Consider the following 142,976-nt stretch of genomic DNA (forward strand, 5'->3'; position numbering starts at 1 on the left):
AAGTTCGATTATTCAAAGGTTTATTTGGGTCCTCGGATAATCGAATCATAAACAAAAAAAACGTATTTTTTATTTTCTTACTGTTAACATCCAATTCGATTTCTGCGTTCTCAAAAACGACCCGAAAAATCAGGGGGCTAGAAAATAATATTACCATATTATATTTTAAAAAAACCTCATAATTTCTATGTAATCAGTGCAATCAGCTGAAAATAATTTAAAATGCATTCCCCTGCGTTTTTTATCATTTTACAAATGTTTCGAGTTAATTTGAAAATATTGGAAATTTAAGTGCATTTTCGATGAATTCGCAAAGAGTTTGTTTTCGCTTAAACATATTTTTTTAACTAAGATTTTTTGAAAACTTATTATTGCAAAACGACTATTAGTCATTTTCCATGAATATTTGCCCAGCCTTCAACCTCGGCCACCAATTTGTTTGATTTGTATGTTTCCCCTTAATTCAAGCCAATTTTTGCATTTTTCTTAGTACCAAGGGGGTTGGTCAAATTCTCGCTTTAAATAAATTTGCTTGATAAAACTAGCCCTCTAGCTCAGAAAACCTTCGCGGAGGTCCGCAGATTCTCAAGATAAATAAGTTTAGTTCATAAAAACAGACCTTCCAAAACTTTGCATACCAAGAAACACCTCAACCTTTTACAGATTCTGAAAGTACGTTAAATTTTCCATAAGAATCAACATTGGGCTAAGGATTTAACATCTCGGTTGGAGGGGACTTCGTGAGTATATGGGTTAGTGGAAGTTGAAAGGGTGGGTGTTGGAAGAGAATTTATTTGATGTTGGGGGCTATATTACAATTAATGTAAAATTGGGAAAGTTATAATAGAGGAGGAATTGATGGGGGTTATAGAAAATTATGGAAAGTGTAATGTTTGAATATAGGTTGTTGGGATATAATATATTTATAATTGGGAAATGTTAAATGGAAATAATTAAATGTAAATGGTTATAGGGGTGGAAAGGGTAGGGGAAGGTGGGGGGGGAGGTGGGGTAGGTTAGGGATTTGGGTGTTTGTGTTATGGGTGATTGTATATTGGGGGGGGGGTGTGTGTAAGGGATAATAGGTGGTATGATGAATTATAATTGTAGTGGAGTAGGAATTAGGGGTAGTAGGAAAGAGGATGAGGGTGGTTAAATGGTGTTGTTGGGGGGTGTGGGGGATAAGTAAGTAGATTATAATGGAGTTATATTTTATGTGAATATGAGATATGGGAAGAGGTTATAAGTAATGGTGTATTGGTTAATTTTTGTAAATTTTATATGGATGATTTTTTCTTATTGATGGGTATGAGAGGTGTTGGGTAAGGGAATGATATATGGAGTTTGTGGATGGGTGAATGGGGAAATGTAGTTATAAGGGGTTTGGGTTTTGGGGAAATTTTAGAGTGGGGGGGGGTTGGTGAGGGGATTGGGAGTTTTGAATTATTTTTTTTAGTTGATGTTTTGGATGTGTTGTGGTGTTGGAGGGGGTGTAGGTGATTGATGTTTTTGTAATAATGTAATTGAGGGAAGGTTGTTTGTGTTTGGTTGATTGGGGGAATGGGGGGAATGAGTTTGGGGAGGTTGAGAGGGGGGGGGGGGGGGGGGGGGAAAGTTGGTTAGGGGGGAGAGATTGGGGGGGAAGGCAAAGATTTTTTGATATGGATGTGTATTAGGATAGGAGAAATTATTCTGAAAATAGATATTTTAGTTGAAGCAGGTGTAAGTGACGTGTAGGAATAAACTGAATTGTATATAAAAGAGTGTTCTGCTTGCTTTGTAACGTCACGGAAATTCTCAATGTTGTATCTTTGCGAAAAATTGATCAATTTCGGTCTATACAATTGCATTCAACGGGAAATTTATCTTTTTTTTCTGGATATTTCGGGGTTCCGGCTGTGATTTTGAGGCGTTTGTTCTGATTGAGGTGCCTGAAAACACGATATTTTCGGTTTATTGCAGTTTGCGTCAAAAGACAATTTTATACAGTTTTGAATGTTTTTTTTTAAAGTTCGTTTTACAGTCCTTAAACTATACAGAATCCAATCACAACATCTATTTCGTCATTAAAATTTATTTTTTATTATTTTATTCTTTTTTTTTTTCAAAGGTATACTAGCCCGGAGAATGTGTCAAATAAAATCTATTCTTCAGCATAGCCTTGCTTTTTTCAAACACATGTTTTCAATTTTATTGCCATTTTTAAGCCTGATCAATAATATCACCTTTTACCCTCGCTCGCCAAAGCCAGAAACTTTTGACAGCGTTGACAGCTCTCCGTCCTCACGCTAGTTCGCCAGCACACCGTTTCGCGCTAGCATCGTCAAAACAAAACGGTGTGTACGGCGGTGTGCCATGTGAACAAAGTCATCAACAGCGCTAACGGCACACGAGTTATCTTATGAATGAATGACTCTCTCTCACAAATGAACTCTCTCGCTCTCACCACTACAAGGTCACGCGTGCGTGAGTGAACTTTCTCCCACTCTCTCACATGGTTGGCTTAACGCGTGACACTGGCGAACGGTGCTTAATTTTTCGATAATTGATTGTTTGTTTCGTATCAACGAAACAAGGGAAAGTGTAGTTTTGCGTGTTATCTAAGAAATTTGACGCAGAACTGCGTATATTTTCGATCGTTGCAATATCTTTCAACCAAAAAGGAAAACACGTTTCTTAAATAGTGTGAGTGACATCCTGATCGCTACTCGCGCTAGCTCTCTCGGAGAGCCTCTCAGAAACTGCTCTATCACCCGTCAAAACAAAAAAAAAATGCAAAGGGACTGTGAGTCAAAAACTTTAGCTAAATTTCTGAAAGGTAAAAACTGGAAAAATAAACTTCAATTTCATTGTAAATTCTTATTATCTTTAATTATACTATGTTTTGTTTACTTTTCCTATAAATTTCTGTATAAAATCACATTTTTTTACGAAAAAGATGACGCACATGACATCTTTGACAGTTGAACACACAGACCCTTTGGAGGAAATCAGCTCACGGGGATGCAAGTGCACACAAACACACACGTCCACAGAAGGCTAGGTGCATTTTCCTGCGTGTTCATTCGGTCTCGCGTCGCAACAGCAGTCACAAGTGAGAGTTAATCAGTTTTTGGTGCGAAACTTTTGTGTAAAGTGTGTGAAAAACAAGTGCGGTTTTTAGGGGGAATTACTTCGGAAATTCTCAATAATTCAGGAGGAACGTTCGGTAAGTTTAGTTGGAAGTTGTTGGGACTGGTGTGGGATTAGATTTGATAACATTTTGGGTCGCTTTTGTGATGCTAAATTTGGACTTGTAGAACTGTCAAATTTTGGTTAATTTCAGCGGTATCCGCTAATTTCCGTCTACTTATTATTGTTCAAAACACTCGATCGATGTGAATAATTACCTTTAAATCACTTAGCTTAAGTTTGTATAATTCGATTTACGATTGAAAAACGATTAATTACTGACTTGCAGCCAGCCGCTGGACAACATTGGATAACAAAACCAAATCATTTGTAACGTAACTTCACATAAATTCTATCAAAACTATGCTATTCGTGAAACTTATGTTCATTTTATTAAGCCGATGATGTGTTAGTCTTGTCCTTGAATTGAAATTTTCTCCGGAAACAATTAAATTTAGATTAATAAGCAAACAATGAAATTCGTCCAAGTTTTTATTGCAAAAGCAGGAATCTTAGTGTAACTCTAATTAAAGCATTTTGATTGTGCATATTATTCTGTTGGTGCTTGTACAAAAACTAATTTGAAGTTTGTCCAAATTTCATTCAACAAAACAAACATGCTGGCAGTGATGCCAGCAGCAAATTATGAACCGTCAATTCACCTAGCAGGGATGCCAGCGATGGCCAACGTGTCTTAACATTGATCATTGATCATTGAGGATGAATCAGTTTACGCAATGCATGTAATTAAAAATCGAATCCCATTTACGGAGCGTGGCTCAAATTATGAGAACTTCCTTATCTCGCAGTAAAGTGGGTGAGAGGTGAGAAGTGAAATAGTTTTAGCCCCCAAAAAAGTCAACAAAGTGAGCGGTGAGTGAACTTGGATGCATGCTTTTGCGTGACTCTCATTGGTGCGTTCAAGCGGAACGATGGTGTTAATTTTGCTTTGAAAAGAGATAATTAGATTTTCAACCTCTTTGAAATTCTATTAAATACTACTATTCAAACCTAGATTCAAACCCTTTGCTTGCCTTCAAACAGGAGCGCTCAAAATTTTTGAATGGCGGACCAAATTTGTAGCTCTCATGAGCTTGCAGCCAAAGAGAAATAAAAAAGTTCAAGATGGTATGTCAGAGACATAACCGAAAGACATAGGACAGTATAGGGCCTTAAATTTTTATTAAGATTGCTGATGTTTTCGGATTGATAGTGAAATGTAAAACCAGATTATTTTATTTTGCTTGATTGGAAGATTGCAGAATAACTCTTTCGTGAATGTTTTGGTGGTCCTGAAAAGGACCGTTTAATTTTTGCCCTGGAATAAAGAAATGAGATTAGGCTTGATCCTGGCTGGGTCCATCAGCGGTGTTCCAAGAGGGCGGGGGGATGGTTTCCTGTTAATAAACAATTGATGATGGTTGACTGAATAATTAAATACGTTAAATATATGAATAAAGTGGGAAGGAGACGGCGTGGCTGGAAGGGGGAGGGAAAGAAGGGAGGGGGGGGGCGGTTGTTTGGTAGGTTTTAGTGTGTAGTACAGTATGTTTTCGGATAGATAGTGAAATGTAAAACCAGATTATTTTATTTTGCTTGATAGAATTGTTGCAGAGTAACTCTTTCGTGAATATTTTGGTGGCCCTGAAAAGGACCGTTTAATTTTTGCCCTGGAATGAAGAAATGAGATTAGGCTTGATCCTGGCTGGGTCCATCAGCGGTGTTCCAAGAGGGCGGGGGGGATGGTTTCCTGTTAATAAACAATTGATGATGGTTGAATGAATTATTAAATAAGTTCAATATATGAATAAAGCGAGAAAGAGAAGGAGTGGGTGGAAGAGGGGAGGGGCGGTTGTTGGGTAGGTTTTAGTGTGTAGTACAATATTGTTCTGCTTCTTAAAGTAATATTTACATTTCATTTGGTTCCTGATGTAGTGATGTTAATGTTTGGGGGGAGGGGAGGGGTCAGTGTGTTTAGTTAGTGTTTACAAAAGTTTTCTGGTTTACTTAAATTAATGAGTTTACAGTTCATTTGTGAGTTTGTGTTAGTGTAGGTGTAACTGGTAATTTACATTTCAATTTCTTCTTGTAAAATCCGATGATAATATCGTCGTGTCCGGCTTTGAACGTTTATGGATCAATGCAACTGAGATGGCTCGGGTTCTTCAGTTCGTAGTACAGACAACATGGGTCTGTGGTAGGAAAAATAGCATACATACCGCGAATTGCTCGCCACATGTATGCCTCTGGTAAATGTGAGATCAAGGACCGTTCCACGATTTGTGGTCGTCTGTCTCACGTCGTTAGCTAAGGATAGTTGGAAGTGCTCGCCCATAAACTTAATGAATTCGACATTTTCTCGTTTGGAAACGTCGACATTAAAATCACCGGTTACTACCATTGGCAAACCAGTGCGGGCAGTCTGGAGCAACTTCCGTGCCAAAAACCAACCTTTCTGCTTCAGTGTGGTTCCTGGGATGATGTACACCGAGAACAGCAGTACCTCAGTGCCCATCACATCCACTGTAGCAGCGCAAACGTCACCGTATTTATCTGCCACACCGAAAAGTTCGTCTCGATCTTGACTCACCAATTCGGGAGTATACGGGACTGCCATGCTGGTTTTGGTCGTCGTCTTTCGATAAATTGCCACACCGCCAGATCTTGCGTCATCCCTTTTGGACTGGACAACACAAGTGTAGCCTTCAATCTCGACCGAGGAGTTATCATCCAACCACGTCTCGCTTAGGGCCAAGTAGTCTACACTGGTCAGTATGGAATCGATCGATATATCCTGGTGATGAGCGCTCAAGCTTTGGACGTTGATTGTCATCAGGGTGCATGCTGGTCCACTACTCGCCAACACCTCAGAAAAATCGTCTCCGATCGTTCGATAACGGTTATTCCTCAAGCGCTTGTATTCGTCCCGCAACTCACGCATCGCTGGAGAGTTGTTTGCCTTGGCGTGGTGGAACACAGGCTTTTCCTTAGACGGATCTAGGGAGGGATTGTCCGCGTAGGTCAAGTAGAGTCCTTCCAGCGAAGTAACCCGTGACAAAGCAACGTACACCAGCCTTTGCTCCTGCGAGCGACTGTACTGGTAAACGACCTTGGAGAAAGTTCCACCTTGTGACTTGTGGATTGTCATGGAACAGGCACTCGCAATCGGAAATTGAATCCGCTTGCATTTGATCGTACCTCCAAGAGCGATGTTCACGTGCTGCTTCGTGATGGGGGTCCAATCCTGCTGCAGGAGATGGGGTCGGGCGTTAACGACTGCCTGCGCCTTAGATCTTGCAATGGTTCCGATTTTCTCCGTATCGAATTGCAACCAGAGTCTGTAGATCACTTCTTCGCCGGCGTCGTTTTCCCGCATCTCCACATACTTCAGCTCGCCGATTGCTCCGTTTACCAGATTATCATCGCCATCGATGTTGGTAGTGATCATGTAGGGCTTTCCAATGCAAAAACGAACCATATATGGCAGCCCACTCGTTTGGGCTGTGCTCATTTTATGTAATTTCGTTCGTGCACTGGTTGCCTGAGCGGATGTGCTGTGACCTGTGATCATATCGTCGGCAAGACAGTCCAGACCTTCGAGCCCACTCAACGCTTCTCTGTTGAACCGATCGACATCAACGTTTTGATGGAACAGCCAAACGGCGTTGGGAGCTTCCCGTTGGCAGTCCTCCACTGACTTGAACCGACTCTCGATCAGCGTCTTCTGTTCATCCGTCAGTTTCTTGCCTTCGCCAATCGCGGTGAGGATGGTGGAGAACACCACATCGGTCTGACGCATGACCTGATCCAACTCGTACAGTCGGATGTAATCCCACAGCCAAGATCCACCAATCGAATTTCTCGGAGCCTTATAGATTGGTAAAGCATTGACTGGATTCAGCTGATGTAAATCTCCGGTAAACGTAACGTTCTGGTTAGCGAATGGGTGAAGGTGGTCCAAATGAATATCCTGCAAACGTATGTGCATTGTTCTGAAGTTACCTGCGCTAAGCATACTAACTTCATCTACAATGTGGAGCTTCACGTTTCGGAATTCATTTCGGTACGTCTGCAGCCATTCAGGGCTAAGCTTTGAGTCACTCTGGCGCGATATTGCAATGCGGTAGGCACGATGGACCGTAACACCGTCAATGTTAACGGCGGCTTTGCCTGTCGACGCACATGCAATATACGCGTTGTTGCGAGAGTTGTGACCTTGGCTGTACCGGTTATAGGTTTCCATCATCAGACGCAGTGTGAACGTTTTACCACTACCCGCTGGTCCAGTCAGGAAGATCTGCATCGCTGGAATTTCAGGATCAAAGCTCGTCAGTCGATGGATGATGTGGAGGATCAACATGCGCTGCTTCTCGTTAGCCTGCCGCATCCAGGCACAGTAGTCAGCTTTTGGCATGACATTCGAACGTTGTTTCACAATCGCTCGCAGTGCAGAAGTCGGCAGGTTTTCGATGTCATCGTTGTTTGGCTGCATGTCGATGCTCCTCACGTACTCGTTGTGCTTCTCCGTGGCGGCTCTCTCTTGCTCGCCATCGCCTTCCTGTGCGATTATTCGGAGGTATTCCTCAACGGTCTGCTCCAAATTCAACTCACAATCGTATTCCTTACGTTTCGCGATGAGCTCTGTCTCATGCGAATCGTACAATTGGAGGAATTTGTTCTGGTCCAGCAGGTCGACTCGTTCATTCCGGAACGGCAAAAACAGGAGCACTGCCTCTCGCTTGTACTCGACCATTTCGCTCATCGGATATCCTCGCCATCGCAGGATTTTGGCAGTGCCTCGTAGCTTGTAGCTGTTTTTGGTGCTTTTCATCGGTGCATACCATGCGACGAAATCAGCCAGGCACACATCCTCCAATCCATCGCGGTCCTCATACTTCTGGACGATGTTTCTGGTCCACACGTCCGTTGAGTCGTCGTCGAGTCCCTCGTTGTCCATCTGCTGGTGTCGCTTCCGGCATCGGGTTCTCTCATTTGGCCACATTGTCGGCACAAATTCGATTTTCCGGCTTGCTTCGGACATTGGTAACCGGAGCAAGATCCACGCTGCTTCCTGTGAGCACATCTCAACACTGTTGAGTACTCTCACGCCCAACTTCTTCAGCAAGCCTTGATAGTCGTAGTCGGGATACTGCTCCTGCAGCTCGAGAAGCTCTCGGTGAAACGCGCTGATGCCTCGATTTGTCTTGTTGACGTAATCAACCAAATAAGAGGCGCACGAGTACTCGTCCATGATGAACTGCAGATCACTGTTGGAGCGAAGTACACCGCCAATCCAAACGTTGAATGGATTCATGTAGAGCTGATTCATCGGACGCTTGAAGAAGAACGCTGGTCGCTGTAGCCATGCACGAATCACTTCGAGGTAGTATTCCTCGGTACACTCACAATCGGCCAGAAAGTCTTCGAGAGTTTCGAAAGTCTTCGTTTCCAGAATCTCACGAAACTCGAGAGCACGTTTCTTCAGTGCAGAACGACGACTGTCATCAGCCGGAAGGGGCACCAATACCCGATCCTCGTTCATCGGCCAGTACGGAATGTTGAAACGACAACGTTTATCGTTGTGTTTGTAACACGTACGTGTGTGAGCGTGCTCTTGCTTCTTGCCAAGCAGTGGTCCCAACCAACGGAAGGCATCGATGGAGCAGAGAGTGTTGATCATTTCAATGGTGGCGGGCATGTCCTCGGAAACGTCCTCACGAGGATCGTTTGCACACCAGAGCATGATGTGGGCATGCGCGCTACCACGTTGTTGAAACTCGATCCGCTTGAAGTAATCCACAACGTAGTATTTACCAAATGGACTGAACCGTTTGGACTTCAAGATGCGCATTATGACGTCAACAAGCTTGTCGATGTATGCAACACACGTCACAGGATCTTCAACGACCAACTTTGCCTTTTGAAACGCGCTTAACTCCGACAGCGGGTCGGCCAATTCAAGGTCATCGTAGTCACTGGACAATTTGTGCAGCACCTTCAACAGTTCTTCCCATTGAGTTTCACTGGCGCTCAAGGTGAGAAACATTGTTGGTTTACCCAACTGTCGAATCATGGCGAAGAGGTCCTGTTTGCGTCCTTGCCAGTACTGCACAGAGTTCGGTATCCCTTTGAAGAAAGCCAAGCCAATCTCCATCATATTCCTCTGGAACTCTGGATCGCTGAGCTGGGCACGTGTGACGTTATCTGTTCCCACAGATTTGAAGTGGCATTTGAGCCCTTCAATCATACGGCAGTATAACACCTTCATGGCCATGGCCAGAATGTGATCTGGACGAGCACCCCGCCTGTCAGCTCGCCTAGCTTCACTGCTCGCCTTGTTGAACACAGTAGCTTGTACGCCTAGCTTGATCGTTGTCGGGAACCCATAGTATATGTCGGGATTACTCAACTCCTCGGCATTCTCATCGTACAAAATACTCGAGGGCATTCGGTTCATGGTAGGGCAAAGCTCCAGGTACATGTCTTCGTTCCACATCGCAGTTTGTTGCATGCTAGCCAACAGCTCGGCTTCATCTTCGATGATATCCAGTGGCATTGCTTCTTCCGCCCGCGAGGGACCCTCCTGTGGATCTGCTCCGAACGCATTCAATCGTTCTTCGTCAAAAGTAATGCCCTCACGTTTATACAACGGAGTAGTTACGAGATACTTGAGCCAAGCATAAACAGTCCCCTTGCAAACCCACCCCGAGTAATGGCTCGATTTGTGTGCAGTGTGCTTCTTGAAGCTCACATTAATCGCACAGTCATTATCAAGATCGCGAGGAAGAACCCGAACCATCTCCTCAACGTCTACCGGCACATTGATCACCTGCCCAATGATACCATAGTTGCCCAAAGCATGACACAGACGACGAATCACCAGAAAGATGAAACGGGGAGAAATCAGCCGCTTGCTGATCATATCCAGTTTGGGAAGACCCGGTGGTATCGGCGGGTAAACAAATCCGTTGCTTTTGGACAGGGTTGGGACCTTTCCACGATTCAAGCTGCTGTTGCAGGTTTGGCACACCATGAAACCTTCGGTTGAATCAAAGTCGCCGGCTTGTACCAGTACATTTCCTCCAGCTTCAGTGATGGGCTTCAAGTCGTTCTTGAACCAAAGTCTGTCGCAAACGCTGCACACAGCACCAAACGAGTTCTCAACGAAAAGCTTACGGAACTCAAGAGTGGCCCTGTCGTAGTTCGGTCTGCTTGCATTGCGAGGACCTGGCTCTGTGAAACACGATAGAGTTGACCCAAACCTCGAAAACTTCGCATAAATTTAAAGACCTACCCTGGCTTGCCCCATCTGAAATGCTATCCGACTGACTTGGTGCAGAATTTGATGGCATTTCTAAAAAGTTATTTTGCGTGTTTAGTAAATTTTTCACAATAACACAATGTGTTTAACGTCTCACCTTCTTCATCAATCTGCACCACCGGATCATGGAGGCTTATTGCGTCTACCTCCATGGGCGGATAAATCCCTAAAAAGTTGCGTATGAAAAATATTTGAAAAGTGCGTTGAGATGGATCTAATAATATCGAAAATTATATATTAGCATAACAAATTTTGTCCCTTTGTTTTGAGATGATAATGTTTATAAGAGTAATTGGAAATACAGTGATAACACAAGGCCGAATATTTTCAACCTGAATTAATGTTCATTTCATTTAAAATCGTATCTTTGGCATGACAAGTATTATGTTGGAAATTTATTCCAAATTTTTACGTTCTTTTGAACATAGTGCTTAAAATCTGTAAAACAATAGGCTAAAGAGATTACGCTAATGTATTAAATTTTGATTCTTTACGGAAATGCTAATTTTTCATCTAATTATAACTTTTATTTCAATTTATCACTTTCCAATTTATTTCAATTTATCACTAGAAAGTGAATAAAAGCTGTAGAAATTTAGCACGCACACACACACACACACACGCGCACGCACACGCATAAATTTTCTACGATCGCACTTACCCTGTTCGGGATTCTCCGATGCCGAATTTGGAACCGAAATGTCCGCGGTTCCTCGTCTACCGCCCCGTCGCACACCTCCAGCAACGAAAGTAACATCCGCGGTAGCACCTCCTTGCTCGCTCCGACCGAACGTTGTCTGTCCAGTCCTCCTCCTCTCCCGCAACCGTCTCATACGTTCAGCAGAAGTGCTGCCAGACGCATTCGACCCTTCCGTTGCATCTCCCACTCGCTCCTGCCGCCTCCGATTTCCTGGATTGGACACCGACGGTCCAGCCCCAGAACCTTCCGGGAACTCATCCCCGTGCTCTCCACCTCCTTCAGCAGCTCGCTTCCGTCGCCTGTACCGCCTCATGCGTTCAGCGTTGTCCACTGGCGCCGCGGTAGGCTCACCCGCCAACTGCCTCTCCTCCTCTCTCTCCTCTCTCTTCCGCTTCCGATAGGACGCCGTGTACACCTTCTGCAAATGCTTGGACATCTTGTCTAGCCGCAGTTCAGTAGGGTTATGAAGCGCCAAAAATGGTGCTACTAGGTACTTGAATGCTACATCCCAAGATGGGAAGCTCATTTCAATCGATCAGCGTGAAGTAGCAAAAAATCATGATCGGATTTGCAAAATAGGTTTAACAAGATTTAAACTTAATTTTAAGGCTTCTAGCAGAATGTTTCTCGCTGACGCAATGAATTTGATCTTGAGGCTCCAAAATTATTCGCCTTTAGCAATTCAGTTTGTTGGTCAGCAAAATGTGGTCCAAAATGGTTGGATAATTGGAGATGGATATTTGAAAATTCATGATTGGATAAACACACACACACACACACACACACACACACACACAGAATTGTATACCCAGAATGAAGATTACTCTTTCGTGATAATTTTGTGGCCCTGAAAAGGGCCGTTTAATTTTAAAACCGACGAGTCGGCGACTGGCGACTTCCGCCGTCTTCATCATGCTTGCTCCTCAACTGCAGCATCAGCCGGCATGCCTTCCCCCGGCCAGAGCACGGATTTTGATTTCCTCCTTCTGCTGATGATTCTTCTTTCGGCTATTGCTGCTGGCCTTCCTACGCGGGACCGAGATCGAAATTTGAATTTCCTCCCGTTGCTGGCTTTTTGCCGGTCCGAGAACGGATTCCTCTCCTGCTGCTGGCCGTTCCTCTGCTGGTTTCTGCTCCCCTCTGCTGTGGCTGCTGCGGTTTCCTCCGTGCCGTCCCGAAGTGGCCTTCTCGAGTGCTCGTGCCGTAATGACTCGCGTGTGCGAGGTTTTGGTGGTTAAATAGATTTGGGTATGGCAAGCGGCGCAAAAGGGGAGTGGTCTCCAACGCATAAACTTTTTTTGCGCGTATGCGTTTGAGACCGCGCCCCTTTTGTTCCGTTCTCCTATTCTGCCGACATATAAGCAGCCAAACCTCGCACTCGCGAGTCATTTTGGATCGAGCACTCGAGGAGGCCTCATCGGAGGAGGAAGCAGCCATCGCGGAGGAAGCAGCAAAAGCCACAGCAGAAGGAGAAGAAGAGGACAACCAGCGGAAAGAACCAGTAGCACAGGAAATCTGTTCTTTGGTTGGTGGAAGGCTAGCAGCAGGAGGAAATTCAAATTCCGCTCTCGGTCCGGACAGTCGCAGGAAGACGGGATGACGTCATAAGTGGATTGAAACCCTTGGCCGAAGAGGGTGCCCAGATCAGACCAAATTAAACGGCCCTTTTCAGGGCCAATAAATCAATCACGAAAGAGTCTCAATCTCAACCAAACCAACCAACTCAGAAATGAGTTGGCCTGAATTTTAACCGATTCTACAAAATTGACGACCCTTTTCAAGGCCCTCATCCAGAACTAGCAACCTATTTTAAATTTAAAATTTTGCGGAAAACTTACTTTAACTATTTCACGCACACTAGCGCACCATTTGTTTAAACGGTACAAAATTTAACCTCAATCTACTTAGCATGTGTACACACAATTTTCTATACAATTTGGATCATTGGCCCAAAGGTGATTGTTTTCATCAAATCACGAATTTTAACCCAGACTGCATGTTTCCAAATTGGCTGGCGAGAAGCACGCAAGACTCTTCTTGTTTTGCCGTTCCTACGGCCAATGTATTTGTGATACATTAGCCTCATTCATTCTAAACTTTCTGTAAAGGTTTTCTTTGCTCCACAACAAATTTCGATCTGATTAATGAGCGTCTCAGGTAGGCCTTGAAAGGTCAGTTTTTTCTAAGAATCAAATGTGAGAAAACTCTCACAAAATAGTAAATGACTTACACATGCGTGCAATTAGCGTTTGCATTTTAAGAAATGAATGAGATAACTCTTTCGTGATGAATTTGGTGGCCCTGAAAAGGGCCGTTTATTTCAATTTGCTGCCTTCCTCCTACTTGCAACCACAGCTGCGCTCAATCTGCCGTCTGCGGGTCAGAAACGGCCAGTATTGATAACGTCTTAAGAACCACCAAACGGTAACCGACGGAATTGATGTCAAAAAGGCTTCCTCTAAACAGCGCACAGAGCTGTGTTGGATTTCCGCCTGATTTGCTTCGACTGGCCCGGCTTCCATTGTCGCTTCTTTTCTCCCTTCTGCTTGTCGCTTCCTTTGCCGCGTCCAGTCCAGTGAAGAAGTTGCTCCGTCTGTACGATGTTGACTGACCGAGCCGCTTTTTGTTGATTTAGGTCGGGGACGTATGCCCCGCCTCTTTGCACCCGTTCTCCTATACTTCCTTATTCGCTTTTTGCCCCGTCGACGATACGAAAATTATGAGGTGGAGTGGGGGTGATTTTAGATACATCAATCTCACGTCCCTCGATTGACTGATTGGGAAACGTTTGTTCAACCAACCAGCGTGTCCCAAAAAGAGGAGAAATTTGTCGAGAGAGGAAGGTGAATCACGGCGTATCATTTCGCTTTGCGAAATTTTGGATTGCTACCCTGTATAGAGGCTATTAGGTTTAGATTGAACAAGACTAACTCTTTCGTGATTGATTTTGGTGGTCCTGAAAAGGACCATATTGTTTGGTTATCTGAAAAGAATGGTTTTAGGATTAAAGGTTTAGAATTGATCAAGAATAACTCTTTCGTGATTGTTTTGGGTGGTCCTAAAAAGGACCAAATCTCTGAAAGAAAAGTTGAAGATTATTGAATTTCTGAAAAGAAGATTAAGTTATGAATCGTTATAAAGTTCTACGCCCTGGCATCCCAAGAAAACAAACGCCTTGGACGACTTACAACACTGGAAGAAAGCATTTATAGACAACTTACAAACCCAAGGCGACAAAATCCTTAGACAACTTGCAACCCGGGAGGAAACCATTTATAGACAACTTGCAATCCCAAGTTGACAACATCCTTAGACCACTTTCAACCCACCCAAACGTTTATGGACGACTACTCTACCAACTTGCTTTTGAATTTGCGCTTTTGGACGACCCTTCAAGACGCACAACCGAATTTCAAACGCTGAGGGAGCTGAACCCCCGAACACGACAGACTGGCGAACGCTGAGGGAGCTAAGCCTAAGAACAAGAGATCTTCCCAGATTTGTTACTTTTGCCTAGCTTGCTTGCTTAGTTAGTTTTAAATCTGGTCTGGTCTCTTGCTCTTAGAGCCTAACTCCCCAACCCAACAGAACTTTCAAACCCTTAGGACCGACCAAGACCCGTGCCGAACCCTAATTGGACTGAACACCCATTCAAAAGAGAGGAAGGAAAGAGAAGAACGATTTTAGTAAGAATGTTAAGAGCAGAATGGAGGGAGGGGGGGGAGGGCAGAGGGGTTGGGGGCGAGAGCAGCCTCAGAAAGCTGTGCATTCCGTCGCCCCCCGAAGACCAAAATTTGTTCCTGAAATTTAAATAAATTCAAATTATTGCAGTTCGCTGCCTCGTCCCGGGCCTCGGACGAGGGACGGGGATGAGGGCAACTCTTTCAACCGACTAGAATTTGATGAGATGTAATCCTTTCAGAAGCGCTCGTCACGAATGCGACGAGCTAGTTGGATGTCCTTGGGCATGATCGTGACACGTTTGGCGTGGATCGCGCACAGATTCGTGTCCTCGAACAGCCCCACCAGATACGCCTCGCATGTCTCCTACAGCGCCATCACGGCCGAACTCTGGAACCGCAGATCCGTCTCCTCCGGTGGCCGGCGCCTTCATGGCCAACTGCTTCCGCGGTGATTTTCCCCCGGTGGACTTGCGAGCTATTTGCTTCGTGCAAGCCATGGTCCTTAATCAGCCTCCGATGCGATGTTACTCCGTCGAATGTTACAGTCAGAATGATGGTCTGAGCTCTGGCGCGCTTTGTTATATATGATTTTGGCCCTCTACTTCCCCTCCTTTTCGCGACCGACACCAGTCGCGTTGCTTGGATGATTTTCCCCTCAAATTAGGTACCGTCATCAGGGGTGACATTGGGTCTGGGGGGTGAGATTGGGTCATACAAATTTCGGCTTTTTTGTATGACCCAATCTCACCCCCCAGACCCAATGTCACCCCTGATGACGGTACTTGACTCATTTTGCAAGCAAAATCACTACATTTTGAAAACGTATTAAAAGATTCAATTGTTTCTATAGTAAAACTATTAAGCCAATGTTTAATAAGTCCCTCTTTCATGATTGAAGATGTAACTCTTTCGTGAATGATTTGGTAGTCCTGAAAAGGACTGTTTAGTTTGACTTTTCTTGGCGGCAGCAGCATTCTGAGCCGGGGCGGTCTTCTTCGGCTTCGGGGTCTTCGAGCTTCTTGGCCGCAGTTTTGATAGCCTTCTATTACATTGGAGACGCCGTGGCCTTTGTCCTCTACACGGCACCAGCGGCCTTCCGGGTTTTTGCCAGCTTCAGCAAACTCGTTGCACCGGTTCCTTTGCGTCGGGTGAACGCCTTCCGGATGACATTTAACTGCTTGGCCAGGCCGCGATGTTCTTCTTAATAACCCGCGACGATCCGTTTTTCGGTGGCCGGCGGATGGTCTGCTTCTTTCTCCTTTTGCTGCTGCTGCTGCACCTTCCACGCCGGTCCGATGTGGACCTCTCGAGTGCTCGTTCCAAAATGACACGCGCGGGCGATGTTTGGTTGCTTAAATCGATTTGGATATGGCAAGCGGCTCAAAAGGGGCGCGGTCTCCAACGCATAAACTTTTTTTGCGCGTATGCATTTGAGACCGCGCCCCTTTTGTCCCGTTCTCCTATTCTGCCGACATAAAAGCAGCCAAACCTCGCACCCGCGAGTCATTTTGGATCGAGCACTCGAGAAGACCGCATCAGTCCATCGCGGAGGAAGCAGCAGAAGGAGAAGAAGAAGACCAACAGCAGAAGCAGCAGAACCATCCAGCCATCCAACCAGAATCTTTCCTCGGATCGGCGGAGGGCCAGCTGCAGTCGCAGAAGCAAACAAGGCCGCATCAGTTGCGGATAGGAACGAGTAAAATGACCGGCAAAACGACGATTATCGCCGCAGTGTGGTGAATCGTCCAAACATAAACGGCCCTTTTAAGGGCCACTAATTTATCACGAAAGAGTTATCCTTCAATTCTAAGCAAATATTCTATCCTTTTCTGACCTTTTTAATTAATCGATAGCAACTCAATCTCATTTTTCGGCGCAAATAGTGTTTTTCAAAGTACTGTCATCGGGGGTGACATTAGGTTTGGGGGTGAGATTGTGTCATACAAAAATGCAGAAATTTGTATGACCTCATCTCACCCCCAAACCCAATGTCACCCCCGATTACGGTACCTTCAAAATGTATTTGAGTTTCAGAAAAATTGATAATTCAGAAATGAGCGTGCATGAAATTATAGAGACAAATTCTTTCGTGATTGATTTATTGGCCCTGAAAAGGGCCGTTTGATTACGACTGAACCCGGTTCGCGAGGTCATCCTCGTTCTCCTCCACGACGCTCTTCCACCTTTTGCTGCTGCTCGATTGTTGCTCCCGCGCGAGCCCGATTAGGCCTGTTCGAACGTCCACAGCTTCTTTATCCTCATGTTGACTGCTGCTTCCTCCTTTTTCCGGCTGCTGTGCTGCTGCTGCTCCGCGCCGGCCTGACGTGCACAGTTCGAGTGCTCGTTCTAAAGTGACTTGCTTTTGCGAAATTTTCTGCTTATATAGCGGCACAGCCGGAGAACGGCACAAAAGGGGCGCGGCCTCGAATGCATACGCTCGCTCTGATTGGTCATCTGCCCGATTTGAACTGAAAAATGACTCATTTTGATTGCATGTTTTAAGCGCTTAAACTATGTTTAGTCAAAGTTATTATGTAATAAAACGATAGCTTAAGTCTTCCCCTTTCGACTGGTGATTGAATCTTCTGGATTAATCGATTGGGGGAAAAGATATAAGCGTTTGAAATATGTCAATTTTTTTCGCACGCTTGTGACGGTTTGGATCGAATTTCTGAACTGGCCCCCCAATATAGTAAGTAGAGACATAGTCCTATGTCAAAAAAAATCGATCTACAAAATTAAAAAAATCATCTATCGGAAATCCAAGAAATCAATACAATTTTTCACAGTATAAGAAAAGTCCAAAGTTCATGCTTACTCTCAAGTTGAACTTGCGCAGAATTTATTTTGGTTGGTGTAATCGAACCACATTTTTTTTTTGCATACAAATTTTATTAACAGATATAAGGCTTTCTAGTCACAAATTTGCCAACACATTCAAAGTATTTTTACATAACTGCTGGGAGATTATTTGCATCAGATCTCCTATCTGTTTCAAGCACAAGTTTTTTGTTAGGCGACTCCCATCTGGGGTTTTTGACTGACCGCTCGATATGTAAAAGTGAAAAGTAAATCTTTCTCAGTTCCTGAAGGGAACACCCTTGAGGAGTATCGGGACCGGCATATACAAAGCGGATTTAGTGGCAGTTTCATTCTCAACTTAATGTTAACATGTTAAGGTTAATGTTAACATTCCATAGGTCGCCTCCCTAAGGTATCGTGATAAGGTCCAGTTTGTGACGATGCACTAACTTCCCTTTACTAAGCAATCGATTCCAGAAGGGAAAAGATCACCAGTTGTGTTGGTCCGAGCCGGGTTTTGAACCCTGATCTACCGCTTACGAGGCGGAAGCGTTACCACTGGGCTACGTGGCTCGGTATGTCAGCCAACATATTTCGCAGGGCTGTGACAGCTCGCGCTCGATCATTGTTTGGATCAGGACACTGTGACGGGGAGTTCGTAATTTTTGGTTAAAATTATATTTTTTCACTGGGCCTACACTCAAAATCAGAAGTATCCCTCAAAAGGATACTTTCTATCCTTTTTTCAAGTCTGGAGTTTTTTTTTGAAAAGGTCCTATAAACCAAATTTTCATTTTTTGCTTTTTAAGTGTTTTTGAATACCCCTGACTCAAGGCGGTTCTAAAAACACTCAAAAAGCAAAAATTGAAAATTTGGTTTATTGGACCTTTTAAAAAAAACTCCAGAAGTTTACCCGGCGTCACCCTTTCAAAAGGGTATGTCAAAATCAGTACATTTTCGATACCCTTTTAAAAGGGTGACGACGGGTGAACTTGAAAAAAGGATACTTTTGACTTTGAGTATAGAAAGCCTTATAAGGAGTAACAGCGTTCGAGCCCCCTCTCCCCCAAGTGCGTTACGTAATAAAAGAAAGCTCCCATTAATAACGGATAAAAAGACACCCTTAATCAATCAAATATTTGCATTTTTGTATGACCCAATCTCGCCCCCAGACCCAATTTCACCCCCTGATGACCTCTCGATAAAAAACACTATCATTTCTGTTATGTCACGACATAGCTAGTTTGACTTTTAACGTTACAAAAGAAGCTTGTGTAAATTGTCGGATCCCTTCATTAAAAATATAGAAAAACAAATGATTTCAGGCACAATTTTCTTTTGATCAACCCAGAAAATGTCATATAACTTTAGTTGTTTTATCATTTTAGGTGGGGGGCTTTAGGTGACCCTAATTGAGGTCAAATAGGGGGAGGGTAAAAAAAAACTAAATAAAACTAAATTTCAAATATCAAGTCCTATTTTCAAAATTATGAATCAAAAATTATCACAGAATGCTCTAAACATTGGATAAGAGAATCTTTATGTGTGTTTCATTATGTACATTCATCAGAGGTTTTTTTTATTGAAGTTTAATTCACTCAAATGTTTGTTTGTTTGTTTATTTTTTTTTTCTCGTAAAATCGAGTCTGCACTGTAGACTGATTCCGTTATCAGCACTGAATTTTTCGAATCAAATCTCTTCATTCATTATTTCCTTCAGCTGAACAACAACACCATTCACCCATGAACTACTCTCTTCTCCTTTCTCACAACTCTCTCTCGCTCTCCTTCAGTCACGTTCACTCTCTCACCGCCGCACTCATCATCATCTCACTTATCACCAACGTCGACCCATCAGAGTCAGTCAGCAAGCAAGCAGTAGCAACATAAACAGGCAGAAGGATTTATGCTGCCACTATTTCTCACCTGCCACCAGATTACGGATTCCGTTGATCGTCCCCGTCCAGACGCAATCATCATCGCCAAGTTGGTGTCGGCCATCCTCTGTCCCGTTTTTGGTGCGTGTCCCAAAAAGTTGAAGGTGAGTGAATTTCGAAAACACACAAGCCACACAAATTACGTACAAAGTCGCGTTGAGGTTCGCGATTTGCTTAAGGTACTTTCGATTCTCCCTTTGAACGCTGCGTAAAGTTGTCCTTAATTTACATAACTTGAACAATAACCAGTGTTTGTGGTTTCTTACTTTCGATTCAGGGAGCAGAGTGTTGACGACCCTTGGAAGTGTGTTCCGAAGTTACGCGTTTGACGTTTGACCACTTCCTTCCCTGCTCGAGTAGCGAAGAGAGCGAGTGTCCTTGAAGCGGCGCGATGGATCCGGACGAGTTTGAAGAGTTCGTCGGGGCCGCTCTGGCCCAGCAGTCTCAGCCCCCGCAGCAGAAGGTCATCGTGCAGCGCAACTCGCCGATCCTGTTCCCCGGCGGCGGACCGTTGACGCTAAACGCGACCAGTTCGCTGCTGGTGCCCAACTCGTCGGTCCAGCCACCGCCGCAGCTGTCCTTTGGGACGGCGGCCGTCGGACCGTCCCTCGTGGATGCCACGTCCGTCATCGTGCTCAACAAGGACTCGCTGTCCACGCCGATGGCGATTCCGATCAACGTTGTGACGGCGGCGGAACAGTCGCATCAGCCGTCGAGTCAGTTCATGCAAAAGGTCGTGATGGCAGCCGGAACCGGAGCGGGTTCCGTACAGCTCATGCCCGCCGGAACCATGAAGAGCCTCCAGCAGAAGGTAAGTCATTGCGCTATTGATACGATGCATTCAGCAATCTGAGTCAAAACAGAGGAGAGAGATTGCTTCTCTAGATATGTTACGGCGAGTGCGGCAGTCGCGTTGACCATTTTCAGCGCATCTCAGCACTTTTGAACGCTTTATTTTTATAACTCACAAACACACGGTCGTCGTCGCCGCTCGAGCCAAGGCTTATCTAGTGCGGTTCGTGGCTTGACTGTCACGTTGCCTGATGTGTATACGCGAGTGAGTACTTTCAATTTGGCAATTTTGTGTGTTCGATACATTTGCTCTGAGAGGCCACCACTCTGGTGTTGCTGCTGTTTCGATAAACGAGTTTTTCAGATTTATGCGGATGCCTAGTTAGTGTTTTTTGTAAGAAGAGGTGGAAGAAGTATTGCAGTGGTAACCATCAATAGTGTCGTGTCGTTTTTGATTCTGGAAGCAAACATAAGATGGTGGTTGTTGTCTTTGTCGGGCAGTGAGGAGTGATAGCACATTGGGCTCCAGAATCGGTGCTGCTGGAACGTTGGCAAGTAAACGCCCTTTTCTAAGTTTAGACAAAAGTGTGTCTCTAGGATAACTTGGGCCACAACATGCTTGTACACCTGTGAAACATTCCTTCCACGAAAATACCAAAACAACAACCATACGGTTGTTACTCCAGCAAATCAATGCCACTTGCGAGAAGATTATGTGATAGCAACTAGCGTATATAACAAAGGAGAGATTTGACAAACACGTGTATTATTAGTTGTGTTGTTTACCAAGAGTTCCTTGATCAAAATAATAAGTACGGCATTCTAAATAGGGACATTCTGTGCAATTCTAATGGGAATTTGACTTAAGGAACAAACTCGTTTTTTCCAAGAATATTTGACCCATATCGCCTTATAAAGTGTTTTTAGTTGTATGGCAAGGGGGATAAAAAAATCATCTTGGTAAAATGATCTGGAATCTTAGAAGAATCTTGCATTCAATGTGGTAGGGTTGTGCTTTGGAATGATCTACATTTTCAATGTAATGTACTTGTTTGAGGGAAAAAAAGATTCAATGCACTTTAAACATTGTGATTACTTTACTACCTCTCCAAGACATTCTGTTTAATGAATCATCTAAGAGTGATTGGGACCCTTCCAACACATTTTCCATGAGGTTTGATCACTTTTATGAGAATTAGTCCCTTAACAGAATAAAAAGAAAATAAAAATTGGGTAAATATGTTGAAATAACTAAAACGATGACTAATGTTGCATTTGAAATTATTTGTGAAGTTGCCAGGTGTGAAATAACCGATTCGATGCAATTCGCATACTTTTTTTTTTTTTGTATTCCGATAAAGTGTAGCCTCTTCTGTCCCAAGTAAATGTAAACAATTTTCATATGACAAGCCTTATATTTTCAAATAAATCAAGTGAAAAGTATCGCAAAATGCTTCATAAATCTATACAGTTATGCCTCTGTCACAAATTTGCTAAATAATAAGACACGTATTTTTGTTTGGCCATTAGGGTGACCTACGCCGTGTTAGGGTGGTCCGAAAAATTGCCATTTTCGTCGATTTTTGCAAAAACCACATTTTTTAAAAATCATAACTCCGCACCATTTCAACTGACTTTAGCTGTCTTGAGCGCAAACGAAATGGTAGGCTTTGAAGGAAACATAGATAAATGTTTCAAATATCTAGCCAAACATTTCAAAAGGTAAAATGAAAACTTAAAATGCTCTCTTGAAGGCCTATGTCTGTGAATATTTTTGTTAGATTCCTCGGAAAATTTTACATAATAAATTGAAAAATAGGTTTTTCTGAAAATAAAAACTTTTTTGGAATCATGCTGTTTTCGTGGGGAATTGCTGTAAGGCTGGTACAAATTTTATTTAAAGTTGTCTCCCCTTTAAGGTGAAGCCGTTGATCATATTCGAAGAAAATTGATCATCACTGTAAAATATTCTGTATGTACCAAAAGGAATCAACATATGCCGGTTGTTGCCTTCTTGAAGCCACTGAAGGAATTTTTGATCTAAATCAATTGTGCTTCAAAATTTATATAATTTTGTGGCACAGTCATTGACGTCCTAGTTGACAATCATTGATTAATGACGATTTCCATAACTTCACAAGGAATGGGATAATCGTTACCAAAAGGAATCAGCATGTGTAGGGCACTATTCTTAACAACTTGTTGAAGGAATTTTGACAAAATATTGAAAGCGACGCAAAATTTATATCTTTGAACGAAAAATCATGACAATGATGGAAGTCTTCACGTTAAAATTGGCCCGAAACATCAGGGAGCAACTAAATATCTTTTCAAAAAACTTCAAAATGTCAATGGAAATTTTATTGCAATCAGCTGAAATCAACGCAGGAGATTTGCGTTTAGAATCATTTTTAGCATGCTTGGGTTGATTTAAAATACTTTTTGCAATTCCGTCGTGAAACTACTTACTTTTCCTGTCATTCTTGAACGACGAAATAGCCTACTTTTCTGTACAAAAAAAAAAAACAGAATCGAATAGCAACACTTTTCAAAATAAATGCTGAAAAGTTCTACTTTTCAGCACTCAAATGGGTGCTGAAAAGTTGAAGCTGAAAAGGTGAACCTCGTTGGATAAATGTACGACTCTTGCTAAAAAAATCCTCTTTTTGCAACTTGTTGCATAAACTACTATTGGAATTTTCGAAAATTTTCGATGTTAAAGTATTTTCGTAAAAAGTTTTTTTTTCGATATTTTTTTGTTTTCATCAAATCTTACATTTTTTGAAAACTAATGATTTCAAAACAACTGTCTAGTGAAAAATGAATTTAAAACCACTTTTTCCATGTAAATGTTGAAACTATGGCTTGTTAATTCAATAATTATACTTTTTTGTAATCGTTGTGCAAAATTATATTTATTATACCTTTAAATGCACAAGTGTTTTTGTACAGCCAGTATCATCGTAGCTCGGAGGGCTCGGCGACGGGTCTATATTATTAAAGTCCTCACCATAGCATCGTAGCTCGAGAGGCATCGAGCAAATCAAAACCTTATCCTACTAACAGAAAGAAAAGAAGCATATCATTCACGGTCTCATGCGGTGTCGTCCGAAATGGAGCGACAAACTCCATGTCTGATGATGAGTCTGCAAATTCAAGTACTGGACTAACATTCCTACCTTTGTCGAACTGCAGGCTTCTTGAGAAGCCGCCGGTATTGACGAATAAAGTAGGGATCTTCAGGGTTTTTTTTCATAAAATTAAAATGAATGGTTCCAAGGGAAGAGGAATTGTGTAGGGGTATTGGTTGATCTTCAAGGGTTAAACCACTAGCGTGCCCAGGGTGGGGCAACATGGGGCAGTTGCCCCACCATCCTCAGAAATTTGTTCTAAAATTGCCAAGGGGGTGTCCATAAACGACGAAATTTTCAAAACGCTCATATTGTTGCCCCACCTTCCTTGAGGATCTGGACACGCTAGTGGGTTAAACAGTGACGGATTATTGGCTCCCACTGATCACTTTTGATTAATTGTTTAACTTCAGCTGATGTGTGTGTGTGTGTGTGGTCCAATCCAATACCCGCTAACCGGTAGCGATATTATGGGAAAGTATAGTTTGCGATATTAGGGAAAGTAAAGTCTGATTTGTATATGCCGAATGCTGATACAACAATATCTCAGTCCCGGGTATTAGGTGGTGATAGCCCTCGCGCTGCTTCCAACGACCCGTTTCAGAATGACAGAGCTCCTTGCGGTCCAATTCCGAGGTCGCTGGGCATTGTTCGGCCCCGCCTGAACATAAAAGCAAGCATCTGAAGGAAACTCGATCTATATTTAGACTTCCAATCCCGTCAGGCAAATCAGGGATCAGCGCGTATTTAATATGAGAAAGAGATAAAATAACATGTTTCAACACTACGGATCGATTCACTGCTAGAGTGTAAACCTTCTGATGGCCGACTGCTTAGCGACCCAGACCACCAATCCGGAGTTCGAATCCCACCTGATTCATTTTCGTTTTTGTTCATATTCAAAGTTCAAATTCCTGATTCCAAATTTCAAAGGGGTACTGGCCGGGATTTGATCCCTGAACCTTCTGCTTGTGAGGCAGAAGTCGTAACCATTAAGCCACGGAGCCGGTAATAATTGTTTAACTTCAGCTGATCTGTCAATAACGGAGGACGGAGGTGCAACTCATCTGGCAATCAACCATACTTAAGGCTACCAACTCTTGCTGAGCAAAAATCCGTACATTTTCCCGATATGACACCATGGTATAAGATAAACTGTCAAGGAATTATTTAGATAAATTTGGAATTTGGGAATTTAACATATAAAACTGTATCGTTTTTGCAGCTTACAAATTCCACTTTGCTATCAGAGTGCTTATGACTTGCACGTTTAAAAATATTCACAAAATAAACCGTGATTTGCTGAATCAAATCTTCAATTTTTTTTGTTAAACTTTTAAAAGTTCACGGAATGTCAAGTTGGTTTTTACGAATAATATCATTCTCAGTGTTTTCACGAAAACATTTCTAGATTTTTATTTAAAAGGTCCAATAAACATGTGCAACACAATAGCTTACAGGACCGTTAAAAAAACTTTACATTTGCTAATTTGCTTTAGAAAGCCTTTGGTTCTTTTATTAAATAAATACGTTTTGTAAAGAATTTGGAAAAAAAAACAATTCTAGAGTTTTTTTTATTAGGTCCTATAAACATATGAAAGACAATAGTTTATTGGTCCTTTAAAAAAAACGTTACTTAATCCACCGGAAGGTGGTTGCTGCCTTCCTCCTAAAAGCCTTGCAACCACACACTTCGAAAGCTTTGGCTAACGCTTACTTAGTAAAGACACTATACATCTGAGTGCTGCCATCTAGGTATGATAAATTTAATGAACCATTTGAAAGCATTGCAGTGTTTGTGTGCGTGCACTGAGCGTAAAGTTCCGACAGCTATCCGCCGGAGCTTTCAAATTATGTAAATAATGACCCTTTTTAGTATCAACTAAAACAGTTTTTCGAACATATCTTTTAAAGTACTGCACCAAGCCGGATGAAATTTAAAAAAGACTTAAAGAACCTGAAGGCAAATCCAAAAACATAGATCCGGACAAAATCGGTCGAGCCAGTTCCGAGAAAAGTGAGTGAGAAAAAAAATTCTACGTCCATCCACACGCACAGACATTTGCTCAGAAGTTGATTCTGAGTCGATATGTATACGTAAAGGTATATCTGGGAGGCTTATTTAAAAAGTTCAATTTTTGAGTGATTTTATAGCCTTGCCTCAGTGAGGTGAGGAAGGCAAAACTCTGAAATAAAGAATTTCTGGAATACTATCCAAGTTATCCCTTTAACATCGACCTGACCTGACAATGTTATAAAAATTCAAAAGCTTTGGCCAAATAAAAAAAACAATTAATTTTTATTACAGTTATTAAAATTCCGTACAAATCCGTATTTTGCGAAAAACTCCGTACCAAAATTCCGGCCTGTTAAAAATCCGTGAAAAGGGTCGAAAATCCGTACGGTAAGGAAAAAATCCGTACAGTTGGTAGCCTTAACCATACTCATGAAATATATATAAAAAAAAAACTTTACCAACCATTAGGTGGTTGGTGCCTTCCTCACATTTTGAGTGCAATGCTAGGTAATATCTGAGATCCGGCCTCCACAAAGTTCATAAATAACACTTAAGTGCTTATAACTTTTGATAGGGTTGTCAGATCTTCAATCATTTGAACTCGTTGAAAAGGTCTTTCCTATACCCTTCTTAAAAAAATATAACCATATGGCGGATATGGCGATTGTCCACGACCCATACAAATAAGATTTTTTTTTTGTATGGACAATTGTCCACGAAGGGGGGGAGGGGGGTAACAGATTCCCAAAAAAGTGTCCACGTGGTTTATGGATGGTCCCTTTCGTGTGATTTTATAGCCTTTCCTCAGTGAGGTGAGGAAGGCAAAAACACGTGGTTCTGATGCCTTTCTAGTTAATGCTTCCTGATGTATTGAGAATGTAAATAAATTAAACATCAACTTTTATGTATTAAAGTTTGCTTAGTAAAAATCATCCAAACTATACAAATTAAAATATAAAATATTTAATTGAAATTTTCGTGTAATAATTGTTAGTTCAATACTATCTGCACTAACCCTGTTCTACCTCTGCGCTCCCATACTCGGTGTGCCGGTTCGCGTAATATACATATTCCCTCCCATATCACATGGACACAATTTTCGTGTATAAGTGTAGCATGCCTGCCTGGCCAGCCAAGTGTGTGTAATGATTTTTCACTTCAAAACCGGGTTGGATCGTGATATGCTATGCTCATGTCGTATAGAATAAAACATGCTCCACAGCTCAGCACAGGTATGTGGAAGTTATAGCAACAATATTCCTTCCGGGGTTCTCCGCGAGTTATGATTCCGAAGAGCCATCGAATCAACCGCATTGTTAATTAGGTTGAGCGAGCAGTCACCATCTATATAGGCACAAAAAAGAGTTAAAAATTAAGTTTTCCTAATCCGGGTATGCAAACTGTGACACGTGACTATAGTCTGAAAAGGTGGCGATGGTATAATGCGCCGTATGCAGTGGAAGCATGTGCAAATCGATATCATAACTGTTATTTGTTCTTCTTTGTCCTGAAATTTGACTACTCAAGTTACAAACCACCAAACCTTTTAAATATCCTTTTTACTGAAATATGGTTCGTTCGCTCTTTTTAGTGAACCGGCTCTTTAAGCGGCTCGCTTTTTTTGCCCACCTCTACAATACTTGCTATTTTTTGGCGAACAGTACATTACAGTTCGGTGATTAAAATCATTATTTTTCCGTATTCTGACATAGAGCGAATACCACACAAACTTTAGTTGATACGTTTTATTAATTTTTCTAAATAAAAGACTCTTGTAATTTGAAAAATATTCTATCTGTGCTTCGCTACAATTTTGCTCTTGCTCAATGCAATAGTTAAGACGGTTTTATTTTATCTAACTTGCTCTTCTAAACAATATCCGCGACACTTTTCCTTTCTCTCTTGGGCAAGACAGTGAGCGAGAGAGCAACTCTCGCTACTTTCGATTCCTCTGTTTTCCCATTCTTTTTCTCTCTCAGAATTAATCTTTCTTCTTCTTGTAATCATTCCAAAATTAAGATACCTTTCGTTCAAGTTAAGCATTACAAACATTTGTGGATGCTTATATTTAATTGCGAAAATGATCATAATTCGATAGTTGGTTGTTGAAACCGACATTTTTCTTTTCTTAGCTCTCTGCAAGCGACTAATTTTATTTCTCTCAAAAGCATTGGATCGAAAACATGGCTCTACAAAAAAGCGCATCCTTAGCATTATATCATTTGTTTAAATTTTGTTTTGACTGACGTGCCAAATTTTGAATTATGCTAGTTCCTTTATCCTTTTGAAGATACAGCAGTTTTAAAAATAAAAATGTTGATTTTTTTTTTTAAATGAACAGAACATTGACTGTTGCTAATTTGAAATTCATTCACTATATACAGTATAAAAATGAGCACCCAAAGATTGATAAAGAAATGTTTCTTTTCTATCTAGGAAAGACATACTGTCCTGCAATTTCGTATGGCTTTTGCATCATGTTAGGCTATTTCCACATGAAAATTAGCGAAAAAAAATCGTTGGATTACCCTAAAATTTTACTTTAAAACATTTAAGCCTAAACAGTTCATAGAAATAGCGTGTATTTCTATTTAAGTGTATTTTTCTAAACGCTCGTAAAATTTACTAAAAGCTCTTTATGAGAAAATGATACGATCCAACGGCTTAGAAATACAGCAATATTTAAATTACAAAAAAAAATAAATAACTTAACAGAACTATAAGACTATATAAAAAACAAACAAACATACTTCAGAGTTTTTTTTAAAGGTCCAATAAACCAAATTTTCAGTTTTTGTTTTTGGGTGTTTTTGAATTTCCCTGACTCAAGGCGGTTTCAAAAACACCCAAAAGGTATAAACTGGAAATTTGGTTAATTGGACCTTTTTAAAAAAAAAACTCCAGACTGGCACTTTTTGAGAGATTTTCTGCTTTTATTTTGTTTGCATACAATTTGCTTTAGCAAACTGTCCAACACGAAAAAGTGCAAATTTGTTTGTTTGTCATAGTCTAATGCCTCCTTAAACAGACTTTTCCGCAAAAAATATGATGAAACAGGCAAACTATCCAACGCCAAAACGGTGGGTATCTTGTCTAGTTTGTTTTCTTTTTTTTTGTCATAGACTAATATCTTCTTAACGCTCTTCTCAAATGTTAAACTCTAGTTCAACTGACTCCATTTATACGAAACTGGCTTTTATTCTTCAAAATCTTTCAAGCTTCACCTCAAAAAACCCGATTTAAGGTTCCACCTAAATCGAATTTTCCGCCCTGATTTTTTTTTTACCAAAATTGATATATCTTTAACCAGGTTACATTTAGAACCTCCATATTACCTCATTTTGTTGAAAAATGATTCACGAAGCTAATGAAACCAAAATTGATGAGATTGATCAAATAGTTTCTTGAAAAAATAAGCAGCACTCAAGATTTTTGAACGAAAAACTGGTGTTTGTATGGAAACCAAAAAACTTTTTTTTTTTTATGCGTCGATACACCAAAAACACTGTATAAACCATGCTCAGAACATATTGAGTCACTTGGGGACATTTCAAGGAATCGATTGGTACCCGGATTTCCCCGGAAGTTCCTCCCAAAGCGGCCAAAAGTAAGAAGGAAGTTGGAAGTCTGATTCCGGACATTTCCTGTCGTACCGGCATCCTTGCCTGGCCCGGCGTTTGTCGCATGCACAGTAGAAAAAAGCTGAATAAAGATGGTGAAAAAACCGAAAACAATAAAATACTTCAACTTTATCACCAACAACTTTTTGCAAAAATGCTATCAAGTCAATGATAATGAAATCTATTGGTTTTGGTATTATTACACACAATATTTCAATAATTTTGACTAATTTGCATTGAATGATTGGAAATTCCAAAAACAAAAAACGGTTTCTACTGTGCATCTTTTCTAAATATGTTTTGTTGCACGCTGATTGTTTTGTTGCACGTAGTTTGTTTTGTTGCTTATGTTTGTGTTGATACATTCATTGGTAACAGCTGTTTGGTTCGCGGTTCCGGTCGGATTTCGGTTCAAATTCCGCGATTAGAGGTCGGTCGGTCGTTCCGCGAGTGAGAAAGTGTTGTTTTGGTGCATGCGTGTGATGTTCCGGGAGGACAAGGCAAGCTGGTCAAGCAGTGTGTGAGTCTAATGTCCCGGGAGGACGGAAGAAACCCAGGTTTGCCGGTGGAGGTGAGCTGGTGTGTGTGTTGTCCCAGGAGGACGGAACAAACCCAGGTTTGCCGCGTCCTCACCGAGATCGTTGGAAGTAAGCTGGACCAGCGGTGTGTTGTCCCGGGAGAAAGAAAAAACGGGTTTTCCGGTGGAGGTAAACTTGTGTTTGTGTTGTCTTAGGAAGACGGAAGAACCCGGGTTTGCCGCGTCTCCACCGAGAAAGGGAGGACAAAAGAAGATCCAGGAGGACGGAAGAATCCCGGATTTGTTGGTGGAGGTAAGCTGGGGTGTGTGTTGTCTAAGAAGGACGGAAAAACCCGGGTTTGCCGTGTCCCCACCGAGATCGTTGACAGTAAGCTGGACCAGCCGTGTGTGTGTGTGTGTGTGTGTGTGTGTGTGTGTGTGTGTGTGTGTGTGTGTGCGTGTTGTCCCGGGAGAACGGTACAAACCGGGTTTGCCGCGTCTTCACCAAGAACGGGAGAACAGAAGAAGATCAAAATTACAATTACAAAAAGACGGAAGGAAGCCGGGTTTGTCGGTGGAGGTAAACTGAGGTGTGTGTTGTCCCGGGAGGACAGAAAACAACCCCGGGTTGCCGCGTCATCACCGGAACGGAAGGACAGAAGAAGATCTGGAAATGCAACTCAGTCGTAAGGATTAAAAAAATAATGAGATATCGCAAATTTTTTACGCTTGTTTGGAAACGCGGTATGGTAAGTATTTTGTAAACAAATGCATATATCTTGTATAAATAAAAAAAACTCAAGAAAAAACTAGTTATTCTAAAATTCTAAAATTCTAAAATTCTAAAATTCTAAAATTCTAAAATTCTAAAATTCTAAAATTCTAAAATTCTAAAATTCTAAAATTCTAAAATTCTAAAATTCTAAAATTCTAAAATTCTAAAATTCTAAAATTCTAAAATTCTAAAATTCTAAAATTCTAAAATTCTAAAATTCTAAAATTCTAAAATTCTAAAATTCTAAAATTCTAAAATTCTAAAATTCTAAAATTCTAAAATTCTAAAATTCTAAAATTCTAAAATTCTAAAATTCTAAAATTCTAAAATTCTAAAATTCTAAAATTCTAAAATTCTAAAATTCTAAAATTCTAAAATTCTAAAATTCTAAAATTCTAAAATTCTAAAATTCTAAAATTCTAAAATTCTAAAATTCTAAAATTCTAAAATTCTAAAATTCTAAAATTCTAAAATTCTAAAATTCTAAAATTCTAAAATTCTAAAATTCTAAAATTCTAAAATTCTAAAATTCTAAAATTCTAAAATTCTAAAATTCTAAAATTCTAAAATTCTAAAATTCTAAAATTCTAAAATTCTAAAATTCTAAAATTCTAAAATTCTAAAATTCTAAAATTCTAAAATTCTAAAATTCTAAAATTCTAAAATTCTAAAATTCTAAAATTCTAAAATTCTAAAATTCTAAAATTCTAAAATTCTAAAATTCTAAAATTCTAAAATTCTAAAATTCTAAAATTCTAAAATTCTAAAATTCTAAAATTCTAAAATTCTAAAATTCTAAAATTCTAAAATTCTAAAATTCTAAAATTCTAAAATTCTAAAATTCTAAAATTCTAAAATTCTAAAATTCTAAAATTCTAAAATTCTAAAATTCTAAAATTCTAAAATTCTAAAATTCTAAAATTCTAAAATTCTAAAATTCTAAAATTATAAAATTCTAAAATTCTAAAATTCTAAAATTCTAAAATTCTAAAATTCTAAAATTCTAAAATTCTAAAATTCTAAAATTCTAAAATTCTAAAATTCTAAAATTCTAAAATTCTAAATTCTAAAATTCTAAAATTCTAAAATTCTAAAATTCTAAAATTCTAAAATTCTAAAATTCTAAAATTCTAAAATTCTAAAATTCTAAAATTCTAAAATTCTAAAATTCTAAAATTCTAAAATTCTAAAATTCTAAAATTCTAAAATTCTAAAATTCTAAAATTCTAAAATTCTAAAATTCTAAAATTCTAAAATTCTAAAATTCTAAAATTCTAAAATTCTAAAATTCTAAAATTCTAAAATTCTAAAATTCTAAAATTCTAAAATTCTAAAATTCTAAAATTCTAAAATTCTAAAATTCTAAAATTCTAAAATTCTAAAATTCTAAAATTCTAAAATTCTAAAATTCTAAAATTCTAAAATTCTAAAATTCTAAAATTCTAAAATTCTAAAATTCTAAAATTCTAAAATTCTAAAATTCTAAAATTCTAAAATTCTAAAATTCTAAAATTCTAAAATTCTAAAATTCTAAAATTCTAAAATTCTAAAATTCTAAAATTCTAAAATTCTAAAATTCTAAAATTCTAAAATTCTAAAATTCTAAAATTCTAAAATTCTAAAATTCTAAAATTCTAAAATTCTAAAATTCTAAAATTCTAAAACTAAAATTCTAAAATTCTAAAATTCTAAAATTCTAAAATTCTAAAATTCTAAAATTTTAAAATTCTAAAATTCTAAAATTCTAAAATTCTAAAATTCTAAAATTCTAAAATTCTAAAATTCTAAAATTCTAAAAATTCTAAAATTCTAAAATTCTAAAATTCTAAAATTCTAAAATTCTAAAATTCTAAAATTCTAAAATTATAAATTCTAAAATTCTAAAATTCTAAAATTCTAAAATTCTAAAATTCTAAAATTCTAAAATTCTAAAATTCTAAAATTCTAAAATTCTAAAATTCTAAAATTCTAAAATTCTAAAATTCTAAAATTCTAAAATTCTAAAATTCTAAAATTCTAAAATTCTAAAATTCTAAAATTCTAAAATTCTAAAATTCTAAAATTCTAAAATTCTAAAATTCTAAAATTCTAAAATTCTAAAATTCTAAAATTCTAAAATTCTAAAATTCTAAAATTCTAAAATTCTAAAATTCTAAAATTCTAAAATTCTAAAATTCTAAAATTCTAAAATTCTAAAATTCTAAAATTCTAAAATTCTAAAATTCTAAAATTCTAAAATTCTAAAATTCTAAAATTCTAAAATTCTAAAATTCTAAAATTCTAAAATTCTAAAATTCTAAAATTCTAAAAATTCTAAAATTCTAAAATTCTAAAATTCTAAAATTCTAAAATTCTAAAATTCTAAAATTCTAAAATTCTAAAATTCTAAAATTCTAAAATTCTAAAATTCTAAAATTCTAAAATTCTAAAATTCTAAAATTCTAAAATTCTAAAATTCTAAAATTCTAAAATTCTAAAATTCTAAAATTCTAAAATTCTAAAATTCTAAAATTCTAAAATTCTAAATTCTAAAATTCTAAAATTCTAAAATTCTAAAATTCTAAAATTCTAAAATTCTAAAATTCTAAAATTCTAAATTCTAAAATTCTAAAATTCTAAAATTCTAAAATTCTAAAATTCTAAAATTCTAAAATTCTAAAATTCTAAAATTCTAAAATTCTAAAATTCTAAAATTCTAAAATTCTAAAATTCTAAAATTCTAAAATTCTAAAATTCTAAAATTCTAAAATTCTAAAATCATAAAATTCTAAAATTCTAAAATTCTAAAATTCTAAAATTCTAAAATTCTAAAATTCTAAAATTCTAAAATTCTAAAATTCTAAAATTCTAAAATTCTAAAATTCTAAAATTCTAAAATTCTAAAATTCTAAAATTCTAAAATTCTAAAATTCTAAAATTCTAAAATTCTAAAATTCTAAAATTCTAAAATTCTAAAATTCTAAAATTCTAAAATTCTAAAATTCTAAAATTCTAAAATTCTAAAATTCTAAAATTCTAAAATTCTAAAATTCTAAAATTCTAAAATTCTAAAATTCTAAAATTCTAAAATTCTAAAATTCTAAAATTCTAAAATTCTAAAATTCTAAAATTCTAAAATTCTAAAATTCTAAAATTCTAAAATTCTAAAATTCTAAAATTCTAAAATTCTAAAATTCTAAAATTCTAAAATTCTAAAATTCTAAAATTCTAAAAATTCTAAAATTCTAAAATTCTAAAATTCTAAAATTCTAAAATTCTAAAATTCTAAAATTCTAAAATTCTAAAATTCTAAAATTCTAAAATTCTAAAATTCTAAAATTCTAAAATTCTAAAATTCTAAAATTCTAAAATTCTAAATTCTAAAATTCTAAAATTCTAAAATTCTAAAATTATCAAATTCTAAAATTCTAAAATTCTAAAATTCTAAAATTCTAAAATTCTAAAATTCTAAAATTCTAAAATTCTAAAATTCTAAAATTCTAAAATTCTAAAATTCTAAAATTCTAAAATTCTAAAATTCTAAAATTCTAAAATTCTAAAATTCTAAAATTCTAAAATTCTAAAATTCTAAAATTCTAAAATTCTAAAATTCTAAAATTCTAAAATTCTAAAATTCTAAAATTCTAAAATTCTAAAATTCTAAAATTCTAAAATTCTAAAATTCTAAAATTCTAAAATTCTAAAATTCTAAAATTCTAAAATTCTAAAATTCTAAAATTCTAAAATTCTAAAATTCTAAAATTCTAAAATTCTAAAATTCTAAAATTCTAAAATTCTAAAATTCTAAAATTCTAAAATTCTAAAATTCTAAAATTCTAAAATTCTAAAATTCTAAAATTCTAAAATTCTAAAATTCTAAAATTCTAAAATTCTAAAATTCTAAAATTCTAAAATTCTAAAATTCTAAAATTCTAAAATTCTAAAATTCTAAAATTCTAAAATTCTAAAATTCTAAAATTCTAAAATTCTAAAATTCTAAAATTCTAAAATTCTAAAATTCTAAAATTCTAAAATTCTAAAATTCTAAAATTCTAAAATTCTAAAATTCTAAAATTCTAAAATTTAAAAATTCTAAGATTCTAAAATTCTAAAATTCTTAAATTCTAAAATTCTAAAATTCTAAAATTCTAAAATTCTAAAATTCTAAAATTCTAAAATTCTAAAATTCTAAAATTCTAAAATTCTAAAATTCTAAAATTCTAAAATTCTAAAATTCTAAAATTCTGAAATTCTAAAATTCTAAAATTGTGAAATTCTGAAATTAAAATATAATAAAATTCTAAAATCAAGAATTCTAATTTTCTCAAATAAACCAAACAAAATAAATAAAATAAAGACAATAAAGAAAATAAAGAAAACAAAGAAAATAAAGAAAATAAAGAAAATAAAGAAAATAAAGAAAATAAAGAAAATAAAAAAATAAAGAAAATAAAGAAAATAAAGAAAATAAAGAAAATAAAGAAAATAAAGAAAATAAAGAAAATAAAGGAAATAAAGAAAATAAAGAAAATAAAGAAAATATTTTCTTATTTTCTTATTTTCTTATTTTCTTATTTTCTTATTTTCTTATTTTCTCATTTTCTCATTTTCTTATTTTCTTATTTTCTTATTTTCTCATTTTCTTATTTTCTTATTTTCTTATTTTCTTATTTTCTTATTTTCTTATTTTCTTATTTTCTTATTTTCTTATTTTCTTATTTTCTTATTTTCTTATTTTCTTATTTTCTTACTTTCTTATTTTCTTATTTTCTTATTTTCTTATTTTCTTATTTTCTTATTTTCTTATTTTCTTATTTTCTTATTTTCTTATTTTCTTATTTTCTTATTTTCTTATTTTCTTATTTTCTTATTTTCTTATTTTCTTATTTTCTTATTTTCTTATTTTCTTATTTTCTTATTTTCTTATTTTCTTATTTTCTTATTTTCTTATTTTCTTATTTTCTTATTTTCTTATTTTCTTATTTTCTTATTTTCTTATTTTCTTATTTTCTTATTGTCTTATTTTCTTATTTTCTTATTTTCTTATTTTCTTATTTTCTTATTTTCTTATTTTCTTATTTTCTTATGTTCTTATTTTCTTATTTTCTTATTTTTTTATTTTCTTATTTTCTTATTTTCTTATTTTCTTATTTTCTTATTTTCTTATTTTCTTATTTTCTTTATTTTCATTATTTTCTTTATTTTCTTAATTTTCTTAATTTTCTTAATTTTCTTTATTTTTTTTATTTTCTTTATTTTCTTTATTTTCTTTTTTTCTTTATTTTCTTTATTTTCTTTATTCTCCTAATTTTTTTTTTGTTTTCTTTATTTTCTTTATTTTCTTTATTTTCTTTATTTGCTTAATTTTTTTTATTTTCTTTATTTTCTTTATTTTCTTTATTTTCTTTATTTTCTTTTCTTTCTTTATTTTCTTTATTTTCTTTATTTTCTTTATTTTCTTTATTTTCTTTATTTTCTTTATTTTCTTTATTTTCTTTATTTTCTTTATTTTCTTTATTTTCTTTATTTTCTTTATTTTCTTTATTTTCTTTATTTTCTTTATTTTCTTTATTTTCTTTATTTTCTTTATTTTCTTTATTTTCTTTATTTTCTTTATTTTCTTTATTTTCTTTATTTTTTTATTTTCTTTATTTTCTTTATTTTCATTATTTTCATTATTTTCTTTATTTTCTTAATTTTCTTTATTTTCTTTATTTTCTTTATTATTTTTATTTTCTTTATTTCCTTTATTTTCTTTATTTTCTTTATTTTCTTTATTTTCTTTATTTTCTTTATATTCTTTATTTTCTTTATTTTCTTTATTTTCTTTATTTTCTTTATTTTCTTTATTTTCTTTTTTTTTTTTTCTTTATTCTCCTAATTTTTTTTTTGTTTTCTTTATTTTCTTTATTTTCTTTATTTTCTTTATTTTCTTTATTTGCTTAATTTTTTTTATTTTCTTTATTTTCTTTATTTTCTTTATTTTCTTTATTTTCTTTATTTTCTTTATTTTCTTTATTTTCTTTATTTTCTTTATTTTCTTTATTTTCTTTATTTTCTTTATTTTCTTTATTTTCTTTATTTTCTTTATTTTCTTTATTTTCTTTATTTTCTTTATTTTCTTTATTTTCTTTATTTTCTTTATTTTCTTTATTTTCTTTATTTTCTTTATTTTCTTTATTTTCTTTATTTTCTTTATTTTCTTTATTTTCTTTATTTTCTTTATTTTCTTTATTTTCTTTATTTTCTTTATTTTCTTTATTTTCTTTATTTTCTTTATTTTCTTTATTTTCTTTATTTTCTTTATTTTCTTTATTTTCTTTATTTTCTTTATTTTCTTTATTTTCTTTATTTTCTTTATTTTCTTTATTTTCTTTATTTTCTTTATTTTCTTTATTTTCTTTATTTTCTTTATTTTCTTTATTTTCTTTATTTTCTTTATTTGCTTTATTTTCTTTATTTTCTTTATTTTCTTTATTTTCTTTATTTTCTTTATTTTCTTTATTTTCTTTATTTTCTTTATTTTCTTTATTTTCTTTATTTTCTTTATTTTCTTTATTTTCTTTATTTTCTTTATTTTCTTTATTTTCTTCATTTTCTTCATTTTCTTTTTTTTCTTTATTTTCTTTATTTTCTTTAATTTCTTTATTTTCTTTATTTTCTTTATTTTCTTTATTTTCTTTATTTTCTTTATTTTCTTTATTTTCTTTATTTTCAGAATTACAAAATTACAAAATTACAAAATTACAAAATTACAAAATTACAAAATTACAAAATTACAAAATTACAAAATTACAAAATTACAAAATTACAAAATTACAAAATTACAAAATTACAAAATTACAAAATTACAAAATTACAAAATTACAAAATTACAAAATTACAAAATTACAAAATTACAAAATTACAAAATTACAAAATTACAAAATTACAAAATTACAAAATTACAAAATTACAAAATTACAAAATTACAAAATTACAAAATTACAAAATTACAAAATTACAAAATTACAAAATTACAAAATTACAAAATTACAAAATTACAAAATTACAAAATTACAAAATTACAAAATTACAAAATTACAAAATTACAAAATTACAAAATTACAAAATTACAAAATTACAAAATTACAAAATTACAAAATTACAAAATTACAAAATTACAAAATTACAAAATTACAAAATTACAAAATTACAAAATTACAAAATTACAAAATGACAAAATTACAAAATTACAAAATTACAAAATTACAAAATTACAAAATTACAAAATTACAAAATTACAAAATTACAAAATTACAAAATTACAAAACTAAAAAATTACAAAATTACAAAATTACAAAATTACAAAATTACAAAATTACAAAATTACAAAATTACAAAATTACAAAATTACAAAATTACAAAATTACAAAATTACAAAATTACAAAATTACAAAATTACAAAATTACAAAATTACACAATTACAAAATTACAAAATTACAAAATTTCAAAATTTCAAAATTACAAAATTACAAAATTACAAAATTACAAAATTACAAAATTACAAAATTACAAAATTACAAAATTACAAAATTACAAAATTACAAAATTACAAAATTACAAAATTACAAAATTACAAAATTACAAAATTACAAAATTACAAAATTACAAAATTACAAAATTACAAAATTACAAAATTACAAAATTACAAAATTACAAAATTACAAAATTACAAAATTACAAAATTACAAAATTACAAAATTACAAAATTACAAAATTACAAAATTACAAAATTACAAAATTACAAAATTACAAAATTACAAAATTACAAAATTACAAAATTACAAAATTACAAAATTACAAAATTACAAAATTACAAAATTACAAAATTACAAAATTACAAAATTACAAAATTACAAAATTACAAAATTACAAAATTACAAAATTACAAAATTACAAAATTACAAAATTACAAAATTACAAAATTAAAAAATTACAAAATTACAAAATTACAAAATTACAAAATTACAAAATTACAAAATTACAAAATTACAAAATTACAAAATTACAAAATTACAAAATTACAAAATTACAAAATTACAAAATTACAAAATTACAAAATTACAAAATTACAAAATTACAAAATTACAAAATTACAAAATTACAAAATTACAAAATTACAAAAATACAAAATTACAAAATTACAAAATTACAAAATTACAAAATTACAAAATTACAAAATTACAAAATACAAAATTACAAAATTACAAAATTACAAAATTACAAAATTACAAAATTACAAAATTACAAAATTACAAAATTACAAAATTACAAAATTACAAAATTACAAAATTACAAAATTACAAAATTACAAAATTACAAAATTACAAAATTACAAAATTACAAAATTACAAAATTACAAAATTACAAAATTACAAAATTACAAAATTACAAAATTACAAAATTACAAAATTACAAAATTACAAAATTACAAAATTACAAAATTACAAAATTACAAAATTACAAAATTACAAAATTACAAAATTACAAAATTACAAAATTACAAAATTACAAAATTACAAAATTACAAAATTACAAAATTACAAAATTACAAAATTACAAAATTACAAAATTACAAAATTACAAAATTACAAAATTACAAAATTACAAAATGACAAAATTACAAAATTACAAAATTACAAAATTACAAAATTACAAAATTACAAAATTACAAAATTACAAAATTACAAAATTACAAAATTACAAAATTACAAAACTAAAAAATTACAAAATTACAAAATTACAAAATTACAAAATTACAAAATTACAAAATTACAAAATTACAAAATTACAAAATTACAAAATTACAAAATTACAAAATTACAAAATTACAAAATTACAAAATTACACAATTACAAAATTACAAAATTACAAAATTACAAAATTACAAAATTACAAAATTACAAAATTACAAAATTACAAAATTACAAAATTACAAAATTACAAAATTACAAAATTACAAAAATTACAAAATTACAAAATTACAAAATTACAAAATTACAAAATTACAAAATTACAAAATTACAAAATTACAAAATTACAAAATTACAAAATTACAAAAATTACAAAATTACAAAATTACAAAATTACAAAATTACAAAATTACAAAATTACAAAATTACAAAATTACAAAATTACAAAATACAAAATTACAAAATTATAAAATTACTAAATTACAAAATTACAAAATTACAAAATTACAAAATTACAAAATTACAAAATACAAAATTACAAAATTACAAAATTACAAAATTACAAAATTACAAAATTACAAAATTACAAAATTACAAAATTACAAAATTATAAAATACAAAATTACAAAATTACAAAATTACAAAATTACAAAATTACAAAATTACAAAATTACAAAATTACAAAATTACAAAATTACAAAATTACAAAATACAAAATTACAAAATTACAAAATTACAAAATTACAAAATTACAAAATTACAAAATTACAAAATTACAAAATTACAAAATTACAAAATTACAAAATTACAAAATTACAAAATTACAAAATTAAAAAATTACAAAATTACAAAATTACAAAATTACAAAATTACAAAATTACAAAATTACAAAATTACAAAATTACAAAATTACAAAATTACAAAATTACAAAATTACAAAATTACAAAATTACAAAATTACAAAATTACAAAATTACAAAATTACAAAATTACAAAATTACACAATTACAAAATTACAAAATTACAAAATTACAAAATTACAAAATTACAAAATTACAAAATTACAAAATTACAAAATTACAAAATTACAAAATTACAAAATTACAAAATTACAAAATTACAAAATTACAAAATTACAAAATTACAAAATTACAAAATTACAAAATTACAAAATTACAAAATTACAAAATTACAAAATTACAAAATTACAAAATTACAAAATTACAAAATTACAAAATTACAAAATTACAAAATTACAAAATTACAAAATTACAAAATTACAAAAATACAAAATTACAAAATTACAAAATTACAAAATTACAAAATTACAAAATTACAAAATTACAAAATTACAAAATTACAAAATTACAAAATTACAAAATTACAAAATTACAAAATTACAAAATTACAAAATTACAAAATTACAAAATTACAAAATTACAAAATTACAAAATTACAAAATTACAAAATTACAAAATTACAAAATTACAAAATTACAAAATTACAAAATTACAAAATTACAAAATTACAAAATTACAAAATTACAAAATTACAAAATTTAAAAATTACAAAATTACAAAATTACAAAATTACAAAATTACAAAATTACAAAATTACAAAATTACAAAATTACAAAATTACAAAATTACAAAATTACAAAATTACAAAATTACAAAATTACAAAATTTCAAAATTTCAAAATTACAAAATTACAAAATTACAAAATTACAAAATTACAAAATTACAAAATTACAAAATTACAAAATTACAAAATTACAAAATTACAAAATTACAAAATTACAAAATTACAAAATTACAAAATTACAAAATTACAAAACTACAAAATTACAAAATTACAAAATTACAAAATTACAAAATTACAAAATTACAAAATTACAAAATTACAAAATTACAAAATTACAAAATTACAAAATTACAAAATTACAAAATTACAAAATTACAAAATTACAAAATTACAAAATTACAAAATTACAAAATTACAAAATTACAAAATTACAAAATTACAAAATTACAAAATTACAAAATTACAAAATTACAAAATTACAAAATTACAAAATTACAAAATTACAAAATTACAAAATTACAAAATTACAAAATTACAAAATTACAAAATTACAAAATTACAAAATTACAAAATTACAAAATTACAAAATTACAAAATTACAAAATTACAAAATTACAAAATTACAAAATTACAAAATTACAAAATTACAAAATTACAAAATTACAAAATTACAAAATTACAAAATTACAATTACAAAATTACAAAATTACAAAATTACAAAATTACAAAATTACAAAATTACAAAATTACAAAATTACAAAATTACAAAATTTAAAAATTACAAAATTACAAAATTACAAAATTACAAAATTACAAAATTACAAAATTACAAAATTACAAAATTACAAAATTACAAAATTACAAAATTACAAAATTACAAAATTACACAATTACAAAATTACAAAATTACAAAATTTCAAAATTACAAAATTACAAAATTACAAAATTACAAAATTACAAAATTACAAAATTACAAAATTACAAAATTACAAAATTACAAAATTACAAAATTACAAAATTACAAAATTACAAAATTACAAAATTACAAAATTACAAAATTACAAAATTACTAAATTACAAAATTACAAAATTACAAAATTACAAAATTACAAAATTACAAAATTACAAAATTACAAAATTACAAAATTACAAAATTACAAAATTACAAAATTACAAAATTACAAAATTACAAAATTACAAAATTACAAAATTACAAAATTACAAAATTACAAAATTACAAAATTACAAAATTACAAAATTACAAAATTACAAAATTACAAAATTACAAAATTACAAAATTACAAAATTACAAAATTACAAAATTATAAAAATGCAAAATTACATATGTAATATAACATATTGGCCTTTTGCTTGTTACGGTGGTAGACCCACAGGAATCAATTTCAGGGAGTTCTGGATGATCTTTGATATCCCAACATATCAACAAAGTAGTCTACCATACCCACTGAAGCTATTGGCATATGATCCGGAGTCAAAATCTATCGACCTCTTGCTTGTTACGATGGTAGACCCACAGGAATCAATTTCAGGGAGTTCTGGATGATCTTTGATATCCCAACATATCAACAAAGTAGTCTACCATACCCACTGAAGCTATTGGCATATGATCCGGAGTCAAAATCTATCGACCTCTTGCTTGTTGCGGTGGTAGACCCACAGGAATCAATTTCGAGGAGTTCTGGATGATCTTTGATATCCCAACATATCAACAAAGTAGTCTACCATACCCACTGATGCTATTCACATATGATCTATCGACCTCTTGCTTGTTATGGCGGTAGACTCACGGACCTAAACTTCTGAAAGTACTTGATGACCTAGGATAGCTGAACAAATCTACAACATCCGGTTCGAACATGGTTGCTGTGTTTGAAACGGAATTCGTATACGATTCTAGTTAGATTCCGTTTCAGAATTCGAATTGAATTGACTGGGTATCTTGCAACATCAATTTATGTTGCGCGACATTTTTTGGAAGTGTTGGCAAAAATTATGAAAATTTACCAGATTTCGGCTTTAGTGGTACCTTAATATCATCAGAGTCACCTCTGAAAGAAAGAATATAAATTTCAATTCATAACATCGACTTTGTTTATTTATAACGTCAGCACAAAAGAAAGTGACATGATACAAAAGATCTTATAATAATAAATTGAAGCCTACTTAAAGGCGATTTTAGGAACACACGGGAAACATTTTTTTTGTAGCCGGATGAATGTCCTATGTCACAAAAGTTTTTGCATAAACATTGGACAGTTATGCGAAAACGGACAGGGCAAAAATAACCGAAAAGCTACGATATCTTACATGTTGAAGGAAACATCGGTAGACAAGCTACTACAAACGAGTATATCTCGAGCCATAAACTATATGCGCCAGCATTCTCGCGCCAGTATTCGAAGCTCAACTTGACAACTTGTCGACTTGGCGACGAAGCGTCGAAAATCGATGCAGTGTGATTTTTTAGCGATTTTTCCGATTTAAATTCATGCTGAATCGTCATATTTACGAACATGAAAATGACGTCCAGCCATAAAGTAAGACCTATACCTTTCTTTAGTAAGAAAGGCAAAAGAGGGTCGAGTAAGTATCTGGAGCTTTTTTTTTAAAAAAAAAAGATCAAAAAAAACAAATTTCCTGTTTTTGCTTTTTGGATGTCAGGGGTACAGTCATCCCACATATTCGGAACACCCACAAATTCGGAACACTTTTGTGTTAATTTGTCAATAGAATGCCAAATGCATCTTTCCTGGTGACCCTTCTATTTTTAGGACCTTTATTTGGACATTCTCTTGCTATTTCACTAGCAAAAGTAGTTCTTTTTGAACAAAAACTGTATTTTGAGACTATTTTATTCTGAGCTGCAAAACACTGCCTCCAAATTGCCTGTTCCATAACTGTGGGATGTTATTGTGCCTCCCACAATTGTGGAACATCTGAATTTAACAGATATTTTCACAAAAAAGTTATCAGACCATTCATAAAACATTACTAAGCTTGAGTTTCACTGGTTACAGTGTGTGAAGTCATTATTTTGTAGAAAATATGTACTCCTGGAGAGAATCAAAGTTTGTTTACATCCGCAAGAAAAAAGTGTTCCGAATTTGTGGATTTCAAGGGTAAATGTTTTTCTTTGAAAACTTGATATAAAACGTAAAAATGTACAGCCGGTCAATACATCAATCAAAAGATCGCAAGAAAAGCTTTCACATGCAGGTAGAAGCAAGTCATTCTGTTCAATTATCGATTTTCTATGATTTTTCGAACATTGGCTGATCTGTAAACCATTCCGAATATGAGGGATGACCAAGGGTCCTGATTTTCGGTTCATTGAACGGAAACCACTCACTCATCGCCTATCCATTCGTCGCCTATTCTAACCCGCTAGCATTCATGAGCGAATGATACTCGCAAGCAGCTAGCGAGTGGCCCGAACTGTTCACTCAGCGAACAAATACATCGTGAAAATATTTGTCTACTCCGTCGCTCGACGACACTCACACACTACCATGCTCAGTGAAGAGCCATTCTCACAAAATGCCAGCGTGGCAGTCTTTTTGTCTCCACGCCCTCAGTTTGCCATCAATTTGATTTTTTCTTCGTGGAAGTTTCTTTGAATGGTGTCTATAATGTTATGAAATCAAAATAAATGCACAATTTAATTGATAACATTGATTTTAGACAACCCAAATCAATGAGTATATCGCATCGCATCAGAGAAAAAATGTTTTCAGTTCAGAGTGATCGGTGACGTTCGGCCTGCCTGAGCCGTTCGGAGACTGAGCCGATCAGAAAGAGAAAGAGAGTAGAATAGAGAGTGTTCGGGAGCGAATGGTTTGAAAGTGACAAACGGCAGTATCGCGTCGCCTGCTATTTGTACTCGCGAATGGAGTGGTTTATTTTGAGCAATCAGGATCCTTGGGGATGACTGTATTAAAAAACACCCAAAAAGCAAATGCTTAAAATTTAGTTTAGGCCGTTGCGAATATTTTTTGAAGTTTATGTCCCTCAACTCTGACCAAAGTCGAGGAAAGGGGGAAAAAAATATAAAAATTGAAAGTACAAGACTAGGTTTCAACATTTGGATGAAAAAAGTGTTTTAAAATGCATTTTACAGGCGTAAAGTTGCCTTCCAATCATTAGTTTTAAAAATTTCGAGGTATTGACGGAATTTTTTTTTTCGCAAAAAAAAACTTTTGTTCGACTGTACATTGGTATTTCATGATTTTAAAATGTTTTCAAATTAGTTCAAACATGCTGAATATGATTATAAACGCGGGAAAATACATTTTAATTGGTTTTCAGTTGATTAAACTTTAATTTTCATTAAAATTTTGAAGTTTTTCGAAAAAAAAAATTTTTGCCCCTGATTATTCAGGCCAACTTTGAAGGGAGGGGCGAAATAAACTTTGAAAAATATATGCAACGGCCTTTCTTGGAAATTTTCAAAAAAAAACTCCAGATATGTACCTAAAAACGTTACTTAATCCACCTTAGGTGGTTGGTGCCTTCCTCACATTTAGAGGGTAATGCTATTCAAAATAGAAACAAAAGGGCGGACCTTTCAGTATTCTATTAACTTGATTCATTATTCATACCATCAGATTCGGCAGTCAGATCTTCATAATTCAGGGCACTTATGTGCTTATAACTTTTGATAGGGTTGTCAAATCTACAATCTATTGAACTCGTTGGAAAGGTCTTTTTATCACCACTCCAACGACAGGTTGCATGATAGATCCGGACAACGTTTTCATCGAAATATATGAGATCCGGCCTCTAAAAAGTTCATAAATAACACTTAAGTGCTTATAACTTTTGATAGGGTGGTCAGATCTTCAACCTTTTGAGCTCGTTGGAAAGGTGTTTTGATCACCTATCCATCGACAGGTCTCATGAGAGATCCGGACAACGTTTTCACCGAAATATATGAGATCCGGCCTCTAAAAGTGCATAAATAACACTTAAGTGCTTATAACTTTTGATATGGTATTCAGATCTTCAACCTTTTGAACTCGTTGGAAAGGTCTTTTGATCACCTATCCATCGACAGGTCGCATGATAGATCCGGATTACGTTTTCATCGAAATATATGAGATCCGGCCTCTAAAAAGTGCATAAACAACACTTAAGTGCTAATAACTTTTGATAGGGTTGTCAGATCTCCAATCTTTTGAGCCCGTTGCAAAGGTCCTTTGAATACCTTTCTAAAAATATATAACATGACGGGGTTTCTTACAAAAACCACCCTTTTTACAATCTTCCGGACTTTTGTCAGAATCGTTTTTTAGCATAACTTTTGAAGTTCTTAACTTAACTTTATAATTTTCAATAGCGACTTATGGGACCCCAAGACGGATCGAATGAGACCAATACGGTCCAAATCGGTTCAGCCAGTGCCGAGATAATCCAGTGCAAATTTTTTTGATCAACATCCCACCACACACACAGACATTTACTCAGAATGTGACTCTGAGTCGATAAGTATACATGAAGGTGGGTCTAGGAGGTCAAATTAAGAATTTCGTTTTTCGAGTGATTTTAAAACCTTTCCTCAGTAAGGTGAGGAAGGCAAAAAAAACACTTTTATGGACTAGAATTGATCGTTTTTTGGCAAATTTAGCAGGATATTTTTAATATTGATATATTGGCTGGCCTTGCTTGCCTATGAAGTTTTCAACAAAATAATTTTCAACTTGGATCCCACATGCATCCCCTTACCCTAGCATCCCCACAGCACAGCTATCGGAGCAAAGTGTTCCAACGAGCCTGCCGCATATCGTCGTCATTCGCACAGTGTTCAGTTGAGTTTGGCACACGAGGAGAGTGAACACTGAATAGTGCCGGGTGGCCGACACAGAGAGAGAGAGAGAGAGAGCGGACCCACGCAACAACACCAACTTCAGCTTGTTCAGTCAGCAGTAAGCAGTCGGTTGAGCCAATCCAGTGTTCGGTAGTAGTTTCATTATGAGCTACGCGAAATTTACGCGAGTGAAGATCATGTGTCAGCAGACTGTTCGAAAATCTAGTTTAGCCTCAGACTAATTGGGCGAGTCCCGCGAGTGTTGTAGAACTTTTGTGTGGCAAAGGAAAGAACCAAGCGAGAGAGAATAAACGAGTTTAGTGTGAATGCTTTTTTCGTTTTGTGATTCACGTAAGACTCTACATCGTCGAGTGTAGATAAGCAACTTTGCGATATTCAGTCCAGGTTGGTCAGCTCCAATCGATGGGAATGGTGTAGCGCAACACAGGAAGGAGCGTGCTGCTTGACCGGCAGGTGGGTTTTCATCCTTGTCTCCAAATCGCACTCTGAATCTGAACCTTAATGTGAGATGCAAATGTGACCGACGACCGACCAACAACATGGCTGATGGTGATGCAAGTTTCACGTCAGATCGAATCGTGCCTCAATTTAAGAACATATTGTGCTGCTGCTTTTTTCCAATTCCGTTTTTCAATCGCAAGCTTCTTCAGGTTGTGTGAGGTGCGTAACTTGGCGAATCTCCTCACCTTGAGCAGGCCGAACAGTTTTGGTGAAGGTCGGTCGTTCGAAGGCATCGCGAAGACTGTAGTGCTTGTTTAAAACGTGCTAATTCTCGTGTTTTACTTGGCTCGACGACGACGAGCCACATGGTTGGTTGACTGACTGTAATTAAAATCAATATTTAGAATTGTAACCGAGTCTGGGATGCAACAACTTTCAGGAACAAACTGTTAAATCGCAAATCAACAACAACAACAACGAAAAAAAAGTGTTCATTTGTTGCGTGTTTTCCCTCATTTGCAGCTTTCATGGGAATGATGGGCTGGATTTGATGGGTGTTATCTGTGCTCGGTGTGGTGATGAGTGTATTAATAAATTCAAGCACTGTGTAATAGAGGCTCGAATAAGCTGTCGTTTTCATTGGACAAATAACGCGTCGTTGGATAATGAAAATTAGACGCACAGATTTACGGAGAAAAATAAGAAAACTGTGATGGCGTTGAGAAACAGCTGGGACAGTTTTTCGAGTCAAGTGCTAAATCTTCATTCCTTTGGCATTCCTCTGAATACAACACGTGTAATGTATACACAGATATCTGAGTTCTAACAGAGCTGCATATTCTTAAAGCATTCTAGCACAAATGCTTCACCGTTCTAGCAGGATTCTGCTGGAACATTTCGTCACTAGATAAAAGTACCATGCGACCCCAGGAAATTGTATTGAGAATTCATTTCGATGGAGAGCAAAATACTTTTAGTTGAGTAATTGTCCGGCAACTCACGGGAAATCGGAAAAAGTTGCCTCGACCCCTCTTCGATTTGCGTGAAACTTTGTCCTAAGATTCAATTCCATTCTTCAGTAACTTACTTTAAATTACAGGTAAAGACATTAAAAATCCCAATAAATATTGGATGAATTTGACACAGATTTTCATAATACAGTAGTTGTTCGGTAACTGGGCGTTGTTTAACTGGGCTGCTTTTTAACTGGGCGCTCGATAACTGGGCCGTAGCCCAGTTAAAAAGCAGACAAACGTCAAAAAACCAAAACAAACCAAAATGACCGAGGGGTTAATGGATGTAAAAAACATATTCAATAAATAAAAAAAAAATTCAAGCTTTTGTTTAATTTCAAGTTACAATTGAAAAAGTATGAAAAGTAAGATTTGTAAATAAATTTGAGTAACTTTTATTTTTATGTTTCATCTGGAAAATATTATTCATCGGTGGTCCCCTCGCTATTTTTTGTTCAGCCCAGTTAACGAGCAACATTCGGTGACTGGGCTACGTTCTCAGCCCAGTTACCGAACAACTACTGTATTTTTTCTATACAGTCCAGACTTGTCTATTAATTTAAAAATAGTAGTTTATGCAACAAGTTGCAGAAAGAGGTTTTTTTCAGCACGAGTCGTACATTTATCCAACGAGGTTCACCGAGTTGGATAAATACGAAGAGTGCTGAAAAAATCAAGAGTTCCATACAACATGTTTTGCAATTCCAACAAACACACACTGAGTGAAATTTTAAGTCAAATTTTCATGTATGTTGTCAATAAATCGTTTAAATAAAAAAAATGAAAAGTGTTACTTTTCGAAACAAGTAGTGAAAAGTTCAACTTTTCAGCACCCATTTGAGTGCTGAAAAGTGTTACTTTTCAGCATTTATTTTGAAAAGTGTTGCTATTCGATTCTGTTTTTTTTTTTTTTGGTACAGAAAAGTAGGCTATTTCGTCGTTCAAGAATGACAGGAAAAGTAAGTAGGGGAACTATACCCTTTCTCAGCCTATTTCTATTATCGGCCTATCAGCACTTTGATCATGAATTACAGCTTAAAGAAAGTGTTTTTGACGGTCCCAAAGTAATAAATAGCTCAAATAAAAGTGAGCAAGCAACTCATCACTGTTGATACATCTGAAAATGATGATTTAATAGCGGAAAATGGCAAAAGTGATGAGAATGGGTCGAACGGCTTAGTGTGATTAAAATGGGTATATTTCCCCTAGTTTCACGACGGAATTGCAAAAAATGATTTTTTAAATATTTCACCGCCGCCATTTCAACCGCCATCTTGGATTTAAAAATTCTAAATCACTTTTGAGTAGTTAAGGGGCCATACTTAAGCTCGACAATAAAAAATGAGACATCGATTTTTTTAGTGATTCGATTACCCGAAGTGAAATTTTGCCAAGGCCTTCAGATAATCGAGTCTGGACTGTATATCTAAAGATTTTTAATATTTTTTGTTGATCAAACAAGAGGTAACATCAAACATTAAGAGCGAGTCCACGAACAGGGCATACCCCTTTGTATGGGACGTCGTTTGGACCTCACCAATCTGCCTGAAATTTTCAGGGGTTGTTTGTACATATAAAACTAGCATCTGGCCAAAATATGAGCACTCTAGGTCAACGGGAAGTGGGGCAAATCGGGACACAAAGTTTGAAGGTTCAAAAACGTCAAAAATCGTAAAAAGGCTGTAACTTGGGCAAAATTCAATTTAATTTAAAAATTCAAAATGCATCTGAAAGGGCTTAAAAAATGCAACAAAATGCAGGATAGAGCACCCCGATTGGTTAAATCTAAAGGGAGTTATTGACATTTTAGTGAAAAAATAGCACAATTTTCAAACTCAAATAAAAAAGTGTTCCATCCAGATATCAACTCGGTTCGACCTGCAGCTTGTAGGGGACATCTGGGACTACCATCTGAAACTGAGAACGCTTTGGGTAAGGCAGTTTAACATATTAAATAGATACTTTTACTTTTAGTGAATTTTTTGGATGTAAATTTTTGCTCGGGGGACCCCTTAGATCCTATTTTCTGATGATAATTTTATCATATTCGTGTTTCTGAGACAATTTCACAATAGAAACATGCATAAAAATGTTTATTTTCATCCATTTTAACCCTTTAAAAAATGAAAGTTAAACAAAATTGAGATGCTGCTTTTTTTCTGGTGTCATCTAGTATCCTTGGAAACGAACTTGAATTTCAATAAATGTGAATCGAAGATTTTTTTTAACTTTCATTGTTTAAAGGGTTAAAATGGAAGAAAATAAACATTTTTATGCATGTTTCTGTTGTGAAATTGTCTCAGGAACACGAATATGATAAAATTATCATCAGAAAATGGGATCTAAGGGGTCCCCCGAGCAAAAATTTACAACCAAAAAATTCACTAAAAGTAAAAGTGTCTATTTAATATGTTAAACTGCCTTACCCAAAGCGTTCTCAGTCTCAGATGGTAGTCCCAGATGTCCCCTACAAGCTGCAGGTCGAACCGAGTTGATATCTGGATGGAACACTTTTTTATTTGAGTTTGAAAATTGTGCTATTTTTTCACTAAAATGTCAATAACTCCCTTTAGATTTAACCAATTGGAGTGCTCTATCCTGCATTTTGTTGCATTTTTTAAGCCCTTTCAGATGCATTTTGAATTTTTAAATTAAATTGAATTTTGCCCAAGTTACAGCCTTTTTACGATTTTTGACGTTTTAGAACCTTTAAACTTTGTGTCCCGATTTGCCCCACTTCCCGTTGACCTAGAGAGCTCATATTTTGGCCAGATGCTAGTTTTATATGTACAAACAACCCCTGAAAATTTCAGGCAGATTGGTGAGGTCGATGCGAGATGGGTATGCTTTGCTCGTGGACTCGCTCTTAAACAACCCGTCCGTGTGGATCAAAAAATCAAAAAAATATTGAAATTGCAAACAAAAAGTCCAAGAATTTTTTATTTATGTTATTGCAATTATGTTTTAAATCATTTCGATATAAAGAATTTGTTAAATTAAACACGGTGTACTTTTTCGAGACCTCAAAGATAAAAAAAAACGGTATGTCTGATTGTTGGCACCGTGAAAGAAAGGCTCTTTCTCGACATTTTGCGGGGTATAACGAAATATTTCGTCGGGAGATCTAGAGCAACTTTTTTTTGAAGATTATTTTCGATTTTATGGGATATTTGTTCAAAAACAATCACAGAAAATCGGTGCATTCATGTTGATATCACTCAAATTTCTTATGAATATGCCTTGGGGACTCTAACCAACTATATTTGACCAATGTTTGACCTCCAATAAAAAAAATCGAACCAAATTTATCAGATTTCTAGCTTTCTTTGAAATTACCCCAAAATCCAAGCTGGAAACCTCGATACGACCGAAAGTAGGTAAATCTTTTCTTTGTTCAATTTGTCATGAAATTACAGCAACACATTGCCCGGATACAAATTTGAGCACTAAACAATGCAAAACATGGATTATTTAATGAATAAGCTGCATTAGCTTCCGAACATTATTTTTTTCAATCCTCTGCCACATTCACTATTATATTTAAAAACATTTTAGAATCAATCACATTGTAGAGAACAGAAAAGATTTATTTTCGGTCGTATCGGGGTTTCCAGCTTGAATTTGGGGTAATTTCAAAGAAAGCTAGACTGCCGCTCTAATCTAGTCCGTCCCATATGTAAAAAGTGGGTGCTGAGATAACGCCGTGGGAAGCCCAAAAAATGTTTCACCATTTTTCACAATTTTTTGATAAATTTTAAAACAATTATTTCAATATCAGTGCAACAAATATCCCTAACATAAAATTGTTTCATAAAACTTATAATTTGGAGGTAAATTTGTGTTATTTTCATAATGGAACTTACTTGCCTTTATTAGTCGATAAATAAAGGCAAGTCAGTCGAGGTTGTGTCGAGGTATCAAGGTAGGCTTCAACATATACACCAAAAGTTAAACTGTCATTTCAAAGTTTGTCTTTGTACAGTCGACTCTCTGGTTGTCAATATCCAAGGGACCGTCGAGGAAGAGAATCATCAGTTTACAGAACGATGCAAAATGAAGACTCGATTGAAAATATGTTTTTCTTGGTACCCAGTTATGGCAGAAAATCATGGCAACGTCCAGCAAACAAAAACAAACTAATGTCAAACACCCTTCAAAGCTTCGTTTCGCCAAGAAAAATGTCTATGCAAGCCATGAGAAAGGGAAATTATTGACAACCGGAAGAGATTTTTAAGGCAAACAGAATCCAAGGGACCGTCGAGGAAGAGATCCTTCAAGAAAAAGAAAATATCGAGGAATAAAGCCAATCGAAGTATGCAGTTTGAAGGGACTGAAGAATTCATCGATAGATAGAGCAATATTGATATCGAGGAGATCGACAGCCAGCGAGTCGACTGTAATTTTAAAGTAAATTTAAATAGGCTCAAAGTACATGTAAAAAAAGACTTTTGTTTTGTTTATTTCAAAAATGATAAAAATACAAATGGGACGGACTAGATTAGAGCGGCAGTTAGATATCTCATAATTTTGGTTAGATTTTTTTATTGGAGGTCAAACATTGGTCAAATATAGTTGGTTAGAGTCCCCAAGGCATATTCACAAGAAATTTGAGTGATATCAACATGAATGTACCGATTTTCTGTGATTTTTGCCTTCCTCACCTCAATGAGGAAAGGCTATAAAATCACTCGAAAAATGAACTTATTAATTTGACCTCGTAGACCCACCTTCACGTATACATATCGACTCAGAATCATGTTCTGAGCAAATGTCTGTGCGTGTGTATGTCTGTACGTCCGTGCACCGAAAAATATGCACACGATTATCTCCGGATTGGCTGGACCGATTTGGACCGTTTTGGTATCATTCAATTCGTCTTGGGGTCCCACAGACTTAAAAAGTTATGCTAAAAAACGATTTGGCTAGAGTTTGAAATATTTTAAATTGAGACTTAACACACAGCTGAAAGGAACTCCAAAACTCTGTTATGTACTGCGAATGAACAAATTGTAACATGATTATTCACTAATAAAACCGAATTGAAAAATTGAAATTGAATTGAATTTTCATAATAGGGTGGTTTTTGTAAGAAACCCCGTCATGCTATATATTGTTGTTGAAAGACCTTTCCAACGCGTTCAAAAGATTGAAGATCTGACAACCCCATCAAAAGTTAAGAGCACTTAAGTGTTTTTTTTAAATACTTTTTTTGAGGCCGGATCTCAGATATTTTGAATTAAAAATATGCGAGGAAGGCACCATCCCCCTTAAGGTGGATTAAGTAACGTTTTTTGAACAAATATCCCATAAAATCGAAAAATAATCTTCAAAAAAAGTTGTTCTAGACTCCCCGACGAAATATTTCGGTATACCCCACAAAATGTCGAGAAAGAGCCCTTCTTTCACGGTGTCAAATATCAGACACACCGAATTTTTTTATAATTAGTTTGTTCTAAAAAACCGTGTATAATCTTATCCAACTGAATTTGTCATTGAATAAAATTAAAACAGTTTAATACTAACAACATTGATTCAAAAATTTAATATCTAAATTAACAAAATTAAAAATAGAATTGGGTAAAAACATATTTTTAACGAATTCCTACATATTTTTTTCTAAATTCTTTGAAAGAATGATTACAGCTATCATGTTTTAAGCGTTCTTTGATTCATATTAAAATAAAATTTTAAATTCAGGTTTCTTCTACTTTTTTTCATTTCCAGCATCAAAAACTATACGTTTGTCAATTTTAAAAACATTATTCTAAATCAAAACTCTGTTTTTTTATGAAAATTGTCAATCTTTTTTTTAAATTCATTTAGAATTTTGTGACTATTTAAAAAGAGTTTATTGTATGAAATCATTCTTTAAATAAAAAAAATGCCTATTATTTGAGTTTCTGGAAAAGTCGGGAGTTTGAAAATGAGATTTAAGTTGTCACCCTGAATTAAATTCTTAAAATTAAGGTTTGTTGAACATTTTTAGTTTTTGTTAATATAAAACTAATGATTTATCGATGCAGGCCAAGGATTGATACCTAAGAGCATGCAATGGCACTGATCTTGTTGCGTGCTCTTCGGTTGACGTCCAGGTAAGGAACATCTTGGAAGGAGCGCAACTAACTACTTCCGTAGTTCTGTTAGATCATCCGAATTATCTTGATCAGAACAGTATAGCTCTGGTTCCTTGCGAGTGTCCTATTTTCTTACCTCCACGTTGGCTTGGTTTTCATGGTTTCCTAGCTGGAGGCCTGTGGAAACGGATCGTAAACCTTTGACCACCGCGGGTCAGAATCGAGACGGCTGAAAGAAAGGGCGTGATATTGTGGGAAAGGGAAGTAATTTGTGATTGTAGACGGTATTGTTTTGATTCGCAGTCTGTTGAGTCAACTGCTGTGGATGTACCTGAAACATCGCACAATGGGGTTTCTCCCCTCTTCAATCTCAGCTACCACCTATCTCCTATTTTTATTTTGCTCTACTGATTCTCACTTCTTCACTGATTCTTCTATTTAATATCCATCATTTGATTTTGATTTTACTAACTTTTGATTCTCTTATCTATCAAAGCTTTTCCACTTTTTTTCACCAATTGATACTGCTGTAACAAGCATTTTTTCTTTCCTTAAAAATATACTTTTCCTTAATGTACTAGTAATAATAAGTCTATTTATCATTTGCCTAATCTTTTTTGATTTTATTGCGAATTTATTTATTTGAATAATTCTTTATCTGTCCTATAAATTTGCATTACTATAATCTAAGCTTGTTTTGTATCTCTATTTATTAACTATTGTCTAATTTTACATCTAATACATCCAGCTTCTCATTTTTATTCTTTAAAATACGCTCATTCTCTTACTATTGATTCTTGATTTTTATAAAACAAATTCTCTTTTACTGTCTATTGTTTTCAATCTTCACCCATTTTTTCAAATAAGTGAGGTTTGAGCCCTTACTCAATTTATTGAATGGTTAAAGGATTAACACAAATATTACTATTGTATTTTTGGTAAACTTTTATAACATGCTTAGGACCAAAAATTGTAACAAAACACAGCGACAAAAGAAATATTATCCGCGCACCACCAAACCGAAGTGCGCATCTCTTCTGTTCCGCAAAAAAATCTGTTGCGCCATACAAAAATTGAGTGGTTTGTCGTAAGCGTGTACATCAGCCCGTGGCGCAACAGGCTTTGACAGGTTGCGCTCGTATTTTGATTTTTGTCTGCCTTCACAATAGCAACAGATAAACACGACTCAACACTAGGAAAGATTTCAGGAGAAAACAATACACAGTAAATAACTATTAGTTTTTGAATTCAAACAAAAAATGTAACAGTTTTTACTTTAAATTGTTAGGCGCTTATACTTACATCAAACCCTACGTAATGTACCACCCCCGGCCGAGTTAAAATGCGTTACCGGAAAAGAAGGTGTGCATGCCTGGCACGAACACTCAAAGCGTGTTCTAGCGTGTTGCTCGTACTGACTCAGAGCAAGGGTGAGATGTAGGTGTAAGGGCAGTGCGTGTTCGTCGGGAACCTAGTGCATAAGATCGGTCAAGGCCCGTTCTTACACTGAAAATTGCGAATTGCGAATTTGTGTTTTCGTCTTATGTTCTGTTTTTCCTTCTTGAAAGAATAAAGAAAAGACTTATTTTTTAAACCTGGCTCATATTTTTTCATATAAAATATTATTCACGAGTTTATTTTTTCCCCCTTTTCCAGATGCAAACCCCCGGCTTCAAGCTGCAGATCGGCAACACCAATATCATGTCCCTCCAGCAGAAGCTCATCACAACGAGCCCCGTGATCAACCAGCAGCAGCAGCAACTAACAGTACCAGCTCCCCAACAGGTCACCATGATCCAAGCGTCGACATCCTCGTCGTCCAACCCTCCCACACTCACCCTTCCCGGCCCCGCCGGCCGTCTTCCGTCGTCGATTAAAATCCTCAAACCGATCGCGCCCAAACCGGTCATCAACTACACCAGCACGGTCATCAAGCCGGCTCAGCCTCAGGAGGTGGTGGCTGCCAACAGTGGCAACACTGCCGCAGCTGCCGCCGCTGGAAGCCCATCCAGCGTGTGCCACCACGTGCTTCCGTTCGGAACGACCATCAAGGTGACGGCCGGGAACGAACAGCTTCCGATGTTGAAGGGCCAGCAGCTCATCCAGGCCGCGGCTTCTTTGCAGCAAGCTCAACAGGGACCGCCACTTCCGCAGCTGGTTCCAACCCAACCGCAATCTCCCCAGACTGCGCAGCTGCTGAAGCAGATTCGTCCGGCATCGCCTGCGGCGGCCGTTGCGTCCACGATTGTGCCCCAGCAGGGTGCGGTTCTGTCGCCCAACCAGAACAAGGTGATCATCAACAAGATCTACTACAAACCGGCGGATGGTCAGGTGGCGTCGCGGATTGTGTCCACGCCTCCGCTTTCGCCCGTTTCGATGCCGGATTTGAAGCGCAAAATTATCATTTCTGCCCCGCAGCAGCAGTCGGGAATCGTGGCGGGTCAACGGCAGCGGATGCCGTCGCCCTGCAGCAATCAGATCATCGTGCAGAGCTCGAGTTCGGTGCCGTTGCCCCGCATCGATCACCTTCCCACGAGCGTCCAGGCCGTGCTGAACTCGTGCACCAACAACAGCAGTATCACGGTGACTCCGTTGGTCACTCCGGTCGCAGCGGTCACTGTGGAGGAAGTTTCGCTGGAACCGACGACTTCGGAAGTGGTGCAGCTGGCGAGCAACTCCACGATGGGGGATGTTTCCGAAGCGGAAGTTTCGTCTACGACCTCCGAACAGCTGCTGATTGCGGCTGGGGGGGTCGTCGAGAGTCAGGAGAGCTTTAACAGCAGCGATTTGGTGATTTCGACGGAATCGATGGAGGAAGATGTGGCGGAGGAAGTTGCTGAGCAGCAGGAGGAGGAGGAGGACGATGAGGAGGAGGAGGTGGAAGAGACGGTACTGCAGAAGATAGTGAATGAGGAGGAGCGTCCGAAGACGCCGGACGAGCAGGAAGTCACGCTGGAAGATTTGCTCAACGAGCAGATCAAGAGTCCGAGACTTCAGAAGCGTGCGAATTCGGAGTACCAGCAAGCGCCAGTCGTCGCTCCGGCTAGGAGACTTTCCGAGCCACTTCAGCAAGAAGTGGCGCCCGAAGTCCCACCGGAGGACGAAATTCCTCCGATGCCGAAGCCACTGTCGGTCATCAAGAAGTCCGGCCGCAGCTCGTCGGTAAGTCGGCGCAGCAGCTCAACGAAAACGATCCACTCGTCACTGCTGTGCAGCGAGAAGTTCGAAATGTCCTCGGACGAGAGTCGTAGCATCAAGACATCGGCGTCAAGCCTGCACACGATCAGTCCCCCGAAGAAGGAGGAGACGTCGTCGGAATCACCGCCGGCCTACGATCAGGACAAGCTGCAGACGGCCATCCAGAACTACAAGAAGTCGATGGGAGGTGGCGGCAAGAAGAGTCGTTCCGAGTCACGATCGGTGAAGGGTGGGGGAGATGCAAAGGATGAGGACAAGGACGACAAGGACTTCGTTGAAGGCGATATCGGATCGACACCATCAGATCTGATCAAGTGGGACGACGGCATAGGTTACATCAAGAACAGCTATCTTCACTTCCAGTTCAACCAGTTTGGGCTTGTAGAACCGATGGAGACCAAGGAATATCTGAAGCATGTTAAAACCAACGTGTACGAATCAGTGAAAGACCCTCTCCAGACGAGGATCACCACTTCCGGCAAGAACAAGCGTAAACTCAACCCGTCTGACGGGTCCTACAAGTGCCGAGGTTGCAAGTGCCGTGGCACGGCCCGCGAGTTCGCCACCCCCGACTACTGCTCGGTCGCCTGCATGAAGCAAACCAAGAACGAACCCCTTCTCTCAAGCATTGCCCGCTCCAAGAAACTCCAACGCAAGGGTGTCGCCTCATCCGAGTCAGAATCGGCCCTGTCCACCCAAACCCCACTCCCAACCAGCGACGACGACTCGCTCGCAAGTTCCCTCAACTTCACCAACGCGTTCAAAGAGAAAAACCTCATCCCCAAGCGAGAACCCCAAACCGACCCCGAACCCAAATTCGCCTGGGAGAGCTACCTCGCCCAAACAAAGGGCACCCCCTCCCCCCTGAACCTCTTTGTGAACCCTTACCCAACCGGAACGAACAAATTCCGCCCAGGCATGAAGCTCGAAGCGATCGACCCGGAAAACAACTCGCTCTTCTGCGTGTGCACCATCATGGAGGTGCGAGGCTATCGGATGCAGCTCACCTTCGATGGGTACTCGCGCGATTACGACTTTTGGGTGAACGCGGACTCGCTGGACATCTTCCCGCCCGGGTGGTGTCGCAAAACCGGACGCGTTCTGCAGCCGCCCAAAGGGTACGACGAAAACTTCCGCTGGCTGGAGTACCTCACGAAGACGCGCTCGATGGCCGCCTCGCGGTACCTGTTTGCGCATCTGAATGGCACGGTAAGTTATTGAAGAAGCTGGTCGGGAGAATTCAGATGGTTTTAAAAATCAAAAATTCTATAATTTTACAGCTCTTTGTTCTTAAATTTTCAAATTCTAGAATTCTAAAGTCCTGAATTTATGAAATGTTCAATTTTTCAAATTCTAATTTTTACAATTTTAAAGTTCAAATTGTTTCAATAGTTTGAATTCTAAGATTCTGAATTTCTAAAATTATAAAACTAAAATTCTTCAATTCCAAACTTCTGAAACTAAAATTCTTATGAAATTCTTAAATTCTACAATTCTGAAGGTCTGAAACTAAAATTCTAGAATTCTTAATTTCTGAAATTCGAAAAATATTTAATTATGAAATTAAGTTCGAAAATTTTAAAATGTTCAAATTCTACAATTTTAAAGCAAGGAATTTAAAAATTCTAAAATTCTAAAATTCAAATTTAGAGAAAATCTAGAATTTCTAATTTTTCTATTAAATATCTAATTTTAAATTACTCTAATTTTTAAATCGAATTTTAAAATTGAAATTTAAAATTCAAATCTCGAAATTCTGAAATTCCAAGATTCTAAAATTTAAAAAAAATCTAATTCAAAGGTTTTAATATCATAATTTAAAAAAAAAATAGTTTTGAAATTAAAAAAAAATACAAATTTTCAAATGTTCAATTTCATAAATTCTTAAAATTAAATTCACATGTTTGAAAAAATCTTAAGATCGTTGCAAATATTTTTTGAAGTTTATGTCCCTCGACTCTGACCAAAGTCGAGGGGGGGATGGGAGTGTTCCAAAATACATTACACACCTGTTCACTTGTTTTGCAATCATTAGTTTAAAAAATTTCAAGGTACTGACGTATAAATTTTTGTTTGCGTTTTTTTTTCGCTTTGTTTATAAAAGTTCAAAATATTTTTAAACGAGCCCAAACATGCTACCAATGCAGGAAAATGCATTTTAGATTGTTTTCAGTTGATTAGCCTTCTACTTTCATTAAAAATTTTAAGGGGGGAGGAAACATAAACTTTGAGAAAAATGTGCAACGGCCTAAATTAAAAACAACTTAGTTTTCCAAATTTAAAAATTCTAAAGTTTAAATAACTCTAAAAATAAGAAATTCCAATGTGCTAAAATTTAGAAATTCTGAAATTTCTAAATTTGAAATTCAAACATTTGGAAATTCTAAAAATTAGAATTCAAAAAATCCACTATTTTCAAACGCTCAAGCCAAATTTAACAATTAATAAACTTTTAAAAATATTAAATTTAAAATTTCTTTTTTTTAATTTTACCTTTTTAAATTTAAGAATCCTTAAATCTCTTGAAACATTTAACTATAATTTTACATTTTACTATAATAATTTTACATTTTACTATAATTTTACAATACAAATAGAATTTGATAGCTCCAATTTCTTAAATTCGGATTTTTTTAAACTTAGTTTCAAAATTTAAAAAAATTCTGAAAATCTTTTTTTTTCAATTTCTAAAATAAATTTTAAAATTAAACTCTTAAAATTCTACAATTTTACAATCCTAAAATTCCAAGATTCTAAAATAAAAACAAGTAAAATTAAATATTTCTAAAATTTAAAAATTGTAAAATTGCATAATTTTCAATCAAATCAAATTGAATTTGAATTGAAATTTTAAAAATCTTAAATTCGAAATTTCTAATCTCTAAAAATTCTTTGGTTTTAAAATTCTATGGCTCAGAAATGTTATAATTTTGAAAATTTAAAAACTGACTTAAAAAATCAGAATTTTAGAAATTTGGATTATATTTAAAAAAAATGTTAAATTTTACTTTTTTAATTGTTATATTTTCGTTAATTAATTGCTATTCTCCAAATGTTGACAGCTACTATAATGTACCGTAAACCGGGGTGACTTTGATAGGATTTCAATTTGTTTTTGGAATGTTTTCCAACAGGTAAGGATTTTTATTATTATTTTTAAAACATGTTCTGGGTAGGCCACACAAAGTCCATTCACTATTTTGGAAAAAAAAAGTTTTTTCAATAGTACGTTTAAAATTCTTAGTTCCAATTCCGGGGTGACTTTGATAGTCATAGTTTTTCTTGTTAAAATCATATTTAAGATGTTCAAACTTTATTTGAATGTTAAATGTACCATCACTAAAGAAGCTGATATAGTTTTTAAGAAAAAAAAAACAATTTTTATATTAAGTTAACTATGTTTATAAGCTTTTTAACAAAATACATATAAATTTTAGGTAAAACTGTTTAAAAATCGGAATTTTGCCTGAAATTTGTTCAACTGAATTTGCTTATAAATTTGGAATTTTTTTTTGATTGTGTTTCAAAACCACATATTATATATTATTTACAAACTTATTTAACCTTCTCCTAGTGGAAAATTGTCCAAAGAATCCAAAAATGCATTCCGTTTTTCGATTCAAAATCATGTTCATTGAGAAAATCATGACACTTTGGGATGTTTAAAATAATAACTCTCATCAACATTTTCTTAACTATTAACTTTTTAAACTTTTCAAAATTTTATGAAAAGTTCTTTTTGAGGTACTTTGAACACTTCTCTGCCACGGTCAGTATGATTCTAAACCATTCCGTACGTATTTTAATTGTATTTTTCATTTTGCGGAAAAATCGCAAACCTATCAAAGTCACTCCCGGCTATCATAGTCACCCCGTTTTACGGTACCTATAAAACAATTTGTGATAACCTTTGCTTGAAAATTATTAATAAAAATGAGCGAATTTTAAATTTGAATCATTTATTTATTTTGTATTATAAAAATTATATTTCGATGGCGGTGTGCTCTCTTGTACTAAACTTGCTGGGATTCCTATCTAGATAGTACAAGAGAGCACACGGGCATCGATTTATTGGTAAAATAAAAACCTGTTGATTTTATTGCAAACTTAGGAAAAAAAGTGCCTAATGCAATAAAGCTGTTTTAAAAAGACGTGCATAATTTCCGAAAAAATCAGATTTACAAAAATGTGACAACCTAATCCCATTTCCTTCTTCTTACTCCAGCAATCTGAAAGCACCAACAAGTTCGAGGTCGGCATGAGCCTCGAGGCGGACGACCTGAAAAAGTCCGGCAAGGTGTGCGTGGCCTCGGTCACCGACAAGATCGACAACCGCATCCTGGTGCACTTTGACGGCTGGGACGAGCGGTACGACTACTGGGTGGACATCCGGTCGCCGTACATCCACCACATCAACTGGCACCAGGAGAACGGGTACAGCATAACGGCGCCGCCAGGTTGGTTTTTTTTTAGGGATGGGTTTTGAATTTCAAGAAATTGACGATTCTTTTCTGTTAGATTGGACCAAGGGTGACTTTGACTGGGCCAAGTACATCCGCATCAAGTCACGGCGTATTGGACGGCCCATCATTCCGGCGGACAAGACGCTGTTTGAGACGCGCGACCCGATGAACTTCCGGCCGGAAATGAAGCTGGAGGTGGTGGACCGCAAGAACCAGATGCTGATCCGGCCGGCGACCGTCATCGAGACGGACGGGTACGAGATTAAGGTGTGCTTCGACGGGTGGCCAAACTTTTACTCGTTCTGGATTGAGGACGACAGCCCGGACATTCACCCGATGAACTGGTGCAAGCGGACGGCCCATCCGATCGAGTTTCCACCAAGTGAGTATTAGTGGATCGAGCGTTGGTCACTTTCAGATAACTAATTGAAACTGTGATTCATTGTAGATTATCGGCCGGCATCGATCAAGAGCACGTGTGAGATTCCGTTCTGCCTGGGTCAGGGCAACGCCAAATTCCTGAGCCATCGGAACCACACCAAAGTCGGTGAATGTCCATACCGGACCAACAACTGGCTGCTGGAAGACCGCAAACAGTTGAGAGTTACTCATGAGTAAGTTCTACATCTCTCCAACTCAGAAACATCTTTATAAACTATTTAATTCCCCCTCTTCAGACAAATCGTAACGACCAACGGTCACGATCCCTCACCGGAAGCGGCTGCCCCTCCCCCAGCAGGCGCCATCCAGCCGGACGTCCCCGCTCCGAAAAAGATCAAAAAGGAACTCGACGAACCCAGCCCCGTCCTCCCCGTTTCCCGCTCATCCCCTGCCGTACTAGCAGCAAAACCCACCCAAGAACCACCAACATCCGCCCCCACCATCACCACCTCGGCCGCCCTCGACCCGCTCGTCAGGACGGCCCTCCCCGTCATCTCCGACTTTGGCCCGCGCCTCAAGCAATCGTACCGGCTGTGGAAGGCCAGCTCGCGCATTCTGGATCGCTGCACCGACGGCCTCTCCGAGTACGATCGTAATCCGCTGCGCTGGTCGGTGGACGAGGTGGCCTCGTACGTTGAGCGGTTCCCCGGGTGTGGCCTCGTCGCCAGTCAGATTCGCGACGAGCAAATCAACGGAGCCGCGTTCCTGAGTCTAACGCAGGACGATCTGGTCAAGTATCTGGACGTGAAGCTGGGACCGGCCATCAAGCTGTACAACCGCATCATTCATTTGCGGCTCGAAGTGGAGAAGCATTTTCTCAAGTTTTAAAATGCCATCGAGTGGCGGCGTCGGAGAGCTTAAGTTATGAGTTTGTAGTGTATTAAAGGTAGTTTGCTAGCAGAACCAGCAAAAAAGTTAGCTTATTTAAGGTATACCTCTCGCCCCTTTTTTGTCGTCGTTCGAGTTGTAAATAGTGTCGTTACGAAATTTCTTCCAAGTTTTGAGAATAAAACAAGCAACATAATCAAGAGCAAATAAAAGATAATAAATCTTGCAGCTTCGTGAAGTAGTTGATTAAAGTCTGAGCTATTTTGATGATCCGAAAAAAACAACCTTGAAAAGTTCCATTTTTCAACACCCAAAATTCAAATATAAAAAAAAAGTGTTTATCGGAAAAAAGACCTTAAAAAAACTCCAAACCAAATTGACCAAAACGATCAAATCAACAAAAATTACCATTACGACCAAAATGACAAATAACCAAAACGACCAAATCGACGAAAATGACTAAAACGACCAAAATGGTCAAAATGGCAAATATGGCCGAAACGACCAAAATGACAAAATAGACAAAAATGCCCAAAATTACCAAAACGACCAAAACTACCAAATCGACCAAAATTGCCTAAACTACCAAAAAGGCTAAAACGACCAAATCGAAAGGACCAAAATGGTCAAAATGACCAAAACGACTAAAACGGCCAAACGATCAAAATTACCAAATCGACAAAAATTACAAAAATGACCAAAATGACTAAAACGACCAAATCGAAAGGACCAAAATGGTCAAAACGGCCAAATCGACATAATGACCAAACCGACCAAAATGGCCGGAACAACAAAAATGGCCAAAATTACAAAATGGACAAAAATGTCCAAAATTACCAAAACGACCAGAATTACCAAATCGACCAAAATGGCCGAAAAGACCAAAAAGGCTAAAACGACCAAAATGGTCGAAATGACCAAAATGGTCAAAATGACCAAAACGACTAAATCGGCCAAAACGACCAAAATGACCAAATCGAAAAAAATTACTAAAATGGCCAAAATTGTCAAAACGACCAAATTGACCAAATAGACAAAAATGCCCAAAATTACCAAAACGACCAAAATTACCAAATCGGCCAAAATGACCAAATCGACCAAAATAGTCAAAACGGCCAAAATGACCAAAACGACCAAAATAGTCAAAACGACCAAAACGGAAAAATCAACGCCAATGGTCAAACTACCAATATGGCCAAAATGACTAAAACGACCAAAATGGTCAAAACGACCAAATCGACCAAAATGGCCAAATCGACAAAAATGACCAAATCGACCAAATTTAACAAATCGACAAAAATGAACAAATTGACCAAAATGACCAAATTGAACAAAATTGCCAAATCGACGCAAACGGCCAAAACAACCAACATTACTAAACTCCCCCCCCCCCCCCTCGCCCTATTCACGGAGGTCGTTATTTTTGAACGAGCCCGAATGGGGCAAATAGACAAAGATTTTCGGATTTTAACGTTTAGAAGGCATTTTCCTCTCTACATCGTACATGTATATTCTCTTCTATTACTTACACTCAACTTATCTTAATCCGAAATAAACACACTCTAGCACTCTCATCAACGCCTCTTCCGCCCACCAACCGACCGTTTGCCCGCAACGCGCTTGCCCTGGCCACCTTTCGGTTTCTTCCGGCCGAACGCGCCACCCTTCTTGGCCGCCTTCTTGCCCTGCTGCTTCTTCTTTTTCTTCGGCCCTCCTTCTTGGTCCGCATTGTCACGTCTGTAATAGAAAATAATTATGTTAGAATTAATAACAACTTTTGCAATTTTCAAGTTCAGATCTCTTACTCTGCCCTCGCTTCGGCCTTCTGCAGCGAAATGGCCTTCTCGACGTCGATCAGTGGCTTCTTGTTCAGCACCTTGTTGACAATCTCCAGGTTGCGTTTCTTCTCTCCCGGCAGTGTGATTGGGGCGCGCTTTCGTTTCAGTCCCGGCATCAGCTCCTTGACGCCGATTCCGCGGGCCTGCTTCTCGTTGGTCAGCTTCTCCTGGAACTTTCCGACCGACGCCGTTGACGCCTTGGCGACGTTGGCAGCCGTCACCAGCTCTCTGGCCGAGGCCGCGTCCGGTCCGAGGAAGCCCGTTCGCGGGGTTTGGATCTTTTTCACGCGAGCAATGTTCCTCATCCGGGCGATTTCGTTCTTGGCTATCCTGTCAATGCGCAGATCTCGCTTCTCCTGGAACATGTCCTTGTTGGGGTCCGCATTCTGGGGCACCTCTAGCACCCAATCCTTCTCCTTTTCGGCCTTAAACCGCTGATATCCGTAGGTGGGAACCCATTTGTCCAACACCTCATCGTAGACCTTCTTGTCCCGGACTCGTTTCTTGATGCCCTTTGCTTTAGCGATTTCTTCCCATTTGGTGAGTGGCTTAGGCACAGGCAGCTTCCGGGCGCGAGGTAGAGCTGTCTTCGGGGCAGGCATCTTTGCGACAACGGCTTCCTCTTCCCGTTCCGTTGGGAGTTCCCAGACGGCATTGATCAGCAGTTGTGTATTGTCCCGGGTCAAATCCATCAGGTACTGTTCCTGGTCTTTTCTAAAAATAATAACACAAATTAAAACCAAAATCGCCATAAAACGAAAGCAATCCGGATATCTCACTTGAACGAATCGTCGTCGAAATAGTTGGGATCTGTGGCCATCAGGTGTCCGACGTCGACGGTAACTTCCAGGTGCTTTTCCACCGTTATCGGCTTGTATTTCTCCAAATCCTTCTTCTGCTTTTGCAGAACCTCCTGAACGATGTCCATTTTGCCACTTTTTGAGCGGAATTACTTTGAAAATCCGCCAAAAATTAAAGATTTGCTACAAAACACGTTTTAAAGTTACGAACGCACGTCGGTATTTTGATGTTTATGCGGACGACACGAACATGCTGCCTGGCTGCTGCTGTCAAAGTGTTGTAAACATAACCTCTTTTTGAAAGATGTTTACCACCGAAAGCGACATCTGGTGCTGGGTTGGCGAATCCGGTGAACATTTAGTTCATTATTCGCGGTTGCCAGTTCGTGTTATTTTTAAAAATCCCTCCTGAGAAATTTCCGACGAAATCGACCGGATTTTTAAAGATTCTATTTAATGTTTGTAATTAAGTTTTAAATAACTTGAAACGACCAAAAAAGAAATTTTGCATATTAAAAAGGCCACACAAGTTTCCACATCATTTTGACAGTTCATGGTTTCACGTATTTTTCACGGTATGGAGGAAGCAAAATATTATAAATCAAAAAACCCATGAAAGATTAATACGTATAGATATTTTCGATTCAAAATATTCTATCGGTAAAAATTGCGTTTTTCAGAAAAAAAAATCTAGAGTTTTTTTTTAAAGGTCCTTTAAGCTATTTTCTTTAATATGTTTATAGGAGCTACTAAAAAAACTAGAAAAAAACGAAGTTGACTTTATAGCTGTCGGCCACCATTGCTAGCATCAACCACTAGTGTCTTCCTTTTATCTACAAGGACTTCGCCGCCCTGGGCTCCTAAGTGTATGAAAGTATGGCACGGAGTGACGGCGCCGAATACCCATATTTACACAAAGAATTTTAGAGCGCCCGCCGCGAGATTCGAACCGGCGACCTCTGGATTGTGAGTCCAGTGCGCGGTCCGATTGATCCACTCGGGCGGGACTAAAAAAAAAGAACAATGTAATTGGGTACTAAAGCCCTATGTAAATTTTTATGTACAACGGTAAAAAACACGATTAAAAACCATTTCTGATCACTTTTTTCATTTAAATGCAATTTTTTTTTTTTGACAGGACAACATTTTTTCGATGGACCAACTATGGTCCCCTTGGAACGAGCTGTCAAGTAGGAGCTTTTCTGTCAAGAAGGACCGCGAGGTTAATTTTTCAAAATTGATTTAAAAATCCATTTTAAACTCTTTGTGGTCGTACAAAGGGTCATTGTGCTCAGAAAAATAAGCTTTATCGCTGTAAACAATAATATCAGCAATCTAAGCTTCATTTTAGGACCCAATTAGGCCAATGTCGAAGTGTAAACATAGAGTCTATCCTGTTCGAGATCCTGCTCGTTCCTAATGTAAACGTCCACTGACGTGAGCAGGATAGACTCTTTGTTTACATTTCGACATAGGCCCATTGTTACAATTTTGTTGTTAACAAATTCAAAAAAATATTGTTGTATAGTGTATTTTTTGTAAAAATTTCGAAGTTTAGTATCGCATTTTTTTTTTTGCTAAATTGGGTACTAAATCCCTATGTCAATTTTTATGTACAACGGTAAAAAACACGATTAAAAACCATTTCTGACGAGATTTCTGATCACTATTTTTCATTTTAACGCAAAAAAAAAAAAATATATTGACAAGACAATTTTTTTTTATTCATCAACTATGGTCCCCTTGGAACAAGCTTTCAAGTACACTCAACCCCCGGTGGTTGGTCACTTTTTCGTTTGACACTTTTTTAGTTTGTACCCCGTTGGTTGGTCAAAGTCAAACTAAAAAGTGACGAACTGTCACTTTTTACACAACGCTCACGCACACTATCAAAAGAAACGTTTGGTAGTGTGTGTGAACTCCGTGTAAAAGGGGTGTCAAACTAAAAAGTGACCCCGTTCGTTTGACAACAGTTGGTGTCAAACCATGGGGGTTTGAGTGTAGGAACTTTTCTGTCAAGAAGGACCGCGAGGTTAATTTTTCCAAATTGATTTAAAAATCCATTTTAAACTCTTTGTGGTCGTGCAAAGGGTCATTCTACTCAGAAAAATAAGCTTTATCGCTGTAAACAATAATATCAGCAATCTAAGCTTCATTTTAGGACCCAATTGTATGTTTTCGTCAAATCTTGAAAACTTTGAAAACTAATGATTGCAAAACAACTCTTGACTTTTTTTTGATAAGGTCCTATAAACAAATGTAAACAGTGAGTGTATCCCTTTCACACCTTATGTCAAAGTCCATCGGAGTAAGCGGGATACACTCAATGTTTACATTTGTTTATAGGACCTTATCAAAAAAAACTCAAGAACTGAACTACTGTAAAACACATTTTAAAACACTTTTTTTTTAAATGTTGAGACTATGGCTTGTTATTTCAATTTTTATATTTTTTTGCAATTTGAATTTTGAAAGTTATTTAAATAAATATTATTTAATTATAAAATCAAACTTCAGAAATATAGCAAAACAATGCAAAAGGGCCGTTGTGGGTTTGTAAATAAAGATGGCGAAACATTTAAAAAAGGTGATTTTCTTTCACATTGCAACTTCAACTTTGTTTAATGAAACAAATCTCGACTTTTTTTGAATACGTCCTATCCAGGTTTTAAAGCGAAGATGGCGTTCGAATGGTGAACGCCCGAAATGTCAAAATCGCGCAGTAGCACCAACATTAGAAACAAATGTGGCTGTCATGCCATGGCACCCTTTTTCCGTAATGTTGGTACCACTGCGTGATTTTAACATTTCGGGCGTTCACCATTCGAACGCCATCTTTGCTTAAAAACCTCGATAAACATATGAAAGACAATAGTTTATACCTTTTCAAAAGAAAACTCTGGAAATTAGTAAAATGCGGTTGTTTTGTCAACAATCTTGGGAAGCTTCTTTCTTCCGCAGTTCAAAAAGCCTAAAAATTGGCAACACTGTTTCATTCTAAAGTCCCGGACCTTCACCACCTGACAATCGTCCATTCATTCTGCCAAGTGTCACTTTCATTCAAGGAATTTAGCCACTCTTGTGTTTGGGTGCGGATCGTCTGTGAGAAAAAAACGCCAGATTATTAGAAAACAACCCCCTTTTTGCCCATTTTAGGCCAAAATTGTCCCCGTTCAGCAAGGCAGAGACCGACCACCACGGAAATCGCGTGGGAGCATCGACGCTGACCACTTGCCAACGAGAGCGGAAGTCGCAGAAAAAAAAATCGATTCCTTTTCATAAGTTAGTTGTGCGTCGCCACTTGAGAAGAGGAGAAAATGGCCAACGTCGAACCACTGACACTCGCCAAAGGTACGACCAGCTGACGATGTGTGTGGCCAGAGGCACCTCTTTAGCTGTGGCTAAAAATAAAAACAGATTTTAATTGCTTCCGGAGGTTCGCTGACGATGTTTTGTGTGATTTTCAGATGTGAAGCGATCCATCGAACTGCTGGAGAAGCTGCAGATGAGCGGGGAAGTTCCGGCCACGAAGCTGGCCGCCCTCCAGAAGGTGCTTCAAAGGTATTAACTGGTTGAGTTGAAATTTGGTCATTAGTTAATAAATGAAATTTTTTAGTGACTTTCTGAACGCGGTCCGCGAGGTGTACGAACACGTCTACGAAACGGTCGATATCCAGGGTTCGTTGGATGTGCGCGCATCGGCCACGGCCAAGGCCACAATTGCGGCGTTTGCGGCCAGCGAGGGACATGCCCACCCGCGGGTCGTCGAGTTGCCCAAAACGGACGAAGGTCTCGGCTTCAACGTGATGGGCGGCAAGGAGCAGAACTCGCCCATCTACATCTCGCGCATTATCCCGGGGGGCGTTGCCGATCGGCACGGTGGCCTCAAGCGGGGCGACCAGCTGCTTTCCGTGAACGGCGTCTCGGTCGAGGGCGAGAACCACGAGAAGGCCGTCGAGCTGCTGAAGCAAGCCATCGGCTCGGTTAAGCTGGTCGTCCGGTACACGCCCAAGGTGCTGGAGGAGATGGAACTGCGCTTCGACAAGCAGCGGGCGGCCAGAAGGCGCCAGCAGTACTAAGATCGCCCGCGTGGCGTGTTTTGCCATATTTAAATGAATGTTCTCTATATCGATCGAAAATTTGTGTGTACTGTTTAGCTAATGTTGTATTGCGGGAAGCGCAGAAAAGTGGGATTTCTCATATTTTCATCAATATTCACCGATATATTTTAAGTTTTATTTTTTAAGGCAGATTTAATTTGAGTACTCAGATTTGTGTATTCTGCCCCGATTTATGTTTACTTTAAGCAAAGCCTTCAATTAGATTCTGAATATTTACACTCTGCGTTACACCGGAAAATCATGAACCAAAAACAAATAAATCTCGTTACTGTGTGTGTGGTAAATTACCGTCTCAATTTGCTTGAAAAGAAATCCATCCTACACCGTTCAGTTGTCGTACTTTTCGATTAAATGCTTGATGCCGCCCTCCTCGTACTGGCTGCGACTCATGCAAGACTTGAGAAAGCTCAACGACTGGGAATACTGTTGGCCACCGTACCACGCGTACGACATGGGATTCTCCGGGAGTGTCACCCGAACGGTCAGCTCATCCGGCGCCAGAGCTCGAACTTCCTTCTGGATTCGCGACTGCATCCCTTCAAAAGCTGCACTGCCACCGCAGATCACAATGTTCGCAAACAGGTGCGGCCTCGTTTCCTCCGGGCAGCTATTGATAGCGTCCAGAATCGCTTCCGCTATGCCCATCTGCTGGATACCAATGTCGGACGGGTGAAACAGCACCTCCGGAATAACGAACCGCTCGTTGTTTATCCGCAGCGTCTGCAGTTCTTCACCGTTCGCGGCAGACTTGGAGGACGGTTCCAACGTGCGCAGATAACCACGTCGAATCTGGGTGTAATCCGGCAGGACGTACTCTCGAATAATACTATTGTCCGGTTGACGCTTCCTTGCGATTCGCATGTCCGCGTTAAAGTCCTGCGACACAAAACAGCTGTCCTCCTTAACCTGATTAATCACGTACGACTCATCCATCACGTTCAACTGCCTATACGAAATGATCTCCTTCAAATGGTTCGTTAGCAGCTTCCCCCCAACGTCAATCCGCCGAATGGCCTCCTTCACCTTACCCCCCTTTATAAACGGAACCACGTGCGTAAAACTGTACCCAACATCAACCACCAAACAGCACAGCGGCTTCCCCGTCGAGTCCTCTCCGTGGGTGTAATTAAACGCGGCCAAATCAACCGCCGTCGTCTTACAAACCGCATCACAGTCGTACTCTTCGTACAAAATCTCCAGCATCGCTTCCTGAATCGACTGAAAGTTAAACAACGGTTCCGTAATCAGCAGCGGCGTCTCCGCGAAATTCACCGGCCCCGAACAGTCCCTGCTGAACATGTAGTCCCACACCGTCTTCTGAATGTCCCAGTTGACCAAATAGCCCCGCTGGAAGCACAGGATGTAAAACAACCCCGAAACATCCCGGCACTCGTCAATTTGACTCCCGATGAAGGGCCGCCTCCGCTCCGATTTGGCTTTGGTAATGCAGTTGGGGACCACTCTGGAAGCACCGCAAATCCGTCAAAATCAAATCAATTAACAAACAATTCAAATTACTCACTTGGGTTCGTTCCAGTCGGACATGCCGACCTTGGCGTAAAACGCGCCGTTGTCCAGCACGAAGACGTTGCTGTCGGACATTTTGGTACACGCAATTTCTGTTTATTTATTTTCACTGCAGACTTTCAACGCCGTTGGAAGCACAACAGTGCAACATAACCGCGGTTGATGTTTTCGGTGGGTGATTTTTATGCTGCGAAGTTGTTTGTGGGCACTGACAGAACGCGCGCGCACTCGTAACAGCTGTGGGGACAGTGGGTGCACCTTGATTGGGGTAATGAAATGTGGTCAAAATCAACAAAAAAAAAACTCAAAAAAAGATTTTTATTGAGCCTAATTCAAAATATCAATGTTTTAACAAAAAAATAAAAGTGATTTTCAAGTGCAATCAAAACATTAAAATTTGGTATTTTTTTCGTGCAGACACTGTTGGATATTGACAACCAGAGAGTCGACTGTAATTGAAATGAGTTTTCCAAACCGCCTAAAGAAAGGAGTATTCAAAAACACCCTAAAAGCAAAAAAAGTAATTGTATTTATTGGACCCTTTGAAAAAAAAAAAAACTGAAAAAACTCTAAATTAAAAAATCTTTAGAAAAGCTTAAAACCGAAATTTAAACAGGTCGGATTTGTTTTGAGTGTATCCCCACACATTGCCGAAAGTTGGCAACACTGCTGTTAAACTGTCATTTTCATTCATTCTTTTTCTTCTTTTTTGTGCTTGGTGTCATGTTGTTTAACATAATTTTCATCAACGTCGACGCGTGGGAGTGAAAATGGTGAATCTGAACAACAAAATCGTTGGATTGCAGGACTGATTAGAGTGTGAAAAGTGAAAAAAGGATTGGTGATTGAAGGGGAAAGAAAACAACCTCATTTCACTAGCGCTTGTAGTAGAAGCAAAAAGAAAGGTGAGTAATTTGTAATATACAAACCAGTTATAAGTCGCATGATAAACAACTTTTGCGAGAGAGCAGATTTATGATGCAAACAAACCATCGAAACCTACTGCTTTATTTTAGTTTAACGAATAGTTAAACTCAGTTTATATGGATTATTTCTATCAATTATATTCTTCCTACAGTTACTTCCTTGACCTGATAAAAAGTTGTAAACTAACAGGTTATCGTTATAAATAAACGCACAAATTACATATGAAAAATATTCCACCATAATGTCCAATGCTGTTAATCGTTGAATCAACGTCATCGATGTCGTTGATCAATGATTTGAACGTAATCGTACTCGCAGCCATCGTTGATTTATTCGTCAACATCAACGGAGTCGTTGATTTAAACGGCGTTGATCAACGGCGTTCTTTTGTAGTTTTCTAGAGTTTTATGAGGAAAGAACGATTTTTTCTTAAATGTATTGATTGGGAAACATTCTCAAATAGATGTGACATGGTTGTTCGGGGATCCGGGTGTACCAAGAGGATAATTTAAGCCCTAGCTAATTGCTGGTCACTTCCATCTCCACTTTGGTTCCCAAGTCCAACCAGGATTTTTCTTATGTAAAAGACACCGAGGACGGACAATTGGGAACCGAGATATGGTCGGATTTTCACCGGAATTATTGTTCCGACGGGTTCAGTAAGAGTCTCGCGTGGCTAAATAACGACAGAATTTGTTTTTCTATGATACAATACTGAATTGACCACATGACCCATGTTCCAGAACCCAGATTGAGATTGGCCAAGATGTCAAACTTCATGACAGACCGGAGTAGCCTACTGTTGGTTTATAAACTCAAATTAAAAAACTTTAACTCTTCAAAAAAAATAAAGAAAAATCTTGAATAAAAAAAACTTTTACTAAAAATTACAGAATTCAGAAATTTTAAATGCTAAAATTTCCAAGTTTTTAATCAGGAATTTTAAAATTAAAAATTCTAAAACATCTGAAAATTATTATAAAAAAATATTATAAATAACTTAAAAAATAAAATTAAATAATCAAATTCAGAAATTAAAAAAATTAAATATTCAATCAGCAATTTAAAAAATAAAAAAAAAAACTAAAAAACCAGACATTAAAAAAATAAAATTGCATAATCTCAAAATTCTAAACCAACAAAATCTAAAAAAAACCTATGACTTTCTACAATATTAAAATTTCAAAAATCTAAATCAACAAAGTCTAAAATAATACAATATGACTTTCTACAATATTAAAATTTCTTAAAATTCTAAATTTTAAAATTACGAAATTATAAATTTTTAAATTAACACACAGTCATCCCTCATATTCGGAACAGTTAATAGATAGGCGAATGTTAAAAAAATATAGAAAACCGATAATTGAACTTATTGACTCGCTTTTAACCTTCATTTGAAAGCTTTTCTTGCGATCTTTCGAATGATGTAAAACAACTGCAAATTTTAACTTTTATATCAAGTTTTGAAGAAAACATTGTAATTCTAAAATTTAAAAATAAAAAATATCTAAAAGCTTAAAAAAAATTAGTTATAATTCTCAAATTTGAAATCAGAGTCCAAATTCGGAAAAAAGTATATTTCGTATTTTTTTAAATTTTTATGTTAATTTTCAAATATTTGAACTCTTGAATTAAAAAAATACTTAATTCTCAAAACAAAAAATTTCTCAATTTCAGGTTTTTTATGTTTAGAATTTAGAAAAAAAAATGTTGGGGTGTAGGTGGCACTTCACAGGCTAACACATTCATTACCTTTCCTTGACACAACCGGACTTGGACTGACTTAAAAAAAATGTAAAATTATTTAAATGTTTGTAATTTACAGTCGCATTCAAATAAAAAAATCCAGATTATTAGATTTTTCTCATCATAACATATTGTACAGAGTTCGAAACGAACGCAAAATTTCATATAAAAAATGCTCAAGAAACGGTCAATGCGTAACTTTACTCGACCGCGTTCCTTTCGAGCTGCGTACTTAGCTTAAAAGAGGACTGCGTAAATCGATTCTACGTACCTTTTTCTTCAAAATGGTTAAGAATTCTACGATTTGTGGTTCTCGATCACAGTTTGAAAATTTAGTTTTTTTTTTAACAATTTTCACGAAAAAGGCGAAACATTAGGGGTGTCTATTGGGACACTTTCTCAAGAGAATTCAAATAAAAACATCGTTGCAATTGACTAATTTTTGTATGTTTAATCTTTTTAGTTTTTCTTTGTATGACCATTCTGCGGTGGAATTCAATATAATAGTAATAATCATAATAGATAATTTGTCAGAGCCATAACACAGGTTAATCTTCATTCTTTTTTTATTTCCTCTTGTTAAATGTTTCAATTTCAGGTAATTCAACTCAATGCTGTCTCCGCAGACCAACACAAAACGACACGCTCCTCCCATCATATCTAAGTGAAGTTGTAGAAGAGTCTGTGGTATAATAGTCGCCTAATTTGGTACAGGGTTTTTAAGTTTATTTGATTTTATTATTTTTTCTTTTCGATATTGTGCACAACTGGTACGACGCGAACGGGCGCGGGGATGTTGTTGAGTGTTCGTACAGTATTGCTTGCTAGTTTTTCTTTGATCTACAGAAACGGGAAAGAAACGCGATGGGTTAAATATAGTGGCATTGATGGGGCATTTAGCTTTACTTTGTTTTTGTTTCAGTTTACCAGTTCGTCTGCTTTTCTTCTTTAATTTTCTTTAATTATTTAAATAATTATTGCTACACAGAATATACGCTATTGTTTTTCAAGTATTAGATTGATTTCGTGCTGTTCCAATAGTTACGTAAATATGGTTATTTTGTGATTTGCGATTTTGTTTAATTATCATTTTTGCATTTCCACCCAATTCTCTCGTTTTGTTTTCTGGTTACAATTTTCAAGCGGTAACAGTTTTTTTTTAACAATCTAGTCATAGGTAGTTGCGAAAGCAGTAAATTAGAGTTTTCTATATTATTTTACGCGTTACTAGGTTCGAGGGAAATTGGTTACTTTCTTTTTTCTTGATGAATTGTGATTTTTTATGGATACGTATCCTGCATTTTTCAACTATTCGTGGAAACGTAACAAACTCAAAGAAAACGACGACATCAACGAGTTTCGAAGTCACTGCTGCTGCTGCAGAGCTGCGGTGGAGCAATTAGCGTGGTTGTACTGTGCCAAAAGCCATCTTCTCGCGTACTAATGGGTAAATATAGAGTTTATGTTGTAAGTTATGGGGTTTCTTGAATAATATGTTCGTAATGCATAATTCCCAGATGTGTTTTGGGATTAATGCACTAAGAATACTATTTTCTGCTTATCAGTTGTCTTTCCTTCTTGTAATGATATCATGATTAACTAACAAAGTTTCGAATAGACTAGTTAGTTATAGGCATTAGTTTGTGATTTTGTTCAACAGTTTAGAATAGTCTATGTTTTTTTATTCTTTTAAATTGTTAGCTACCACTTTATTATATGCACTTACACACCTTTCATTCTCTTTTAATGGATTTTTTTGTTTGCAATACAAGGTAGTACGTTTATTGTTCATCATCGAGTGCCGGTTTTCGGTAAACTTATTCAAAGCTTAAAACTAAATCGCGGTTGGCATTAATACTACATTGCTATAGAGAAAGTCGTTCATCGGAGAAAAGCTAACACGGGGATCGTCTCTGCGCGCGGAGCTGCCGTCAAGAATACACAAATTACAATCTCTTGGTGTGTGCATTACGAGGGGTCGATCTGATGCTCAAGGGGAAAGAACAACATTAATCCTAAACACCTTTCTTTTATTTTTTTTCTTGAATAAGTTGTTATCACATTGTCGAAGACCGGAAATCGACGGGGTCGTCAATGCAGTGGCAAGTTTGGGTGGTTTGAAAAAGGTTGCTTAGTGATTGTAAAGGCGGTATTACATTATGGGAAACGGTGTTTGCAAACTAGACTTCTTTGAAACTTTTGACAGTTTCCGAAATCCTCAAAAAGTTCGCAAAGAATCAATATCAGTTTGTAAAACAGAATATTTAATTGATTAGATAATTGTTCTGATTAGATATCAAAATCTTCAATTATGCATTAAGTCATACTTACAAAATTCAAAAACTTAAACATCCTCAAATTCTAACACTCTAAAATTTTAAAATTCTAAAATTCTAAAATTCTAAAATTCTAAAACTCTAAAATTCTAAAATTCTAAAATTCTAAAATTCTAAAATTCTAAAATTCTAAAATTCTAAAATTCTAAAATTTTAAAATTCTGAAATTCAGAAATTTTAAAATTCTGAAAATCAAATTGGAAGATTCTTAAACTGAAATTTAAAATTTCAAAATGAATTAAAAAGCTACCGTGAGGTTCGAGAATCTCACTGGTACCAAATCCAGGAATATTCATGTTTTAAATGGCTTTTTTTTTCGCTTTCCAAGATTTCACTTAAATTTTTCAATTTTCATATATTTTGTGCACAGTTGGCTCGGTAGCAACAAGTCGTAGGTTTGAGAAATATGTAACTTTTAGCGTTTTTCTTAATCGGATATTGACATATTGGCCATCTTAATTTCGTAGAAATTTTAATTTCGTGGAAATTTTAATTTCTAAACCACCCAAACAAGCATTTGCTCATATTTCATGGAAAACGGTCGAGGAGGGAGGGCTCAGAAGAAGAAGTTCACATTTACTGGTCCTAGTTATTCTTAACATTAGCTGAGTATTCTTCCCTATTGATATCGCACTTTTAAACACCGATAAGAGTTAAAATGGCAAATTCACTGTTTGGTTGTTGCTCGTCGGATTTTTAGTATTTTTTTCTTCTGTTAATGTGGTGATTGTATCTTGCACGTTATTGTTTCAGCGGTTGAATCCACACAAAAAGGTGCGTCTGATTAGTATCTTTCTCATTTTTTTCGTGAAAGGTGCGTTCTGAGTTGATGATCGTGAATTCCAACTTACGATTGATAAATACCTGAATACTGGCTCACTGGTTTCGACCTGTTTCGTGATTTAAATCATGACTTGAGTCGCAAATGCGCGTGCGTGTGTGTGTGTGAATTTGATTAAAATGGCGCTTGTGCCACAATTGCTAAAGGTCAACTTAACGATAAGTCTAATTAGACTCTAATGTACGATGCCGCACCGAATTATGCGTTTGACTCCTTCAGGTTCTGCAGACGTGCTAGCTGATGCGGTTCGAGTTCCTCCGGTATGCTGGCCCGTCCACCCACGACCTGTTTCGGAATTTCCGGTTCCGGTTGGGCGCTTCCGAACGCGTCGTCAAAGTTGGCATCGAAATTGGCTTCAAAGTTGGCCTCGAAGGCGCCGCCGGCGGAACCGCCGTCAAAGTTGGCCTCAAACGGAGCGGCCGGTTCCTCGAGCGGTGGCGGCGGCAGCGAAGTGTCCTCGTCTTCGTCTTCTTCCTCGTCCTCTTCGAGAATGCCCGAGGGTCCCCTGGATGTGGACGACGACGAGGACGATGAGTGCGCCGGGGCTGGTGGTGGTGGGATCTCCTGCTCCTTGGGAGGTGACGCAACCTTGGCCGGCTTCGGGGGCGATGGTGGCTTGGCCGGTTTAGGCGGAGTTGGTGGCTTCGTCGGGGGCGTTTGCTTCTCCTTGGGCGGTGACTCCACCTTGGACTTGACGCTGGCGCTGACCTCCTGCGTTTCCTGTTCCTGCTTTTCGATTATCTCAGGCTTCTCTGGCGGCGGCTGGTCCTCGTCGGAGGGTGGGAAGAATTTCTTCTCCGAATCGTCGTGCATTGGAGTCGCAGCTGTGACGATGATGCTGGCGAAATTCAGCGAGTTTGGGTCGCCACCGTTGCTAGCAGTAGCTGCTGCCGGTGCGGCCGGAGCTGCGGCCGCTGAAGCGTTGCGAGATTCCTCCTCTTCCTCCTCGGCTAGTTCGGCCTGCGTGGTAGAAAAAATATATGAGACTTGTTCACTGGAGAAGCATGGTGTTTTATCATCGATGTTGAAAAAGCAATCTTTATTTTACAACACAAAAATATACATTATCATGTTTAAAAGTTACCTCCGGATCTTCACAAATCACGACTGTGCAGCATGAATAAAAAAAAACAATCTCAATTATTTATTCCTATCTCTACGAGCAACGTGTTTTTTAACGTTGTTTAACGATAAAAGTGACCGAGTTTAGATACAGAAAGCGATAATACCATCTATACCGGCATTGATCTTCGAATATTTTATCGGCGAAAAAGATCCATTAATCCATTAAAATTAACCAACTTAAGCGAACTTATCCAAAAAAAAAAAAAAAAAAACAAGCCAATTTTCTCTCAATGAACTAATTAGGGCTAAAGGCCCCATTACAATATACTTTTGGGCAGTCTTGTGTATTTTTTAATCAGTTTATTTTTATTTTTTTGAATCGAGCTGATGCATAATTTAATAAAATACAACTTATATTTAGATTTTTACAGCTGAAGCTGAATTTGTTTTCAAATATTTTCATAATTAATTTTTGTATTTAAGGAACATCGAAGTTTTTGTGCAAAATACTGAAATTTTGTCAGAAAGCCTTATTTTACTTTTTTTATAATTGCTTAAATTTTCAAAATTTTTATTTGTAGCATATTGACAGAACAAACTGATGCTTTGGATGTTTTTTTTTATCACAAAAGTGCAACTGAGAAAAACGCGATTGAAATTTTTCCTTTTTTGTGTTTCTACGCAACATTGTCCCGTGGGTCCCTTTTCACCCCATAAGTCCCTAATCATCCCAGTTAGAAGGTTATCACTCTTATTTGTAATCCTCTTGCTATATAACAGGTAAACAAAACACAATACTTCGTGAAACTGATAGTTTCGTGAAAGAAAATAATTGGTGGGACAATTATGCGTAGAAGTACAACGATGGGACAAACAGTCTTTGTGTTGTTTTCAATGAGCTTCCGAACAAAGTACTATATTTTATGTGTTTTTCGAAAAGTAAACGTCAAACTAATCCTAAAAATGGCAAAAAGTCAGAATTAACCAAAAATGACATGGGACAATTATGCGTAGAACGATACATTGCATTTTTATAATTTGTTCTGCTGTTCGTAAAGCTGTTTCTTTCGAATATGCGTTTCGCCCATAAAAATTAGAGAACATGTATAAAAATACGGTATTTTGTGAAAATTTCACTATTTTACAATAAAAACTCTAAAGTTATGAAAATCTATACAAAATTTTACGTCGTATGATACCTATATTGCCAATAATGAAAATTTTAGTATTTAAAAAAATGGTAATTTGTGCAAGTACCGCTGTCAAAATTGACACAATGATGCAGTTTGGTTCTAAATCATGTGAACTTTCTGGTTTGAAAATTTTTTTCGCTGCCATAAATTTGACGTTTTCTTCGGTTTTTTTTTTTTTTTTTCAAGTTATTTCTCGTTGGCATCTTTTGGCCAATTTTTCAAAATTCCACGACGGTTTCGGATTTGTTCTTCGATTGACTTTATTCTGTAAGAGAATCTTTCTGTGGCTGGAGACAAAAGTGAAGCTCTCCGTGACCCTTTTCGTATGGCGGAACGGTGAAGATTTCCTGATGGTTCCAGCCTTTCCGGCAAAGCCAAAAGCTGTTTGCAACCTGCGGGGCCTGTTCCTTCACTTAAACAGCCCATAAATGGAAGCAGATTCTATTTGATTCGGTTCTTCGACCGAAAACTATCAAGAACTCAGAGGAGGTGACGTCAGGCTGTGTCCAATTCCGGTTGCAGGAAAATGAAGATTGAAGCTGCTTATTGAAGATATCCAGGTTTCGGTGAGATCTTTCCATGATTTTTGCAAAGTTTTTTTTCCATACCATACCAATATAAATTATATTCTATTGATTAAATGAAATATCATTCCTATCCCTTCTCCATCTTCCATTTTCCCAATCCCCATTTCTCCATTTCCACGAACCCCATTATTTGCCAAATTTACACTTACACACCCAACCACAACTGATTCGGAGCGTTTGGTACGGTATGTCCACGCATCCTTCCTCCCCTGTAGATTCTGTGAAATGTGATCCGTTCACAGAATCCTCTCTGCGGTAAACACAACGCAGTAGGGCTGGCCGCTTTAATTTTTGCAATTCATTTTCGGGTGTTCTCGGATGTACTGCAATTATTAATATTGACAAGAAAAGTGCTTGGGGCGTAATCTAATCACAAGACTTTCCAGCATGCTTTCATCGGACTGGCTGCGTTTGTGTTAGATTAGATTAGATTAGATTAGAAATCATGTGAACTTTCTGGTTCGGACTAGATTCGAGCGGCAGTGAAAATATAAATAATGCTTTGGGACCATCCATAAACCACGTGGAAACTTTTTTGGGAATCTTCGTGGGCATCTTTTTTTGTATGCTGATGATATTATTCCCACTGAGAATTTAGGCTCGAGCCTCGAGTCGATCTGGCTCGAGATCGAGCCTGAATCGAGTCGAGGCTCGAGCCTAAATTCTCAGTGGGTTGGTACGTTCGTTTGAGGGATAGTTCCACACTGAGTACCGCACTCAGAGCTGTCAAAGTGTTTTTAAAATGAAACTCGCGCTATTTCCGCACGAGTTCGGCGCCATCTGGGAACTGAAATTGTAGTGCTGCACTCGATATTTTTTCAGTTTCATGCGAGTTCCACGCACACTAACAAACGACGTTCGTTTGAACTAGAGATCCTTAAGTGGATCTTTTATGTTCTGTGAAGGCCACTAGCGTGCCCAGCTCTTTGAGGAAGGTGGGGCAAAAATATGCACGTTTTGAAAAATACGTCATTTGTGGATACCCCCTGACCAAATTTAGAACAAATTTCTGTGGATGGTGGGGCAGTTGCCCCATGTTGCCCCACCCTGTACACGCTAGTGGTACCGACGAGTGCGGCACTCAGTAAAGTGGCTCTTCAAACGAACGTACAATATAAAAAAAATATTTTCGAAAAAAAAGGTAATTTGTAAAAAAAATAGTATTTTGTAACTTTTTTAGTTTTTTTGTGAAAATTTTAGTTTTTTATGAAAACTTTAGTATTTTGTAAAAATTCTAGCATTTGATACTAAAAGCTCTATTCTTGTAAAAATATATATATTTATTTGCGTCGTTGGATACCCATCCTGTCCTGTCTACCTACATCAGGGATGGAATGTGTAATCGCAAAAAAATCATTTTTGCTTGCGAACTTTATTCATCCGCGAAAGAGAGAGTAGGCAAATCACGCAAAACAAAATCGCTTCCGAAATTCTCCAAGGAAATCAATATGCTGATGATTTTTTGTGAATTTCTTTGTCAGCACTACTTAAAATTATTTATTTCGTTTTGTTTACACACATTGCGCATCTAAAAAATGTAACAGGTCATTTTTCGACGTGTGACGTTTCACTTGCCAGTGTAGTACTGAAAAAGATTTTCCGCTGAATAATCAAGATGATGATTTTTTTAGAATCCTTTTACCGATCTTTCGTGCGCGAGAGAGGAGAGCCATGCTCCCTTCGGATTTTTTCTCTTGATGATGGTTATTCCATCGCTGACCTACATTTTCCTATAAGTTCTATGCATAACGGACAACTAATAGCTTCTTTTAACATAATTTTATCCAAATAAAAAAATACAAAATTGAAAATGCCGAAAATAAAACGAGGTACTAGACTCATTTATAAAAAAATATGTCGAAGGGACCGGTTATATTTTTATTGTGAAATGGCGAAATGGCTTTGCCTATTAGCTCATTTTAAAGGATTATCAAATATTATGACCGAACAAATATTCGTGAATGGATAATGTTGCTGTTTTCGTTATCGTCCTGGTGATAATAATAAGATACCAGAAAATCAATATTGCTGCTAATAATCTCGATTTGTTTTACCTGGCGGAGGCTGCGACGGTGGTGGAGCCGAAAACTGCGTTCCATACTTGTCGTGCTGATCATTGTTCATCTCGAACTCAAAGCGATCCACCGCAACGTCTCCGTTGTGGTCGTCAAAAGCAGCTGAAACAGAAAATTAAGAGTGTCAGAAATAGATCGAAATCAAATCTCACACTCGCTAGTATTACGTGGACTCTCCCCTTCCGGTGGAGTCGCCTGGTGCAGAACCATGGGTGGCGCCGGCACTGCAAACGAGGGCGGTGCCGACGGTGGCGGAGATTCGTCCTCGGCATCGGTCAGCGGTTCCCCGTTTTCGTCACATTCCTCCACGACCAGCGACGGGAAGTTTCCGATTTTGCCGTCCAGCTCACCCTCCCACCAGCCGTCGTCGACGCCATGGGGACTCTTGGTGATTAGTTTGATGATCTGAGGGTAGAAACAAAAGTATAGTGCGTCTCCATCGGTTGAAAAAGGGTCACACTCGCGTTACCATCGCTTCCTCGAAGGTGAGTTCGTCTTCTGCCGTAGCGTCGTAGTCGTACAGTGCAACGCAGTACATCTGTGGAGCCTTGCGAGGGGCCGAGATTACGGAGATCTGGTCGGGCGATTGTCCCGAGTCCTGCATCGGATCCTGGTCCTCGTTGTCCACGGTGTAGTCAACGGACGAGAACGAAATCTGCGTCGACAGCTGGGCCGGCGTGTGGGTGTCCACCGGAGTGTCCCGTTCGACGTCCAGGTAGTTGTGCGGTACGAAACCTTCCTCGCCGCGGTAGTTCCGAGCACGGAGCCATCCGTCACCGTCGCCTTCGCCGACGACTTCCAGCTGTTCGCTCTCGACGATGGTCAGCTCGTCCGGATTTTGTGCGGTGTACGAGTACAGAGCCGTGCACTTGAACGTCTGTCCCGCGGGCTGTTGAGGTGGCATGCTGGCCTCGGCCACGGCCGTGTCCTCGTTACCCCAGTCCATTTGAGTCGGGTCCTCCCAGCCGTGCGAGATTTGCTCGATCTTCTGGCGCTCTTGCTCCACCTCGAAGTCTGTGGACAATTTGAACAAGTTACAATAACAAGTACACATTTTTATCTGCGAAATTACCATCGTCTTCGTCACTATCCGCCGTGAACTCGTCCACCGGTGGTTCCGGCTGCTTGGGGGCCGGTGAAGATTCCGACATTGGTTGATCTTGCTCTGCGTTGTCACTGTCGTAGAACGAGTCCGAGCTGGGGTTCTCCTGCAAGAAACAAACACACATTATCTTCAATACAACCCCCACTTAACGCATCCAAACTCACCCCTTGTCCCGAAGCGTCCGTACGCATCGAAAGCGAACTGGCGGACCTTGGCATCTCCGCGACGCTGAGCGTTTCTGCCTCCTGAATCCAGTCGTCGACGTTGATGCCGCCAATCCGGAGACACTCGAGCCGGGCTTCCGCCTTACACTTGGACGTCTCCGCCTTGCGGATGTTCTCGCGGAACTCGTCGATCTTGGTCTCCAGATCCGGCCCGTTCTGGTCGTTTGGATCGGTACGGTGGCCGGCCTCGCGCAGTGCCGTACAGACGGCCAGCTTGCGGGCATTCTCCCGGATTACGTTGTTCTCTCGGGCCACCCGACCGGCCCAGCGTTTTCCTTCGCGGTTCAGCGTCTCCATGGCCGAATCGTGGTCCGCCGTAATCTTCCGAATCTGATCGTTATCGCACGGTTCGTACTCGTACTGGATGTGCTGCTTCAGCACCGGATAGTACAGATAGCAGCACTGTAGATTGTACTCGCGCGTCAACTGCTGAGCCTGGTCACGGATCTTTCCGAACGAGTTCTGCGTGGCCGAGCAGGTCAACAGCTCCGTACGGCCAATCAAAGCCAGATAGTCGGCGACTCGCTCGTACACGTAGTTCTCCATTGTGGCCATCGTCGTCTGCAGATCTATGGTGAAGTAATGATTCTGATGGGCGTTGGCCGATGCCAAACTCAAAATGTAATCATTCCTAGCTCCGGTCGACTTTTCCTCCAGCTGCTCCTTCCGCGAGGTCACCCGGGCACTGTTCTTCTGCAAGGATGTTATCGACTGGAAGAACGAACCCTTTTTCTTCTTCAACTTTTCCTCAATATCCCGAGCCTTGTCGCGGACATCGTGCGCGCAGTGTTCCTCGTCAAAGTAACATTTTTTCGTCTTGTCCACGTCCTGCACGGACAGCTGCAGCTCCTTCTGGACCTGGCCCAGATGTTCGACGCACTTTTTGCTCGTGCCGAGCTTGCTGCTGCGTAGAACCTTGGCCTCGTCGGCAATCTGCTGCTGGAAAACTTCAACGGCCGCTAGACGAGCACGTGCCAGCTTCTCGTTTTCCTCCAGCACCGTTTGCCAGACGCTCCACATGTTCCTGGGAAAAACGGTTATTATTCTATCAAATTTGTGTAATTTAACTAAAAAATAGCAATGCCATTTTTTCAAAATTTATTTCTATGGAAATCTGTTCATAACATTTTAACACTGGAACGCCCAACGCATGTCCAACTTACACGGACGCCCAAGCCTCACAAAAAAGGTGGAACGGTAACTTCAACTTGCTGGTTCTCGGGCATTAATCAACCAATCGGGACGATTCTTGTTTCCAGTGATTTGTTAGAATGTCTAGATGATCCTAAAATTTTGCAGAACTTGATTTGAACAAATCTGTAATTTTTGCGACCAAAAACATCGTTCCGCCTTTTTTTAAAACGACTGCCTCCGCAGAATTTTTGGCGAATTTTTTTTTCAGCGCGAAAAAAAAATTGGAACGATGTTTTTGATCGCAAAAAATATAGATTTGATCAAATTAAGTTCTGCAAAGTTCTAGAATCATCTAGACATCCTAACAAATCACTGGAAAGAAGAATCATCGTGATTGGTTGAGTTATGCCCGAGAACCAGCGAGTTGAAGTTACCGTTCCAACTTTTTTGGAGCCTTCGGCGTTGGAATGTTAACTAAGCATAAGCATAAGCATAAGCATAGGTGCCCACCCGCAGTTGCTACTCCGTTATTGACCAGGACCTCCAGAAGTTACATCCACGAGCCGTGGAAGATGAGTGGGAGCTATCTTTCCTCGCTTCGCAACTTCTCAAAGGCCCCTATCATGCTGATCAATACCGGCGCCGGCCACGACCAGTGGTAGGGTCACGGGGAAGTGGATGGGAATGTTAGTCCGATACTTGAGTGATAGAGACCGCCCAATCGACTGCTTCTCCGACAAAGTATCACATGAGTTTTGAGGGGGTTAGTAGATGGGTATGAGGTCAGGATTCACGAGTGGCAGTGATGTGACCATGAGCATTTTGTTTATCGGTTGAACATTTTAAATCTTAGGCAGCCGGCTGCGGAAAGAAAGATAATTGAATATTTAAAAAGTGTTTTAATCGAACGCGTGCCAACCAAGCAGTAGTGCTATGGGCTGGACTTATCAGTACATTTTTACTGTTTTTACAATTTAGATAACGCGAGCAAATTTCAAAAATAGTAAATAAAAGACGCTTTTCCTTCATAAAATCGATAGTTTGATGAGTTAATACTAAAACTGCCAGTTGGAATAAATTATTACGATCAACGAATATAAACGAAAAGAAAACAGGACACCACGTTACCGATTGTAATGAAATTAAAACAATAACTTAAACGAACTAAACCGGTGGCGTGCTTGTCTCATTAAAACTCGACTCATCTCTATCGAAAACTATACAAACACAAATAATTTAAAAACTCAAAACGATTATGGAACATGCAGCGCGTGGCTTCACTACCCGCAATCGACTCAACCTTTTTCTAGTAAGGCAACAAAAATCAAGAGCGACACCCACGACGTGAACCGGCTGTGAGCACAGGACTAAATATTTCCCACCACCACACCACCTCATGCAAACAAACACGTCACAACGAGAACAGAATTATGGAACTGTGCGGTCTCTTCACTGTCAATGAACCCGGTAAGGAGACACAATATTCAGAAATATTAAACAAAGGAAATGAAGAGAAAGAAAATAACATAAAACAAATAAAACCAAATCAAATAAAACCAAACACCCCATGCACACAAACAGCGACACAAAAGAGACGAAAATTATTGCGAAAAAACAGGACTGCGCGTCCCCAGAAGCAGTGCGCTAATGATCAAGCCTTGGGCGTTGGAATGTTAACTGCAGAAAAAAAACAAATTTTATGACATTGAGTGCATTTACATTATCAGCCTAAATTTGAGGTGAAGATTTGCTTAACTTAATTTTAAAACTGATGAATTTTCGATTTCCTAATTTTGGATATTAAATTTTCTTTATTTCTGTTTTTTGATTGTCTTATTGATAGGTTTTTTATCATACTTTTCAATGACAATATTGTAATTTAATCAACATAGATATTTTAACAGTCTACCGCATAGAGCTGTTTACTAAGCGTATTTTTTAATCAGCCGGCTGGTTAAATTATTTAGCATAAAAATAGTTTTTTTTTTTAATTTTGGTATTATATGCCAGAAAATATTGTACTTTTATCTACAAACATTTGAAAAAAAAGATGAATTTGAAGTGGTGACCCAGAACACCACAAAGAAGATGGGCATTTCTTTCGAAAATGCAAAAACATGTTTTTCTTCCAATTTATTAGATCAGTTGTTTAACAATGCTTCAAAATATGTTTAAGACTGCTTCTTCTCTTGACGACAATGTTCCTAAAAAAAAAGTAAATCTTTCCCAGTTCCTGAGGGGAACACCCTTGAAGAGTATCGGGGCCGGCATTTACAAAGCGGATTTAGTGGCAATTTTCATTCTCAACTTAATGTTAACATGTTAAGGTTAATGTTAACATTCCATAGGTCGCCTCCCTAAGGTGTCGTGATAAGGTCCAGTTTGTGACGATACACTACCTTCCCTTTACTAAGCAATCGAATCCAGCAGAGAAACGATCACCAGTTGTGTTGGTCCGAGCCAGGATTTGAACCCCGATCTGCCGCTTACTAGGCGGGAGCGTTACCACTAGGCTTACTAAAGTTCCTAAAGTTTGAATAGAATTTGTGAAAATCTTTGCCTCTTCAGATTTCTCTGATTTTTTCTTGTATTAGATGATTGCAAAACTCACAAACACATTTTTTTTTCTTATTATATTGAATAAAATTAAACCGTCGGTTCAACATCAATTTTTGCTTTGTTTTTGAATAGCCATAACTAGTGCTAGTGATTTTACGTGATTTCGCGAAAGCCTCTTAATCCATGAAATTTGCAATTCGCTGTGAAATTTAGTAGACCAGGAAGGAAAATTTGAGAAGCATTTTGCAATGTTATTATTTTTTAGGAATTATCAATAAAAATGTTAAAAAACTGCATAAATGAAATTTTGCCTAAACTTGTTTTGAAACACTCAAACCTCCCTTTTGCTGAAAAACATGACAGCAAACACAACTTTATTTTACTTAGGCTGGTACAAATTTTATTTAAAGTCGACGATTTTCGCAAAAACCACTTTTTAACATAAAATCATACCTCTGGAACGTATGAACCAATACTAATTTGCCACATTTATTAGATTAGTGGGGCTTTTAATGAAAAATACTAAGATATTTTAAGGTCGTAGAAGGTGTATTTCACTCTTGGGGCAATGACTGTCAATGATGGTTCTGAATTTAGGGTCCAGAAATAGTAAATTGAAATGAAAATATAACCACGATATGTGAAACGCTTCTACAAACAACAAAAAGAAAACCACTTTTTATTGATACATTCTGAATCAAGATTTAAATGTTTTTCTAAAACAAACATGGCCGCCAAATGGCCGATCGGGAATGATGCCTGCCAGAGCCTTAAGAACATAGCTGAATACACTTACGGATCAAATGAAAACTTCTCTCGCTGATTTTAAGTTTCAGTAACAGGACCACAGCTAAACATATTTTTCTATGATTTTTCAGAATGTTGAATCCATTAACAGGATTCTGAGATATAACCTTTTAAGAAAAAAATATCGGTTATCGGTATATCAATCGAACTAAAAGTACCATACTTCTCCATCGAAATGAGTTCCCAGTACATTTTGCTGGAGACGCATGGTATTTTAAGTACGAAAATTGTACCGAATCCTGCTAATGTATTTTCATCATTTTTAGATCAGTAGCGTAGAACATTTTGAAAAAAAAGTAGAAAAATACTTTCAGCTGTGAACTTTTAGTCCAGAGGGCAGCATAACTTAATTTCAAATATCAAGCCAAACTTTCAAAGTTCGGAAACAAATAGAATCAAAACATGCTTTAGGGGAAGGTGGGGCAAGACGACCATATGGGGCAAGAGGAACAATCGCTCGTACGGCCGTAATTTTTACAATTGTGATTATTTCCAGTATGAGGAATTGGTGCTAGCAATGCAATTAGCTGATTCTACAACCACATAACCGCCAAAACGACGTAAACGCCACGAGGAATAGGATTTAATGAAGTTTTTTTTCAAAACCTTTGTTTTCTTATAATATTTGGAAAGTACAAAATAAGTGTTCGTTTTAAGGCTCATTTTATCAACATACTATTTTTCCTAGATCAGTAGTGTCCCTACCAATGACTTGCATCTATCATAAAGTATGATTTAAATTTTGGTTATTTTTGTTGAGAGCTTTTAAAAAATCTTGTTCAGGTGGGGCAAGTGTACCATATGGATTTTTAGCATGGAAAAAAATACGGATTGCTGCAACAACATATTTTATTGAGAAATAAATACATAAAAGTACTTAAAAACTGATAAACAATTGTTTAAAAAATTGTCCGAACAAAATAAAGTAATATTATGAAAATTTACTATTTATCATCGAAGTAATATTTTTTTCGTAAAAATGATAAAATTTTCAGTAAAATATTCTTATTTAATCTAAAAATGAAAGAAACGTTTCAAATACATTCTAATCTGATGTATCTAAGTGAGTAAGTGAGTCTAAGTGATGTAGTTCAATTGATAGCAAATTTACATGTTGTTTCATGCATTGTTCCTCTTGCCCCAACGGGTTGTTCGTCTTGCCCCACTAGTTGAGTAGAACGTACGGAAAATCAAAAAAATTAAAATCAATTTTTGACATTAAAAAACAGGATTTTTTTTTAAACTTGTTCTATCAAAGTCTTAGTCAAGACCTGGAATAAGATGATTATAAAAAATATAGATTTTTAAACGTTTTTAATGGATTATAACGAGCATTTCCTTAGCTTGTTACACTTGCCCCACTTTCCCCAATACATTTTTGCAATTATGCTTCTAAAAAATTTTTGAAAATGTTAATTAATTTCTAGAGTTTTTTTAAAGGTCTTATTAACTAATGAAACATAATAGCTTATAGGACCTTTTAAAAATAACTGTAGATTTATTTCTTTCAGAAATTTTCTATCTTTCGTCTATATGTGGTCAAAATTAGAAAAGCCTAAAAGTCAAAAATTTGATTTTTGGTGATAATTTTTTGGTTTAGATATTTTACATAACCGGAAATGTATCCTTTCTCGAACGATTTCTATAATCGGCCTATCAGCATTTTCATCATGAATTACAGCTTTAATAAAGCATTTTTGACTACTCTAAAGTAATAAATAGCTCAAATATCTCCATTGTTGATGTGTCTGAAAATGTTGTTTGAATATCGGAAAACTGCAAAAGTTATTAGAATATTATGTCGAAAGGCTTAGTGTGACGAAAAAAGGTGTATTTCTCCTATATTGAGCAAACATATTTTTAAAAAATCTAAGAAATGGATTTCTAATTTAATGTTATCAGGAGTCTTTTTACCCTCCAAAAACCAAGGAGCAAAAACTAGGGAAATAAAAAATACCTTCTAAAAAACATTCAACAGTAGAACATTTTATTTGATATTTGTCAATTAACTCCAATACAGATTTTAAACTTTTGTGCAAAGCATAATATTAACCGACTTTTGCCATAATTGAACGGAATAAAAAAAAATCTGAAAAAATAATCACACGAGCTGATAAAAAATTGTGGTGAAGGATAATGCGTATCCAAGTGTCATTATTTTATCGTTTGGATTTGCTCCAAACGAAAGGAAACACACAATAAAAAAAAGTTCACCAAGTCTCCCAAATACGCAGTACCGAACCAGACACACTGAGACGCTGCTGGATTGAGTTCGGAAGCACTTTCAAATGTATTATGTGGGCGTTTGGCCAAGATATTTTCCCCGTCAATCAGCAGATTTGATGTTTCTTCTTACCATTTCTCGTCCGCTCCATCCATTTTAATTTCCGGTATGCAGGCTTGCTTTTTGTTGAGATATGCGGACGATATTTTGAGCAGCGCCTCGCTGTACGACTTTTCGATGGCCGACCGCTTAAGGGTAAACTGGCGGATGTCCTCGAGCAGCTCGCACTCATTCTGGTTCTTGAGCAGCAGCTTGGCCAACTGTTCCGAGTGGAGATTTTTCAGGAACTTGGTGTAGTTTCCCTGGGGGAAAATTGTTGAGAAAAAGAGGAAAATTGTACCATTTCTGTGTTTGACACACATAAGTTCGTCATCATATTCCTCATTTCTGAAAGCTTTCTCCCCACCTCACGAAACTTACTTTTCTCGGAGGTGGCTGCATTTTGTGGCGTGATTGATTGCTGGACAAGCTAAAAATTCCTTTCTTTTCCCTGGACTACGTCACACACACGGAATCTCGCCCACAAGGGAGGGGAAAATTTCCTTAACTTTGAACTTTTTCGTGCACACGCCGCGCCGTCGACCCCGGAAATCCACCGAGCCCAAACTGTGTGGTGGTCCCCCTCCGAAATCAATAATAGACTATTTTTTCACGTTTTCTTCGATTGCCCTTTTTCACACGACCCGATTTTTCCTCACAACCTAGAATCGAGCTTTTCCGCGCTTTCCACGGCACTTTTCCAACTTTCCGACACCCGGGACACCTTTATGTAATCGGTCGCGATCCGCGGAAATCCGTCTCGTCTGCGTGATCCGGAAAATTCACACCGAATTTCCTGCCCCCATGGCCGAGCAGCAAAAGTTCTGGTCGTGTCCTCGTCAAACGTGAAAACGCATCTCACAGAGTCTCGTGAAAATTCCTTCGCCGTATAACACCCTAACAGCTAAAGGGGGGGCGAGAAGGGAGCCCACTCTCACCCATACAATCTCAGCAAAAGAGACAGAGTGTATCGATTCTCTAGGCGCTTTTCCTTTCCCACCCTTCTCGGCTTTGACAAGAGTGAATGAAAATCGTCCCCATGCCGGTGTGTGTGTGTGCTATGAGTCCTATCACACGGGGTAGAATTTTCCAGTTAGCACACACACACACACTCATGCAAGAGCTCCTTTTTATCACTGAAAGCTTTTCCTTTTCATCCCCCAATTTGACTGATGCGTGCGACAGTGTTGGTACAGGAATGGTTTCAAAATCAAGGAAAATCGTGAAGTCGCGGTAGCCGTGAAAATGGGGAAAATCGAGCTTTGGTTGGTGCATTTAACCCTCAAATGTTCGCAAATTTCCGCCAAGTTTAAAAAAATCTTCAAAGGAAGTGTAACGCTCCCTTACATGAAATGATCCACTTGTACCTACTCACAAATTTAAAATCAGTGCAAAACGAGTAAAATTTAAATGAAAATATTACGAAGGCTTTTTTTTAGTAGAGCTTCCAATGTCATTTTTTCCAAAATTTCTTTTTTTCCCGTTTTAAGGATGTACAATAGGCCGTCCCATAAAAATGAAAAGTTGTCAAATCTTCATACTAAAGTCATTCAAATTTGGTCGCCTTGGGCTTCAAGTTATAGTTTAATGTCCCCTGAACAAATTCCTGTACAGACATAGTCCATAAAAGCTTGTGTTTGGGCATGGCAGGGCGTTTTAGGGAGAAAAATTTGTATTTTTTAGCCAAAAAATTTCAAAAATCACTCCCCAAAACGAGCCAAAAATTTTGCAGCCGAAACTAATGCATTCAACTTATAGGAAATTTTACGGAGATCATTTTGCTTTTTTTAACATTCAATTTATGTCCACGCAAAGCCGAGATATTTGCATTTTAGTGAACAAAAAGTGACGAATTTTAAAAATTCTTGGTATATAAACGTGTTTAGCATAAAACATTGGCTACTATGATTGCAAACGAGAAGGCATATTTCTTGGATATATTTATTTTGTTCGCTCAAAAACGATATTTGTTAATAACATTTCTTCAAAAAAAATTAGATTTTCTCACAATGTGACGTAACCGACAAATAATCATAAATCAAAATTAATTTTATTAAAGTTCATATCTCCAAGCTGTGAACGTGATATTTTTTTGTATGTACATTCGAATGAAACAAATTTATTTATAAAAAACTTATTTTTTCAAAAAAAGTAACCCATTAGAGCTTTATTTGTTCATATCTTGACTTTTTTTTGATAAGGTCCTATAAACAAATGTAAACATTGAGTGTATCCCTTTCACACCTTATGTCAAAGTCCATCGGAGTAAGCGGGATACACTCAATGTTTACATTTGTTTATAGGACCTTATCAAAAAAAAGTCAAGATATCGAGAAGAGCTAAGAGCAGTACTTATAAATATGTCGTTTACGTCACATTTTGAGAAAATCTGATGTTTTTTGAAGAAATGTTATTTATTAACAAATATCATTTATGAGCGAACAAAATAAATATATCCAAAATATATGCCTTCTCGTTTGCAATCATAGTAGCCAATGTTTTATGCTAAAAACGCTTATATACCAAGAATTCGTCACTAAAATGCAAATATCTCGGCTTTGCGTGGACATAAATTGAATTTTTAAAAAATCAAAATGATCTCCGTTAAATTTCCTATAAGCTGAATGCATTAGTTTTGGCTGCAAAATTTTTTGGCTCGTTTTGGGGAGTGATTTTTGAAATTTTTTGGCTAAAAAATACAAATTTTTCTCCCTAAAACGCCCTGCCATGCCCAAACACAAGCTTTTATGGACTATGTCTGTACAGGAATTTGTTCAGGGGACATTAAACTATAACTTGAAGCCCAAGGCGACAAAATTTGAATGACTCTAGTATGATTGTTACGCGCATTTCTGAAAAATACTCAAAAAATGCACTTTTTTCATTCAAGCTCCGCGCGCGAGTTGTAAACCATTTTTGGGATTTTTTTGTTGTATGAAAACATTGTTCCTGACATCCTAATCTATCATTCTAGGGGTGAGCACCGAAGATTTGACAACTTTTCATTTTTTTGGGACGGCCTAATGTAAAAGGGCTCCGAAACTAAGAGCTAAGAGATCCATATGACTTTTAACTTTTTTTTTTCTCCCGAGTCGGCAGTGCCACCTTGTATAAAAAGTGAACTTTTAAATAAAGTGAAGATTTAATATCAATTTGACGAAATTTGGCTAGAAGTTAGTTTATATGTTTCTTGAACACGTGCAAAAAAAATATTATAAACATTTCCGAGGAATTCAATCTCAAAGTGCTTTAAAAAATGTATAAAATTTAATTTAATAAAATCAAATTTTTTACCGCATAGAAATTATAATGTTTGCAAGTTTTTTTTTTCAATCGACCTTATTCTTCAAGATTTTGTTGTTCGATTGGAACCCTGATTTGAAAACACGATTGAAACCCTGAGAGCTAGCCTGAGAGTAACATTTAGCCTCTTGATAAAGACTATATTCAAAGGTGTGTATGTGTGTGTGTGTGCAACCAACCAAACGGGACCACGCGGTCACTTCTTACAAATTGAGTTGTTTCCATGTATTTCTAGATCTACATTCTATACATGCAAATAACTCGCATAGGCATTTGGAAGGTGTTAGCTCTGCCGAGCATCGGTGACCCATTTCTACGCTGGCTAGCCGAGCGCGAGGTACTTCAGCTTTATCGACAAGCCCCGCCCTGAAGAACGTTTGCACCAATCGGGTTCAAACGTTATTTAGAACTTCCGAACCCTTGTCAAATGGACAAGGACCCAGCGCGTATATAGTTGGTAGTAACAGTATTCCTAATTCCAATTATAACTCACCAAGTCGCGATGGCCTAGTGGTTAGCATTTTTGCTTACCAATCCAAAGGACGGGGGATCGAACCCCGACTCAAGCAACTTTGATTTTTCGTTCATGTTCAGAGTTTCAAGATTTATAATTCCTATACTTTCTCGTTGGGAGCAGATGGGAATCGAACCCAGGACCATTCGCTTACAAAGCGAACACCGTGACCAGTCAGCCACGGCCGCTCCATAAAGACTATACTCAAAGGTGTATGGGAAAAATCGAAAAAAAAAATAAATAAAAATGTTTGCAATTTCGCTACGAAACTAACAACTTTTCCTGTCCTTCTGAAGAAAGAAACAGTCCTACTTTTCAGCACTGAAATGGGTGCTGAAAAGTTGAATTTTTCAACACTTGTATTGAAATGTAACATTTTTCAATATTTTTTTGTTTTGAACGGTGAATATACTCAACACATGGATGTTTGACATAAAATTCCATTCAAAACCCTATTTTCGGAATTGCAAAAAAAGGTAGAAAACATTAAACATAAACTACAATTTTGAAAGAGAAAAAAAGTTAGTTTTTTAAAGTTTAAAAAAATTGTCCACTGATTTTTCAGACCAATTTTGACGGGTCGGAGGAAAATATTTGCAACGGCCTAAAGGCTTTATGACCTTTTTACAAATTTTTAATGTTGGGACCACAAAGCAGTAAAAAAGACGGTAAATTTCATTAATATTTTGCCAATTTGTGATAGCAGTTTAACTTTTATAGTGTGAAAACTCTTATAAAAAAAAGGGAAATTTGGCTTGAAATTTAGTTTTTTTTAGCCTCGTCGAGTTTCTACAAGCCAAGTTTGGCAGAGCTTCGTTGGATTAATGTAGGAGTTGTGCTGAAAAAATCATCATTTTGCCACTTGTTGAATAAGCTAATGTTTCAGTAAGTAAAACAAATTTCTTAGAACATGTTGGATTTTTTGGTTTCTGCTTCAAATTTTGTTGATGGCACAAGATAAAAAATGAACACCGCCTACTGAGTTTTTCTATGATTCTAATAAAATAATTTCAATAAATTTCATCAAAATTTTATATAAGTTTTATGTTTCAGCTAAATGTTTTCATCCTCAAAAATATCATAGTAGGCAGTGTTCATCGTTTGAATGGGAATTAAATCCAGAAACTTTGGAGAAAGTTACTTTTTATTTTACGAAATTGGGTATATCTCTGCTTATATTGAACCAAAATTGGTACTTTTTATGGAACTTGTTCAGAAAACTGTTCTCTATAATGTGATTGATTCGAAAATGTTTTAAAATATTTTAGTGTTGTATGGCAGAGGAAAAAATATTTCAAAGAAAGCTAAAAATCTGGTAAATTTGGGTTGGAATCTTTTTTTATGAGGTCAAATATGTAATTTAGAGTCGCTTGATGCACATTCATAAGAAATTTGATGTATATGAACATGAACATGAATTTCTGAAGAAAAATCCTATAAAATCAAAAATAAAATCTTCAAAAAAAAAAGTTGCTCTAGAATCCCCGACGAAATATTTCACCGGACCCCGCAAAATGTCGGAAAAGAGCAATTTATATTTTTATGAAAAAAAAAAAATCTGATTCTACAACAGTGTTGAAAATCCGATGACTATGATCAAATTGAAGAACTTTGAACTTGAAATCGTTAAATTGTGAAACACACTTTTAATCTGAACTTTATTAGAAACACAGTGACTATCAAAATCTCTCCGGATTTATAAATAAGCACTATCGACAAAAAACTTTCTAGAAAAGAAAAAGTTCATAGACATTGTGCGACTTTTCTAGAAACTTGAAATAGTAGTTTATGCAACATGTTGCAAAAAGAAGTTTATTTCAGCACGAGTCGTACGTCGACGACGCTAAAACAACAATTTTGCAACGAGCTGCTTACAAAATTTTTTAAAATTCCAAAAATACTTTTTGAATTGTATTTTATGACAAAAAATTATGTGTTAAGTAAATTCACCGCTCAACTCATTTCAGTATTGGTATTGAAAGGTATCAATTTTCCATTCTGATATGAGAAAAGTGAGCCGTTTCGTCTTTCGAGAATGACAGGAAAAATAAGGAATCACGGAGGAATCGAAAAAAAAAATTGCCACTTAACGATTCGTCGTCATTTACGTACCTAATAGTACACATTTTAAACCAAACTCTTCCAACTCAATTGATACCTACCGTCCTTCTCAGCCGAATCCTTCTCAATCGATGCTTTCTCACTTCGGGATTCGCAGACATCACAACAAACAAAATTCCTTCTTCGCCACGTTGATTCCAAAAGTCAGCTGGAACTGCGGCAAAGAAAAAGCAAAAAAATTGCACGCCAAAAACGGGTGTCCAAATCGGAACTGAATGTAGCGACTGCGACGACAACTTCGTCACGGTCAACTGCAGAAAGAGTAGCGCACGAGCGGTGTTATCAATACAGAGTAGTTTGCGACGATTGATAACATATCTATTCGCGAGCGAGGTGGACAATTGGTTCGTTGACATTTTTTAAGGTGAAGGGGGTTGTGATATCTGGTGGGCGGAACAAGTGAGGGGCTTACACGAGGGTTGATTATTATTTTTTAATTATGTATTTTTAAGAATAATTTATTTATATTGATTTTGTTGTAAATTTTCCATAATTTACAGAGATTTAAATGAAATTAAATATAAAATAATAATAAAAATATATTGCGTTTTTTGTTTTTAATGGATTCACCTTCTGCAGAATTATTCTGGGTTTCTTTTAATAATAATGCTTTGTTACATGATATCTGACATTTACTTGTTCTAAGAAACTAAGAGAGAAATTTTCACTTATATTCACAAATTACCATTTTTTATGTTTCTGTTATTTGTTGCCGTTCTGTCATTCTTAATGTTAGTAATTTTCTCCAATCTTATTTTAAATTTTCTACTTTTCTTCACTTGCTTGTGTGTGTTAGATTATGATTCAACTTTGTCCTGTTAATTAAAGGTATAATACATTTATAGTTACGATTTTTTAGTCGTTTTCCTCTCTAAAATAGTCAACTTGTTTGTTGTCCTTAAAAAAGTGTATTTTTCTTTTACTTTGTGTAGTTTTTTGTCTGTTTGCTAAGTTTTAACTTTTGTTTGTTTGTTTTTTTTTCATTTCATTTCACTTTTATGTTATCTAATGCTACGCAAGGAGGGGATTTTCATAAATAAATTAAATAGCTTATCGGACAAAATATAGTAATCGTAGCCATTACGACGCCGACAAATTAATACTAATTGTAACTAAAGGTATTTACTTTTATCCTTTTCTTTTTGCTAGCTCGGCTGTCTCTTCATTTGTTTTGTGTATTTTTTTCTTCTTTTGATTCACAAGACTACTTCTCATTCCGTAATAAGTCATTTTAGCTAATGTGTGTGTTTTGTGTATGTATGTATTTGAGTGTTTTATCTGCTTCTTCTTTTCAATGAAACGCGTTCCTTGATGGTCATTTATTTGCTACTGTACAAACACGCAACGGGTGAATGAACTGTTGCCGCCCCCTGATCGGTTTATAAAAACAAAGTTTTGCGCCTTAAAAATATCAGCAGCGTTATAACTAGATCTTTAGTGGAGCAATTATTACAATTTTTGTTTGTTTTTTTTTTCCTCTTTTTTGCGAGTGTGGAACGCACATTCCTCAGAAATTGCGCCGCGCATTTTGTTGTAACTACCGTTTTGTTTTTGTTTTATACATTTACATTTTTTTTATGGAGGGGAAAGGAAGTTCTCCGTACAATCTCATCATTGTTTTCATCACACCACAATAACTCACACACTCTTTCATCTCATCTCATCACATCCAGTTCGTTTCACATTCGAGATCGATTAGTTTTCAACGCATTTTTAATTTTGCCGAATCCGTACGCTAAACTGCTAACTCTTTTGTTTTGTTTTATCTAAGTGCGGTATTTTCTGTTTTGTTTTCAATTTTATTCTGGTTCAAACCAGATTTTTAACAGGATAAACAAGATTGTTCTTCTGTTTTCTCGGAGATAAAGTAAAATTTTAAATTCCTCCAAACTAACCCAAACAAAGTATTTCAAAAACTTCAAACCATACAAAAATGACAAAATATTGATTAGATAAGAAAATGTGGGTTTTTGTGCTATCATAAAAGCGGATTTAATAAATGTGAAAATGTGACAATCCTTTGTTATGAAAGTAGCGTACCAGGCTCTGTCATAATGGAAGGGGGGACGTTCCCCCCAGCCCCTCCTGGTACCGCCAGTGAATGAAATTAGATATATTGGTAAAATTCAAACTACTTAAGTGCCCTTTTTAAATGTTGCGTTAGTTTAAGAAATAACATAAATTCTGTAATTCTGTAATTTCGGAAAGATTGGGCCCGTGAATTCAACAATTTTCAAAGAATAGGACATCCTACAACATCAGAAAAACTGTTGACATCATCTCTGCTTATGACGTAAGATTCAAGTACCTAAAACGCCACGCCAGTTGCATGCGACGGTAACTCGCGACATCTTCAAAAATTTTAGATCGACACCGCAGATAGAGCTTTAAGACAAAGTTCTTTGTCAGAATCCAGTGAAATTCACTTTTCTGAAAATCTTCACAGAAAATTTACTTTTCATGCTGTCTTGTTTTTTGGCAGCTTGAAAACCCGCTACCCCATCTTCTTTATATGCCTTGGAAAATTGCTGCCGGATCATTCTCGGAAGAGATCCGGAAAAATACCCGGCAGCAAATTTGTACTGATTTGAAGTTTGCTGGAGAAATCGACAAATTTTATTATGTAACTGCTTGCAAAAAAAAAGGCTCTGTTGACGTTTGCGTTTATGTAAACGATCAAAGCCAGCGTTGTCGATCCATGAAATTCAAGCAAAACCATGTAACTGGGCCAATACGAATTCGTCAACAGATCAACACTTTTCGATATATATGAATGATAAGATATGGACTTTTAATGATTAGTCCAAAAAATCTTTAATAAATTTTAAATAAAAAAATAAACTGCTTATTAATAATTACTAAAGAAATTGCCAAATAACGAAATTTTTGGCTTCCATTTTTTATTTCAATTTATATAAATTTTCCACAACATTTCCAATTTGCTGTCATATTCCGCAAAAAAAAAAAATATATATTTTACCTAAGCTGCTTTCGTTCATTAGTACCTTTTTCCTTTTGTCTAGACTTCTTTTCCCCAAGTTTTATGTTTGTTTTTTTCATTGTTTTTGTTAAATATTTGCTTCGTTTCCGACTACTACGATTACACTTAAAACTTCCCTTTTTCCCCCGTTTTCGGCTTTTTTTTTTTGTTACTATTTACAAGTGGTGAGTGATTTTTGTTTACTTGTGTGTGTGTTTGTGGGTGTTTTTGTTTAGCTTAGCTGTAATATATTTTTCTTATACTTTCTTACGGGTAAGTTGTGTTGTAATTTGAACAAATGTTTATTCCTAAAACTAATAAACTTCTAAAACAGAATAAACTTTGCGTACCGCGTAGGAAACACCGGACAAAAAAGAGAGGACACAAAGTTACAGCAAATACGGATTTTTTTTATCTCTTTCTTTTTGTTTAAAGTGGCGGGAAAATATTTCCTCTTCACAATATCAATATCTAGCGGAGACGCGTCTCTTTCAAAGACGACACTCCCCCAATTTTCACGTTCTTCTTAAAATAAAACAAACAAAAATAGTACCAACAGGAAGCAAAACTAAACAATTATACAAAAATTGTACACCACACGCCACGTGCGCTTGCTTGGATGTGCGTGCGTGTGTTCTGACTGGCTGACCGTTTTGCACAACAACAAAAATTTACATTTACACGTACTAGCATTATTTACATAAACCGTCATCTGACCTCACAGTCCTTCCCAGCCAGTTCCGGCTGTTGTTGCTGTTGCTGTTGCGAGGACTGCTGCTGGGACTGCTCCGACATGGTCGTCGTCCCACCGCCAAACGGACTGAACAAACTGGTGGTCCCACTGCTGGCCGAAGAAGCAGCGAGACTGTTGAAAGACATCGTAGGTGGCGGCGTCGGCGTCAAGGTGGAAAAGGTTGCACCGCCGCTGCCGCCGTCATTGTGGAGCGATTCTACCCCGGCTGCTGCGGATGGAAAGAGAAGTGGACCCAACCCGCTGGATGATTTCTCACCCGCACTCAGATCGATCGTCTCCGTGTCCAGTGGAATGTCCAGCTTGGGCAGCACGATGTTGAGCGTCTTGGTTTCGTCGCAAATCTGCTGCAGTTGCTGTTCCCGCTTGCCCTTGGACGTCATGACGTATCCACCTCCGGATGAGCTGCGAGCGAGCTTCAGTCGGATCGGGGTGATCAACGGTTTCTGGGCCGAACTGCTGCTGCCACCAGCGGCACTGCTACAATTGCTACTCTCGTTGGCAGAAGCGTGCAGCTCAGCCAGATCCAGCGCCAGCGGATCCGTTTCCGGTGAGTTTTGACCACTTGCGAGCGGATCGGGTAGCGGAACACTCATCGTTTCGTCCGACGTGGGTTTCTTCGGACCCAACCGGATCACTATCCGCGGCGCATCCGACTGGTTCGACTTGTTGATGATCTCGACCTTGTCCAGCTTTTCACCCTTATCCTTTTTATGCTTCTTCTCCTTTTTGCGCTTTTTGTGCTCGCGGTCGCGATCCTTGTCCTTGTTTTTGTGCTTCTTACCTTTGCGTCCACCGCTGCCATCACCTTCGTCGTCGTCAAAGTTCATCTGCTCGGCAAACATCAACGCATCGCGGCGCATGTCTTCCAGCGTGGGAGGTGCCATCGTCGCTAGGCGTTTCTTCGGTGGCCGGATACGATCGCTGTACCCGCTGGCCTCCACCACGTCCGAACCGATCTTGATGCGCAGCTTGGGTGCGGCTTGCGGTTGGTGAACCGCCGTCACCACCGTGGCCGTCGTTCGGTTATTGCGCGATCTTCGTTTCGCAACGGGTGAAACGTCCGCCGCCAGGTTACTCGTAGATCCGTTGCTGCCCGTCGAGCCGACACTCCGCCGTCGCTCCATGATCTCGTGTTCCGTGGGAACCAGCCCGCGTAACTCGCGTGACATGTTCGACGACAGTTTTCGTCGCTTCTTGAAGTCTACACCGCCGTAGTCGTTGTAGTCTTCCTTGGTGGGCATCGACAGTAACGAATCAACGGCCTTTGGAATGCCAACCGTTCGACTGGTTTGGGTGTTCATCGATAGAGCAGGGTTCTGATCTACGCCGACCTGCAGTCCGGTTTGATCGTCATGGTTCATGTCCTGGGTCCAGTACTGCCGCAGCAGTTCCTTCTTTCGCATACGGCGCAGATTGGACGAGCCTCCGGCACCACCGCCAGCATTCATGGCAGCGGCCATCGGTGTCGACATGATCGGTGCAAGGTTCGTTTCCATCACAACCGACTGCTGCATGATGGTGGCCGTCGACGATGACGAACTGTTGTCGAGCTGAGCCAGTGGTCCCTTGATCTTCAGCTTCATGATGTTCCGCGAGTCCGACAGGGACACCTTGGTCGTAATGATACTGTCCGAGTCGTTGGTTTGGTCCTCTTGGGGTAGCTCAACGGGTTCAGCAGTCGGACCAGATGCCAACGTTGCAGCCGCCGCCGATATCAACGTGGACGTCGTGGTCATGCTTGAAGAATCCGTCGAAACGGTCAACGAGACGGACGCTGCTGCGGCAGCAGCTGGCGGAGTGGCGTCCACCTTGCTGTTGCTAGCCTTCAACGCCGACTGCAGCTCGTTCTCCATATCTTCGTCAATGTCGGCCAAAGTTTGATCAGCCGTTCCACTGGCAAACGCACCCAACAGATGGTTGTTGTACGCGTCCGAGTTGGCTGCCGACGAATCGAACCCACTGTTGTACGTCCGCATATCGACCGGACCGGGCAGTACCGTCTGTACCATCTCCTGCAAGCTAGCGGACACGGTAGACTGTTCCGTAACGATTGCCGAACTCAGACTCGTAGGCGTGAACGAAGACCTGCTCTGTTTGCCGCCGGAACCTCCAAGGGCACTGTTTTGCGCGTACAGACCCAAACTGGGAAACTTGGGCGATTTGGACGGTTCGCGGGACGCTCGGTACGAATCGGGCATCACGCGGCAGTCGATTGACCGACGCCGATCTCGCATATCGCGCAACTTCTCCATGCTATTGCACGCCAGGTCGTCGTCAAAGTCCGGATCGTACACCGTTCCGATCAGCTTGTTATGGATCGTACCGCCCATAAAGTCGTTGTAGTCGTTGTGCGGTAACTGAGGAATGAAGCTGATTTGCTGCCGACCTCCACGCTGTTGTCGACCGTTTTTGCCCTTGGCCGCCGCTCCACCACGTTGGCTTTGACTGTTGGTCCGAGGACCACGCGGTCCTCGTTTGGCACCACCTTCCGGTTTGAGCGGTTTGGCCAAAAGCGGGGGTTGGGGAGGTTGAGGTTGCTGTTGTTGTTGTTGCTGCTGCTGCTGCTGTTGTTGCTGTTGTTTGGGATCGTACGTCTTGGGACTCTTGCCGGGGCTGATGTTGGGCGACTTCATCTGACTCAAGGCGGCGACCGTCGGTGAGACAACGTCGTGTCCGACTTGGTTCTGTAGACGCGACGATGATCGTGACGATTTGGTAGGAGACTTTTTGGAAGCACTGTTCTGGTCCAGCGATTGCAGGATGTTGGAACCGTCCTGTTGGGGTGTTCGTTGCTGCATTTGCTGCATGGCCGGCGAGTGGTTCATCATGAAGTTGTGCTCTGGCGTTGGTTGCTGTTGTTGTTGATTGTTCGGGGACACCATCGCTGCCAGTGGAGATGCGGCCATTTGTTGGGGCGTCATCGGTTGCTTTTGCTGGGGCGTTGGTGGAGACACGATCGCCTCGGACATGAATCCACCCATGCTGTTGGTTAGATCGTCCTGCTTTCCGCCACGTTGTTGCTGTTGTTGGGGCTGGCCTGGCTGAGGTTGAGGCTGGCCACCGGCTGCCGCCGTGGGCAACATTGGATGGTGCGTTTGTTGTTGTTGTTTGCCAGCCGACTGGAAGTTGGGTGCAAAGTTGGGCGGAAACATGGCCGCTCCGGGTGATGGGAAGGGAACTTGCACGTTCGCCGGTGGGAATAGTGCTACTGCGCCCGGATACTGGGAGTTGTCGTTGAAGTTGTACTGTTCGAGTGGTTGTTGTTGCTGCTGCTGCTGTTGCTGGGGTTGAGGTTGCGCTTGCGGCAACTGATTCTGGATGTCCATAAAGTTGTTGAGATCGTTCAGCTTGTTGCGATGGTTGTTGGCGTTCAGATCGTGTTGTTGCTGCTGTTGTTGCTTCAGCAGCATGTTCTCCTTCTCCTGCATCACGGAGCATTCGTGTTTCTTCTGGTTCGGCACCATATCGTTCCAGCGACGCTGGTTTTGCTGCTGCTGCTGTTGTTGCAGATTTTCGAACAGAAGTGAGGTAGCTTCATTTTGATTTGCGACGCTCTTGATGGTCTGCATAAAGTCCAACCCCTGCAGCTGGTTGATGTCGTCCAGGTGCGAGTGGGGTTGCGGATGGTGATGGTGGTTCATGCTATCGAACAGACCGGGCACTTGCGGACCCATGTGCTGTTGTTGTTGCTGCTGCGGTGGTTGTTGTTGTTTCTGGTTGTTGGATTGGTTGTTGAGAAGGTTTGCTGCCTCCATACAGCTTGGAGGTTGCTGGTGCAGAATTCCTCGAGTATCGTTGATGTTTGCGGGTTGTTGTCGTGGCGGTTGATGCTGCTGTTGGTTGTGATCTGGTTGGGGTGGCATTTGCATCGACGGTGGAACCCACCGCTCGTCGGATGGTCTGCTGGTGAGATGGTCCAGGTGATCATCCTTCAGATTCTTTTTGTTGTGATGCAACGAGCTCTCGTCGTTGGCGTTGTACTTGTTAAAGTACTCCAGATCGTTACTGCCCATCGTAGGTTTACTCTTTTCGAGCGCTTGTGCAATGGCGGGTATGTCCTGATGGCTGGTCGGATCGAACAACTTGCCATCGTCGTCGAGCGAGATAATGTCTTGTCGAGAGTCCTTCGGATCGCCGTCTGGCTTGTTGTCCTGGCCGCTGGAGCCTTTCTTGTACTTTTGCCTCAGCTTTTCAACCAGGTTCAACGTTTCCCGTTGCGTGTCCTCCTTGCAGTCCTCCATGAAGGGGAAGTTGAGCGGTTGGTTCAGCCCGAACGTATCGTCCGCACCGGATTCGTTCTCCGTGGGCAGCGACAACAGGTCGAATATCGACTGACACAGACTGCCCCCACTGGTTGCGTTCAATCCGCCGTCCTTGGACACCGAATTGTTGGTACTATTGTTGTTACTATTACCGCTAGTGAAGCTGTTTATTATGCTGCTGATACTATTGGTAGTAGCTGGAATGTTGTCCATACTTGGAGTTGATGTTGGTGGTTGTGGTTCTTGGTACGAGGACGTAACCGGAGGTATTGCAGGTGGTGGCACAGCGGCCATCGCAAGAGATTCGAGCTCAAACTGTTTCTTGCCGTCCGCGATAACGCTTGTTGCTTCGGCAGGAGTCTCCAGCGCTGGAAGATCTTCCGGAGTAAGCTCCGGGAGCAGATCCTTCTTGCTCTCCTCCACCTTGGCTGGCGATGGTTCCACAGGTTTCTCAACCTTGTCGTTTGAGCCATCCTCCACGATGACCACGTCGCGACCATCGTTCGATCTGGAGTCGTCCACAAGCGAGATAATCTCGATGTCCTTCTTGCTATCCGACAACAGCTGATCCTTTGGCTTGTCCTTGCTCGTCTTAACCTCCGCCAGTTCTACAATCGGTGTCTTGCGGTCCATTGCCTCTTCCAGTGCTGCCGTTGCGGCAATAATGGCCGGAGGCTTAATCTCAACTTTGGGTTCCTCTACCACTGCCTTAATACTTGCGCTACGCTCTTTCTCCTCCTCGGTCAGCTTGACGTCCTCCGGTACTGTCTTATCACTAAATTTGTCACTAGTATTCGGACTCTTTGAGTATTGTTCGGTGCTATCTTCCTTGACCTGGGGTGTCCGGGGTTTCTCGTCAACCGGCTCCGCCAGTACACTCGGCGGCCTGCTGGACTCGCGCTTTCTCGTGTCCTCCTTCCTTGCCGGCGTGGCCGGCGCTGCCATCTCTTCATCCTTCTTGCCGCCGCCGCCACTGCTGCTTCTCGATGAAGAATCGTCGATGAGTATTACCTCTTCCTTGTCCTTGCGCGCCACCGAGGCCGGCCGGCCTCGACTTCCACTGCGGTCCCGCTTTTGCTCTCGGATCGGCGATGCACTCACCGCTGAGGCAGCTTCCGCAGCCGCAGCAGCTGCCAGTTCCGCTGCAGCCTTTTCCGCGGCGGCCTTCTCCGCAGCAGCCTTCTCTGCCGCGGCCTTTTCCGCTGCCAGGGCGGCCGCTTTCTCCGCTGCAGCCTTCTTCTTCTGCTCTTTCGCTTCGCGGATGGTCTTTTCCGCCTCGGCTGCCAATCGTTCGCGCTCCTTCTTTTCCCGGTCCAGGTCCACGAAGACGGACTTGCGTCGGTTGCGAATCGACGCGGGTTTGCTGATGCTGGTGGCAGATTCGGACGCCGCCGGTGGCGGAGCCTTTATTTCGTTCGGGGTGACGAGACAGGAGTTGCGCCGGCCGGGGATCACTTTACCAGTGCCAGCGGCATTCTTAGTATTATCTCCCTGTCGGAGCAAGTCAGCAGCTCGGGACCGATCGTTAGACACTTTGTCCTTGACGGTGGCGGAGGATGACTTGGTAGACGCAGTGCTTCCCGCACTTGGCGTGACAGATTCGACGGCTGGTACGGATGGAGTCTTGCCCGTTGCAGGCTGGTTCTTGCTGGTGCTGCTGCTGGTTTTGCTGGCTGCATCAGGTTGTGGAGATTGCTCTCTTTTAGCGGCAGCTGCAGCTTTATCAGCTGCACGTGAGCTTCCAGTGGACAGAGCAGCTTTGCCGACAGCTGCAGATCTTTTGTTGGTGGCGGGGGCAGGTTCGCTGCTGGCCGCTTCCTTTCGACTGATTTGCTTCTTAGGACTAGCTTCTCGTTTGGAGGAGGATACGGAGGATTTTCTTCGGCCTTTCGCTTGTAGTCGCGTCGAGTCATCACTCTGACTGCTGCTGGAGTCGGAATCACTATCAGACGAGGAAGAACTGGAACCAGACTCGGAAGATTTACTCTTGTCAAGAAAGGGCATCTGCCGACTGTCTGATTTCCGATTTGCCGTCGCCGCTCCGGCTTTGCCACTTGCAACGGAGGCCGCCGCACCTTTCGCGCCACCTTTGGCCGGCGGTTGTGGCTTCTTGCTGGAGGGTGGCGTCGACGTTTCTTCCTCCTCTTCATCGCTATCCGAACCCGAGCTGCTCGAGCTTGAACCCGACGACGACGAGCTGGTTTCCGAGCTGGAACTGCTGGACGAGGTGGAGGCCGGTTTCTTTTCCTCTTTACGACTTGCGGCGGTTGGGACCGGGGCGGTCGCCTTGGCCGATGCCTTCGTTGGTCGTTCCTCGGGAGTTGGTGCCGGTGTCGTCGCTGGAGTCGCTGCCGGTGCTTCCGCAGGTTTGCTCATGCCACTCTTGATGTGTTCGGCGGCCTTCTTGGCCGCTTGCCTTTGGGGAACGTACGCCAGAATGTCCAGCATGGCAAGTTCCTTCGAAGTTGGCTTTTCCGAAGCGATTGGCTTCTCCTTTTCGACTTCAATTGTCGTTGCCACCACCACCTTGTCCTTCTCCTTTGTCGGGGGTACCTTTTCGCGCAGTTTGGAGTTTTCTTTTTCCACGATTGGCGTTGCAGACGCCGCCGTTGGTTTGGTCGCTTCCGGTTGAGATTGTTTGTTCGCTTGTTTACTGCCCCGCTTGGTAGACGCAGCTGGCGCAGTCTTCGGGATGGCAACTTCCGTAGGTGTCGTCGTCGTCTTCGGTTCCGCATCTTTCGTACCACTTCCAGTGCTGATTCCACTGCTACTGCTTCCCGTACTGCTTGTGGAGCTACTGCTGGAGCTTGAACTACTACTGCTGGAACTGCTACTGCTGCTGTCCTTGTCCTTCCGGCTGGTTGAGGGTGCAGCAGTGGCCGTGGGCACGGCCGGAGTTTGCACTGGTGGAACTGCTGCTGCAGCATTGGTCTTTAGCATGTTCACGGACGCCTTCTTGGCCGCTTCGCGCTGCGGTACCACCAGGAAATCCGCCATGAACTCGCTCTTGTTGGCGCTCTGTTTGTCCTGTTTCTTCCGTCCGGAGGTGGTGGTGGAAGTCGCAGAAGTCGTTTCTTTGTTGGTCTTGTTGGACGAAGCGTACCCGCTACTGCTACTACTGTTAGCTGCCGTCGTCGTGGCCGGTTCCAAAGGCGTTGGCGCTACCTTCTTGGCGTCTTGTTTGGGTGCGGGTGTTGGTTCTGCGACCTTCGTCGACGTCGATTTCGCCGGTGACACGGACTTTTGCTTGAGCAGATTCGCCTCGGCCAGGTTGAACTCCTTCATGGCCGCTTTAGTACGGAACGACGGATGCTGCTGCGAGTCGCTGTGCGTGTTGTCAGTCTTGTCCTTGTCGGTGCTGTCCGAGTCCGAGTAGATGTGCATCATCTTCTTGTTGGAGTACGTCGTGTTGGGGGCAGTTCCGGATGAACCGTGGCCACTGCCGCTACCCCGCGAAACAATCGGCACAATTTCGTCGCTATCGTTCGAGTCGGACAAATGCATCCGATCGTCGGCGAGTTCCCGCTCCATCTGTCGAAGGGATGCATTTCGCGCCGATTGACTGCCACTCTTTTTGAGAGAATCGTTCGGGGCCGTTGACGCCGCCGTCGTTGTCGTCGTCGCCGCGGGTCCTTTGAGTCGCTCGTTGGCTTCATCCTCGCTGGAGCTTTCCATCGAGTGATTTCGGTTCTTCTCCGCCGAAGAGCTGACTTTCCTTCGCTTCCGATCGGCGGCCTTCGTTTGGCGTGTCTTCTTCTTGGCCGTCGCACTACTTGCCGGTGCCGCAGCAGCTGCTGCTGCGGGTGAGGCTTTCTTGATGGGTTCTTCGTCGGCGGAACTCGCACTCGTGCTCATGTTCCGCCGCGAGTGAGTGTCGCTTTCGCTGGAGATGTCACTCAGGCTGCGCCGGGCAGCACCGTTGATGTAGGTCCGTTTGTAGGGGTTGTTACTATCGGGGGTGTTCTTCGCGTTGGCCGTCGTCGCTTTTGCTGTTGTTGTTGTGGGTTGTTGACTTTTGTTCAATCCGTTGATGTCCGCCGGTTTGTCCTTTTGCTGCTGCTTACGGTTATTTATCTTACTGCTGTTGCCAGAACTGCTGCTACTATTTACACCGATAATACGCTCTAACATATCCTCTAAACTCAGCACTGCCCTATTACTAACGGAATCACTTGAATATAGTCTATCATATATCGTAGGACCGTGGTTCGCTTGCATGATCACGTCGATCGTACCTTCGTCCAGCGGTTTCCGGCCGAGGGCGGCGATCTGCTTGTGGAACGTTTGCTCCCGCATGCGGAAGAACGACCGGGACAGCTTTTCGCGTCGACTCACCATGTAGCACAGATTGCGGACCCGCTCCAGGTCTTGCCGCAGGTGGACGAACATCTTCATCTTCTCCAGGTCGTCCGCCTGCTCCTGGTTCTGGGCGGCCAGGTCTACGTCGTCGGACTTGGGCGGGAGCAGCGGACGATTGTGGAAGGATTTGCGCTTCAGCACCCAGTAGTTGTAGATGTACGGAATCGCGTCCTGGTCAACGTCTAACAAATGACAACTAATATCTTTAACACTAACATGCTTGTCGAACTCGGCCTCGATTTCCGCCATCCGCAGGGCGCGCGCCTGGTTGCGCTCCTCCGACGTCATGTCCTTGCGCTTCTTACGCTTCATCTCGCCGCCACCAGTTCCGGCTCCCGTGCCGGCCGCACTGGTCGTCGTCGCGCCCTCCTCTTCGGTGCCCGAACCGGCGTTGTTGTTGGAATTCTTGTTATCACGTTTGCTTTTGTTCGTGCCGTGCTTCTGGCAGTACGACCTCAGCTTAACCCCGTCCTCGGCGTTCTCGTCCTCGATGATGGCCCGCATCTCCAGCCCGTGCTGGAACGCACACGTCACGTGGTACGCCGTCTTGCACGTCTTGACCGAACACTGAATGCACGCCCCGACCCGCTCCCGGCACAGCACACAAATCAACGCCCACCGGCTGGCCGGAATGCTGGAGATCTTCGTGATCGGCTCCATCCGGTCGACCGACCCGATGCTCACCTCCGGGATCCACAGCGCACAGGACACGTGCGCCCACTTTTGCCCGGACCGCGTCGACTTCATCGCGCCGCCCTTGTTCGGACACAGCACGCAGTCCGGCTTCTGGCCCATCGAACACGTCCGACACATCCATTGACCTGCGGGAAGAGAACAATCCGGATTAGCTTCCTCTCTAGCGTGCGACTAACGCTCAAGCATCACCCTTACCGGACGGGATGTTCGTAATGCCGTAGCACGCCTGGTGCACGCAGATATTGCAGTTATCACAGAACACCATCTCGTTCGCCTCCTCCGAGTCCGGCGAGCGGCACACGTCGCAGATCACGTTCTCGTCGTACTCGATGCCGAGACCCTCCTCGCTCTTCATGATCGCTTGGATTTTGTCCCAACATCGTACCTGTTGAGTAAACGTTAGTTAACGATTCTTGCCATGAAAAGACTAGCGTGACTCACCTCAAGTTCTTCAACGACCCGCTCGAACTGCTCATCGGTCACCGGCACCAGCCCGGACAGGTTGCGCTCGCCGTTGAACACCTTCAGCCACGCCTCGTCGCACTGGTCCAGATCGTAGTAGCAGACCTGCTCCGAGATGGCGGGCGTGTTCGACAGGTAGTGCTGGTCGTGCGAGAACGACTCATCCTTCGTTATCCGGATGTACTTGTTCTTGGGACTGCGAGAAAAGTTAAGCGTTAGTTTGAGCGTTTACGAACCCAGAATATTACAATACTCACAGCTTAAAGTCCTGCCGCTTCTTGTAGTGGTTCTGCTGCAGCGAGTTGACGGACGGTTCGGGCAGCGAGTCCGGATTGACCGGCACCTGCACGCCCCGCTCCCACTCCTGCTTCCACTGGTCGTTGATGACCCAGTACTCATCGGCGGCCAGCGGTTCCGAGTCGGGCAGCTTCATGGCACTGATAAGATCCTTCCTGTAAGGGGGCGCATGGCATTCAGTACGGAGCGTACGTACACACTAGTGAGTCAACCTACCTAAACAGTTCAGCCGGTGCTTCCGGTGCAGTACGGTTGTAGATGCTGGACATCTTGATGTCGATGACGGCCCGCGGCTGCCAGTTCTTGGTCGGCGTCGTCGGGCCGCCCGTGTTGGACGTGAGCGAGTTGTCGTCCTCGACGGACGAAACCGTCGGGCGGCCCTTGCGCTTCTTGGTCGGCGGTGGTCCTTCATTGCCATCGGATGCACGATTCGACGTCGAGCGTTTCTGGCCCTTTTGCGACATAGCTTGCTGCTGCTGCGGCGTTGGCGGATCTAACGCTCCGCGTTTCCAACGTATCTGGCCACGACGAAGGCGTTTTATGGGGTCCGGGGGGCACGCAGAAACAGGGGGGCGTCGAATCGCTTTTGTTTTATGGGGATGTGAGTGTGATTAATCTACAGCAACTAACGCTACGCTAACGCTTCTTGATTCCTAGTTGCAGCACTTGCACTTGATGCACGATTATTTTTTAACTTTGTTTAATGAGTAATGCTTTAAATATTGGTTATTACGTTAGGATAAGTAGTTAAATATTATATGACAACCTGCGGAAGAAGGAGAAGAAACGCCCATTAGAACAGCTGGAAACGATCCTCGAGATGATCTAATGAAGGACGCCCAAATTGTGCTGCTGCTACTACGTAGTAAACAACAAACAAAAACAAAAAAGGTAGAGGAAGAAACGCGCAAAACACGACGTCGACAACACACAGCCAAACGGCAGTGATGACGACGACGATCGTCAGGAAGGGCCGCCACATATCTATAGGCGTACACTACCGACACTACCACGCTGGGATTGATAGTGTTTTGCGCGAGGAGACAGTTTTGTTTTTCTTTGGACGAGCGCGCGCGGGTACTGGGAGAATGAGAGGACAGCAAGTGGTGAGTGCGGGCGCGACGACAACGATTGTGTGTGGTGGTTACATAATTTGTGCAGCGGCCAACGAGCAAACCGTGTCCAGCACATGTGTGTGCGAGGGAGATGCTTGATAGGTTTGTCAATTGTTTGATTTCTGGGCAAGTTTGGGCCATGATTCATATCGATTGCCTTGAAACTTCGATGAGTTGTGGTGACGAATAGTGGACTGCTATTCTTTAACTATACGAGTTCGTACATCCTTGAACTTCCCCACTTGGTCCAACCAGCAAGTACGTTGAGATTCCATACGGCTCCTTTCTACCGGTATTAAATCGAATTGAACAACTTCAGTGGATCAGCCAGACGGAATGGGCCTCGTCTTTTTGAGTACAGGGTGCTGTTGTTGATTTATGCGACTACGCCGTAGCACCTTCCGGTTCGAAAACTTCAAGTTCTTCGTGGTTCTGTTACAAGAGATCTATCGCCTCTAGGCACGCCGGGAAAGGTGACCAGACTTTAAAGTCATGTAATGTCTATGGGCATGACGGTGATGATGCGCCTGCTGCAGTTGTTGTCCGACGTCACCGGCGATCCAAGATACACAAACTGGAGTTACTCGTCTCCCTAAGTGATGTGGTCATCTTCTTCAAATTCAACCTCAATCCAACTTTCTTCACTTCCCGCTTTTTCACTGTTCCAGTAGCCGTTCTGTGTCCCAGATCTTGACTATCAGCTGGTCCGTCTCCGTTCACCACATCACAGTTTAGAAAAAACGTCAACGACACCGACGAACTCGTCATTACTCCCTTCAAATTGCGATCAGCTCGCGCTCACAGACAACTCAGCTTTCTTAAATGCTTTACATCTTCGTTTCTGGGGTCAAGTTTTTGGTAAATTTTCCCACTAGATTTATTTGCATTGAGTAATGCAGAACTCCGGCGAATCGTTAGGTAGTGAAGAATTTTGCAGTTCCAAGTACCGAGTTTCCAATAGCTCCGTCAAATTGCGATCAGCTCGCACTCAGCTCCCTTAAATGATTTACATCTTTGTTTCTGGGGTCTAGTTTTTGGTATTCTTTTCCATTAGTAGATTTGTTTACTTGTAACCCGATGAGTGAGCTTCTTGTAGAACTCCCGCGAATCGTATGATTGTAGAGTTTTGCAGTTCCAAGCTCCGAGTTTCCAATCTATCGATTGTCAGTCCACTTTCAGTCTCGTTCACTAGTTTGAAGATCTGCAAAGAGACAAACTTTAACAACTCATAAGAACATAACTTCGCTTCGAGGTCACACACATCCGCGCGCCGTTACATGTGTAACACAAACAGCCCAGTTTGGCGCTGATGGGGCGCTTATCACAAGATTTAATCAATAAAATCCACCACACAAAATATGCATCATCTTCGTCGTCGTCCTCGCTCGGGGTTGACGTTTCTGCACCGCGCGCGCCATCGTTTGTCCAGCACACCAACACAAGCGCACCGCAACTTTGTGCAAGGCAAGTGCAAATAAACAAATCACAATTAAACGTGACGTGACGACGACTGAGCTGTATTCATGTGGTGGTGGTGGTGGTGCTGCTGCATCGAGAGTTGCCTCCTTCCCACACCAGCGCACCAGCAGCTAGTCGAGGTGTTGTTGATTTTTTTTTGTGTTTCTTTTGCTCTTCGACGTCGTCTTTCTTGGTTGATATACAATACACAAACAAGCTCCTCGTACATGTATCGTCGTGTTGTTGTAGAGTAGTTGCTCTCCTTTCCTTTTTTCATTCCCCGTGATCTTCTTTATGCAGATTGTTGGTTGCTTCTCTCTTTCTGAGCTTGTTGTCGTCATCGCTTTATCACTTAAGCTGTGCTGTCTTCTCTATTAGGGCCCTCCATGGCCGAGCGTACATCGTCGTCGATTCTTCAAGTAGAACCACAGGAGATTTTTTCTTACTGCTTACAATCACCAGCGTTCGCGTTACATCCTCTTATCTGTGTAGTACGGCTAAGCAACACTAGGGAGTTCGTGTAGGTAGTGGTGATCTGCGTCATCCCCCCGAGAGGTGCTTTCACTCTACGTAAACTACGTTCACTTGCGCCGTTCCCACCGCGACTCCGGAGAGCAATTAACGCGCGATCGAGCGCGCGGCGATGTCTTGTTGATACATTACTCTTCTTGTGGCTTGATTCAGTTTCCTTTCCCACACAACAGCAGCAGCTTCCGCGCCGCTACCTATCTACGTGTCTGCGTGTGAACGTTGCGCTGATCTTGGTAGGCCGTGCCGTGCGTGCTACGATCAACAACTCTCACTTGCTGTCACACTACATTCTTCTCTTTTTGGCTCTTCTCTCTTTCGCGTAATGAGAGTGAAATATATGCACTGTCAGCATGCATTTTCGATGGGAACCCCCCACCGGAAGGGGGGTCAATTCCAATCGGGCTTTGGTAAACCTAAGGGGGGGAGGGGACACCACAACATCATCCCGTGGAACGAAACGTCAAAACACAACCCCAACCAAACACCACCAACCCTCTCTCCACTCTCTCACGCGCGGCGCAACAAATTCCAGGAGAGAGAGAATGCTCCCGCGGCCTCCTCGCGGATCCCCCTGGAATGGTTGACGGTGCTCTGTCAGCGCGCGCGGGCCAAAAAGAGAAATCTATCACCACACCACTACTTACGCCTTTTTATGATGTTGTTGCTGCTGCTGGTTTCTGTGTTATTTGCTTAAAAATCAATCGATTGCGCGCGGCGACGGAAACTTCACACACAAATTAAGACGGCCGCTGTACTTGTCCGGATGGTGTCGCGCGAGGGATGATGCGACACGTTTATGCAAATCCTAATCTTCCTGTGGAGGGAGGGGGGAGACAAAGAATAGAGAAAAATTAGAAATTTTGTCATGGAAAACGTAGCAGGAAATGAATATAAAAATATATTAATGATATTATCATGAAATGCCCTAATTTTTTTCAAAATAAACATTTTGAGATAATTGAAGTTATGTTCTGTAAAATTTTTAAAGTAAGCTCTACCCATAGCATCTCGGCTTGGAAGGCACATTGATGAACAAGCGAAAAATGAATTCAAACGTTTATTCCGTAGCACAGCTGTCATTATTACCAAATGGCATATAAGAAAAATATGATTTAATTATTTATTTATTTATTTTTTCATTCTACTTTGAGCGCCAGCCTAACAACAATCAAAATGTATGCATCACCACTGTTTTTTTTAAATATCTTGTCGGCAAACGGTGAATTGGTTCAACACATGAAAGCTTCACTTAAAAACTTATTCAAAGGTTTTTTTTTAATTGCGAAAAAGGATTTTCCAAACCAGCCTTTTTTCCAAACGAAAAACAAGCATGTTACAAGATAACCAGGATCGGAAAAATAGCTGATAAATTTTTTTTTAATGCATTGATTAAAATTAAATTCGATTTCAGAAATAAATGAATTAATATCAGCATCTGAAACAGCTAATGGTTTGGCAAACTGACAGAAGAATATTACTGAACTTTCAGCTAAACAATTTGTTAATTCCTTTGCTGAAATTTTAAGTTGTTTTGACATCCATTTTAATTTAAATTTCAGTAAAGCAGCTATTAGACTACGACAAACAAATAAACTCGAACTTTTTTTTACAGTTTTTCAATTTACCTGCATTTGTTGGCAGAAATCGAGCCAAACATTTCATTAGGGCACAAAACCAAAAACCGCGATTCGAGAAGATCGCTTGCAAAAAGTGGACAACTTGTTTCAATTCCTATTTAAAAAAGAAGCTTGACTGATGGTATTTTTACTGATGATACGATAAAACAAATAAATATTGTTTTTTGACTAAGTTTTTCTCTGCAGAAATCCTTGGTGAAAAGTAAACCAAACTTTTTTTTGAAGTGATTTAGTGTTAAGAATGTATGAAAAGTTCACTTTATAACACAAGAAGTTCCTCAAGTACGATAACCTAACGAAAAATAAAAGGGCACATTTGAACATTTTTTTGTTTGGTTTGCAGTGAACATGGTTATGTGCCCTTTTGTGTTTTTGATTTTTTCAATAGGAAATTGTTTGTTATCAATCTGATTCTTGGAGGGCATGTAGGGAGTGTACCTACCCTACTAATGAATGGAATAGTGGAATAATCCGGAATGTATACGTTTTGGTTTTGTGCTCTAATTAAATGTTTGGCTCGAAATGTCAACCTGAATAGTTTGAGTTGTTGACGAGTTTGGCAAACTGTCAAACACGGAAAAGTGCGAATTTGTTTGTCATAGTCTAATACCTCCTTAAATCATCTATCAACGAATATAAATTAACTAAGGGAGCGTTCTTTTATTACGAAACACAAGATTTGTTATCCACCCCCCCCCCCCCCCCTTCGTAACAAATCGTAACAAATCAGGGATCCCCCTACCCCCCGTATAACGCGTAACACAAGGTGTTTTTGCTGATTTTTATGAGTGCTTATATGAAAATTTTGCGTTACGTACCGTCAACTGGGGCGAATTGGGACACATGGGGCGAATTGGGACAGCAGTTTTAACCATGTAAGAGCACAATATTTTTATTGTTCTGGTTGGTTTCGGGTAGAACAGACTCAGGCCAACAAAATGTGTACATCCATTTTCAAATTTAAAACCTTTAAGTGCTCTAAACACAGCTGTCCCTATTCAGACTGTAGTCCCGATTCGCCCCAGATGACGGTAACATAAGTTTTCATCACACCCTACACTTTCATTTGTAGTAATAAGAAATACTTGTACCTGCCCGTTCTATATTTTTACCAAAAACATAACAATTCATAAATATTTCAAGAAAATAAAAACAATATTCTAAAGACAAGCATTTGAAAATTTACAGTGTAAAAGTTAGGACAAACAGTTTGTTTGCTCTCAAACTTGTCAACAAACTTTTCCGAAAACAATATGGCGAAGCAGGCAAACTGTCAAACACCAAAAAGGTGCTTTGGTCATCTGCATAATTGACAGCTTACATTACTGATCAAAAGCACATTTAAGATTTCAAAACTTCAAAATGATGTTTTTTTTATGCTTAATAATTGCAATTTGCTAAAGGGATATTAGACTATGACAAACAAACAAACTCGCAAACAAACAAATTTTTTGACGGTTTGGCAGTTTGCCTACTTTGTTTGTTTGCCTGCATTTGTTTGCAGAAACGTCAACCTGCTTACATTTGGCTTTGCGAGTTTGCAGCAAACAAGCTTGCGAGTTTGGAAAACTGTCAAACACAAAAAATGCGAGTTTGTTTGTTTGTTTGCCATTGTCTAATACCTCCTTAAGTCTGAAAAAAAGAAAACTAAAATAAAATCACAGCTTTTTGCACAAATTTGTGCTGGGGTGCTTTTCTTTCATAAAATATTTTTAAATTTAAAATTTAAAATAATTTTTCGTAAATTTTAGCTTAAAAATGCATAGAACATGAAACCAGTAAAGTGTCAAGAGTAACACGATGTACCCCTATTCTGCCACGTCTAACCTTTAACGACTTAAACTCTCAATATTTTGGAACATTTTGGTTAACATTCCAACGCCCAAGGCTCCGAAAAAGTTGGAACGGTAACTTCAACTCAATGGTTCTCGGGCATTACTCAACCAATCAAGATGATTCTTCTTTCCAGTGATTAGTTAGGATGTCTAGATGATTCTAGAACTTTGCAGAACATAATTTGGTCAAATCTGTAATTTTTGCGAACAAAAACATCGTTCCAACTTTTTTTTTTTCGCGTGTAAAAAAAAATTCGCCAAAAATTCCGCGGAGGCAGTCTTTTTAAAAAAGGTGGAACGCTGTTTTCGATCGCAGAAATTACAGATTTGTTCAAATCAAGTTCTGCAAATTTTTAGGATCATCTGGACATTCTTACAAATCACTGGAAACAAGAATCGTCCCGATTGGTTGAGTAATGCTCGAGAACCAGCGAGTTGAAGTTACCGTTCCACCTTTTTTGGGAGGCTTGGGCGTCCGTGTAAGTTGGACATGCGTTCCAGTGTTAAGGAAATCCATCGATTCCCACCAAATTCGCGCCACGCGTACCTCGCTGTCAAAAATTCGCGCGCATTCCCAAAAGAGACACCTCTTCCAACACGAGACACACACGCGCGCGCGTAAAGTGTGTAATCAGCAGCAGAGCAGTAAAAGCAAAAGGCAGTAGCAATAGCTCCCAATCAGCCAAAATCAAACGAAAAACGGATGGGGTAAAATGCGCCACGCCACGCACACACCACCAGCAACCCCCGCGTCGGTCGTCATCTTCATCGCTCCGACTCCAACTTTATACGTTTTTTTTTCGCGCGAGCACTCACTCTATCAGCGAAAGAAAGAAAGGAGGGGGAACGCACCGGGGAGGATGCCCCGTTGTTGCTCCAAACTCAAACCTAGCTGAGCCAGAGCCAGCGCGAGTGATGAATGGAATGGAGTGCGCCCCAAAAAAAATCTTCAACAAGACGAGAAGAATTTGGCGGCTGGAGAAGGTGAAGGTGGTGGTGGTACTATACAGTAACGGGCCAGGCCACACGCCACCAGCCGTCGGATTTGCCCATACAGACAGGGAGCAGAGTGTATAGAGTAGGTACCGCTCGTCTACTGCTGCTTAAGTCTTACCATGGAGCCGGAGAAAGAGAGTAATAGTGTAAGAAATATGTGTGTGTATGTACGAGCACGATCGTGATGAGAAGGAGTCGTTGCCTTGCTGGTGGAATGGGAGAATGGAATGGGAATCTCCCGAAGGGGGTGCCTGTTTGCTCAAGTCTCGAGACTGCTGGCGAGATTATCTTGCGGGGGAGCGTGCCTGTTTTGCACATACACACTGCAACTGAGAAGCAGTTATTCTTGCTTCGTGTATGTTTTTTTCTGTTTTTCAATGGGAAGGAATGTCCTTACACTCTTTGGGGATGTCCCTTTGATGGTGTTGTATGGGGTATGGTATGGTGAACATTGTTCAGAGTGGCTTGGTGGTGTTGTTAATTATGATTGAAATTTGGAGTGCAATGCGAATTTGTGGAAGCAAATGCTTCGGAACAAATACAGAGCAAGAGCATCTGAATTTGAAAGGACTTTACTGCCGTTCTACACATAATTGTCCCATATCATTTTTGGTCGATCCTGACTTTTTGTCATTTTTAGGTTTAGTTTGACGTTTACTTATCGAAAAACACTTAAAAGCTAGTACTTTGTTAGGAAACTCATCAAAAACAACACCAAGTCTGTTTGTCTCATCGTTGTACTTCTACGCATAATTGTCCCACTAAGTATTTTCCCTCGCGGAATCATTAGTTTTACAAAGCATTGTGTCTTGTTTACCTTTTGTGAAGCAAGCGAATAACAAATAAGAGTCAAAAACTGCTAACTGGGGCGATCAGGGACATGTGGGGTGATGCGTAGAAACACAAAAAAAACGGTCGAAAAATTTCAAGCGCGTTTTTCTCAGTTGCACTTTTTTGAACATGAGACGTTTATGCGTAGAACGGCAGTTTAAAAAAAAATACATCAAAAGCGTGAAGCGTACTAATAAAATAAATCAGGAGATTTGGAAAAAAAAATCTGCTTCCAACGAGAAAGTTGAGGACAGAAACTAGAAATGCTGAATAGGAACGTATAATCCAGTGTTTCTCAACCGGTGAGGAATTCCCCCCTTGGGGGAAATTTGGCCATTCTTGGGGGGGAATGAGGATGCAATAGAAATCTTGCAAAAATAAGCCATGTCTGAAACATTTTCTGAAACTATCGAATTGGAAAGAATATAAAAGTCCTTTTTATATATTCACGGGCAGACGATAATAACTAAATTCATGCCATTTCAATAACAAATACTGTTAAAATAACAAAAAATGTTATGGAATATTCTTGCAAAATCCATTTTTGCATAAGAGCTTAAAAACAGTGTATGTTATCATAACCAAATTTGTTATTGGTCTAATGTTGGTTGAAAGTCAAAACAACTTGGGAATAACATTTTTTGTTATGGAAGAATAACTCCAACTGTGTTGGAATGATCGGATTAGTTGTTAAAATAACAAAAAAGAATAACAAAGATTTGTTCGAAGAATAACGCAAAATGTTATTATTCTGTTATTACAATAACAATCCAATAACAAAAAAATCATAACGGCGAATAACAAATCTTGTTATAAATAACATAAAATGTTATTGGCCTAGTATTTTCAAATAACAAAAAAAGTTATTCCCACGTTATTTCCGTCTGCTCGGGTTATCAAATAAAATGTATTTTTTTATTTTAGTTCATTTTTTAAGAAATTGTACAAACTCTCCTAAAATTTAACAGTTCTTTTAACAAATAAATTGAACATGAAATTCTGCAAGTTTTTGCACTTGCATTTTGAAAAGCAGATTTTTTTCGTGAGATCTCTCATCTTAATATTTAAATTTAAATATTTAAATTATGATTTTGTAAATTAGTAGATTCATACACGAAAAGATCCTCAGATTTTTCAAGGAAACATTTGCATTAATTCAAACAGAAACAGTTAGTTTATTTAAAAAATACAATTTTTTTAAATTGAATCTTCAGTCTTATGATAAACATTAAATCTTAAATTATGAAATTAGATTAAAGTTTGTCCAAGTTTGAGGGGGGGAATGAAGTTCATGAAAATTAGCCAAGGGGGGAATGGAACGAAAAAGGTTGAGAAACACTGTATAATTAAAGTCGCTCGAGGCAGGGTTCGATACTCCGTCCTTTGGATTGGTATGCAAAACCGCTAGATATTAAGTCATAGCGACTTGATGAGCTTAGACTGGAAATAGGAATACTGATGCAACCAAGAGCGAGTTGGGGTGCTTTAACCAGGGCAAGAAGTGCCAGGACATTCGTGGAAATACGATGTACCATCCCAGAGGGTTTTTAAAAATAGTTTAAAGCAATGCATAGAACAAAGGGATGGCAAAAAGTTAAAAATAACCCAATTTTAATTTTTATTCCAAATTTTTCTATCAAAAAATTTTAACAAGGAGAAAGTTTTATTCTTTGAAAAAAAAAATCACGTGCAAATGATTTTATCAATATATTTTTTTATATTTTCAGTTTTATTAATGTTGTTATTTATTCAATATATGGTGACTTTTTTTAATGATTTCATAACAATTGGGATCACCCATGTCTGCAAAATAACCCCTCGTTTTCCGATCCCATGGATACCAGTAATTTGTAGTATGGACAGTAACCAGGGTACATCACAAAAGATAGCCGTCTCAGGTGGTCGCAGTGAACTTAACCCAATTATTTTTTAATTTTTTTTTTTCTAATTTACTTCGAAAAACGATTGGATTTTAATTGATGGTTAATTTTCTCTGATAATGAAAAAAAAACTTTATTTGTTTTAACTGTATATTAATTTAAAAAAGTTTACGGGAACCAATAATTTAGAAAAACAATAACTTGTTAAATTTAGTTTAACATTTTAAAATATTTTCCACAAAAAAAAACTCAAGATGAACGACTCCAAATATTTTCAATCATTTAATCAATGTGGCAAAATGAAACAGAAGAATATCTTCAGGCTAGTCATAATCGTTAAAATTAAGATTTATTCTCGAATTAGGGTTTTACTTTTTGTTCGCAAATAGATAAAAAAAAAGAAGAGAAAAAAATTAAATTTTATGTTAAGTGCGTAAAACAAATAAATAACAATTAATGTACTACAAAAATATTCAAGAGCTTCAAAAAATTCCAAGCAAGTATGCTTGGGATTCCCGACTTTTCCAGATTTTTTGTAAAAAAAATACAAGTTCAAGAGATTATTCCCAATATTTTTACGACTTTTTACTAATTCCCGACTTGAGTGACCACCCTAAAATTATTTCTCAAGAAGGTATTAGACTATGTCAAATAAACAAACTCGCACTTTTTTACAGTTTTCCTGCATTTGTTTGCAGAAACGTCAGCCTGCACACATTTTGAGTTGATTGCGTGTTTGGCAAACACGAAAAAGTGCGAGTTTGTTTTTGTGTTTGTCATAGTATGATATCTTTTCTTTGTGTCTTTGACAGTTTCCGGATCTTTTACTGTTTCATTTATTGAATAATTTAAGATGGCGGCCAAAATGGCGGTGATGAAATATTGATAAATGCATTTTTTTTTTAATTTAATAGGCAACAAACCAATCAAACTTGACTAAAATGGGGTCGCAGAACTCAAATTTGATGTTAAAAGTAAGAAAATAAAAAAAAAACGAAAAAAAATTGTTCATGATTCGATTATTTGAAGTCCCATACAAACCTTCGGATAATCGAGTCTGGACTGTATTGCTTTTAAACGAACTGTGTTGAATATTGATTTATCTACATCGCAACCATTTCTTGAGAAACTCGGAAACTGTCAAAAGCGTCAAAAGTTTGGTCTAGTTTGCAAACAATGTTTCCCATAGTAGTTTACCAGTTTGCGTCAACATAAGGCGCCCGATGAAAATACATGCCTCTATGATATTTTTAAAGATTTGAAAATTAAGAGTTCTCACCGTTTCCACAGAGAGAAGAGAAATGAGGCAGTCTTTAATTGAAGGAAAATGTCACGTGAAGTAAATATTTGTTTACGTTTCGTTTCGTTTTACGGAGCAAGGTGGGGGACGCGGCCTCAAGTCAGTCCAAGTCCGGTTTCTTGTGGAAAAAAGGGTAGTGGCCGAACTAGTATTGCATACAAAATGAACACCACCGGAAGATATAGGGGATCGGGAGGGGGAAGGTGAAAGAAAATTAGTGTAGGTGTGAGTAGTAAGAACTTGGATGGCTTGAGCAGTTACGGTAATCTAAGTTTAACACTGAATAATGAAAATCTTAAATTTTGATTCAACATAAAAAGGCCTGGAGGAAATTAAGTTGTTGGTTAATTAAATAAGAAAATGTAACTAATCGCAGATTTATACAAAGGAAACCTAACATGTATATCAAATTTAAAGGAAATTAAAAAAATATGAAATCGAAAGATGAATTAACTGTTTTACAAGTTGACATATTTTACAAGTTGAACACTCGTCGTTAAGACGACTATTTCGTGCCTTCCATTTTATTAGGACACACAAGCTTTGCAAACAGGAGCGTATCCCTATCATACCTTTTGTAAACTGTTATTTGAGTGGGAGAGATACACTCCTGTTTACAAAACCCATGCGCTCTTTTGAAATGTTGAGCTCTATTGGATCGTAAAACCTCCAGTAGATCCTCGATTCGCAACAATGGTCGATACAACCATAATCCGAAAACCGTTAGTTCAACAGATTAACGAATTTTGTCCGATATCATTACATTATTGATTGACCGAGACTCTATGGAAATTTTGACATATCAAAATGCTTTGTATTATTACTTAAATGGAAGTTTAAAATTTATGCACGTCACATTTTTTTAAATAAATTTCAAAATCTATTATATCCTACAATGCCTAGAAGAGGCCTCTGTTTCTGTTGTGAGTAAGCGCTGGTTTCAGAGTTCATTTTTCAATTTAAAAGGGGTGGGAGACGACTAATTTGCTTCATGAACTCCTACTCGGCCTTGGGACCACCTCTTAAGACACTGATGGCTCCTAGCTAGAAATTAAACCTAGACACAGCGTCGAGGCCCGCTTCGCATGGCAAAAATGTTGGCTGGGGGGAAGTGATATTATCACGAAATTTTATTTTAAAGCCAACATTGCTAACGGCGTCGAGGTCCTTACTCATGCCCAAGGCACGTGAAGTAAATATTTGTTTACGTATTAATATTTTTTCTAGTAATGGCCTCTCTACAACCACTTAATCTAAAATATTTTACACAGCGTAAAAAAAATTTAAGCATGGAAAGGAATTTGATTTTTACAATGCAAAAGTACGTAAATTTGTTACTTGAAAGAAGATAAGGAATATTTAAAAATTAACGCTGAGTTGACAATACAACTGCATGCGTATGTATTTTTTTTTTTTTCTAGAAAACTTATCTATTCTATGTTAAGTGATTGTGGATAGGCCATAACTTTTATATGGCACAGATTGATTCGATGCTCAGAAAAAAATCTAGAAAAACCGATGTCACTTCGACTATAAGGTATTCTACGCTTTGCCAGTTATGTCTACGACATAACAACGTAGAGTTTTTGTTTAAAATGTATCAACACAAACTTGTACTATGCAATAGCTAACAATAACACAAACCATCAGTTACACTTGATTTCGTGTTTTAAGTTAATGTTATTTGTTAACCATCAGTTTATTCGTTGAACACAAAGTACAAAGTTTTGTGGGCCACCAATTTATTGAAGTCTCTTTTCGCAAGGAATTGAATCCAATTTGGATTCCCCAAAACGCATCCCCGAATGCACACCCAACACAGTTTTCTTCCAGGACACCCCCCTCCGGACAGCTTTGCACATTCCCATAATAGAGCCCGCGCGCACCACTGGCAATCCTGATAACAAGACTAGCACGGCACACCACCACCATTCATACAATCGCCGTCGCCTTCATCCTCTTCCTTCGCACCTGCGACCCAACTCCGACGACGACGACAGCTCAATTGACGGAGCAAAGGAAGGCAGGAACAGCTGCCCTACCCCGGACCCACCTCCCTTTGCCCCCACCAAGGAGGACACTCCTCACTTTTCGTTGATGCTGCGAGAGATGATTGTGGTGTGAGAGTGTGCGGGTGCGCACACATACAGCACTATACACATCAATAGTAGCAGCAGTAACTGAACGAGATTCGGGGGAAGGACGAAAAGGAGAAAAAAGTGTCCTGCCTCCAACGTCGTCGGATGTTGTCGCAGGGCGTAATGAGGCCAGCGCTGAGGTCCTCCCCCCGGTGCTTATCCACGGTAGCTGCCGGGGGGAACGACGACGACTATTAGTGATTTGCTGCTGGATCGACGGAACACGGTCATACACACACACACATACAAGCGTACACATGCACACACACTCTGAGACACGGACCACGGCCACGGTGGACGACTAGCGCTGCACTCACTTTTTCCTCCAATTGTGTAATGTCCAGCAGAAAGGAGAAACTTGTCCGTTGTTCGATGGGACAACAGTCATCGCAGCTTCTGGCTTCCGGACAAGTGGGCGGGGAGGGGGCCCTCCAAAACGGTCCTCTCTCGGGGGGGATTTATTCTGCGACTAATCCAAGTAGGCACTGGCTGCTGCTACTTCTGTGACACAGCACAGCTCAGCGCAGCACACAAGAACAGTAAGAGTAAACAACACTGGCTTCTGGCCTGGTCCAGGTTCCGTACTGGCACGGCCACGGCCGCACGCACCCCGTTTCGACTTTCAACCCGTTCGCGGTCACTTTGGCCACCCGTTACGCACACGCCCGGTTCCGTCGCGGCCCGAATTAACTGCGTTTAGGTCGAGAAAATAATCGGACACGGCGAGACAGCAGCGCCGCCATTATAATTTTCCATCTTTTGGCCTCCTCCTCTGCCCCGTTCGGTTCACACCACCATCCCACCCGTCACTCTCCCGTTCGCGCTCTCGCTCTCTCTTGCTCACTCTTTCGGCGTTTCGAACTCCGACACCAAGGCAGGCAAGCAAAAGTTCGAACTCCGACGCCCAGGCGCAAGGTTTGTGTATTTTGAGCAGGTGTGGTGGAGGTAGAAGAAAAAATTAAGCAAAACAATTAAAATGGGTTTGAATGGTAGCCAGATACACACAGAATTTTTTTGTAGAGTCAGCCTTGTACGAGGTTTGAATCAACAAAACTTTTGTTGAATATAATCAACAAAAACGTTACTTTATCCACCCTTAGGTGGTTGGTTCCTTCTTCACATTTAGAGGGGAATGATATGCAAAATTGATGCAAAAGGGCGGACCTTTCAGTGTTCTATCAACTTGATTCATTATTCATACCATCAGATTGGGTAGTCAGATCTTCATAATTCAGGGCACTTATGTGCTTATAACTTTTGATAAGGTTGTCCGATCTTCAATCTTTTGAACTCGTTGCAAAGGTCTTTTGATTACTTGTCCAAACAGTTAAAAACCATTTCTGATCACTTTTTTTTCATTTTAATGCAAACATTTTTTTTTTGACAAAACAACATTTTTTCGATGGATCAACTGTGGTCCCCTTGGAACGAGCTGTCAAGTAGGAGCTTTTCTGTCAAGAAGGACCGCAGGTTAATTTTTCAAAATTGATTTAAAAATCAATTTTAAACTCTTTGTGGTCGTACAAAGGGTCATTGTACTCAGAAAAATAAGCTTTATCGCTGTAAACAATAATATCAGCAATCTAAGCTTCATTTTAGGACCCAATTGGGTACTAAAGCCCTATGTCAATTTTTATGTACAACGGTAAAAAACACAATTAAAAACCATTTCTAATCACTTTTTTTTCATTTTAATGCAAAAAAATATATTGACAAGACAACATTTTTCGATGGATCAACTATGGTCCCCTTGGAACGAGCTGTCAAGTAGGAGCTTTTCTGTCAAGAAGGACCGCGAGGATAATTTTTCAAAATTGATTTAAAAATCCATTTTAAACTATTTGTGGTCGTACAAAGGGTCATTGTACTCAGAAAAATAAGCTTTATCGCTGTAAACAATAATATCAGCAGTCTAAGCTTCAATTGCAGACCAAGTTATTTGAAATGAAGTTTGTTTTTCATATGACAAAAAAAAATCTAAAGCTAGCTAGCCTTTAATTTTTCTTCGTCAGCATTATTTTCCAATCGCAACTTAAAAAATATGTTGTTAAAAATTTCGGCTTGAATAAATTTAAACGTGTTTTAAGAAAAAGATCAGAAAACTTAACACATTTTTTATACTTTTGAATGGAAATTTTTGGTTTCGAGCTAGGTTCTTGGCTAGGTTTCGAGAATGTTTTTTTATTTTTTTTTAATTATTGAAAATTTATTAAACACCAACATAATCTGATCTTCCTTCAAATTTGATTTGAATTTTGAAATCAGACATAAACAAAAATCAATATTAAAATCAACAAGAGTTTTGTCGACGACACGACAAGACACTCGATGGAAAATCCTAATTAAAATTTGGTCCCACCGTGAATTACGTGAAATCCCCGTGAATCAGCAAAGTCACGGTAACTTTGAGAGACCCCTTGGTTTTCGCCAAAATAATTTCTTCTCGCAGCACTGTTCGCTGATAAATATTTACAATCGTTCAAAACAGCTGTTTTGTGTTTTGCTTTTCTTTTGCCTTCCGCATTTCTTCAGCTTGTTCCGGTTCTAGATTTAGAAATGCCACTCCGGCAGGTTTGTGGACCAGTGGCGGATACGGATGATTAAGATAATTGGAAAAAGTGTCCGATTGCGCAACCTGGTTGAAGGTGACCTAAAATATCAAGACTTTCGGATTCGGAACGCAAACACGAGTTGGTATCCTGCGGACTTTGAATCTGATTCTCTTCCCACCCAAAAGTTTGGAAGAAAGAATAGCCAGCTGCTGAGAAGGAACTGGCCGCCGCCGTCGCCGAGTAGCAGCCAGCGGAAAAAGCCTCCGGCTGCTGTTGATTAAAAGGGTGCTGTTCCGGCTTTCAAGAACGCTTCTGAGGGAGGCAAGGAAGCTCTCAGCCCAAAAGACTGAACCAGCCACGAAAAGTGCTGCCGCTTTGAATGGAGGCAGCTACTGCTGCCGGAAATGGTAACAATGCCGGCAAAAACACTACTTTTGTTGCTGCCAAAACCAAGAACTGCGGCCGCCGACAAGAAGCTAGCCAGAAGACCGGTACCATCAAGGCCAAGGTGCCGAAGACCAAGGTGACCTAGGGGCCGTTTGGAAATGCGCTGCTTTAGATCCGTTCCATGGTCAAGTTCCGCTAGCTGCGTACTCTGCTTCTGCCACGCAACTCCAAGTTCTTTCTCAAGACATGGACGCGTCATAAAGTACCCGTTCACGACGGAACCGTGATGAAGAAGATCTACCGTGTTCCTAATCCATCTGCGAAGAATCGCGTTTCGATGAAGAAATGAGACAATTTTGCTTGGAATTTGTAGGTACGGACGAAAAGGATATTAGAGGTTAGAATCAAAGCGATGAACACCGACCACGCCATGGCGGAAGGCAATTATTATTGAATGTACCTAAAATGTTTTTTCGTGGAAACATTTTAGGTACATTCAATTTCAATAATAATTGCCTTCCGCCATGGCGTGTGACACGTTAGTGCAGGCAGCGTCGCGTAAGAGAAATGAACTACTATGTTTTCTGAATAAATTCTATTGCTTAGTTTATATTATTTTACATTAGCATGAAAGTTTCTGTTTATTTTAGTTGATTGTTTCTTTGAGTTTCTACAGAGTCTACGTAGATCACAAGCTTTGTTTTGAACTGGACGGCTTTGGTCGGGGAGCAAATCTGAAGAAGCATGAGCACAACTACTTAGCGCAAATCTGGATTCACGGCTGGAGTACCCATGCGTCATCGAACCAGCTAAGTATCAGGTTGTTGGAGAATCTGCAAAGGTTTACGGACCAAAAAACATCTGATGGAGGTTTTTGTGCTAAGCTTTCTGGTCATGTACTGGAACAAGTTTGCCTGCAGAAGATTTCGTTTATTGCGATGCCGTCTAGCTGCTAAAATGTGGTACAGTCTGGCCGGAAGATTGGGGAAGAGTTTCAGAATGCGTGCGCGAAGTTGTTCAAGCAGAAGAAATGCTTGCTGAAACATCTGTAGGACTTGGTGTGAGCTTCTTGCAGGACATTCGTAAGAGTCCAACAACAGGGCAACACCGGAGTCGCTTCACTTATGCCACCGGAAGAGCTCGCCAACTAGGACAACGTCCTAATTCACCTTTACGGTTCCGTCATCTTGCAGGCGATTCTGGATACCATAAATAACTCCCAGACCAAATTCTTCTGACCCGCGTTCGCGTTCCTTTGTCAATATCGCGTTCATCGGTTCCAAATTCATCCCAACGGATGCTGCATTGACCATGCGCTGTACTCGCACGCATCGCGGATCACCTCATTCGGAACCTGCAGGAACAAAATTCCTCTTAGAACCGGATTTCTAGAATCTGAAAATTGTGAAAATTCGATGGCTGTTTGATGTGCCCGCGTGTTTTTTCATTTGTTTTTAAAACTACGAATCTACACATGGCATTTGCAGTCCTCAGTAACGTGGTTCCGGCGCTGCTTCTTGGCCATCACCTTCTCGTTATCTGCCCGCTCGGTTCCATTCGACCTCGACACGAGATCATCTTCCGGCTTGTTGTGTTTCAACTTTTTTTTCTTATTCTCCACCCGATTCGCTTACGAAGATTCAAACACAGACCGTCTTCCCGTCGGTGTCATAAGCGGCCTGGAAGTGCCCAACATAACTTGGACCACCTTCCTCCCCACAATCGCCACTCGGTCACCCATCAAAATAAAAGTCACTAATACGGACCGCCTCCACAAACCCTGTCAGCACATTCTTCGGCCCCCGCATCTGCTTAGTCAAAACATGGTTCGTCACCGGTGCACACCGTCGGTTCCCCTACATGGGACTATTCCACCTGCCCCGTGGGGACTCCGTTTTGCGTGGACAAACCTGCAGAGATTTTGCAGCCGAGTGGGCACTGTTCGCAATCGGTCGTTGTTTTAGATCTTCACTTAAACCTCCAGGACCTAATCCAGACCATCCGGACCAACTTACGTAGGCACTTTGCTGCTCGTACTGGCCGTAAAACGGAGCTCCGTCCGTTCGTATCGGTTCCATGTTCCTGCAGGAACTTTTGATGTTTACCTCAGCAGTTGACGACGTTTCTCAACGTCAAAAACAGAAGTGTTGCCAAAACCGATCATTTTTCGAGGAAAAGCCATTTTGACGTTTCGAGTTCCAAAGGAACCGGAGGGGTAAGCCGATTTAGTGCCCACTTTTTGGAAGCGAGTGGCTTGTCGTGTCGTCGGTTTTGTGGTATTATTTATGATGTTGAGAATGATGCAATTACTTTTTATAAACAATAACAGTTAACCTGTCAAAGCATTCACATTTTTAAAATGGACAAACATAATGTTATGCTCATTATTTGCTCATTATTGTGTGATTGGCATCTGCCAATCTATTTGAAAACAGCATTAATTTTAGAATTACATTTATGTTTATTGTCACGAATTTTATCAATGGATATTTTTGTGGTTAATTTTTAATCAAAATTTAATCAAATTTAATCAGAAGGTAATAAAAAATAAAACTACGATGAAGTATGCTTGTTGGCGCATTTGTATCACACACATACAGACATAGAACCACTATGATAGGACATTTTTTGGTATCGATTAATCGAATAAGATTTCATCTTTGCGTCTGATTGCGGGGCACTCCACATTGACAATGTGTTGAAGTAATGAAGATGTAAATTTGTACTCGATACATTGTTAAGGAACAAACTTGATAATCACGATCAGGAATAATCTTGAATTTGATACATGCATTCATTCATTTGGGCCTCCAAATGTGAATCTAACGGGACACAGTTCATAAAACACAATAAAGTGGTGGCTGTATAGATTTACCTGTGTAGTACGTGCAGTCTGCCTGTGTACACACTTAAATTCACTGACGTCACTATATTTATGGTTTCTGGCGTTCACGCCAGATGACACTTGTTACAGTTTTGACAACAACCTCACGGCAGTGCTGGTGCTGCCATCTGGAAGTTTACAGTTTATCTTGCTGTTTTTCACTTTTCTTCCTTTTTCTTCTTATGACTCCGGAGGAAATTTCTTCTCCAGAAAATCCATAATTTGTCGATTAAGCATCTTTACATGCATTGTTTTATACACTTGCGAATATCTACATTGCTCACAATTCCCAGCTCGATCGATTACATCTCAGTATAAGAGCACGAAAATACTAGAAGACACTCTTGCGTACACATACATTTCTTGACATTTTTTCACCACCCTCTGATCCTTCATAGCTGCTTTGATTTTTGCACTATCCCACTCCAGATTCGCGGAAAATCATTTTGCAAACGACTTTTCACCTCGTTTTCTCACAAAACTCACAATGATCGCGCGGCAGGCAGCGATAAACACCGAAATTTCACTATTTTACATTACAAATGCTCGTCGCTGACGGTGATGATGATGATCAATCCCTTCTATCGATTCGCTGCTGCTGCTCCCTTCAAAACAATTACAATCATCACTTTTGCTATTGCTTGCCACATCCATTTTGTGAAATTCACGCACTAAACTAGTTTTTCCCGACCGAATAGCAGCGCCTCCTGATGGAGAACTCACTTTTCGCTAGAATTACGCTGTTTTCCAGAGCTTCTTTGCTAGTTTGACACTGGCAATGAAAAAAAAATAATAAGAATTTTCTACTCAACACAGATAGAGGCTATCCTTCGGGGTTGGGATTTTTTAATGTATGTTGTATGAACATTTCAGTATATGAGAAAATATTGGCGATTGGCAAAAGCGAAAACGTCAACAGCGTCAAACGCGAAGAAAATGGTTTCGTTGCCCACCGTAGGACAGTTTGGCGAGACGCGTAGAATAGTGACCTTAGATTCCGGGGAAAGTATTGTGATCGAAAGTTCGCTTGATTTGCAATATGATTTTTTTTAAAGTTAATTACAAGTCAGTTGGACAAATTACGACCCTTTAATATGTTATCACTAGTTTAGTTGAAATTGTTCACCTTTTCCATTGTTACACATTGACCGTTGTTTATCAAAAAATCGGGTCACCCTGTTTTCGAAGTTGGCCTTTGTTTGTTTTGGTTTGCAAGTGTCAAAATTTTTATATTTTTTTTCTTGGCTTTGTGCGATCCGTGCGATCTGAGAAACGTTGTGAAAGTTTGAGGATGAAAATTTAATTTTATTCGCGAGTGCACTAGTAAATTTGACTTGACTGCAATTGTGTCGTGATGTCGGGAAGCAGCTTTCACAACATTGAAGAATTCCTGCTGAATTGGTGAGTATCAAATCTTGTTAAATATTATGAGAAAGAAATTACAACAGAAGTTGTTGTTCAACATTTGAAATAACATTATCCGAAAAACATAATATGTTAGATATTATCTGGAGTTTTTGCCTTCCTCACCTTACTGAGGAAAGGCTATAAAATCACTCAAAAATTGAACTTCTCAACTAGACCTCCTAGACCCACCTTCATGTATACCTATCGACTCAGAATCAAATTCTGAGCAAATGTCTGTGTGTGTGGTGGGATGTTGATCAAAAAATTGTCACTCGATTATCTCGACATTGGCTGAACCGATTTTGTCCGTTTTGGCGTCATTCGATCCGTATTGGGGTCCCATAAGTCGCTATTAAAAATTATGCAGTTTAGTTAAGTACTTCAAAAGTTATGCTAAAAAAACGATTTTAACAAAAGTCCGGAAGATTGTAAAAAGGGTGGTTTTTGTAAGAAACCCCGGCATGTTATACATTTTTAGAAAGGTATTTAAAAGACCTTTCCAACGCGATCAAAACATTGAAGATCTGACATCCCCATTAAAAGTTATTAGCACTTAAGTGTTATTTATGTACTTTTTGGAAGCCGGATCTCGAATATCATGATGAAAACGTTGTCCGGATCTATCATGCGACCTGTCGTTGTATAGGTAATCAAAAGACCTTTCCAACGCGATCAATACATTGAAGATCTGACAACCCTATCAAAAGTTATAAGCACTTAAGTGTTATTTATGCACTTTTTGGAGGCCGGATCTCAGATATTTTGATGAAAACGATGTCCGGATCTATTATGCGACCTGTCGTTGGGTAGTTAATCAAAAGACCTATCTAACGCGTTCAAAACATTGAAGATCTGACAACCCTATCATAAGTTATAAACACTTAAGTGTTATTTATACACTTTTTGGAGGCCAGATCTCAGATACTTTGATGAAAACGTCGTCCAAATATATCATGCGTAAGTGCCCTGAAATATGAAGATCTGACTACCCAATCTGATGGTATGAACAATGAGTCCAATTGATAGAACATTTAGAGGTACACCCTATTGTGTCTATTTTGGATAGCATTACCGACGACGCATTACCCTTCAAATGTGAGGAAGGCATCAACCACCTAAGGGTGGATTAAGTAACGTTTTTAACGTTTAACTTTCAATTTCATGATGTTTGATATGTCACATGAAAAGACTTTTTCTATACTAAGTACACTTCCTCCCAGGCCACCGATAACCGGTTCCGGAGTGGTCCGATCGGGTCAAAGGACACCGGCATGATAATAGATGATTAATGATTTCAATTTTACGAAGTTTGATAAGCAACAGGTCGACTTTTGAATATCACAATCATCGGAACCATTTGCGTGGTACCATGGAATCGGTTCCGGAGTGGCCACAGATACCCTGAACTGACCCAATATAGTCAGTATACCTATGTACTACAAACAACGTTTCATAACATTGGCTCAAATGTCGATTGAATGACAAATGCTTAAAAAAACCTGCTTGACGGATGTTCCGGGTTGCCGGAACCGGTGGCCACTTTGGACAAATTACCTCACCGGGAACACATAGTTAATTCCCGTAAAATGCAACTGGAAGCAACCCGCAAGATGTTACCGTTTGGGAGATTCAGGCCCTCGAAGTCGGGGTCTCAAAAGGATTAACGCGTTAATTAACGTTCACGTTAAGATCAACGTAGCCTCCGTTCGCGTTCATGTTTATGTTAACGATTCCGTTAAGTTAAACGTCGTTAATTTAAGCGTTTAACAGCACTGCTACAAATTATTGAAAAACGCGTCTTTTTTTCGCATGTTCAAAAATGCAAAGGGTCGTTTTTGAATTTTAGTATTTTAAAATCTTAGAATTTTAGATTATTAGGTTTTAAGAATTGCAGAATTTTTGAATGTCAATTTTAGAACTTTTGAAATTTTCGATATTTTTTTAAAACTGCTGAATTTTTAATATATTTTTTTTAAATTTTTGGAATATTAGAATTTTAGATGCTTTGGTTTTTTTTCTTAAATTTAAAATACTAGATTTGATTTTTAAAACAACCTATCCGTCATGGGTTTCCTATGCAGATAGGACCTTTTGACCTTTTATTTTTTATTTTTTCTATTATAGAAAAATTTGTCTGACTTGAAAAAAAATCGTCAAAAATTAAATTTTAAACCAATTTTGAAGCTTCAAAAGCAATGGGGAACAAGTCTTTTAATTCTCTTTTAAGAAGTGACATACATGTAGAAAATCACAAAATTTCATATTTCAGAAAATTCACTAAATTTACCAAAAAGATGATTTTCAATCACTCCTGAAAGTTTCACGAAGATATTTCATTACTGAACTGTGTATGAGACGATTTAAGTTCACAATTTTGCCATGCGCAAAGCGAATTCGACGGTAACATTTCAAAAGGCATCATGTACATTTTGACACTTTCTGGGTTATTGTATATTCTGAAAGTACTCCTAATAAGCTACCTTTTCACCAAAGATGAGCAAAAGTTACTTCAGTAAAGTCTGTTTAATAATGATTTTAATAAAGTAACATAAACAAAATCCCTGTCATGAGTCTCGCCGCTGCTCTTTGCGAGAGAAGGCCTGCTTCGATCGTGTTTGGCCTGCGTCGTTGTTTCGCGGGAGAAAAGAGGAAGAAAAAGTGTTTTTACCCAAATGCCACTTATTTATCATTAAATACGCGCTGATCCCTGTTTTGCCTGATGGGATTGGAAGTTTAAAGATAGTTCGAGGATCCGTCTGGTTCTTGTTCTATGTTTAGGCGGGGCCAGACAATGCCCAATGACCTCGGAATTGGGCCGCTAGGATCTCTGCAATTCTGAAATGGGTCATTGGAAGCAGCGCGAGGGCTGTCACCACCTAATACCCGGGACTGAGATAAGCTGTATCAGCATAACACAAGTCTGATACAAATTATACTTTCCCATAATTTCGCTGCCGGCCAGCGGGTATTGGATTGGACCACACACACACACATAAACAAAATCCCTGCCATCAGCAGTGCCTGTTTATAAAGCCCTGCCAACCTATCAAATAAAAGACTACATGAACCTCGTGACGAAAAAAAAGCATCATGAAAAAAGCGCCATGTACATTCGGCGAAGAAAAACGAATCATAACAAAGCGTCCCCCTTAATGACAGCAGGGTGATATAGACGTTGGTGATTTCAAAAGATGTTATGTTTATTTTTCTCAAATATAATGACGAAAATAATGTTTTATTGAATATGGATGATCAAGTATCAATAAAAGCAACGTTTTTCATCGTTTGTTATCATTAGAACATCTTCTTTTGCTGTTATATTAAAATGGGAATTGAAAAATGATGCTCAACATTCAAATGCGTTTTTCTCAAAAAGGATGGTTTGTACATGATGCTTTTTGAAATGTTGGCATCGAATTGTCAAAGTTTGTGAACGTTTTTCTCTAAACACCGTGTTGATTTACGGGTGCCACGATATCTCGAGATGGGACGGATCAAATTGGCTGAAACTTTGGGTGAAGACTCCCTAGACATATCACGTGTGCATGACAAAGCCCGATTTTAAAATTTTGCTTTTTTAAAAAATACAAAAATCAAAAACTGAAGTTTTTTTTTAATGAAAAACACAAAAATATTTTTAAATCGGCCTTTGTCATGCACACAGAACTGGTTTAACGAGTCTTCACCAAAATTTTGAGGCGATTTGGTCAAGGCAGTGTTAAGATATCGTTACACCCGTTTTTTGAAACTATTAACTTCAAATCTCGGCAATGACACAACCAAATGTTTTCAAATTTGTTTTGATATAGATGAAAATGTATGATATTAAATAAAATTAAGTGTGTGCACACACCAACGGCTGACTTTTTTGTCGATTTACATGTATGCAACCCCTTAAAACATTTATGTCAAAATAATGTTGAAGTAATTTTTATTTTGTCTCAATCCTGTTTTAACGCAATTTGTTGCAATTTTCGTTGTTGCAATTTTCAAGATAACAATTAAATTTTATTGTAACAAAGGTTAAAAATAAAGCTTCACGCAGAAAAATGTTTTGTAGAATCAGCCTGTCTAAGGTTTAATTCAACAAAATATTTTGTTAAATATAATGCATAATTTAATTTAAAATTTTTAGTTGGAATTTTCAAAATTTTTAATTCAGACTCGATCACCCGAAGGCCTCAGCAAAATTTAACTTCGGATCTAGCTTCGGATAATTGAATCATGAAAAAAAAGAAAAACAATTTTTTTGTTGTCTCATTTTAGATTGTCGAATTGTATGACCCCTAAAATACTCTACAATTATGTAGGCGGCCAAAATGGTGGTGATTGTATTTATTGCGAGTATTTGTATTTTGTAATCAACCATTTAAATTTTACTAATATGAGGTCACAGCAAATCGTGTGCTCTTTCAGATGAACCTAAAACATCCAGTACTTTGTTCTAAAAATCTGGAGGAAATCCAGTTTTTATGAATCTGTAAGATTTTTTTTCAAAAAATCTTCAATTTTTTTTTTAATGTTTTTGTCTCTCGGCTCTAGTCGAGGTCAAGAAGGTTAACAAATACATGAAACAAAACATGTAATAGCCTAAAAAATCAATTAAAAACGACTTGAACGACAAATAGAGAAAAGATGAAGATTGAACGTTGTAGAACTGGCCTCATACTGGCAATGAAAAACAAAACCAAGATAAATTCTAATAAAAAAATCGAAATGCATAAATGAAATTAAATAGATTGGGCTGTGGATGGGTAATTCACAGAGTAACCCAGAGAAGACACTGGCATTTAATTCTTGGTTAAATTTCGCGGTACATTGCACGCCTGCTACCAGCAAACCTTTTTTTTTTCAGCAAACCTTATGGAGCAAAAAATGAAATAACTTTTCTTCGGACTGTTCTCTCTGTGTCTGGCATGGGGTCCAGTCCAGACTGTTACAATCTTAGGGGCAGTGGGGTTGGTCTTTAGAATGGATTTAGACCAACTGTAAGGCAAGGGTCTTATAAAGGACGTCAAATAACATCACCACACCGAAAACGACGTTTGAATTCATTGTACTTTCAAATTATGAGCAAAAATGTAAATTTATTGACAAAACCACGCAAATGTTGTTTATTTCGAGGTTCTTAAATAAGCTTTCTCAAAAGTTAGATTGTTTGAAAAAGTTTGTTCAATGTTTATAATGTTACCAGGAGCTATTACGAAGGTTATCAAACAACAACGGAACCTTCAATTCATTTAGAGGCTTGGTGGTGGAAGTGTTAAATTAAAATCCACTTGGGGGTAGAATGGACCACCCTTATCCTGCCTTATAAAAACAATCAAAAGCGAGGGGCGCGACAATAGTAAGAAATTAAATTATTTAATTAATTAACGGTAGGAATTAAATATATTAACGCTTGTTTACGATCGAAACATCGTCACCTCTCTTTACACTACATTGTCTTGGCAGTTTGACATGACGCGTGTTTGTTTTTGTGTTTGGTGCAAAATTTGTGTCCACAAAAAGCAGCCTGACTTAAAAGTGCCAGCACGGGGCAGACGAACCGGAAAAGGAGCAACACACAACGGTGCGTAGCGCCATCCAGGTTCCAGGACGGTGATCCGGAGGCAGTGGATAAGCAGATATCGGAGCATGCCCGGCCTGAAGATGCGTTGGAAAAAAGCCTTCGAGCGGCGCATTGAGGCACTCCTGATGCTCAAACGAATCCTCGAGATCAATTACCACGGTTCCACAAACTACATGCGGCACGGATTGCGTCGAGATTGAACGAGAAGTGACGAGGTGATCTCAATGCTCACTTCCGTTGTTTTGAGGAACGCCACAATGAAGGTAAGGCGATTGAAAAGCTGGCGAAAAGCAGTTCCTAATTTTATTCCTCCGATTTTTCCCACCCACAGATTTCGTCAAAAATTTTCCTGTGGATTTGTTCGGCAACTTTACCGCCCCTCCCGCTGGATAAGTTAAGCGCAACCCACTAAAAGTGGTTCCCTTCGATGTTGTCGCTACCGTGGCCACCCGCTTCATGGTCAAGTCTTCGACGTCCGTTAGTCCCGTGACGACCTCCATCATTGTTACTGCCATGAGCCCGGCGGAAAAGCTATCGCCGGTTGAGCGAAATCAGGACTCAGGACTTCCCGGGAACAGTCCTTAGCGATCTTTATACACCGAGCTCGACAACAAGAAACTCAACATGGTTCCAGAAGTGTGGAAGTTTTGAAATAAATTGAACAACAGAGTTGGGTTATTTTATTTTTCACTATTCAATCACTCCGCCACTCCGAGTAACAATGTCTAATCACATCTAATCGTTTTATTTAACTGGTCCACTCCCTGGACGCTCTTCCTTGTCATCCGGTCCTGAACCTGCCAGCGTTGAAGTGGCAACGCTATCCGAATCATTTGCCAGATTAATCCTTCCAGCATTCGAGCCTGAGTGCACTCAGGTCAGAGATGCGGAGATGAGCTCGTAGTGCGATTTCTTTTCCCCCGGTGTCGACGTGTTGAAGGAATCGCTGTCGCAAGCCAACACCTTCTGCCGGCTGCAACTTTTCCGCCAATGGCACGTTTGGATCGTCCTGCCCCGCATTCTCCTCCCCTTCTTCCTTTTATGCTCCGCCGCAACCAACAATATGTAGAAATCAGCGGCCTATTGAATTAACTCCAGAAATATTCGATCGTACATCGACGTATTTTTTTTCCAAAAACCGAACCAAAACAAACTTGACAACCGAGCGCGCGAAAGAGAAACGAAGCAAAGCAATGTTTTCAAAGCAGGTGTGGCGCTGTCAAATGTCAAATGACATGAGGAATTTAATTTCTTAATGTATTAAATGCCAAAATTAATATATTAAGGCCTTTGTCACGCCCCTCGATCAAAAGTTATGAAATTTGGATTAAATGGATTATGTCGCTCCTGGTAGGTTCACAAATCACGTTTGATGCAACATTAGTTGATTTTTTAGTTGTTTTGATGCTTAGTTGTAAAAATAGTGTCTTCTTTCAACATATGAGAACCATTGTCAAAAATGGTTGTTTTGGTAAGTGACTATTTTCATAAAAGTGGTCTAACTTCATGGAAACTATGTTAGAAAGGTCCCTTAAGTCATTTATCTACCTTCAACGTTTTATTAGACAAAATAGCTTGTTTTCTAAGGTGGTCCATTCTGCCCCGCCCCCTGGAAAAGTAGTCGAAGATCTTTTTTTTTTAATTGCATCAAAAATAGTTTTAAGCTAAAAAATTTCATCAAACAAATTGAAGGGAACATCCCAAAGCATAAGCCTACTACACTGAATTCATAAGTTTTCATGTTTTTCCATGGTTTTTGGCGCATTTTACTTAGGCGGGCCATTCTGCCCCCCCCCCCCCCCCCCCCCCTTCCCCTATTAGAATTATATACGAATTATATACGGGAATTGCAGGCACAGGGTCTAGCATGTTGGCAGAAGCCTAATCTCAGATATTATGTTGAAAATAATGTTCGGAACTTTCAAGCTACCGTGGGTTATATGGGTTATTGAAGGACCTTATTAATGATTTCCAAAAATTGATGATCTTATAAAAAAGTTTTAATCATTTGAGGGTTGGATGTTGTTATTTTAGATAAAATTACTGTATACAGGTGAGGGGGATTAATTAAAGTTTTGTTTCTATTGTGATTATTACAAATGCAGATTATTTCTCGGAGCATGAGAAAACTAGCTAGAGTCATGTCATGTAGAAGAACGTATGAGAAATATAGAGGAATGAAAGTAACTCTCCTTTGCTTTCTGACTTTCTTAAAGTGTGAGATAAATGAATTTGAAGATTTAATCTTCCTATCTAATTTGTTTGGCTATGTTGTTATTTGTTCAAAGATAAAAACTACAAATTAAATAGTGTAGTTAATCAATGCTTCGTGTTCGTGTTGATACTAGCCGACAATGAGCAAGTCATGTGATCATCAGTTTTCTCATAGAGCGCGTAAATGTTATACAATGCCCGCCTCAATGTAGGCCAAAGCGCCCACCCCGTCTGACGTTGGCCCGATTTAAACACGAACAATTACTCGCGAGAGGCACAAAAAGAACAAAAGTGTCACATAGGTGAGAAGGGGAAAGGCGAAAAAAAAGAAAATCGCAACCCCTCGAGCCTGAGCAATTTTTCTGCACCCCCCAAAAATACGCGACTCCTCTCAAGGTTGTCTGGTTGTTGACTGACTGACTGACGACTGTGTGTGATTTGTGGCGTAAATTCGTACGCGCGCGTTCAGCAGATCCCGGAGAATCTGTCCCCGTCGACGGTTCTTCGATTGTGGCTGGCTGGCGGGGTGACGAAGGACGAGCCAAACGTCGCAGCGCTGAAAACAGCCTTCGTCATTGTTCGCCATCAAAGGAGTGTTGCAGCAGCAGTAGCAACAACAACTACAAGGTAGAAGGTGCATGTAGCGGGGAACCTTGGACCTGCCAGGAATCCAAACTCCTCAACTCAAACTCACAACACAACAGAGATAGACATCTGAGACGCGGTGGATAAGCTCGGGCTGCTTTGTACGCGATACTTTGGACGGTTCAGCAGTTGGATCAAGCGATTGGTAATGGAATTGCACCAGCAGCAGCGGAAGCAAAACTCCACCTCATCCGCGTCGTCGTCTTCCGGTGCGTCCCCCGGGAATGCCGTCGTACTGGCCGGAGGTAGCAAGACCACCCAGCAGCAGCAGGACTACGACAGCTCGCACAGCAGCAGCAACACCGAGGACTACACCGATACTGACGAACGGCGCCGTCGGATCATGAAGAACCGTGCCAGGTATGTAATGATGGCCAGTACTTGTAAAAAGGGGGAGTTGGGTATTATGTACTGAGGACCTGCTCCAAAGTCGAAACTCCGCGCGTCCTCTAGTTGACAGACGCGAGAATCTTCTTGGTTTTCCCCCGTGGTCGCGACCAAGTCGTGTGTTGTGGAGAGGTGGCCCAGTTTTTCTTTGTGCCACCCCCCTGAGTTACACATAGTATATGTATCTATATCCACATCTATATAAAATCGCTGAAAACTACATTTGGCCAGCCAGCCAGCATCAGGCACCCTTTTGTTGTCTGAGGGCAGTGTTGCACACAACTCTGCGAGACGAGACGAGCGCGCGATGATGCAGCTGCTGGCTGCTACGTCTGCGATATGATGAAGATAGTCTGGACTGGATGCTGTGTGTGCAAAGGACGAGATAGTTGAGGTTCGCAGGGTTAGGACGAGGTTTTAGGTTTGTAAGTTTGAGTTTTATCGTTGAGGCGAATCTTTGCGTGGATGACTGTCCTGCCTACGTTTGTGAGATGTTGCGCTAGAAGGTGAGGTTTGAATAATTTTTAAGAAATGTTTTAGTTCTAGTAGTAAGCAAGCAAACAGTGTAGCATGTCTGTAACAATCAACGCACTCGTGAAAGGAGAGTAATATTTCTGTCTGGCTGGTATTTTAAAGTTAAGTTATAGCTATAGATGCGTGAATTCGTATTTTCGCAGCTTTAACAAATAGAATGAAACGGAAAGAACCTTTTTTTTTCGCTAGTTGAAGAATTTGAAAGCTTGCAGTTTTAAACATATTGTCTTTATATTAGTAATTTAAAGTGGACCAAAAGAAACTTGTTCAAAAGCTTACTGAATCTCTTTCCTCAAACAATTTTTAAAACCTATTTCAAAAAGGTTCACAAAAATATCCTCATTAATCTTCAATGTGAATAAAAGCTAATTATGTTGTGTTTTTTGTAGATTGAAGACAAAAAACATGAAAGAAGGATACAAGGAAATTTAAATTATTTATTGCTCTATTTTAATTTTTTTCCGATAAATAGCATCACATTCAAGAATATAAAATTTCTCTCCAACCTTAGAGGACACCCTGTAAATGTCATTTAATTGAAAGTTGAAAAAAAAACTGCATTATAGTCAACTAAATTTTATGTCCTTGAATTTGATGTTTTTTTTATGGAAAAACAAAATTATGGAGCAATGAAAAATTTAAATTTCCTTGCATTCTTCTTTCATGTTTCTTGTCTTCAATCTACATACAAAAAGCACAAAAAATAGCTTTTCTTTACCTTGAAGATTAATGGGGATTTTTTTTTTGTAAACCTTTTTGAAATAGTTTCTAAAAATTGTTTGGTGATAGAGATTAAGTAAGCTATTGCACAAGTTTCTTTTGGTCTAGAAGATTCTGGAATTTGCCAAAATCAGAAAAGTCTGAAGCCGAGATTGTTGGAGCGTGGAATTGATAATCTGAAGAATGGATGACTCACACCAGATTGTTGTTATTTTTGGGGTGTGCAAAATCTTACATGTTTTTTGTGTACACGTTTTCTCATGCAATATTACATGCTTTTGCTCACAAAGGTGATGTGCGTGCTTGTGCATGCGATTTTACCATGGGATTTTTAAACTGTTAGAAAATTAAATTTTCTGTTCTTAACTTTTGAAAATGTCCAAAAAAGACCTGAAATTCAACAAAAAAAAAACAACTAATGGATGCATTATTTCAGTTTCTACATTGATGCATTGTAACTTAATTTATTTTTATTTTTTTAATCAAACAATTGGGTACTAAAGCCCTATGTAAATTTCTATGTACAACGGTAAAAAACACGATTAAAAACCATTTCTCATCACTTTTTTTTTCATTTTAATGCAAAAAAAAATTTACAAGACAACATTTTTTCGATGGATCAACTATGGTCCCCTTGGAACGAGCTATCAAGTAGGAACTTTTCTGTCAAGAAGGACCGCGAGGTTAATTTTTCAAAATTGATTTAAAAATCCATTTTAAACTCTTTGTGGTCTTACAAAGGGTCATTGTACTCAGAAAAATAAGCTTTATCGCTGTAAACAATAATATCAGCAATCTAAGCTTCATTTTAAGACCCAATTGTTCATGTTTGTCCCGTATGACCTGTGTGAGCTTCCAATTCGGTCCGCCATCCAAAAACTTTGGACACTTCACGCTCTTCTCGTTTCAACATGTATTTTTAGAATTAAATATCAACTTTCGATATTCCGATTTCTTTTTTTTTAAGAATAAAACTGTCCTATGGCGTATCTTGAAAAAAATAAATAAAAAAAACTAATGACAGAATCACTTTTTTTTGCACTTTTTGCCATATTGGAACCATAAAACAAAAACTCAATATTCAAAATGAATCATAATATTTTATGTATTTTGGAGCTTTTACCTTTTTTTCTGTTAAGTTTTCACCTCAGTACTCTTAAAATAATTAAAAAAAAACTAAACTTACCAAAATTATCAAGAGTCTTTTTTTTATGATTTTCGGTGGTAGATGCTCACTTTTTCATAAAAAAAACAGTTTTCGCTATCTTTTTTGGGTGAGAAATTCGTATTATTTGAGGTTCTGGAAAAGTCGGATTTCGGAAATAGGATTTGAGTAGCCACCCTGCACTGTTCTCCTTTGTAGATTTAGGACAATAAACACGAAAGAAGGAAGCAAGTAAACATTTTCATTTGCATTTCTCCATAACTTTTACGCTCTTTGAAAAAAATGTCAATAGCTTCATCACTTAACAACAAAATTTGATGAAAATAAGTATATTTCCTTTTTTTTTTCAATTAAAAATATAGGAAATTTAGCTAAAGAAAAAAAAAACGACAAAAGTTGACCCCAAAGAATAACTTATTTTCAAAAATTGCAAAGTCTCAAAGTTTGTAAAAAAAATCATTCCTTTCAAAATCCAAACTCGCACTCTAGGGTGGCTCTGTTCTATTAAATCGCCAAAATCATTTTTTTATTTCGAAAAGGAGAACTCATATTTTTTTTGAAAATCTTGGGTTTGACAATTTTTTTTTTCTTATTTTTAATACAGGAATGCATCGGGCTCACTCATTAAGAGTAGTTCCAGCTCAAATCAGGAATTTTTTCTGGTACTTTCGTACCTCCGTCCTCAAAAATTTCGTTCAAATCGTGACATCTCCTTAAAATTTTACTTTTTAACTTAAAAATTGAAAAATTTCATAGAGGT

The 142,976-nt window shown here is 38.6% G+C and overlaps 8 protein-coding genes and 1 pseudogene across 12 annotated transcripts in view; 3 read left to right on the forward strand and 6 right to left on the reverse strand.

Annotated features, from left to right (window-relative positions):
* Nucleotides 1–5,301: 5,301 nt before the first annotated feature.
* LOC120428837 (uncharacterized) lies at nt 5,302–11,628 on the reverse strand. Its single transcript, XM_052709882.1, has 4 exons — nt 11,154–11,628; nt 10,590–10,658; nt 5,623–10,404; nt 5,302–5,363 (listed from the first exon to the last, which is right to left on the reverse strand). Exons 1-4 carry the CDS (start codon nt 11,626–11,628, stop codon nt 5,302–5,304), a joined length of 5,388 nt encoding a protein of 1,795 aa, XP_052565842.1.
* A 3,435-nt stretch (nt 11,629–15,063) lies between these two features.
* Nucleotides 15,064–15,522, reverse strand: LOC120428838 (histone H3.1-like; annotated as a pseudogene).
* Nucleotides 15,523–19,505: 3,983 nt separating this feature from the next.
* Nucleotides 19,506–63,320, forward strand: LOC120428832 (lethal(3)malignant brain tumor-like protein 3). Of its 2 annotated transcripts, XM_039593947.2 has the most exons (7): nt 19,506–19,718; nt 19,892–20,425; nt 55,796–58,546; nt 61,563–61,794; nt 61,856–62,182; nt 62,249–62,414; nt 62,478–63,320. In XM_039593947.2, exons 2-7 carry the CDS (start codon nt 20,006–20,008, stop codon nt 63,067–63,069), a joined length of 4,488 nt encoding a protein of 1,495 aa, XP_039449881.1. In that variant the 5' UTR covers nt 19,506–19,718; nt 19,892–20,005; the 3' UTR covers nt 63,070–63,320. The 2 variants fall into 2 exon arrangements, with proteins under 2 accessions (XP_039449881.1, XP_039449882.1); XM_039593948.2 differs by lacking the exons at nt 19,506–19,718; nt 19,892–20,425 and adding an exon at nt 46,706–47,064.
* A 1,241-nt stretch (nt 63,321–64,561) lies between these two features.
* On the reverse strand, nt 64,562–65,981 carry LOC120428836 (ribosome biogenesis regulatory protein homolog). The gene is made up of 3 exons (XM_039593953.2): nt 65,687–65,981; nt 64,875–65,621; nt 64,562–64,806 (listed from the first exon to the last, which is right to left on the reverse strand). The coding sequence occupies exons 1-3, from the start codon at nt 65,833–65,835 to the stop codon at nt 64,644–64,646; spliced, it is 1,059 nt and encodes a 352-aa protein (XP_039449887.1). The 5' UTR covers nt 65,836–65,981; the 3' UTR covers nt 64,562–64,643.
* Nucleotides 65,982–68,810: 2,829 nt separating this feature from the next.
* LOC120428834 (protein lin-7 homolog C) lies at nt 68,811–70,112 on the forward strand. The gene is made up of 3 exons (XM_039593950.1): nt 68,811–69,058; nt 69,175–69,268; nt 69,324–70,112. The coding sequence occupies exons 1-3, from the start codon at nt 69,025–69,027 to the stop codon at nt 69,784–69,786; spliced, it is 591 nt and encodes a 196-aa protein (XP_039449884.1). The 5' UTR covers nt 68,811–69,024; the 3' UTR covers nt 69,787–70,112.
* On the reverse strand, nt 70,109–71,509 carry LOC120428833 (actin-related protein 6). Its single transcript, XM_039593949.2, has 2 exons — nt 71,351–71,509; nt 70,109–71,290 (listed from the first exon to the last, which is right to left on the reverse strand). Exons 1-2 carry the CDS (start codon nt 71,428–71,430, stop codon nt 70,156–70,158), a joined length of 1,215 nt encoding a protein of 404 aa, XP_039449883.1. The 5' UTR covers nt 71,431–71,509; the 3' UTR covers nt 70,109–70,155.
* Nucleotides 71,510–76,814: 5,305 nt separating this feature from the next.
* On the reverse strand, nt 76,815–96,480 carry LOC120428829 (protein nervous wreck). 2 transcript variants are annotated; one of them, XM_039593939.2, is made up of 9 exons: nt 96,260–96,480; nt 90,314–90,543; nt 83,398–84,481; nt 83,201–83,336; nt 82,598–83,142; nt 82,296–82,533; nt 82,108–82,230; nt 78,293–78,315; nt 76,815–78,168 (listed from the first exon to the last, which is right to left on the reverse strand). In XM_039593939.2, the coding sequence occupies exons 1-9, from the start codon at nt 96,317–96,319 to the stop codon at nt 77,407–77,409; spliced, it is 3,201 nt and encodes a 1,066-aa protein (XP_039449873.1). In that variant the 5' UTR covers nt 96,320–96,480; the 3' UTR covers nt 76,815–77,406. The 2 variants fall into 2 exon arrangements, with proteins under 2 accessions (XP_039449873.1, XP_039449874.1); XM_039593940.2 differs by lacking the exon at nt 96,260–96,480 and adding an exon at nt 90,662–91,188.
* Nucleotides 96,481–99,423: 2,943 nt separating this feature from the next.
* On the reverse strand, nt 99,424–130,415 carry LOC120428828 (PHD finger protein rhinoceros). Of its 2 annotated transcripts, none has more exons than XM_039593937.2 (7): nt 129,564–130,415; nt 113,777–113,946; nt 110,245–110,794; nt 109,989–110,183; nt 109,711–109,927; nt 109,465–109,654; nt 99,424–109,394 (listed from the first exon to the last, which is right to left on the reverse strand). In XM_039593937.2, exons 3-7 carry the CDS (start codon nt 110,490–110,492, stop codon nt 99,907–99,909), a joined length of 10,338 nt encoding a protein of 3,445 aa, XP_039449871.1. In that variant the 5' UTR covers nt 110,493–110,794; nt 113,777–113,946; nt 129,564–130,415; the 3' UTR covers nt 99,424–99,906. The 2 variants fall into 2 exon arrangements, with proteins under 2 accessions (XP_039449871.1, XP_039449872.1); XM_039593938.2 differs by lacking the exon at nt 129,564–130,415 and adding an exon at nt 124,067–124,677.
* Nucleotides 130,416–130,835: 420 nt separating this feature from the next.
* Nucleotides 130,836–142,976, forward strand: part of LOC120428831 (BTB/POZ domain-containing protein 10) — a 17,040-nt gene continuing 4,899 nt past the window's right edge. The window contains exon 1 of one of the 2 annotated variants that reach the window (XM_039593946.2): nt 130,836–130,973. In XM_039593946.2, coding sequence (XP_039449880.1) covers nt 130,927–130,973 — 47 coding nt within the window. In that variant the 5' untranslated portion in view covers nt 130,836–130,926. Of the gene's footprint in view, nt 130,974–139,063; nt 139,771–142,976 lie in introns of those variants that run through there. The other variant, XM_039593945.2, reaches the window with a different exon arrangement.

Source organism: Culex pipiens, chromosome 3 (assembly GCF_016801865.2).
Source record: "Culex pipiens pallens isolate TS chromosome 3, TS_CPP_V2, whole genome shotgun sequence".
Lineage (NCBI taxonomy): Eukaryota > Metazoa > Arthropoda > Insecta > Diptera > Culicidae > Culex > Culex pipiens.

What these genes read in the sequence shown, in the direction of transcription:
- LOC120428837 (XM_052709882.1), bottom strand. Translation starts at nt 11,628, where the DNA reads ATGTCCAAGCATTTGCAGAAGGTGTACACGGCGTCCTATCGGAAGCGG. An exon ending in GGTGCAGATTGATGAAGAAG is followed by an intron (nt 10,405 to 10,589) that starts GTGAGACGTTAA and finishes CGTGTTTCACAG; the next exon opens with AGCCAGGTCCTCGCAATGCA. An exon ending in AACCACACTGAAGCAGAAAG is followed by an intron (nt 5,364 to 5,622) that starts GTTGGTTTTTGG and finishes TTCCTACCACAG; the next exon opens with ACCCATGTTGTCTGTACTAC.
- LOC120428832 (XM_039593947.2), top strand. Translation starts at nt 20,006, where the DNA reads ATGGATCCGGACGAGTTTGAAGAGTTCGTCGGGGCCGCTCTGGCCCAG. An exon ending in CAGCATAACGGCGCCGCCAG is followed by an intron (nt 61,795 to 61,855) that starts GTTGGTTTTTTT and finishes CTTTTCTGTTAG; the next exon opens with ATTGGACCAAGGGTGACTTT. An exon ending in CAGTTGAGAGTTACTCATGA is followed by an intron (nt 62,415 to 62,477) that starts GTAAGTTCTACA and finishes CCCCCTCTTCAG; the next exon opens with ACAAATCGTAACGACCAACG.
- LOC120428836 (XM_039593953.2), bottom strand. Translation starts at nt 65,835, where the DNA reads ATGGACATCGTTCAGGAGGTTCTGCAAAAGCAGAAGAAGGATTTGGAG. An exon ending in TTCGACGACGATTCGTTCAA is followed by an intron (nt 65,622 to 65,686) that starts GTGAGATATCCG and finishes TATTATTTTTAG; the next exon opens with AAAAGACCAGGAACAGTACC. An exon ending in AAGGCCGAAGCGAGGGCAGA is followed by an intron (nt 64,807 to 64,874) that starts GTAAGAGATCTG and finishes TTTCTATTACAG; the next exon opens with ACGTGACAATGCGGACCAAG.
- LOC120428834 (XM_039593950.1), top strand. Translation starts at nt 69,025, where the DNA reads ATGGCCAACGTCGAACCACTGACACTCGCCAAAG. An exon ending in ACCACTGACACTCGCCAAAG is followed by an intron (nt 69,059 to 69,174) that starts GTACGACCAGCT and finishes TGTGATTTTCAG; the next exon opens with ATGTGAAGCGATCCATCGAA. An exon ending in CTCCAGAAGGTGCTTCAAAG is followed by an intron (nt 69,269 to 69,323) that starts GTATTAACTGGT and finishes GAAATTTTTTAG; the next exon opens with TGACTTTCTGAACGCGGTCC.
- LOC120428833 (XM_039593949.2), bottom strand. Translation starts at nt 71,430, where the DNA reads ATGTCCGACAGCAACGTCTTCGTGCTGGACAACGGCGCGTTTTACGCC. An exon ending in TCCGACTGGAACGAACCCAA is followed by an intron (nt 71,291 to 71,350) that starts GTGAGTAATTTG and finishes CGGTGCTTCCAG; the next exon opens with AGTGGTCCCCAACTGCATTA.
- LOC120428829 (XM_039593939.2), bottom strand. Translation starts at nt 96,319, where the DNA reads ATGTCTGCGAATCCCGAAGTGAGAAAGCATCGATTGAGAAGGATTCGG. An exon ending in CGGACGCTTCGGGACAAGGG is followed by an intron (nt 83,337 to 83,397) that starts GTGAGTTTGGAT and finishes TGTTTCTTGCAG; the next exon opens with GAGAACCCCAGCTCGGACTC. An exon ending in ACCGTCGCAGCCTCCGCCAG is followed by an intron (nt 78,316 to 82,107) that starts GTAAAACAAATC and finishes CATGCTGCACAG; the next exon opens with TCGTGATTTGTGAAGATCCG.
- LOC120428828 (XM_039593937.2), bottom strand. Translation starts at nt 110,492, where the DNA reads ATGTCGCAAAAGGGCCAGAAACGCTCGACGTCGAATCGTGCATCCGAT. An exon ending in GGGTCGTTGAAGAACTTGAG is followed by an intron (nt 109,655 to 109,710) that starts GTGAGTCACGCT and finishes TTTACTCAACAG; the next exon opens with GTACGATGTTGGGACAAAAT. An exon ending in CATTACGAACATCCCGTCCG is followed by an intron (nt 109,395 to 109,464) that starts GTAAGGGTGATG and finishes CTCTTCCCGCAG; the next exon opens with GTCAATGGATGTGTCGGACG.